Source organism: Stenella coeruleoalba, assembly GCF_951394435.1.
Source record: "Stenella coeruleoalba genome assembly, chromosome: 1".
In the NCBI taxonomy this organism is placed as follows: Eukaryota; Metazoa; Chordata; class Mammalia; order Artiodactyla; family Delphinidae; genus Stenella; species Stenella coeruleoalba.
In genome coordinates this window covers 111,632,397-111,754,292 of record NC_137169.1, presented here as the reverse complement: position 1 = coordinate 111,754,292, position 121,896 = coordinate 111,632,397, and the positions used below count along the sequence as shown (strand labels likewise).

Genomic DNA, 121,896 nt, shown 5'->3' with positions numbered 1-121,896 from the left:
CCACCCCTCCATTTCTCAAACCTTTCCTCCAAGGCCATACCCCGCTCCCCCACCCACCCCGAAACGTGCGTAGCTTTTGCTCAGGAGGAAAGGTGGGAGCCATTCTTTGCCGTGGTTAGGTTGCCGAACTGTTTTAAGAAATGAACTTTCACAGGCTATGCTTGAGAATTACACCTCACCACCAAGTCTCAAAAGGTTTGCGGAGCGGCGACATTCCGTAAACAACCACCCCTTCTTTTCAACTTCCAAACCTAACAAAACAAACCACAGAAGTCTCATTGAATAGGTAAAAGATCGAGGAAGGATACGGAAGGACACGAGGGGCTGAGGGGGGGCGCGGGCCTGGTACTCCCCGACAACTCTCTCCCCGCCCCCACGAACTTCCGCCCTAGCACCTCCTCCGCTCTCACGGGCTGACTGCCGCGAGCTACGCGAGGACGCGCTGGCGTGCGCGGTCCTGGGGGCGGGGCCCAGGGGTAGCTGGGAAGCGACGCAGGACGTGCGTGCGTGCGTACGTGCTCGCTCGCGGTGGCGGCGGCGGATCGGAGAGGCCAGAGCCGGAGACCGAGCTGGGATCGGGCCCCGGGCGGGGGCGGTGCGAGCGGCGCCAAGCGGATCCTGGGGGCGGGGACGGAGCCGGGGCGGGCGGGACTGGAGCGGAGGCCGGGAACTAGGCGGGAGGTCCCAGGGTCTCGGGTTAGGGGGGTGGAGCCGCACTTCGTCGCCGCGGGGGTGCCGGGACTCCGGCCTCAGTGCCGCCGCCATCACGGACTTCCTGTGGGACAAGCGCACGGGCCTCGCCGCCAGAACGGTGAGCGCGCGGGCTGGCGGGCCGCGGGGCCGCGCGGAAAGATGGCGACCGCAGGGCGGGCGGGAAGAAGATTGGATTGGGGGCAAGGGGTCTGGGCGAAATTAGGAGAGGGGGAGGGCTGAGAACTGGAAAGTGGCAGAGGTGAGGAGTAGGAAGATGAGATGGAAGGTCGACCTGCCCTAGATGTATTCTGGAAGACAGGTGGGGAAGTTGGGAGGAATCAAAGTAGGAGAAGGAGTGATGAAGTACGGATAGGAGTGGTTCCAGAGATGAGAAAGAGCAGAATATCAAAGTTGGACCAAAGCCGGAGAGGGGAAAGACACCACCGTGTCACTTGGAGGATATGGAAAGAGTTTTACCCTAGGAGTTATTTCTGGATTTTCTGAGTGAGAAAGAGAAAAAAAAAGATGCACAAGTTGAGAAAGGTTGCAGGCTGGAGATCCTTGGGGGAATGTGGAGAAGGACAGCCAGTGAGGGACTTTGGTGGCAGTATGTATATGGTGAGATGACATTTGTGGGGCTGTGCTAAGCAAGATTGGATTACCTGGGAGAGTCTTGTGCTTGCATCTTCTTGGTTTCCTACAAGCCCTGTTAGGCCAGGAATGAATCAAATGCCACCCTCCTCAATTTGAGAAGTAGCTCAGAATAGGAGCCAGATGTTGGAGTCATGCCTTTTCCACACCTAATCCTACCCCACCTAACAAGACTTCTGTCCCCGGGCCTATTTAATTGCTTTCTGCCCTCCTCTTCTCATCTTCCTGGATTGTGACAGTGATGACCCTCTGATTCTTTCCTTGAAGGAAAAAAAGGATTGTGCACCATGCCATTCCAATTCCAATAACCAGAAGGTGGCCAGCTTTTAGCCAACTGGTGCTGATATTAATTAAAAACCAGTTATTCTGTACTTAGTAAGCACAAAAGGGGAGGGGCTGGATGGGAAGCTGACTGCAGCTTGGAGCCACATGTATTTAAAACCACTCAAGGGGGATTTGGCCAGTGATGTGAGAAATGATTAAGATAGTTCAAGGGGCCAGACCCAGATCCCTGTAACTTGCTTATATTTGGTTTATACAACTATATGTAGAAACTGGATTCCTGCCTTCAGGACATGGATGGCCTATTTGGGGAGATAAGATACACTTTTAATGATTGTAAAACATTTGTGGTAATAGTCTGTAGTACAGCATTATTTTGTTGAGTTATGAGGAACTTAGCATGGCACAGATCTATCCTAGATACCGGCCAATGATGAACTGTTGCAGTCTTCTTCAGTTACAGTCTCAACTGTAATGAGCTGTGGCCCAGACCTGAATGTCTTCATGAAGGCATGTTTGAGGAAAATCAGAATAGAACAATGAGCTGAGGGGGGGGGAAGAGTCCTAAAGTTTTTAGCTAGAGTTAGTAGGTGAATATATATACTCCATTAAGGAGGAATTGTAAGCACAGAGGAAGACTGAGGAAGTTGTGAATGGTTAAAAAAAAAAAGTAGAAATTGAAGAGCAGAAAGCAGCTTAGCATCTCAGGAGCAGCCAGTCCTCGGAGGGGACTTCTGAAAACTCAGAGCTCGCCCCACTATTGCTACTTTTCCTTCCCTTCCAGATGCCTCATCCTCGAAGGTACCACTCTTCAGAGAGAGGCAGCCGGGGGAGTTACCACGAACACTATCGGAGCCGAAAGCATAAGAGACGAAGAAGCCGCTCCTGGTCAAGCAGCAGTGACCGGACACGGCGGCGCCGACGAGAAGACAGCTACCATGTCCGTTCCCGGAGGTGAGCCTTCAGGAAGAGAAACTCACACTTGGCCCACTCACTTATTCGTTTATTCAACAAAGATTTATTGGTTTCAAGCTAAGTAGCTGGTGGAAGGTGATGCTCAAAACGGATAACAAAATAACCTATTTACACTGTGGTGTTAAGAGTCTTATCACAGAGGAAGTATATAGTAAGGGGCTGAGGAAGAATCCAACAGGTTTGGTCGGCAGGATGTGTAGTTCAAGGAAATGTGACATCTAAGCTTGTCTGAAAGACAAGAGAAGTGTCCCAGACAAAGGGAAAGCAAGTGCAAAGGACTAGGGGCTAGAGGTAACTAATGAGCTCATAGACAAGACAAAGTTAGGTCTCCATGGTTTTAATAACTTAGCAGCATGTTCAGTGGGAGGGATGGGTTAGGGATAGTTTGGAGCAAAGCTGGATATCAGTCAGGAATAGCTCAAAAAAGAAATGACTCTTGATTACATCACTGGAAGGGAAGAGGAGGCCCTCAGAGGGAGTTGTTCTGCTGGTGTTTTCAGAGGTTTTGGTGATTTGCAGGTGTGGGCATCCTCCTCTGTGCTTAGTTACTTCACTGCCCTGGGCCTTGGTCCTCACAGAGAGACTTGAGTGTTTGAGAGCAACTTTTCTAGCGATACTCCTTGTCCTCGGTGAGGGAGGACTTTGTTACATGGTATGACAAGGAATGTGGCCTAAACAGATGCACTTAATGGGTGTTTGTTGTCCAACAGCAGCTATGATGATCGTTCATCCGACCGGAGGGCGTATGACCGGCGATACTGTGGCAGCTACAGGCGCAACGACTACAGCCGGGATCGGGGAGAAGCCTACTATGACACAGACTACCGGCATTCCTACGAATATCATCGGGAGAACAGCAGTTACCGCAGCCAGCGCAGCAGCCGTAGGAAGCACAGACGGCGGAGGCGGCGCAGCCGGACATTCAGCCGCTCATCTTCGGTGAGTGTCAGCCCAGGCCCTTCCCCTCCCCACTCTTCTTCAGCCCTCTGGGACCCTGGTAAGTGAGAAGTATCCTTGTTCTCATCTGAGCATTTGGGGCATGAACACTAAGGTGGGCGCTGAGTCTGTCTACTCTCTTGGAAGCTCTCCGACTCTTGGAGGGCCCTGGAATCTGCTTTGGAGATTGATGGGCACAGAGCATTTGTGAACCCCAGTGCCCTCCCTGGCATGCTGGGCTTATTGTGTTGGGAGCAGCTCCTCCACCCCACAAGGCCTCCACTTTCTAATGGGGACCTTGCTTGTGAACTGCCTTTCTCCCCCATGGACTCCATGGCCCCGTCAGCAGGTGGGCTTGGGTGGGGGCAAGGGGAGACCTGTGTCCGCCTGGAAGGGCATCGTGTAGAGCATGGGGTTGTGGGTGACATTGGCAACGACACCACTTCTCTGCTCTGCCCGTGCCTCTCCCCGTTCCCATTATGGGTTTGGGGACTTGGGATTATGCGCCGCTCTCTCTTCTCACCCCGATCCGCCTTACTGCATCTGACGTGTTCCCTTCCACTGTCCCCCATCATCGTCTGTCCCCCCTGGCTGGGCGCCTGTGACCGGTGACCCCTCCACCACCCACCCCGCCTCCCTCCGGCCCCCGCTCCGACACCTGGCTTGCTCCGACCCCCCCCGCCCCCCGACAGCAGCACAGCAGCCGGAGAGCCAAGAGTGTAGAGGACGACGCTGAGGGCCACCTCATCTACCACGTCGGGGACTGGCTACAAGAGCGATGTACAAGCCAAATCGTAACAATCCTATAGCCTGTAATGGTCCCATAGCCATCCTAACGTCCCAAGCCAACCCAAGTCACAGCCTCTTTTGCCTTTTCTCAGTGGTGTTGTTTATCTGGGTGGTTTGAGTTGCTGTTGAGAATTGACCTCTGCTGTCCACTCCCAGCTCTCATGGCCCCTGGGTTAAAGGTGGTGGGAATCATGCAGGGGTTTTCTTCCCCTGTGACCATCTGTATCTGTTCCCCCTTCCTTCATCTCCTCACCCCAGGTTGCTGTACCCTTTTTTCTTCGAACTCAGCTCATTCCCCACCTTCTCTCCCTCCCTCTCCCCGACCCTGCTCTTTTTCATTTCAGATGAAATTGTAAGCACCTTGGGAGAGGGGACCTTCGGCCGAGTTGTACAATGTGTTGACCATCGCAGGTAACTGTCAGCCCCCCTCTGTACTCCACACCTGGTAGCCATAAAGAGATAGCGAGGGTTATCTGGGGCTTTTTTGCTAATGAACCATAGGTAGGATATCTTAATCCCCAGGCAGCCCTGTTCAATCTGAGATGTTCTTGAGATTCCAGCAAAAGCCTCTCCTGCCATCCTATAGGGGCGGAGCTCGAGTTGCCCTGAAGATCATTAAAAATGTGGAAAAGTACAAGGAAGCAGCTCGACTTGAAATCAATGTGCTGGAGAAAATCAATGAGAAGGACCCTGACAACAAGAAGTAAGTGAGTGAAGGAGTATGTGGGGAGTCTGAGAGGCTCCACCCCTACACAGGAAAACCTTCCCGACCTGGACTAGACAGGCAGGGGAGTTGTAGACCTTCTCATCCATCCATCTTTTGTTCATCATCTTAGAGTAGTAGAACATTAGGGCAGGAAGGGAGGGTCTGTGACATTCTCTAATCCTTTCCCGTTGTTTTCAGGGCAGTTAGATTGCTCTGAAGTTTGGCTCCGACCCAAGATGGCCTCAGTAGGGATATGCCCTGGAAATGGCCCTGAGACTGAGAACATTTTCATCAAAAAATTAGTTGTGCTTTTAATACCTAGAACTATGCTAATGAAGCCACAGACATTTATGTGTAATTTTTCTGATCACACACATTCCATAATCCAAATGTAGAATAAGAGTATTAAGCAAAGACATAAGTAGGTATAAACATGGGCCCAATGATGGCTGATGGTGAGTGAATTTCAGGAGCGGGAGTTGGGGTCAGAATGCAGAAGTGGCAGTTTGACAATTTACGGTCCACACTGAAGCCTGGCGCTTGGCAGCTCCTCAGCAAGTAGAACTTTTTTTAACTATTTAAAACGTTGCAGGAAAATGGTTTGAAGTTTCGCAGGTAGTACTTCTCTCCTTGGGTCTGCAAGAAAGGCCATTGCGTAGCTGAACTGAATTTTCTTGGTGGTAATAGCTGGCATGTTTTTATACAAGTATGTGGAATCAACAGCTATGCAGTCCCTCTTTGTTGGAGGGGTGGTGGGCAGATGGGAGCTCATCAGACATCCCCCTTCCCCCATCTCTCTTCCCAGCCTCTGTGTCCAGATGTTTGACTGGTTTGACTACCATGGCCACATGTGTATCTCCTTTGAGCTTCTGGGCCTTAGCACCTTCGATTTCCTCAAAGACAACAACTACCTGCCCTACCCCATCCACCAAGTGCGCCACATGGCCTTCCAGCTGTGCCAGGCCGTCAAGTGTGAGTGGGGCGGGCCGAGGTGGACTCTGGGGCAGCCCCTCCCTCCATTGGACCTCTTCTGTCTCAGTTGTGCACTGCTGAAGCCCCTAAACAGTCAACTCAATTATCTGCAGTTCTTTTATTCACTATCACGTTGACATCTTTCTCTTCTGACTTAACTCCTTCACTGATGTCCTTACCATCACTGATTACTCTTACTCCACATTCAACCTAGCAGGAGCTGGAAGAGAAAGTGTTTGAAGTCAAAGCACCTAATTACCTCTTTTTTCCTTTATTCCCCTTCCTTGGGAAAGTTGAAGTCAGGCAGCAAGCTCAAAGAGACAAAAAGATTCCTCGAGCTAGAGGTTTACATTTGTCTGAGCTGAGAATGCTCTCTGTTCCCAGCAAACCAGGCGGGAGCAGGGAGTAGTGCACCCAAGGGGCCAGGTAGGGACTAGTACATACTTTGTCTTGAGTCTTCATAACAGTACAGTTTCACAGAGTTGAATTCACAGGAGTCAGATAGACACATGTCAAAGTCAGTGCAAAAATGCAACCCATAGGGACTTCCGTGGCGGTCCAGTGGTTAAGACTCCATTCTTCCACTGCAGGGGGTGCGGGTTCGATCCCTGGTTGGGGAACTAAGATCCCGCATGTCACTTGGTGTGGCAAAAAAAAAAAAAAAAACCAACCCGTAGCAAGCCATCTTTATACATTGGTTGAGAAGTACATGTATATCTGATGTTAATAAGTGTAGGGCTTCTGACGTGGATGGACCTAGAAACTGTCATACAGAGTGAAGTAAGTCAGAAGGAGAAAAACAAATATTGTATAATAATGCATATATGTGGAATCTAGAAAATGGTACAGATGAACCAGTTTGCAGGGCAGAAATGGAGACACAGATATAGAGAACAAACGTATGGACACGAAGGGGGGAAAGTGGCAGGGGTGGTGGTGGTGGGATGAATTGGGAGACTAGGATTGACATATATACACTAATGTGTATAAAACAGATTACTAATAAGAACCTGCTGTATAAAAAATAAATAAAATTCAAAAATTAAATAAGTACAGGGCTTCTTAGACTAGGCATTTCATTTGGATGTAGAGCAGAGAGCAGCTTAGTGCTTCTGGACCTGCCTTCTCACCAGCTTTGAGCTAGGTGACCAAGCCTGGGGTCAGCTGGTACCAGTTAGCTCTGGCCACCTGGACCAACCCTGACCTGGCCTTCTCCCCTGCAGTCCTCCATGATAACAAGCTGACACATACGGACCTCAAGCCTGAAAATATTCTGTTTGTGAATTCAGACTACGAACTCACCTACAACCTAGAGAAGGTAAGATGGACAGGGTCCACCCCTTGGCGAGTGGGCACAGGTGGCCATGCCACTTTGCCTTTCTCTTAGCCCTTTCTGTCCTCCCTTTTACTTCTTTCTCCCACATTTTCTGCTCTGGCTCTGACTGAGTAAAACTGTAGTACCAGAATAGATGGAAGGGGAGAGATACAAGACTTAAACTGGAAGAGAATTTGGAGAAAGAACCTCTGTTAACTTCCCAGTAGAGTGAAAATGCTTTCAAGGTTCTTGGTTTGGGCTTCCTTTTCTTTCTGTAAGGAAAGCTCATCTCCACTGACTAACTGGAGATCATGGAGATCTCAGCTAAGGATGCTATTCCTCACTTTGCTACCTGCTATATATTTTGAGAAATAACTGTACACTAGTCACTTGGGTATACTCTTCGGATGCATAGAGATTTGCATGCTATTCCAGTTATTCCAAAATCTTCTTCCTCCCCCACTCCTAAAGTAGTCTGCTGGCTGTGGGGGCGGCTGTAAAGCAGAAGGCATGTGTGGGAGCAGGCAGGAGGTCAAAGTTGTTTTTTTAAGGCTCAGAAGTACTTTAGAGAATAGTGGTAGAAGCTCGGTCTGTTCATTCTCAGTCTCGGTGCAGAGGTTCATGTTCTTCCTGCTTTGCTCCTAGAAGCGAGATGAGCGCAGTGTGAAGAGCACAGCTGTGCGGGTGGTAGACTTTGGCAGTGCCACCTTTGACCATGAACACCATAGTACCATTGTCTCTACCCGCCATTACCGAGCACCGGAGGTCATTCTCGGTAAGGGGGGAAGGACAAGGTTGTCCAAGTATGTGAGGGGGTGTGGTGGTGAGGATAGGGCCCCCTGAGCCTCATAGTACCTTTTCCTTCCCATTCCTACCCAGAGTTGGGCTGGTCTCAGCCTTGTGATGTGTGGAGTATAGGCTGCATCATCTTCGAATACTATGTTGGCTTCACCCTCTTCCAAGTAAGTGGTGGGGTGTTTTATATGACCACTAGGTATTCTACCTAATTTCCTTGTCTGCTGAGGAGCTGCCTGCTCACTCCACATTGCTTATCTTCTTGGCGGCTAGACCTCAGCATTGCCTCTCGGTCCCATGCTCAGTTCTGTCTTTGTTTCCCAGACCCATGACAACAGAGAACATCTAGCCATGATGGAAAGGATCTTGGGTCCTATCCCTTCCCGGATGATCCGAAAGACAAGGTGAACCTCGAGTGGGAGGGACTTAACCCTTTTCCTTTTCTCTCCACAAAATTGGTCTCTATCACATCATTTTCTTTTTTCTTTGACACCTGCCCTCCCCTCAGCTACTCTTGAGGGAATAAGGGAATCATCCCACAACAAGAGGAACCTCCTGATTCCTCAACTTCCCCCTTCCCCTCTAGGAAGCAGAAATATTTTTATCGGGGTCGCCTGGATTGGGATGAGAACACATCAGCTGGGCGCTACGTTCGAGAAAACTGCAAACCACTTCGGGTGAGCCGGGCTGGGAATAAATTGTGCCCACCACCCAGAGGTCACTTCCTTCTTAAGGTGTTTTGCCCCTGGAATGCATTTCACAAGCAGAGGGTTAGGAAAGAAGGGGAGGAAAACTGAAAGAAGACATCTTTTGTTGATAGAAGAGAGATAAGAGGGAGTGGTTTTATGGAGGGAATGAGGTTAGACAGCCATGTTTTTCTTGAGCCAACCAGAGATGAAAGCAATGTCCTGGATTCTTTAGGTCAGGCAAAAAAGAATAAACTACCTTTGAAGAGGTTACGTTTTATTGACGAGCTAAAGAAGATTCATGAAGTTGACAAGGATATACAAGTAGAACTTTCAAAGAGTATGAAGGAATAATTGTGCTAGTGGGAAGGTAGGGTGAGCTGTGACATCAGAAATGGTCACGGTGTGGTCATTCATAATGGTAGCAAGCAGAGCTGTGGTCCTTCAGGATTGAAATCTAGGGCCTTGAAGAACGCAGGGTTTGTAAGGCATCGTGCCTCACCTTTTTCCTGCCCTCCACCACCAGCGGTATCTGACCTCAGAGGCAGAGGAACACCACCAGCTCTTCGATCTGATTGAAAGCATGCTAGAGTATGAACCTGCTAAGCGGCTGACCTTGGGCGAAGCCCTTCAACACCCTTTCTTCGCCCGCCTTCGGGCTGAGCCACCTAACGCCAAGTTGTGGGACTCCAGTCGGGATATCAGTCGGTGACGATCAGGCCCTGGGCCCCTCTGCCACTCTAACAGCAGTGGGTGTCCAGTCCAGGACACTGGTGCTTTTTTATACAAGAGAACAGAGCCGGAGCCCACTTCTTCCTACTGGCTCCCTATGTACCTGTGAATATGTGAAATAGTGTAAATATGAAAGAACTTGGACCTATCGCTTCAACCCCTGCCTTGTACATAATGCTATTCCATCTCACACTCTTCCCACCCTCACTTGCCCCTTCACAGATGAGTTGGATGGGGGCAGAATGAGGTAACCAGATGGCATCTATCCCATGTTTTATAAGGAATTTTGTACAGTCTTTGTGAAATAAAATGACGTGCTTCATCTGACCCCCATCCCTGGAATTTGAGGTTTGGGGGTGCTGGGGTGGAGGGATGAGAAGATTGGCAACGAAGGGAGCCCCATCTTATCCTCTAAAGTTAACTGTAGTCAGGTTACCAGTTTACCTGTCCAGTTTGTCTCGGGAGGAGAATGATGGGTGGGTAACATTTCTTGACGGTGAGAAGGGTTATCTGGAATGATATGGTTTGGGAAGGAGGTTCGATTACTGTAGCTCTTAGGCTGGGCCCCAGGATAGAGCCAGAAATCCAGATAAAAAAATTTGCTCAACTGGGTTCCTGGGAGACTACCACCACCGGTCGGAAGACCCCGGTCGTATGTCTCGGAAGACTAGGAGGGACCGGGATTCTGACGCGAGGCCTGCTGGGAGGTGTAGTTCGTTAATAGAGGGAAGTCACGTGGGGAAGGGGCGGTACTTGGCGACCGAGACTGAGTTAGAGGTGTCACGTGGGGCACTTCCTTCTTTGCCTTTGACCGAGACGCAGGCGCAGCCCTCCTGGTGCTGCGGGGATCCTTGTGACCCTTCCGGTGTGTAAAGCCAATCCGTGCACAGAGGAGCGGAGGGAGCTCTGAGAGCCACTGCCGCCGCCACTGCCGCGGCAGGGGCGTGGAGGGCAGGGGGCGGCCCAAGCCGAAGTTGCAAACATGGCTCAAAGCAGAGACGGTGGAAACCCCTTCGCCGAGCCCGGCGAGCTTGACAACCCCTTTCAGGTGACTTGCGCCGGCCTCTTTGGGGCAGCTGGGGTGATTTCTCGAGTCTAGAGGGTCGGGCTAACTTGTATTCCCGTTCGTGACATTTGATCCGAGGAAGGGCCGCCACGTGGGAGTGACGACGACTCCAAACCAGTGAGCATCCTGGGGGGGCGGGCCCTGCCCCTTAAGGAGCTGGTACTAGCAGTGTGGCGTGAAGGATTGGGGGCAAATATGGGGACAACAGCGTGGCCCCCAAGCTGCAGTCCTTGGAGCCACAGCAATTGAGAAGAGGCCCCTGTGAGTTACCCCAGAGGTACCAGGTGCCGGCTGAGCCCCAGATCTTTGCCCACAGGACCCAGCTGTGATCCAGCACCGACCCAGCACGCACCATGCCACGCTTGACGTCTACAACCCTTTTGAAACTCGGGAGGTGAGATTCCGGGAGCGCGGCTGGGTGAGGAAGGGTAGGGTATGCTAACAGGCCCACTTTGTTGGGGTATAGGGGACGTTTTTGCACGCAAAGGAAGAAACACCGTGATCTTAGCTCCCTGAGAGAGGCCAGTCTGCCATGGGATGCCTAATCCTTCTAAAGACACTAAGGCCAAGGATCCATCGGTTTGAGCTCTAAATGTCAGTCTTGGGAGGACCTAGAGTCTGGCAGGGCCTGATGAAGGCCCTGTCTGGGGAGCCTTTTTTGAAGAAGAAAAGGGATGGGGCCGGTTGGAGTTGCGGAGAAAACACACTATGTTTAGGTATACAGTTAGAAAACAAGGGTTGAAGAAGACTAGACCTGTTTGTCTCACTGCAATAGAAAAAGGTAAGAGTTTTTAAAAGTGTAAGGAGGTTGATACGGTAGATTAGTGCTTTGAGTCCTGGGTAAGGAACTCGATGTGAGGGGTTATGAGGGCTGCTGCAGGTTGTAAAAGAGTTTTCTGATACAAACACAAGAACTAGCTTTCTAACAACAGGGGGAGGGGCTGCCACCTTAGGTAATGAGTTCTAGGTCTAAAGGTATTCAGGTAGACTCTAGATTCCTGTGTTATGAAGGACTAGATGATCCCTAAGGTTTTTTCCAAACTCAACAGCCACCACCAAGCTATGAGCCTCCTGCCCCTGTTCCGATAGCTCCACCCTCAGCTCCCCCTTTGCAGTCTTCAAGAAAGCTCAGCCCCACAGAACCCAAGAACTATGGCTCCTACAGCACCCAGGTAAAGGGAGTGTATGGGTAGGGGTTGAGGAAAGGGGCCAGCCCTGGGGTTCAGGACTCACATTGCCCTCTGCTCATACTGGTCAGGCTTCAGCTGCAGCAGCCACAGCTGAGCTGCTAAAGAAGCAGGAGGAGCTCAACCGGAAGGCAGAGGAGTTGGACCGGAGGGAGCGAGAACTCCAGCATGCTGCCCTCGGGGGCACAGCTAGTAAGTGGATCCTTGATAGGGTTGGGGAGGGCATCTGACAGGTTCGAAGTCTCAAAAAAGGACCTCAGAGCATGAGCACTGGAGCCAGACTGCTGAGTTTGAATTTGGGTGCTATGTCTTGTTAAGGGTGAGCTCTTAGGCAAGTTATTTAATCTTGAGTGCCTCAGTTTCCTCACTTGTAAAATGAGAATAATGTTTGTACCTGTTTGACAGGATTTTTATAAGGGTTAAACAAAGTCATCTATACAAAATGCTGGGCACAGTGCTTAGAAGTTGTAAGTCATAATAAACACTCAGTACTAATATAACTTTTGCTACTTGCCCTTGTTTCTTTGAACCCTCAAATTGGAAACAGAAGAGAGGACCCGGAGGTGAAAGGAAGGGGGAGTGATTTGTTGGTTTCTGTCTCACTTGTGAGATCCTCCTGCTCTTTTTGTGCCTTACAGCTCGACAGAACAATTGGCCCCCTCTACCTTCTTTTTGCCCAGTTCAGCCCTGCTTTTTCCAGGATATCTCCATGGAGATCCCCCAAGAATTTCAGAAGACAGTATCCACCATGTACTACCTCTGGATGTGTGAGTAGTGAGAAGCCTTTTTGAAGGAAAAGTACAGGTAGTAACTTGTACATCTTTCTTTTCCTGGAGCCCACTCACCCAGAACTAGACACTTCACCTATCCTCAGCATTTGAGTTTAAGGCTCATTTCTCCAGGAATCTTCCTGGATTACTCCTTTTATAGTATTTAGAAGTTATTCTCCAGCCTTCTAGCAAATGTATGTTCTTGCCCTCTCCCCCTTCCCCCTGTCCTTATGCATAAATGTATTCTGAATCCTTTAAATGTCTTTGCCGAGGGGATCACACATGATTGAGATTTGCTAGTTCTGTCTCCCCTACTGAGGATCCAGTGAAGGCAGAAGCCGCCTTCCTCTCCTTAGTCTGCCACATTTGGTGAGGGCTGTGGGCTGGGCTTCTAGGGAAAGGAGCTTTCACTGACCCATCATCCTGTTCCTCTAACCCTTAGGCAGCACTCTGGCTCTTCTCCTGAATTTTCTTGCCTGCCTGGCCAGCTTCTGTGTGGAGACCAGCAATGGCTCAGGCTTTGGGCTCTCTATCCTCTGGATCCTCCTTTTCACCCCCTGCTCCTTCGTCTGTTGGTACCGCCCCATGTATAAGGCTTTCCGGTAAGAAGGGGGAGTGGGGATGGTGGAAAGGGAGGGGACTTGGATGGGTCCCATTCTGCTTCTCCAACCCTAATTCTTTGCCTACACTTCCCTTTCTTTCTCTTTGCAGGAGTGACAGTTCATTCAATTTCTTCGTTTTCTTCTTCATTTTCTTCGTCCAGGATGTTCTGTTTGTCCTCCAGGCCATTGGCATCCCAGGTTGGGGGTTCAGGTCTGTGAGGCTGCCATCTACGTTCACCCCTTCCTCCCACTCCTGTAGACCAAGTCAGCCTTGGGTACTGGCATAGGAGTTGTTCAGAAAAAGGAAATGGTTTTTATCCTTGGGAGGTGCTAATTTAACCAGAGAGACAAGATGTCCTCCATGATAGAGAGCCCAGACACAACTCTCAACAGACATAGATTAAGGGAAAGATGGCTGTGGTCAATCTGAAGAGGCTTCCTGGAGGAGACATGTGTAACCATGGTTGGAGAAGAGTAAGAATCCTCAACAGAAAGGTCTGTTTGGAGTGAGGATGTCTGGAAGATCTTGGAGAGCTGGGAGCTGATCGTTCAGAAGCTGGGATTAAACTGTGAAGAGAGTAGGTGTAGTTTGGGATTGCAGTGCATGGCAAGCTGCCAGACTGACAGGAAAACGGCCCCTGGTGGGAAGACATAACCAGCAGAGAAGCTGGGGGGACAGAGACCCAGCTGTGAGCAGCCCCTCTTCACTTCCACATACTTTCCCCTCCTTACAGTGGCTGGATCTCTGCTCTGGTGGTGCTGAAGGCCAACACAGCTGTAGCTGTGCTCATGCTGCTGGTTGCCCTGTTCTTCACTGGCATTGCCGTGCTGGGAATTGTGATGCTAAAGCGGGTGAGGGGCTGTAGATGGGGCCAGGAGAGTGAGATCATGTGTCCCTAGGGGCATGGGTGGAACATTCAGGAGCAACTGAGGAGGGCCAGGCTGATGGATGGGTTCTCAGCTAATGGACCTGGGAGGCGGGTGTTGTGGGCTATGTGTGGGTGTGGGTTGGTAGGGAGCCACGAGGGAAAAGCTAGAGCTGCAGGCTGGTGAGTGGTGGTGATGGCGTTAGATTGGAGTGGGGTAACAGTGGCCAGAACATGCTGTAAAGTCTGTGCCTCTACTTGCAGATCCACTCCTTGTACCGCCGCACAGGTGCCAGCTTTCAGAAAGCCCAGCAAGAATTTGCAGCTGGTGTCTTCTCCAACCCTGCGGTGCGAACCGCAGCCGCCAATGCAGCCGCTGGGGCTGCCGAAAATGCCTTCCGGGCACCGTGACCCCTAACTGGGATGCCCTGGCCCTGCCACTTAGGGGAGGTGACCTAGCCCCCATCCCTGAGGTCTCTGGGACTTGATGAGACGTCACTACTTGATGTCTTCACTATAGTGCCCCCAGTCCCACAGCCATGACTGCTGAACCTGACTTAAGGGTGTGGGGAGCCCAGTGTGACCCAGTCACTGCTTCCCTCCCACTCCCCTTCCCCCAATCAGGCCACACTGCTGCCACCTCTACACACCCCAACCCAGATTCCTTCTGCTGTGCCAAGGCTGTTGCTTCGGTTATTTAAATAAAAAGAAAGTGGAACTGGAACACAAATCACGCTGTTTCCGGAATTTTAATGGGAACTAGGCCTTATGGAAGAGAAAGTGGAGGAGACTAGAATGGAAGCAGAATGTGGACTCCAGAGGGAAGGTCTGACCTGGCCTTACTGTAGATGGAGAGCTCTCGGGGATGGGACAGCAGCGCCCGATGGCAGGCACAGGAAGAGGGAGGGAAGTCCACGGTTGGGGTGGAATCGCGGAGCTGCCAGGAAGCCTAGCTCCCTACCCTTCTTCATTAATGACAGGGAAGAAGCTGCAACTTCTCCCGGGAACACAGCAGGCCGAGGGGCCTGAGAGGCTGGGTGGAGCTCAAGTGGGAGCCGAAAGCGTTGTTAGCTCTGGCGGCCAGCTCGCCCTGCAACCCTGCCTCCTGCTCCCTCCCTCCCTCTCCCCTTCTCCCTCTCCCTCCCTCCCTCCTTCCCTCTCCCCCTCCCACAGGGTCTCTGGTGGGGACTACAACTCCCGGGGTGCGCCGCGCTGGCCCTCGCACCATGCCCCTCCTCCCGCACCATCCCATCCCCATCCCCATCCCCCGCCTCCAGTCCCGGACCTGCTGCAGCTGAGCTGGGGGAGCAGGGGTGTGGTGGGGAGGGGAGCGGGGCTGGCGACCCAGGAGGCGGCGGGGCCGCCGCAGCCTCTCCCCACCAGGCAGCCTCGGATCCCACTGGACACTGAGGGCACACCGACCGCGCCTCTAGAGTCACGCCGCCTCTCCCCTCTTCTCTAGACTTCTTTCCCATCCTTCTCGCCTTCACCCTTCCCACCCTTCCCTGGGTTCCGGACCGCCGCCCTCTCTTCACTCCCGGACCGGCCCTTCTCGGCGCCTCTCTTCTCTAGGGAGATGCGATGAGCCGGTGCCCCCGCGTCCTCATCGCCGTCCCGGGCACGGTGCCCGTCCAGTGCCCGTGGTGGGGAGGGAGCACTCCGGGGCCCCTCCGTGACGCCCCTCCCTTGACCCCCTCCTCAGCTGGAGTCCCTGGGCCATGCCCCAGGGGACCCAGCCAGGGGGTGGGGTCTAGAGCGAGGGGGGTGGAGAGGAGGAAGGACGGGGCCTCGGGCGCCTCTGAGATGCTCCCAAGCGTCAGGGGGTGCCGAGCGAGGCTCAGGCAACCGGGCGGCAGGCATGATGCCCTCGCCTAGTGATTCCAGCCGCTCGCTGACTAGCCGGCCCAGCACCCGGGGCCTTACCCACCTCCGCCTCCACCGACCCTGGCTGCAGGCTCTGCTCACGCTGGGGCTGGCTCAGGTGCTCCTGGGCATCCTGGTGGTCACCTTCAGCATGGTGGCCTCATCTGTCACCACCACCGAGAGCGTCAAGAGATCCTGCCCGTCTTGGGCTGGATTCTCGGTGAGTTGGGTGCACAGCTGTTGGGTGGGGGAGGCTCCTCGGGCCCCACCCCTCCACACCAGCTGCCAGTCCAAATCCTGGCCTCTCCTCCCTCTCCTGGTCCTCCTCCTCCTTACAGAGCTGGGTGCACCCTGTGGTGAGGGGCTCACTCAGGTGCCTCCCCTGTCAGGCTGAGCCTGTGCCCACTCTATCCCCAGCTGGCGTTTTCCGGGGTGGTTGGCATTGTGTCTTGGAAGCGGCCGTTCACTCTAGTGGTAGGTGCCAGGGTCTGATGCCCACGGGGAGGCAGGTGCCTAGCACCTGAGGGGATGCCTATTTATGCCCTCGAAAAGGGAACTGACTCTCCCATTCACGCTGTCCAGGCACAAATGTCTGTGAGGGAGGGTGGCTCCATCTGCGGTAGAGGGTACTCTTGGGGTCCCAGCCCTGAGTCTGTGCCCTGTTTCCCCCAGATTTCCTTCTTCTCCTTGCTTTCGGTGCTCTGTGTCATGCTCAGCATGGCTGGCTCTGTTCTCTCCTGTAAAAACGCTCAGCTGGCCCGAGACTTCCAAGAATGCATCTTGGTGAGATTTGAGGAAAGAGAGCCTGAGAGTGCTGGTTGGGGGAGGTGCGCAGGACAACCTGGGCTTGTCCTGATTCAGGCTGCCTCACCCTCTCCACTCCCACTCAGGACGGAAAGGTCTGTGTGTGCTGCCCTCCTGTTCCTCTACTGCGGCCCTGTCCAGAGTCAGGGCAGGAACTGAAAGTTGCCCCTAACTCCACCTGTGATGAAGCCCGAGGGGCCCTCAAGGTGAGCAGGCACCCGCCCCCCCACCTCCGCCATTCCTTCCTCTCCCGCCATCTTCCTGGTTCTCACCCTTCTGCCTCCTCCTGGAGTCCTCACAGGCCCCGAGTATGTGGGATTTACTCCACCCCAGGCTCCTCTCACATCCCTCTCTCTCTTGCCTTCCCCAGAACTTGCTCTTTAGCGTCTGTGGGCTCACGGTTTGTGCCGCCGTAATCTGTACTCTCTCTGCTATTGTTTGCTGCATCCAAATCTTCTCCCTGGACCTTGTGCACACGGTGAGTGGGGAGCCGGGGTCAAGACTGAGAAGGTAGGATGCGAGCAGGGTGTGTGCTGGGATTGGGCTTGAGGGGTGATGGTTACAGTGCTGGCTTTTGAGCAGCAGGGGCTGTGGGTCACCTGTTAGGCATGTCTGTTGCAGGGATATTTAGGGGGTCCAAAGGAGGGTGAGGAGGGAAATGACAGGGAGTAAGAGAAGTATGTGATGCCAGTCTGGGGGCATTGAAGAGTGGGACTAAAAGTTGGGCGGAGTCAGGAAGGTCTTAGATGGGGGTGGGGATAATGGGTTGATGTTCTGGTGGGGACAGAGAACAGATAGTGATTCTGAGTGCAGAAAGGTCCATGTAGAGGAGAACTTTCTAGATGGGCAGGGCAAGAGCTGAAGGTCCTCGGCTGGGACAGGGTTAGAGGAGGAACTGGTTTGGCAAAGGGGCCAGAACTGAGCTTCTTGGAGGGGGTGGGGCCAGAAAATGTAGATGAGAGAGGAGTTTGGGAGCCAAGGAGCTGTATTCCCAGAAACCAAGTTTGCTGACTTGCTTGCTCCCCAGCAGTTGGCCCCTGAGCACTCAGTCTCAGGCCCTCTGGGGCCTCTGGGCTGTACATCCTCGCCCCCAGCCCCTCTCCTACACACCATGCTGGACTTGGAGGAATTTGTACCGCCTGTGCCCCCGCCGCCCTACTATCCCCCAGAGTACACCTGCAGCTCAGAAACAGATGCACAGAGGTGAGGCCAGGTGGAATCTGTGGGGAAACTAAGGAAGGCGACTGGGGCTGAGGCCGGGGATTGGTGGGGAGGGATCTTTTTGGAATAGGAGTTCTTTCCCAGGCTTTGACCCTCTCCCTCATCCTGCCAGCATCACTTACAATGGCTCCATGGACAGCCCAGTGCCCCTGTATCCTACTGATTGCCCCCCTTCTTATGAGGCCGTCATGGGGCTACGAGGAGACAGCCAGGTGAGAGCAGGGTTTGGTGTGGGCTGGGGAGTCAGAAATAGAGCCTGAAAAGCTGGGTGAGCAGCTGTCACTGGATAAAGATAATACTAGTTCTCATGATCTTTATAGCACTAGCACATTCGCTGTCATCTTTGATCTGCCTGAGAGCTTGGAGAGGTGGGTGGGGTAAGAACTATGATTTCCATTTTACAGATGTGGAAACTGAGGCCCACATAAGTGACTTGAACAAAGTGACAAAGCTGGACTGGAATCTAGGTCTCCAGAGCTCTGTCCAGCCTGTGGGATGGCCTAATCAGTGTGTAGGGCTCGACCCTTGACCCTTGTGTCTTCTGCAGGCCACTCTGTTTGATCCTCAGCTTCATGATGGCTCCTGCATCTGTGAGCGAGTGGCCTCCATTGTAGATGGTGAGCAGAAAGTGGGGAGGGTGGACAAGGTCTGGGATGCCTGGGATAGCAGAGCTGGGTGTGGGGGGCAGAGGGGGAGAGATGAGACCAAGTTGGTGGTTGAGGGACAAATGAGGGCTGGGGCTTCTTGCAAACCTGGGCTTAGTTGTCTCCTCTGAGATAAAACTGGAGGCAGGATGGCCCGCAAGAGGCTGGGCCTGAGAAAAGAGGAACCGCCTGGGCCCGGCCAGGCTGGTGCTACCCGGCAGCCCCTACCACCCACAGTGTCCATGGACAGCGGGTCTCTGGTGCTGTCAGCCATCGGTGACCTCCCCGGGGGCTCCAGCCCGTCGGAGGACTCGTGCCTGCTGGAGCTGCAGGGCTCCGTGCGCTCCGTTGACTACGTGCTCTTCCGCTCTATTCAGCGCAGCCGCGCCGGCTACTGCCTCAGCCTGGACTGCGGCCTGCGGGGCCCCTTTGAGGACAGCCCCCTGCCCCGGCGGCCCCCGAGAGCTGCCCGCTCCTATTCCTGCTCTGCCCCCGAGGCCCCACCCCCGCTGGGTGCCCCCACAGCTGCCCGAAGCTGCCACCGGCTGGAGGGCTGGCCGCCTTGGGTGGGACCCTGCTTCCCCGAGCTGAGGCGGCGGGTCCCCCGGGGAGGCAGCCGGCCAGCTGCAGCCCCTCCCCCCCGAGCCCCGGCTCGCCGCTTCAGCGATAGCTCAGGTTCCCTCACCCCACCGGGGCACCGGCGTCCTCAGCCGGCTCCCCGACCACCGCTGCTGCTGCCACGGTCCCACAGTGACCCGGGCATCACCACCTCCAGCGACACTGGTGAGCCGCCACAAGGTTCAGGAAAGGGCAGGCACTGGGAGTTAGAGGGCCAGTGATACCCACCAGGATTTGGGACATTGTTGAGGTCCCTGGGGAGGAAAAATGGGTGAATTCACTCCTGCAGTAGACACTTCTTATGTCACCTCCTAGAAATACATCAATAGCTTAGTGGCTAAAAGAAGAGGATTTGGTATTTGGAACGCAGTCTCACAGTTCCCAGCTTGGGCTAGTTACCTACCCTCTCCAAGCTTCAGTTTTTCACCTGTAACACAGGTATAATAACAGTACCTCACCATAGGTACTGTGGAGTTACCGAGGCGAGATGCAGGTCAAGTGCTTAGCCCTGGCACAGAAAGTGTTTGTCATTACCATTATGTGCCAGGTACTGGAGAGGCTGCAGCAGGGCACGATAGTGCCTTAGTCCCTGATTTGGTGGATCGTACCATCTAGTTGCTGGTGGACCTGAGCAGAGATGATGCCCCCTTGGTTGGGAATGGGGTGTGGAAGCTGGGCTTGAGTTCTCAGGAGGGCCGTGAGATTGGAGGGCGCATCTACTGAGCACTCCCACTCAGTCCCTGTCTCTCTCTTCCTTCTCAGCTGAATTCAGGGACCTTTATACCAAAGTGCTTGAGGAAGAAGCTGCTTCCATTTCCTCTGCAGATACAGGTGAGGCATATGGTTGGTGCCCAGGGGGCAGTGGGTAGGGGAGTAATGCCTGGCCTTTTCTGCACCTCCCATTCCACCCACTCTCCCTCTCCTCTCTCTGTCTCTCCAGGGCTCTGCTCTGAAGCCTGCCTCTTCCGTCTAGCCCGTTGCCCTTCCCCCAAGTTGCTACGTGCCCGCTCAGCTGAGAAACGGCACCCTGTGCCCACCTTCCAGAAGGTCCCCCTGCCCTCAGGCCCTGCACCTGCCCACTCCCTGGGGGACCTGAAGGGCAGCTGGCCAGGCCGCGGCTTGGTCACTCGTTTCCTCCAGATGTCTAGGAAGGCCCCAGACCCCAATGGGAATGGAGCCCATGGACATAAGCAGGTAGAGTGAGGGGATCCAGGGAAGACACCCAGGAAAGCCTGGTGTTTCAGGTGGGACCACACTGATGCTCTTTCCTGTGGCCCCATCTAGGTGCCCCGGAGCCCATGGGGCCGGCCAGGCCGAGAAAGCCTCCACCTTCGCAGCTGCGGCGACCTCAGCTCCGGGTCCTCCCTGAGACGCCTCCTGTCTGGCCGCAGGCTGGAGCGCGGCACCCGCCCCCACAGCCTCAGCCTCAATGGAGGCAGCCAGGAGACTGGGCTCTGACCTGGGCATCTTCCCACACTGAACAGATCCAGATGAATGCTGGGGCCACAGGCACCAGCTGGTTGGGACCAGCAGCCTCCAGCACCCCCTTGCACTGGCTGACACAAAAAGAAACCTGCTGAACACCCCCAGAAGTATCCCTTTCCCTCCTACCTCTAGGGGCTCCTGCTGCTTGCCTCTGCCCCTCCAGCCTGGGGAGACCTTCTGTCCTGCGCTGCATGGGTGTTCAGGCTGTGCGGAGCGATGCCCCTGCTTAGAGCGTTGGAGGAGGAAAATAAAGTCCTGTTCCTCCAGCATGAGAGTAATTCTCTCTGATTCACCATGGGCCCTGTGGCCAGGGCGAAGGCATGTCCCGATTGTTCAAGCACAAGGGGCTGTATGCCTGTGCAATGGGGTGATGAGGCATGAAGGGTCAGAAAAATCTGGGTGGCCTCTCAGCTCTGCCACCTTTAGCTGCATGACCTTGGGCAAGTTATTTAACCTCAATTGCCTGATCCATAAAACATTGTGAGGACGAAAGTTTGTAAAGCTCTTAACACACTAAGTAAGGCTTCAATAAATTTCAATTTTCCCTTCTCTTCTGGTTCATTCTTTGTCACCATTGAAATTTATCCTAGCATCTCTCATAGTTATGAAAACTCTCAAGACGCTGATATCTATTTCCAGCTACCACACAATATCTCTGCCCCTTTTCATAGCCAAACGTTTTTTCTCTTCCTTCCTTCCACTCTTGAACATGCATTCTCTCCTCGCCCATTCCCATCAGGCTCCTTCCCCTACCTCTCCCCAGGCACTGCTCTTTTTCTTTTTAATTATTTATTTTTGGCTGTGTTGGGTCTTCGCTGCTGCACATGGGCTTTCTCTAGTTGCAGCGAGCGGGGGCTACTCTTTGTTGCGGTGCCCAGGCTTCTCATTGCAGTGACTTCTCTTATTGCAGAGAACGGGCTCTAGGCACGTGGGCTTCAATAGTTGTGGCTCGCGGGCTCTAGAGCGCAGGCTCAGTAATTGTGGCGCACGGGCTAAGTTGCTTCGCAGCATGTGGGATCTTCCTGGACCAGGGATCGAACCTGTGTCCCCTGCGTTGGCAGGCAGATTCTTATCCACTGCACCACCAGGAAAGCCCCCAGGCACTGCTCTTGACAAATTTTTCATTAGCAAAAAAGTTAGACCCACTGGCCAATTCTCTGCCTGCATTTCACTTGAACTCTAAGAAGCATTTAACCCAGATAATCAGCATCCTTCCTCTTGAATTTTTCCCTTTCTTGTCTTTGAAAACATCATACTCTCCTAATTTTTCTCCTACTTTACTGTCTTGGCATCTTGTCAGAGTTCACACCTCTGCCCAACCGCTTAACACTGGAGGGCTCCAGGGCGCTTCCCTTGGCCCTCTTCTTTTGTCTACCTCCAGTCTGTTAGTGGCCCTGTCAAGATCCATGGCTTTAAAGGCCATCTATGTGTTCATGGATAACTCTCTCCTTTACCTCTCCGTGAGCTCCAACCTCCAATTTGACATCTTTGCTTGGATATTTAATGGGCCTCTCAGACTCAAGATGGCCACAATGGAACTCTTGATTCCCACCCCAGCACCTGTTCCTCTTCCAACACCCCCCATCTCAATAAGTGGCACCATCACTCACCTAGCTGCACCTTCCATAAGCTTGGGAATCACCCTCATTTCTTCTTTCCCCTCATCTAACACATCTGATCCTACCCTGAATTCATCCATCTCTCACCAGCTACCTAGCCCTAGTCATCACCCTCTCTCCCAACCTCTTGATCTATTTCCATTCTTCCTACAATCCATTCTCCACTCAGCAAAGTGATAAGAAATCGTGTCATATTAAAGTTCTGCCTAAACGTACTGGCTTTCCACTGTATTTAGAATAATCTCCAAACTCCTTATGAAACTATGGTCAGGTACAACCTGGTCCACTCTGCTTCAGCCAGACTGCGTTGCACAAGGGCCTTTGCACGAGCTAGCTCTTCACCAACACGAAACTCGATGCCCTATATCTGTTGCTTTCACCTAATTCGGGTCTTAGTTCCATTCTCACGTTTTTGTTGAGCACTCCCCATTCTATCATACCGCCTTGTTTTGAACACCCGTCACTAACCAAAATTACCTTGTTTTTGTTTTCTGTGTCGTCCCACAGAATGCAAGCTCCTGAGAGCAGGGGCTTGCTCATTGCACTGGATCTAACACTTAGTAGGTCCTCAACTCATTAAGTTATTAAAAGGCAGAGTGGGGCCTTGTAAACAGCTTGGAGACTCTATGACTTTGGGGATAGCCGTGGGGCCCTACAGGAGAGGAAGCGGGTAGGGAGAGGCACTGCCCATAGATGGCGTCTGGCTGCAAGGCTTCTTGAATAATTCACCATCATAACAACCCAGCTTCAGGGAGGGAGAGTTAGGGCGCAGCCAGAACGACAAAATGAGGTAGCAGGGATTGGAGATTGGGATTCCCAACGGGGCAGTTTCTGGGCACTGAATGTTCCCTATCCTGAGGCTCCCAACAGAGGAAGTTCAAGAATCCATCTTCAATCTCCCCCAACCCTTAGAGTGTGCTGGTGAGTGTAAAACGAGGCGCATGCGCGCTTCTCCCTTCCCGCGCCCTCTTTCCGAATAGACCCCCAGATACGCTTGCGCCCTATTAGGGCTACGGCTGGTCAGCGAAAACAGTCCGTCCCCAGCACAACCAATAGGACGTGAGGAAAGGGCCTGCGTCCCGCCTCCTGACGATTCGGGGGTCTCCCTTCTTGAGCTAGGCCCCGGCCCCGCCCCGCCGGCCCCGCGGGGCTCGCGGCTGCGCGTGGTGCAGTGCAGCCTAGCTCTGCTGAGCCCCCTTCTACCGCCCCGCCCACCCCGCTTTGCAGGCTGCTCTGGGATTTCCCTTCGCCTCCGTTTGGGGCTGCTGTTTCGCTTCGCCGACGGTAGGCGTAATGGATTTTGCACTTTTGGGATCTTAACTCTCCTTTCCCTGCGTCTGCACTTCACCTTTTTATCATCATTGTTATTATTAATTGTCGGGATGGTTGTATTTTACTAATGAAGAAGAGGGGGAAATCTTCAAATCCTCTTCTACCCACTTGCTTTTTTGAGGGGTGGAGTGGAAAGAAAGTCTATGTAATTTATCCATTCTTCAATCATCCGACAGATGTTCAATGAGCACGGGACGAGCACCGGGTGCTGTGCTACGTACTGGGGATACAGACTGATCCCCGCCCTACTGGGCTTTCTCACGGACAGATCAGCAGACAAAGGAGTTAGCAGGCTACTGGGTGCTATAACTGACATTAAACCATTTGTACAATTAATTGCAAATGTAATAAGAGCTACAAAGGAGATGTAAGGGCTCCTCACACACAGGAGGAGTGTGTGTGAAAGGAGAGAATTTCTTGGAGAAAATGACATATGAGCTGAGTTCTGAAAGAAAGATGAATAGGCACTACCTAGGCTAAATGGAGGTGAAGAGTGATGCATACGAAAGAGCCTTTGGGAGGATTCTGAGGCAGAAAGGATGTAGAACAAGGGGGCCAGTCTGTGGCAGGCTGTAATTGGAGGCTGGTCTCCGTCGTGCCCCTTACAGTCTGATTCCTACACAGCAGCCAATGTGATCTTTTAAAAATATAAATCTGATGTTGTCACTTCCCTGCCCCAAAATGTCCAGTGAATTTCCATTTTGGAGCAAAATTCAGACTCCTCACTGTGGCCACCAAGGCCCTGCAGAAGAACTTGACCCCCAACCTTTTACTCCAAACTCACTGCTTATCACTGTCCCACTCACTCCTTCTGTCCAGCTTCCTTACTCCCCTTTTTTTTTTAAGATTCTTTTGTTTTGATGTGGACCATTTTTAAAGTCTTTACTGGATTTGTTACAATGTTGCTTCCGTTTTATGTTTTGGTTTTTTGGCCTCAAGACATGTGGGAATCTTAGCTCCCGCACCAGGGATTGAACCGGCACCCCCTTCATTGGAAGGCTAAGTCTTTTTTTTTATTTTTAATTTTTTTTTATTTTTGGCTGCGTTGGGTCTTTGTTGCGGTGCGCAGGCTTCTCTTGTTGCGGAGCACAGGCTCTAGGCACGTGGGCTTAGTAGTTGTGGCATGTGGGCTCAGTAGTTGTGGCTTGTGGGCTCTAGAGCACAGGCTTAGTAGCTGTGGTGCATGGACTTAGTTGCTCCACGGCATGTGGGATCTTCCCAGACCACGGCTCAGACCCGTGTCCCCTGCATTGGCAGGCGGATTCTTAGCCACTGAGCCACCAGGGAAATCCCTGGAAGGCTAAGTCTTAACCAATGGACCGCCAGGGAAATTCCCCTTCCCCTTTATTTTGTTTCATAGTTCTCACGGCCACCTGAAATTACCTGTTTTTTGTCTTCCACCACCACTAGAACATAAGCTCCATAGGGCCAGGGACTTTATAATCTTATTCATTACTGTATCTCCAGGGTCTAGAACAGTGCCTGGCACATAGTAGATGCCCAATTATGATTTGTCAAATATGTGTCTTGGGGAGCACATAGCAGGGGTGCCCAGCTCATTCAGGGGTGTCAGGAAAATGGTACTGATGGTAGGGACATTAAGGCTGAGAAGTTAATGATGAAAAAGAATAGTTATTCATTTTTTTTCAAGAGAGGAGAAGAAAATAGCATAGAGCAGAGAGGCAAGATGGAATGTGGCCTATTAGACGAAATGTGATTGGAGCATATGGTCCAAGTGGAGAGGTGAGAAATGAGACTGGAACAAAGATGCCAGGTCCCGGTAGCCCTCTTAAAAGGCAGTGTGGAGCCATTGAAGGATTTTAGGAGGGAGAGTGGTAGCTTCAGAATTTGTATTTTAGTTAGACCATCCAGTTCTTGGTGAATGGATTGGAGGAGAAAAGTAGAGTGTAGGAGGCCAAGCAAGAGATGTTTCAGTAGCTTAGAAGAGAATAGACAGGGAGAAGGGTACAGGGAAAGGACAGAGTCAAGGATGAGCCCCAGGTTCTGTGAGGAAGAGGTTCTATTCATGGGGAAAAAAAACACAGGAGGAAGAGTGGGTTTGGCTGGAGGAGATGATGCTCTCATGATGGTCCTGCTGAAGTGTCTGTGAGACACCCAGAGGAAAGGTCTGGAGGGCAGAGTCACATCACAGAGTCCATCCCAGGAGAAGGATTGGGATTGGAAGTGGAGATTGTGGAACCAGAAAACAGCTAGAAGGTTAGTCAAAGCCATGGATTATCTCTGTGGAGAGAGCATGACGTATGAGAAGAGAAGGCCTAGGAGAAAACCCTAAGGAACAGACAGAAAGAGGACGCGAAGCCTGCAAAAGAGAAGGAACAGCCAAAGAAGTGGGAGGACATCCAAAGCAGCACAGTGTGGAGTCATGAAAACAAAAGAGAGTGCTTCTAGGAGGTAAAAAGTCCAGTCGAATAAGGGCTGAGCAGGGACTTTCCTGGTGGTGCAGTGGTTAGGAATCCACCTGCCAATGCAGGGGATGCGGGTTTGAGCCCTGGTCCGGGAAGATCACACATGCCACAGAGTGCCACAACTACTGAGCCTGTGCGCCACAACTACTGAGCCTGCGAGCCACAACTACTGAAGCCCCTGTGCCTAGAGCCTATGCTCCGCAATAAGAGAAGCCACCACAATGAAAAGCCCATGCACCGCAACGAAGAGTAGCCCCCACTCGACGCAACTAGAGGAAGACTGCACGCAGCAACAAAGACCCAACGCAGACCGAAATAAATAAATAAATAAATTTATATTAAAAAAAAAAAAGGCTGAGCACTATTCATTGGACTTAGCAACAGAGGGATCATTAGTGACCTTGGCAAGAGCAGTTTTGGAGCCAGGAGGGCCCAGTATCAGCCCGTGGAGTGTAGGAAGTGGAGAGAGGTGTAGCAACTCATTCCAGAGGTTTGGCTCTGAGTAATAATACATGCATTGTTGCATGAAATCATCATAACAACCCATGAGGCAAGAGTTTTGGAGATGAGAAAACTGAAGCTCTGAGAAGTCAAGAAACTTCCCAATATCTCAGTTCTAGTGAGAAATGAAGCAAGGATTTCAATCCTGTATAATCACTCGGGTGTTCATGCTGAAACACCCTTCCTTATTGCCTCTTCTTGAGGGGAACAGGAGAGAAATGGTGGCGGCTGGAGGGAGCAAGGGTGGAGGTAGAGGCCTCGCACAGAAGACTCCTTCTACTGTACCTGGAGGGAAGAAACGAAGCCTGGATAACAATAACAGTAATAATTCCAGCCATCTATATGGAATTTTACAGTTCACAAGGAACATCTCAGATTTTTTGTGTGTGTGTGGCTGCGTTGGGTCTTTGTTGCTGCGCGCAGGCTTTCTCTAGTTGTGGTGAGTGGGGGCTACTCTTCCTTGTGGTACAGGGCCTTGTCATTGCAGTGGCTTCTCTTGTTACAGAGCACAGGCTCTAGGCGTGTGGGCTTAGTAGTTGTGGCTCGCGGGCTCTAGCGCGCAGGCTCAGTAGTTGTGGCTCATGGACTTAGTTACTCCACAGCGTGTGGGATCTTCCCGGACCAGGGCTCGAACCCCTGTCCCCTGCATTGGTAGGTGGATTCTTAACCACTGCACCACCGGGGAAGTCCCTTCTCAGATACTGTTATCTTCAATGAGCCTCATTACAACCCTGCATGGGAAGCTCAGAACAATAAGGAATGTGCGAGCAGGCTCACAGTTGTTCAGTATTTGAATCATACTTCCTGTTGCCTCCACCAAATCACCTTAGTTAGGTCTCACTCTCACTGTAATAGTCTTGTTCAGAGTTAACTTCATTCTTCCTGAAGTTCACCACTCCTTTGCTTCAAACCACACCAAGGACAGTCTCTGAAACACTGACAAGCAGGACCTTAAACAGCGAGAAGGTGCAGTTGGTACCTTAACCCATTCATTCATTCAGTAAACTTGAGCCCCGATTCTGTGCTTGTCTCTAAGTGAAGAGTTTTAAAGTTTCAGAGAAATATTAACCATGAGATTTGCCCTGTGACCATTTATAAACTTACAGAAGACTAAAAATATGCAACTGAAATATCTGGGAGGCTGTATGACATGATGGCTAAGAGCTGCTTGGGCTTCAGGGTAGGACAGACCTGAATTTAGGCTTGACTCTGCCACTCACTTGACCTAAGTCAGTTTTCTCGTCTGTAACATGGGGTTGTCAGGCTAATGCATGTAATAAGCACTCATGAAAGATTGGCTGTTGGTATCTTGAGAAAAATTATATGGGAGCATGTGAGGTACAAATACTTTCCATTTGCACTGGGCTTTACAAGTATGCTATGGTTATTGTTTAAGAGTTGGTTAATCAGGGACTTCCCTGGTGGTCCAGTGGCTAAGGCTCCGTGCTCCCAACGCAGAGGGCCCAGGTTCAATTCCTGGTCAGGGAACTAGATCCCATATCCTGCAACTAAGTTTCCGCATGCCGCAACGAAGATCCCACGTGCTGCAACTAAGACCCAGCACAGCCAAATAAATAAGTATTTTTTTAAAAGAGTTGGTTAATCAAACTAACTTTATTGCCGTAATCAATAAATCAATTGCCCGAGAAACAAGTCATTTGATGTCAGTAATCAGGAGGTGTATCTTCAGATCAGAATGTCAGTAATCAGGTGGTGTATCTTCAGATCAGAAACCAGAGCTGAAAGGACAGGTTCCAGGTTGACTGGTAAGGTTTATCCATTCATTCATCTCTTGAGTATTTTTTGAGCACCTACTCTGCTATGCATGGCATAAGAGTGTCTCTCTTTGACTTGACCATGGAGGTGACAGTGGGACTGGGAAGGAGGCACACTCCTTGGGGAGTTGATCTGAGACCCAAAGAGCAAGGAGCCCGTGACATGGTACTTGCCAGGCTCCAGGGCTGGAGTTTGCTATCTGAGCCAAGCCTACAGCTTGTCACAGGGCTGGCTGAAGTGGGATCAGAACTCTTGTGCTGGGTCAGCCAAACTATTTTTGTATTTCTGCTTTTCGCTTATATTTATTTCCCAGTTGTTCTCCCTTGGTGTTTAGCTAAGTCTTTTAAAAGTGCTGTGCAAGGGCTTCCCTGGTGGCGCAGTGGTTGAGAGTCTGCCTGCCGATGCAGGGGACACGGGTTCATCTGGGAGGATCCCACATGCCGCGGAGCGGCTGGGCCCGTGAGCCATGGTCGCTGAGCCTGCGCGTCCGGAGCCTGAGCTCCGCAACAGGAGAGGCCACAGCAGTGAGAGGCCCGCGTACCGCAAAAAAAAAAAAAAGTGCTGTGCAGGGACTTCCCTGGCGAGCAGTGGTTAAGGCTCCGCACTTCCACTGCAGGGACACAGGTTCGATCCCTGGTCGGGGAACTAAGATCCCACATGCCTTGCGGCACGGCCAAAAAAAATACAAAATAAAATAAAAGTGCTGTGCAAAGGGGACCGAGGAACGCATTTGTGCCCACCTAGTACGTCCCTAGTGGCTACTGCAACCTGGGCGTTTTAGGTGACTCCCCTAAGGGCAGTGGTTCTCAGTCACCCCCTAGCGGGCATTTTGGAAACGTCTCTTTAGTGGAGACCAGGATTAGGAGGCACTTTGAGGATTTAGTGGAAGGACAGGAAAGGTAGACCATCTATAACATGGAGGACAGTCCTGCACAAAGAAGAATTGTCTCTCATTCTACTTGACTTTGGGATGTTCTGCTCAACAATATATGCAAAGGGCTTCCCTGGGGGCTCAGTGGTTAAAAATCCGCCTGCCAATGCAGGGGACACAGGTTCGTGCCCTGGTCCGGGAAGATCCCACATGCCACAGAGCAACTAAGCCCGTGTGCCACAACTACTGAGCCTGCGCTCTAGAGCCTGCGAACCACAGCTACTGAGCCCACGTGCCACAACTACTGAAGCCCGCACGCCTAGAGCCCGTGCTCTGCAACAAGAGAAAACCCCACTCACCGCAACTAGAGAGAGCCCATGCACAGCAACAAAGACCCAATGCAGGCAAATAAATAAATAAATTTATTAAAACAACAACAACAATGTATGCAAATATAAAATCAAATATAAATCAGCAGGACTTCATTAATAATGCAGAAAAGTTTTACAAGGTGTTTTTTTGTTTTTTGGAACAGCCCAATAATTTAGGAGGAGATCATTATGGAGAAGGAAGCTTAAATAAAATACATTGTCTTGACATTATTGCATCTGTCTACTCAGTGTATTAGAGCACTTCCAGCTATGCAATATACTTCGTTTAAAAGAGTTTCAATGCAGTAGCGTACCTGCAAAAGCAATGAACCAACTGCAAACATGTAATAAAAGTAAAGTTTTTTACTAGCTTCATTGAGGTGTAATTTACATACTATAAAAGTTTCTCCTTTTAAGTGTACAGTTCAATGATTTTGAGTAAATTTACAGAGTTTTGCAACAGTTAATCTCCATTCCCACTCCAGCCCCAGACAAGCACTAATCTATTTTCTGTCTCTACAGATTTGCTTACTCTGGAATTTCATATAAATGGAATCACACAATGTGTGGTCTTTTTGTCTGGCTTCTTTCACTTAACATGATGTTTCTGAGGTACATTCATATCGTAGCATGTATCAGCATTTTGTTCCTTTTTATTGCTGAATAGTATTCCATTTAATGAAATACCACTATTTGTGTATTTATTCACCAGCTGATGGACATTTAGTTTGTTTCCATAAATAACGCTGCTGTAAATATTCATGTGCGAGTCTTCGGGTGGACAAATGTTTTCATTTCTTTTAAGGAGATACCTAGAAATGGAGTTGCTGGGTCACATGGTAACTCTATGTTTAACATTTTGAGAAACTGCCAAACCGTTTTCCAAAGTGGCTGCACCACTTTACATTCCCACGGTAACCTATGAGCGTTCTAATTTCTGCACATCCTTGCTAACACTTGTTATTGTCTGTCTTTTTGATCATAGCCATCCTAGTGCCTATGAGGTGGTATCTCATAGTGTTGGGTTTTTTTGCGGTATGCGGGCCTCTCACTGCTGTGGCCTCTCCCGTTGCGGAACACAGGCTCCGGACGCGCAGGCTCAGCGGCCGTGGCTCACGGGCCCAGCCGCTCCGCGGCATGGGGGTTCCTCCCGGACCGGGTCACGAACCCGCGTCCCCTGCATCGGGAGGCAGACTCCCAACCACTGCGCCACCAGGGAAGCCCATCATAGTGGTTTTGATTTGCGTTTCCTTAATGACTGATGTTGTCAAGCATCTTTTCATGCGCTTGTTGCCCATTTTTATATTATCTTTGGAGAAATATCTATTCAAGTCCTTTGCCCATTTTTTAATTGGGTTATCTTCTAATTACTGAGTTATAAGAGTCCTTTATATATTTTGGATACTAGGCCTCTATCAGAGATATGATTTGAAAGTATTTTATCCCATTTTGTGGGATGTCTTTTCACTTTCTTGATGACATCCTTTGAAACACAAACACTTTTCATTTTGATGAAGTCCAATTTATCTTTTTTTTCTTCTGTCATTTGTGTTTTGGAATCATAAATAAGAAACCATTGTCTAAAGAGATTCTGGACTTAAGCTATAAGACGATGAGACTTCTGGGAACCTTGGGAGGAAGTAATAGTATTTACATGTGGGAGGGACATGACTTATGGGAAGCCAGGGGACGGACTATGGCAGATTGCCTCCTAGATGGCCCCCAAATGATCCCCACCTCCTGGTGTTTACACCTTTATTTAGCCCCTCTGCCCCCCACACATCTGTATAGAAGACCTGTGTAACCAATAGGGTATTGTGAAAATGATAATGTGTGACTCCTGAGGCTAGGACCTTGTGGCTTCCGCCTTACAATCTCTTAGATCACTCACTGGAGAGGAATCCAGCTGCCATGTTGTGAGGACACTCAAGCAGCCCTATGAATTATTCCACATGGTAGGGAACTGAGGCCTTCTGCCAACAGCCAGCCCCAGTTCACCACCTATGTTAGTGGCTTAACTTGGAAGCAGAGCCTCAGCCCAGTCAAGCCTACTACAGATGATAGCAGCCCTGACCAACATCTTGGCTACAGTCTTTTGAGAAGCCTCAAGTCTGAACCATCCAGATGAGCCACTCCTGAATTCCTTACCCACAGAAACTATGTGAGAAAACAAGTGTTTGTTGTTGCCTAAAACAAAAGAAAAAGAAACCACTGGCTAATCCAAGGTCACAAAGATTTACTCCTAGCCTTCCTTCTTCCAGAAAATTAAGCATTTTAGCTCTTACATTTAAGTCTGTGATCCATTTTGCTTTGATTTTTGATTATGGAGTGAGGTAAGGGTCTAAGTTTATCTTTTTTTAAAAAAATAAATTTATTTATTTATATATATATTTTTTTAATTTTTGGCTGCTTTGGGTCTTCATTGCTGCGCACAGGCTTTCTCTAGTTGCGGTGAGTGGGGTTTTCTCTTGTTGCGGAACACAGGCTCTAGGCGCACGGGCTTCAGTAGTTGTGGCATGTGGGCTCAGTAGTTGTGGCTTATGGGCTCTAGAGTGCAGGCTCAGTAGTTGTGGCACACGGGCTTAGTTGCTCCGCGGCATGTGGGATCTTCCCGGACCAGGGCTCGAACCTTTATCCCCTGCATTGGCAGGCGGATTCTTAACCACTGCACCACCAGGGAAGTCCCTAAGTTTGTCTTTTTGCATGATATCCAGTCATCTCAGCGCCGTTTGTTGAAAAGACTGTCCTTTTCCTTACTGAATTGCTAAGGCCTAGAATCAAATAGTGAATTTGTGAAGACATGTGGAATGCACTGAATCTTATTCATAAAGATTGACTTTTAAGCATTTTGTTTTATCATATATTTTATGTTTTTGCAGCACAATAATAATTACGTATTGTAAAAATGACATATGATGAAACTTACATATTGAAATTATTAATTCATGGGCTGTTTTTGCTTCTGTTAAATCCTAATTTATTCCATTTAGGTTAGTACATATCTGACTATTTTATAATGTCTTGTAGGTAATCATGCCTAAGCATTTACTTATTGAAAACATATTTTGCTATAAAAAATAGTCCCATTATCTTTCCTTTATATGCCAATTAAGGCAACTATATTGATTCTCTTAAATTATGTGTGTAGGTAAGTCATATTATCTATAGGTTCATTTCAGGATAGTAGAGAGTATGTGAGGAAATACTTTTTATGAAAAGGGGTGCTCAGGCTGTTGGGCTGAGATCTCCCAGGACAGGGAGAGTGAAGCTTGGGAAGAGAGGCAGACCTGCCTCTCCCCAGCTGAAAATCAATCCATCTTGCCCAACCTGGGAGCCCTGGATTCTGTTTCATTATTGACAAGTTATCCCCTGACCAATGCCTTTGAAGAACACAGATCCAGAAATGTTGCCACGTAGCCAGCACTTCAGAAGCCAACTTGGGCTTCATTTTTTTTTTTTTTTTTTGCGGAACGCGGGCCTCTCACCGTTTTGGCCTCTCCCATTGCGGAGCACAGGCTCCGGACGCGCAGGCTCAGCGGTCATGGCTCACGGGCCCAGCTGCTCCGCGGCATGTGGGATCCTCCCGGACCGGGTCACGAACCCGCGTCCCCTGCATCGGCAGGCGGACTCTCAACCACTGCGCCACCAGGGAAGCCCGGGCTTCATTTTGAGCAGGTAAAACACGTGTAGAAAACATGGGACGATTTTAAAACAATACAAAACAGACGCTGCAGACCAGCACAGCAGCTTTTGAAAATAACCGGCAGCTAATGTAGCATTTGGCACACTGGAGGCACTCATCAAATGTGTCATTTGTGTCATAGGACCCTGGATACAAATCTTATCGGACGCAAGTCCGTGTGCCCAACGCATAGTGAGGCCAAACAATACCACAACGTCGGAGTTTGGAGAGAAAAAGATTTATTGCAGGGCCGTGCAAGGAGACCGGTGGCTTATGCCTTAAAAACCCGAACTCCCGGAAAGAAAGCTTTCAGCAAAGCTCATTTATAGGAAAGGTGAGGGAGGGCTGTGGTTAGTTGTTGCAGACTTCTTTGGTGTCAGATCCTTTGTTCTTGAGGTCAGGTCACGGTCAGGTCACAGCATTCCTGTAAACCTCCACCGAAACAAATGTTATTCTCTATTCTGACGAGAAAGGGCAAGGTCCCAAAGGCTCAACCTTTACTCTCTGAGGTCCAGGCCCTGGCTAAAGGAGGGGGTCCTTGTGAGGGCCAGTTACCCTGCCGGGAGCGTTGGTGCAGCACCCAGTATGGGTCTTACTGCCAGTGCCCAGGCCCTGCTGAAGAGGCAGATCTCAGCTGGCGGCACCCTCAGGGCCAGGTCCCCAGACCCTGCCCAGCCATCATCACTGAGGGAGCCAGGCGCCCAGGGACCCAGCCGGCCCTCAGGCTTTTCATTTACACTGGAGAGAATGATTTGTATAGAATTGATAGGAATACATGTTGTAGCAAATACCAGTCAGGTGAATTCCCAGCTCACAACGATTGCCCTTCTTTGAGAATAGCCCCAACCACAGAGGTGGACCTCAAATAATGATGTGCAGTGTCCTTGCAGCTTAACCCTGACCTCTGGCCACCTCCTAGCGGGAGACAACTGATCTAAGCTGTACCAGTCTTAGAAATGTGAAGGGAGAAACTGAAGCTGGTTGAAGCTGTTAGCTTTTTTTAAAAATTTATTTTAATTAATTAATTAATTTAAATTTTTGGCCGCATTGGGTGTTCGTTGCTGCACGCAGGCTTTCTGTAACTGCGGAGAGCGGGGCTCTTCGTTGCGGTGCACAGGCTTCTCATTGCAGTGGCTTCTCTTGTTGTGGAGCACGGGCTCTAGGCGTGCGGGCTTCAGTAGTTGCAGCACGCAGGCTCAGTAGTTGTGGCTCGCGGGCTCTAGAGCATAGGCTCAGTAGTTGTGGTGCACAGGCTTAGTTGCTCCGTGGCATGTGGGATCTTCCCAGAGCAGGGATCGAACCCATGTCCCCTGCATTGGCAGGTGGATTCTTAACCATGATGCTACCAGGGAAGTCCCTGAAGCTGTTACCTTAATGGCAGTGTCCATATACTGCAGTTGCTGAGGCCTCCATGGCCTGGGACCCATGGAGACCGCCGCTGCCATTAGGCTGCACAGGGGGGGATGGGGCAGAGGTTTGCTGCTGCTTTGAGGCCTGGACCTGGCCAGTGGGTGGCTGTGGTGAGGGCTTGTAGCTCTGCGGGACACAGCCCTCAGCTTGTCCCCGGGGCACCCCAGCTCACCCGCTGGCCCCGCGGCTGGAGGGCCTGGAGGGTCCCGGCGAGAAGGCCGAGATCTGCCTCGGCCTAACCCACTCTCTGCTGAGAGGACCACTGCCAGGCTGACTGTTGGTGGAGCGGGACCTTTAACCGTGGCGCTCAGGGTCTCGGGCTAACAGCCGCGAGCTGAGGGGCCATGTGCCCACCCCGCCTCATTACAAATCCAGGTTCCACAGCTGAGTAGTCAAGCGACTTAGGGCAACTTCATGACCTTTCAGAGTCTTAGGTTCCTCATCTCTAAAATGGGGAAAATAATAGTATCTGCCACATGAGAATAAAATGAGACTATGAGCATAAAGTAGCACAGAATAAGTACTCAATAAATATTATTAGCCCTTATTATAACCAACTTTATTTAGAAAATAAAATATAAAAGCCTCAAGGGCAAACCACATTGTGAGAGAAGAAACAGGACACTCACAAACTCTGTGCCTGCAGAGGGAAACAGGGAGGGGGGTGGGGCTCTAAGGCCAACAGAGCACATAGCACAGGGAGATCAGGTCTGTGCTTTGTGAGCACCTAGAGGGGTGGGATAGGGAGGGTGGGAGGGAGACGCAAGGGGGAGGGGATATGGGGATATGTGTATATGTATAGCTGATACTCTTTGTTATACAGCAGAAACTAACACACCATTGTAAAGCAATTGTACTCCAATAAAGATGTTAAAAAATAAACAAAGCCAACAGAGGAGGTAGGGGCAAATGTAGTATGTACTTAATATCCATAAATATTTGTGGAGTGAGTGAACTAGAGGGAAGTAAGATCACCTGCCCTCTTCCCAAGAACAAGCCCTGTGCAGCATTTCCTGGAAAAACAGGAAGTCTAGATGGGGCCGATTTGACATAGTGATGATGGTTCAATTCAATGCAACAAGCTGGCACCTACCCACCCTGTGCCAGGTCTTCTACTTAGAACGAGTAAGCCATTCCTTTGGGGAGCTCCAAGCTCCTTCCATAAACACAGCCCTAACTTGTTGCAGTATTTGGTGCCAAGCAGTGTGCTAGACACACATTATCATACTTCCACCTCACAACAATTTTGTGAGATAGGCGTTATCTCTCCCCTTTTATAGACGGGAAACAGAGGCTTAGAGTGATTAAGTAATTTATTGAAGGTCAAACAGCCAGTAAGTGGTAGAGCCAGGATTCAAACCAAGCTCGTCTCACTGAGACTGTATTCAGTATAGTCTATATTCAGTATAGTCTCAGTGAGACTATAGCTCCTATAAGGCTACAGGAACCTAGAAGAAGAAATGGTCAATTTTGCCTGGAGTGTGTCTGGAAAGACTTCACTGAGATAATTTAAAAAAACAAAAAGGCACAGCAAACAAGTGGTTCCCAAGTGTCTACTCTGTACCAGGCACTGTGCTTATCTCCCTGATTTCAGTAGTGGCCTGGTGAGGTGGTGGTATTCCCTGCATTTTACAGGTGACGAAGTAGGCTCAGAGAGCTGTAGTCAGTCAGGTCATAATTCTGTGTCATTCCCACTGAATCAATATGATGTGGCCCATGAGGCAACACCATGGACAACCCCCTTGTCACATCCACTGAGGATGCAGCTTCGTACCACACTTTCCAGTTTCTGAACTACTTTACACAACCCCCCTGTCCTGTGATTTCCTTCTCATCTGCATCTGATGATGAAACAAGTGAGGACTGGAGAAGCACTGTCCCTCTGCCCAGGGCCCATCGTCCCTGCACTTCTCTGGTTAATATTCCCTAAACCTCACCTCTTCTCCTCCATGAAACCTTCCAGGATAACCCCAGCATGAAGGGCCTCTCTGTGCACACCTGTTACCAATGTTGTCTTTATCTGTTACCATCCATGTAAGAGTCTGACTCTTATGAGCCTTCTGAACCTCGATAGGGCAAAGACTTCTTAATCATCTCTCAGTATTTTGGCCTCAGTATTTTGCACAGTGAACCTCTTTTATTAGTATCACCTTTATTAGCATGACTAAAATTTTTTCTCAAGAAAGCAATGTGCCTGCTGTGGTTCCCATCCTTTGGGATTCGGGAGCCTCTACCCAATCCTTCATTCAGATCTTTCATCTAGATTCTTCCTAAAGTTGTCATCCATACATGCCTTCCAGAATTTCATACGGTGTATAATCACCAACAGCCCAGAAGAAGACAGTCAGTTGCCCTTTACAAGTATGGTTGCGATTGCCTCACTTCTCGTGTCATGTGACTCTCCCATAGTTATCACGTGACACATCCACTCCATTTTGCCGGAATTAACTCGCAGGGCTCACCTGGTACGTATGGCTACCTCAGGCTCCTGCACCCCTGTTTTTATTTAGCTGATACTCTATCCCTCCGAGGTTTGGGAACCCCGCAGTCTTCTCATCTGGTGATGGTGTTTTCAAGTCCTTCCAGAGAGGTGAGTGGGCCAGGGCTCCCAAATGGTCTTGTCGCTCTTTCTGGAATCCTGGCGCTCCAGGCTCTGGAATTCAGTGAACGACACACTCTCCTTGAAACCAGGCCATCACGGCCCTTTGATGGAGGGACAGATGGAGGGAAGGTGAGGTTGAGGGAGAAATGGTTAGGACGAGGGGTGGAGGAGGGTCCTGGTCGGGGTGGGCAGAGAGCTATTATTAGCAGAGGGCTTGGAGGGTGTCTGGACCCAGGTGTCTGTGGGCTTTGTTCCATTCTATTAAAGGTGGGAGACTAGGCTGGGTGCCCACAGGCAGCCGAGCCCTGCCTGGGAGAGTAGATGAGAGGTGGAGAGGGGCTTGCCCTCTAGCCTCTCCTCATTCTGTTCTCAGGAGTGTCCCAAGCCCCAGGACAGAGTAGGCATCATGGCTCCCAGTCTCATGGGATTGCTTCTACTTCAGGCCGTGTCGTGGGCATCAGGTGAGTCAAGGAGGAGGGAGGGAGCCCCGAGGCCCCCTTCTGCCTTATGTTCCTTTGGTAGTCTCTGACATACGGTGGTGGACTTCATTAGATGCTCACTAAACCCTTTTGAGTGACTGAGATCAACTGTGGGGTACATCAAGAGAATCTTTGAAATCAGTATTCAGTCTTTCCTTCCAACTAGTGTGTCCCTTCTCCCCATCTTCCTCCTTCAGCCCTTGCCTCTCTTGTGCTCTCTCCCTCCCAGGTGCCCGCCCCTGCAGCCCTAAAAGCTTTGGCTACAGCTCAGTGGTCTGTGTCTGCAATGCTACGTACTGTGACTCTCTTGACCCCCTGACCCTGCCTGACCCTGGCACCTTCAGCCGCTTTGAGAGCACACGCAGTGGGCGCCGAATGGAGCTGAGTCTGGGGACCATCCAGGCCAACCGCACAGGCACAGGTAACCACTACACCCCTCACCCAGGCTGGGGTCCTCCTGGAGCTAAATCATGCCGGCAGTCACCATGGAGTTTCTCCCCTGTGCACTGACACCCTTTATTCCCTGCGGATGTCCTCAGGGCTGCTGTTGACCCTGCAGCCAGATCAGAAGTTCCAGAAAGTGAAGGGTTTTGGAGGGGCCGTGACAGATGCTGCTGCTCTCAACATCCTTGCCCTGTCACCTCCTGCACGGGATTTACTACTCAAATCGTACTTCTCTAAAGAAGGTAAGGAGGAAGGGGACAAGACGACATAGTGCAATTGACACTTTGACCTTTCCTTTGACCCTGACATCCACCCATCCCTGACATATGGGTCTCTCTTAATGCCCAGTGAAAAAAAAGATTGTCCTACCCATCTTCTGCTGAGTGCCTGGGGCCTCTCAGGCTCAGAAGGTCTGCGCTTCACCCAGAGCCCAAGTTCCCCTTAGCCCTCAACTCAGACTCTCAGTAACTCTCAGTAACTCTCAGCCCTCAGTAATTTAGGACTGGCAAGTGGTAGACAGTGCCCCACATTCTCCTACTGACTCAGACACACATATCTTGGTCTTCTTTTTCTGCAGGAATTGAATACAACATCTTGCGGGTCCCCATGGCCAGCTGTGACTTCTCCATCCGCACCTACACCTATGCGGACACCCCTGATGACTTCCAGTTGCTCAACTTCAGCCTGCCAGAGGAAGATGTCAAGCTCAAGGTGGCCACTCTGGCTGCCTCAGGCCCCGGTGGCATTGATGCCTGGTGGTTGAGAGGCCTCGGGCTAGAGCAGTCTGCAGAGAGACATAGAACGTGCCCTCTGCTCTCTGTGTTCTGTCCTGGGGTGGGAGGGAGGAGGCTGATAGCTAGGCCTGATACACTGGGTGGGCCAGTCTGTTTATGTTCCAACTCTGGATGTCTCTCTCCTCACCACCTTTGTTTCTAGATACCCCTGATTCACCGAGCCCTGGAGTTGGCCCAGCGCCCTGTCTCACTCTTTGCCAGTCCCTGGACATCACCCACTTGGCTCAAGACCAATGGGGCAGTGAATGGGAAGGGGACACTCAAGGGTCATCCAGGGGATCTCTACCACCAGACCTGGGCCAGATACTTTGTCAAGTAAGGGAACAGCAGGGCCATGGGGTCCAGACCAGCCTCCCATCTTGGACACCCTGGTCTACGTCCCAGCCCTTGATCTGGTTCCGCCTCCAGATCTCCTCAGCTCACCTTTCTACCTTCTGGGTCTTTCAGACTCAGGCCCCTCAGTTTTCCCCCACCCAGTCAGGCCTCCTATTCCCCAGGGTCTTGGTTCCCTGTCTTGGCCATGATCACTCACACCCTTTCCCTCGCCAGGTTCCTGGATGCCTATGCTGAGCACAAGTTACAGTTCTGGGCAGTGACAGCTGAGAACGAGCCTTCTGCAGGGCTATTTAGCGGGTACCCCTTCCAGTGCCTGGGCTTCACCCCTGAACACCAGCGAGACTTCATCGCCCGTGACCTGGGCCCCACCCTGGCCAACAGTACACACCGCAACGTCCGACTGCTCATGCTAGATGACCAACGCCTGCTGCTGCCCCACTGGGCCCAGGTGGTAAGGACCAGGAGCTCCATGGGTGCCCTAGTGACCCCCAAGCCCAGCATCCGAATGGCTGGCTCCCGAACAGAGTGCCTTCCCTGCCCCAACTCTTGATTCCTAGAGCACCCTGGCTGGGACCAGGTGCCCAGGTGGCACCCCTGGGGTGCTGGTGGTGGTGGCGATCCCCCTCTGCATCTCCAGGGCCCCATGAATCTCCACGGTTGTCACTTTAACCCCCTCTAAGTTGTGTTCATCCCACTGCCCACTTCTCAGCTCCTATGCCTCTTCCAGAACCCTTTGTGCAGGACCCAGGCTCAGTGGCTCTCTTTCCCCAGTAGTCCTTCCCTTTCCCTGTACAGGTGCTGGCAGACCCAGAAGCAGCTAAGTATGTTCATGGCATCGCTGTACATTGGTACCTGGACTTTCTGGCTCCAGCAAAAGCCACCCTGGGGGAGACACATCGCCTGTTCCCGGACACCATGCTCTTTGCCTCAGAGGCCTGTGTGGGCTCCAAGTTCTGGGAGCAGAGCGTGCGGCTGGGCTCCTGGGATCGAGGGATGCAGTACAGCCACAGCATCATCACGGTGAACCACCTGTCTCCCTTTCCGCAAAGCAGACCACCTCAGACCCCTTGCTAGTCTCACCAAAGGCTCCTCTCCAGCTTTTCCCCAGCTGGCTTACTCTTTGGAGCAAATTTTGGGATATCATGATCCCCTCTGTTGCCTTCCCTTCACAGATCTGCACACCGTCACCCTCGTTCCAAATGCTTGAGCGGTTACATCTGCCTCAGATTCCTCAGCTTCTCTGGCGATGCCTCTGTCCTCACAAACCCTTGCTCCTTAGATATTACTCCCCTCACAAAGGCTGAGGCACCATAGCCCGTCTCCCTCATGTGACACTTAACTGTATTCACTGGGGGCCTTTGTCTCTGCCCTGTTCCTACCCTAGAACCTCCTCTACCATGTGGTCGGCTGGACTGACTGGAACCTCGCCCTAAACCCTGAGGGGGGACCCAATTGGGTGCGCAACTTTGTCGACAGCCCCATCATTGTGGACATCGCCAAGGACACATTTTACAAACAGCCCATGTTTTACCACCTTGGCCACTTCAGGTGAGTGGAGGGCAGGCACCCCCACTCCACACCAGTCCTGGCATCTCCTGCACTGGGATTGTATCCCCGCCCCCTCTCCCCCCTCCCCCCGCCCCAGTGAGGAGGCAGGAAGGTGCTGAGGGTGGGAACTTTGGGAGCAGCATGCATGTCCCCCTTGCACCATCTAGGCAGGCAGTGACTAGCTGGCATTCGAGACACAGACAATCCCTGAATGCCCGCTGCTGGGACTGGGAGGCGGGAGGGCAGGGCACGCCCAGCCGCACAGCTTGAGGCCTGGAGAGTTAGGGCAGAGCTTTGGAAGGGTTCTAGGGGGAGGGGGTAGGTGGTAGGGAAGATGACTTCTTAAGTGAGAGACTGATGGGAGCTGCCCTCAGGGCCAGGGGAGCTGGGCTGGGGTCCCTGACGATGCCTGTTCCCACTTCAGCAAGTTCATTCCTGAGGGATCTCAGAGAGTGGGGCTGGTTGCCAGTGAGAAGAATGACTTGGACACAGTGGCACTGATACATCCCGATGGCTCTGCAGTTGTGGTCGTGCTAAACCGGTGAGAGCAGTGGGGCCTGCGAACTGGGCTGAGGACAAGACGGTGGGCTTGGCAGGATCACACTCTCAGCTTCTCCTCCCCATCTGCCCCAGCTCCTCTAAGGATGTGCCTCTTACCATCAAGGATCCTGCCGTGGGCTTCGTGGAAGCTATCTCACCTGGCTACTCCATTCACACCTACCTGTGGCGTCGCCAGTGATGGGACAGATACCCAAGCAGGTGCCTAGGCTCAGCATGGACATTGAAGGGATAGTCAGCTCACATGCTGTCTGTGGCTACAGAGGGTACAGCAGGACTGGGGGGGAGCTTACGTGACGTAAGCCCAGAGGCAGTGGTTTGGGTGACTCACTCTCCCCTCTAGTTGGTGCCAGGGGCTGGAGGCCCCTAGGGAAAGGACCGGGAGGCCCCAGTGGTCCTCCACCCCCATGCTTGTGTGAGCGTGTGCTGTGTGCTGGTTGCCTGTGGAAACTGGGCCCAGGCCCAGGGTGAGCTCACTGTCTGTACAAACACAGGGGTGGGGGGGTGGATGGCAAGAGAGATTAAGGAAAGGAAGAGACTAGGAAAGCTGAACCCAAAACTGGGAAGTGCTTGTCTTTCTTGGAGATGCAGAACCAGGTCCATGCAGATGTCAGCACCAGGGCACAGGCAGTGAAAGAAGCCAAGCACCAGTGGGTAGACTCAAGCACCCAGATGGCCCCAGTGGTCCAGAGAGGAAAAATGGCAGCCTCTTAAAGGAGAGAATGTCTGATCCCAGTCAGTGTGAGCAGTTTTATTCTGGGGGTGGGACCCCATTTCCAGCCATACCAACAATGGGGAAACACAGGAGCCTCTGGAATGCATGACAGTAGAAAAATCAGTCCTGGGAGCATGAGGATAAATCATTCCTCTTCAACCTCCTCAGCCATGCCCAGGGCCCGTGTGCGTGGGGCCCGGGCAGGTGGTGCCCGCTGGATGGAGACAATGCCACTGAGCAAGGCATAACCCGCCATGGCTGCCAGCCCCGCCAACACGGATAGGATCTGGTTCCGGCGCCGATATGGCTCCTCCTCAGTCTCTGGGTTTGCTGGTGTCTGGCGTGGAGGTGGCACCTCAGCTGAGGGGCAAGGAAGGAAGGTGGGTCGGGGGGCTGGTTTCTGGATCCCTGCCCACTCTCCGCAGAGCTAGCGCCCACCCCCTACCCATCTGCCCCTTACCTCCCTCCCAGGGGAAGTACAGGCTGAGGATATGGGTGCAGTAGGCACAGAGGTTGTGCAGCCCCCGCAGGTGGGCCTGCAGTTTCCCACTGGGCAGCTTCGCCTGCTGCAGCAGGGCCAAGTAGCTGAAGACAAAGGCATCCAGGGAGGCGGGGCTGCAGCAGAGAGAAAGGGTGGGATGGAGAAGGGGAGAGATGGAGTCGGAGGAAGAGTCGGCCCTGGAAAGGTAGGCTCTGGGCAGCAGGGGAGGAGAGGACACACAGTTCTGGTCCTGGTGTGGGGAAGGCGCCCCAGGTGGCGCCAGCCTGCCTTGAATGGGACTCTATCCCAGGGCTGCATAAAGGGCACATTGAGTGCCCCACAGCCCAGCAGGCCCCTCCTGGGCCTGGCGGCCCTCCCACCCTCCTGTACCACTGAGGCGGCTCCGGGCCCACACACAGCCCCACTGTCACCAGATCCAATGTCTGTCCCGAGGACCTCTTTTCCAGAGCCTGAGCCCACCCTAGCCTCTGTGGCTGTCTGAACCTGTACCTTCTTCCAAGCCACCTATGATTCCCCGGGAGTCAGACTCACGCATCTCCAAAGAAGAATTTCTGAGAGCCCAGGCGCTGAGAGAGAAGGGTCAGGCATTCCCGAGCTTCCTGGTATAGCTATAGGGGGACACCAGGTCAGCTTGCGGCTGCGGGAACAGTGCCACCTCCCCTGCCAGGCACTCCCACTCCTGGCCATTGCCCTGGGGACTCCTCTCATACAACAGCCCCCTGTCCCAGAGGTACCTCCTTCTCCAGCTCTTCCTCCTCCTCTGGCCTGTGCTCCCCACACAGCAGCTGCAGCCGCTCCACGTACTGCCGCTGCATGCGGCCAGGCAGGAAGAAGTTGAGGGGAAAGGGCATAGCCTCTGCGTACCACTTCCGGGTTACTTCCACATAGTTCTTGGCGTCTACCCAGAAAGTATGTATCTGGATTGGGTGTATAGGAAGGAAGAAGCAGGTCTGAGCCAGTGCACCTGCCTGACCCAGGGTGGGCTTCTGGTCCCCACGCTGCTCCAAGCCTGTGGGGGGGGTGTGGGGGGGTGTCTGTGTGTATGCCTGACCCCCTCCCCCACTGACCACCCATGCTGGGAGGTCTGGGCACACTCACCAGCACCGGGAGCAGCTTCTCCTCCAGCAGAGACATAAAGGCCAAGGTGTCTGCTCCTTGCCGGGCTGACAGATCATAATCAGCATTGTACTTCTGTGGAGGAAACATCCACTGTGAGGTGGATGCTGGAGGACTCCAGGGACACTTCCTCAAGGAGGGAGGCATCCTGTCTGGCACCACCCACACTGACCTCTGAGTGTAGCAGAGGTAGAGTGTGGGGCTTTGCTCGCTGAGGCCCCCTTGCCTGGGCCCAGTCAGTAGCCTGTTGCTGTTGGCGGGAAGCCTGGACCTTGGAGCCTGCTGGCCGTCAAGGTCCCGCGCCCATTGGGAGTTGGAAGGAAGGCCCAGCCACAAACCAGGAGCAGCTCCCAGAGTTTCCACAGAAAGCTGGCAGGATGCCTGCTGACGGCAACTTTCTAACAGTAACTTCTCCGATCCAGACACCACAAAACTAGCAGAGCGGAGCTCAGATGCAGGTTGGGCCTCAGTCAGTGCCTCGGGTACTAGGGGACGCCATCCTCATGCTCCCAAGACCCAGTGAACCCACGTCTAGGGCCCCAGTGCCCAGCTCTTGGGTGTTTCTTCTATGTCATTCCATGGCCCAGGCGCCACCACCACACACATTCCAACCATACCCCCAGGTCTCAGCCTGCCACACCTTGTAGGCTCCAGTATCTGCTCCTCAGCACCCTCCTCCACATCCTGAGTAAACGCTGTCCCCAAATAACCTCTTGAGTGTGATCCTTAAATCTCTCTGAGCCTCATTCTCCCTCATGGAATAGGGATAATAATCTTTCTCTCAGTGTGGCTGTGTTAGGAGAAAACTCTTTGGAAACTGGGAAAGCTGTGTTCATACATAAGGCAACAATGGCCCAGTCCCGCCAGGAACTCTGGCTTTTACCTGGATCCCCTCTCAAGCCTCCATTAATTCCCTGGTTCCTCCACCTTTGGGAAAGTAGAAATGAATGAGGGCCCCATTTCTGACAATATGTTCACTTTTGGAACCAGACCATGAAACTAGAAGAGCCCTTGGAAAGCATCCTGGCTAAGCCCCATAGTTTTACAAATAAGAAGCTTACGGCTCTGAGAGGTTAAGCAATTTGCTCAAGGTCACACAGCCAATGACAGTGAAAAGCACAGCCTAGGCCTCCCCAATCCTCTCGTAATGCTCTCTCAACTTCCCCACCCTGGCTCTTAGCCTCATCCATCCTGAGCCCCATATTATAAAGCCCAACCTGGTCCCTGAAAAAAGGGCAATGGCCCTTAGCAATCCCTGTCTGGTGCCACCTTTTTTTTTCTGGTCTCATCTTTGAGGACCTCATCTGAGCCAACTGTTCTCTCCTACTCTCCTTTCCCTTCCATGTGTCATCAGCCTGTTCATCTCTCCCTCCTCACCCAGCAGGCAGAAGTCATTGTGCCTCCAGATGCCTTGACAGTGGCCTAGCTGAATCTCTACCCTACTACTTACTACATCACAGCAACACGTCTGTGTCTCCTCAACCAGACTATATGTTCCTTGAAGCTCGGTCCCCTGTGTCTGGTTTGGCATATATTTGGTACTCAATAAATGTGTGTTGCACTGAATTGACTGAACGTCTCTCACTGGCAGCCCCCCTACCCAAGCCACCTACCTCTTTTCGAAGGTGGGTGATGATCTTGTGTGGTACTGAGATGACCTCTCCATGACTGGTCTGAAGGGCAGGCAGAGTTCCTGACGTTGAGAAAGAAGTATGTCCACCAGAGAGCTGCCTATCCATACATAACTGCATCACATCCCTGTCTGTCTCCTGCTCTTCCCCTTGTACACTCCCTTCCTCACCCCCCAGGGACACTGGGTACCTGAAGGGCTCCGCCAGGGGTTGGTGATCTTGTGCACCTTGAGTGGGGCACCAGTAAATCTGGCATAGGTCTGCAGGGAAGGAAGCAGAAGGCAGAGAGGCCAGGGACATGGCCCCCACAGGGGAATCAAGAAAAGAAATAACATTTATTGAATACCTTTTGTGCTATGCCCTATGCTTAGGAATTGCCTCACAAAAAAAGAGGTAGACATTACTGTTCCCATTTTACAATGGGCAACACAAGGCTCACAGAGATTATGGACATGTCCATGATTACAAGTCAGCCAGGAAAATCCTTCCCTCTCTCTCCTCTCCTGCCATCTACCTGGTGAACACCTAGCCTCATTTGGAAGCACTAACCATTCCTTCCTGGGCAGTCTCTATGGCCTGTTCCTACTTGTAATTTAGCACCTGAACATTTTATTACACTTATTTGCTGACACGTCTATCTTTCTGTGAACAACTTCAGGGGAGGGACCAAATGCTATTCATCTTTGCATGCCAATGTTTAGTATTTGGAAGAGGCCTAATACATGCTTATTAAATGAGTGAGTGAATGTGTGAAGTGAACTAGTCTGCCTGGCTCCAAAGCATTTTCTACAGAGCCTGGCTGTGGGCCCTTTGGTTAAATAAAGAATAAACTCAGTAAATGCTGTTGATTGAGGAGGAGGAAAGGGAGGCTGAGGAGAAAGCAGCAATGCCGAGCCGGAGAACCCTGAGATCGTCCAGCCTTAGTAAACCTCTGGATGAAGAAACAGCGCCCAGAAAGAAGGGATCGTCCCAAGGTCACAGAGCCAGTAAATGGATGTTCAAGAACTAAAACTCATCTTCTGAACCCCTGATCAGGCCTCTTTCCATCGCTAAACAAAACCTAGGCTGCTACGACACAGGACACTGAGTCTATACCGGCCAGTCACGCTCTTTGATGGCCTCAGTTTCCCCCATTGCACGCGTGCTGAGGCGCCCTGGCAAAATTCGAATGACCGGCTAGTCCGGGCCCCCTCCCCAGTCCTCCAGGGCGCAGCAGAGGGCGCCGGCGCCGCTCCTCACCAGCACGGCCAGGCTGTCCAGGTCCACTGAGGGCAGGCCCCAGCCCCCTGACCAGCAGAACAGCTCCATGGGCGCCGCCATCTTGCCCGCCCTCTGTCCCGGAAGCACCTCCCCCTGCGCTTCCGCCCTCCACTGTGCGGATCCGCCCCCCGCCCCTCAGGCGGATCGCGGTGGAGAGCCGGGGGAGGCCCTCAGGAGGGCGCGGCTTATCCCGGCCAGAGAGGCTGCCTGACGGCGTGGGGCGGGGCCGAGGGCTTCGGGGGAGGGCGGACGCCGCCTGATCCAGAGGTGGCTCGCGAAGGGGGGAAGGGCTCTCAGCGCGGCGTGCCTTGGAGGGTCAGGGTACCTCGGCCGAGGGGAGCCCTGAACCCCCGAAGGCGCGGCGGGCCTAGGAGAGGGGGGTTTTGTGCTCCTGGACGGGCTCTGGGGGCCCTCGCAAATCTGCACGAGGTCTGGGCTGCTCTGGGGGCCCCGCAGGGCTCGGCCCCGAGCGGGGGCTGCGGGGGTGGGGGGGGGGTCCCCCGAGCTGCATGTTTTCCACAGCGCGTTATGTTTGGAACCGGCCTCGCGCCTCCTGTTGCCATGGAAACAAAACAGGGGCGGTGGCGGCGGCCGGAGCGAGGCCGGGCTGGGCCTGAGTGGGGGAAGGGGAGGTGGGGCTCGCGGGCTGTTGCCTTGGTAACGGGAACAGAGGCGCCCCTCTGCTTCATCCGGGTCACGGCCTGTCCGCCGGTACCCCCAGTGTTCCCAGTCTGGCCCCCGGCCCCTGGCCTGTCCTTTGGTCTACTCCTGTCCTTGGTGTCCCTTTCCTCTTTCCTGATTTCTTCAACCTCACTGACCACTGTTTTAGACTCTCCCTCCAGTTCCCAGCGGACGCTTCCAGACTCGAAGTTTTCCTAGGAATGAGGGAAAAACGGAGGCGCAAGCACAAGTCATGCCCCCGCTCCCCCAATAAAGAGCACTTGCTCTATCCGAGCAGCAAACTTCATGCCATGCGGCCATCCCCTGGGCACTACAGCGAGCTAGTTTCGGCCACTCCCTTGGAATTCTCTCATGCCAGCTGTGGAATAATGCCCACTGTCTGGCACTGCCCCGCCAAGGGTTCCTGCCTTCCCCAACTGTGGCTTCCAGAAAACAGTAGCATTCGGTAGCAGCCCCCAACAGCGAGATGCCGGGAGAGAGGGAGGCACCTGGGGGAGAGCACCATTAGGAAGAGGCAGGAGGCAAGGAGGCCTCCAGGACTCTTCCCCAGTGCCCCTGGTTCCCGGAGCTGGGTATGCCTCCAGGGTGATTGGCAGCTCTTTGTTTCAGCCCCCCCCCCTCACCGCCTGCCGGCCCCCCCTTCAACTCCCCCTTCCAGTCCCTCCGCCCCCCCGCTCCTGCTCTCCGCCTAGCCTTTTCCCCTCCCAGCCGCCTGCCTGCCAGGGGTAGTGAGCCGGCTGAGCGGCATGGAGACGCAGGAACTTCGGGGGGCCCTGGCTCTTCTCCTCCTTTGCACTTTCACATCTGCCAGTCAGGACCTGCAGGGTAAGCCTGTACCAATCTTCTTAGCCCCCTCTCTGCCTCCTCCCCTTTTGCCCCCAGCCTAATAGCAGGGAGCATGTGGGCAAAAGGAGAGGGGAGAGTCCTGACACTGAATCAGAGAGAAGAGTTGATGAAATTATGGCCCTTTGGGGAGGAGTTGACACCAGAAGGTGGTGGATGAGTGGGAGCTGGCCAGGGCAGAGGACTCAGGAGCTGGATGCTAGCTAGGGCTGCCTGGCTGGGTTGGTGTCTGAGCAACCCCAGGCACCCCAGGGTTTGGGAGAGCAGCTCAAAGGTGGCTTCTTTCACCCCTGGGCTCCTGGCTACCTAAGAACGGGATGGGGGGGTGGGGACCGAGAGGTCTGGGCCCTCCTGGAGGTCTGGTGGTAGGATGGGCCTGTGGCTGTGGGAGAGGTAGCTGGAGCAGATGACACAGGCACAGATTCTTTGCTGGCTGGAAGGGAAACCACAGATTGGCCAGGACGCAGGAGGCAGAGGAGCTGGGTCGTACGTTCCTGTAGGAGAGAGCCAGACAGTAGGAGGGTCGGAGCCTTCAGTGAGCAGCTGTTCTCATCCAGAGCGAGCATGCTGAACCCCCAGGATGGGAGGAGGGGCACTAGGGTGTGGAATGAGCCAAACCCAGCCGTGTAAAGAGAAACTGCCTTCCTATTTCTGTGCTGTGGGCACCAGGTGCTACTCCTGCCTGGGATCAACACAGTGACTCCTTTGCGCCACCTGGTGGGAGCATCTCAAGTTTGCGGGGTGCTGTTTCTGTATTTCCAAGTGAGCCTCAGGCCTGCTGGTTCCCAGAGTGGCAGTAAGGAAGGCACAATGCCTTGTCCTCTGATGGCGACAAGGGCTGAATTTCCAGGAGGTGACTAACACTGTCGGGTGGTGATGAAGGATGCCCCACCCCCGAAGGCTCAGAGGAGAGAGCAGGCCTTAGCATTTGACAGGGCTCTGACCTTGATCATCCCTGCGTGACCAGTGATTGACCTGCTGACTGTGGGCGAGTCCCGGCAGATGGTAGCTGTGGTGGAGAAGATACGGACAGCCCTGCTCACTGCTGGGGACATCTATCTCTTGTCCACCTTCCGCCTGCCCCCCAAGCAGGGTGGTGTCCTCTTCGGCCTCTACTCTCGCCAAGACAACACACGATGGCTGGAGGCCTCTGTTGTGGGCAAGATCAACAAAGGTGACTGGTGGGCATCTCCTTTCCTGCCGTGGTGACCCCTTTGAGCACTCTTCCTCAGCCCCACTCTCAGATCCCTCTTAATTCTCCTTGGGCTCCAGTGGGGACCGTGGACCCATCAGGCTGTGTCCAGGCACCAGGGGCACCTGGTGCTTAGGAGGTGCCTCAGGAGGCCAGGCACCCAAACAATAGGGTGAGGCATCTGTAGGAATGGGAGTTGTATGTGGGAATGCCTGGGGGGAGGGGAGACAGTTCAGATCCCTGTGTCCCAGGGATCAGATCACTGGGACGGTTCAGTGGGTACAGAACCAGCTGCCACCCTAACGGGAGAGAGTGATCTGATGACACTGAAGACTAAGAAAGTCCTAGTCTTTGAATCAATTTGGAAAACATTTTTCGTGTACCTATTATGTACAAGGTGTTGAGAGATACATAGCTGGATAAGGAATGATAGTCCTAGAGATGTGGTATTCAGAAGAATTGATCCATCCCGTCTCTCAGCTGGGAGATGGGATGGGGGACGGTGCGCATACTGACCTCCCCTTCTGGGCAGTGCTGGTGCGGTACCAGCGGGAAGATGGCAAAGTCCATGCAGTGAACCTACAGCAAGCAGGCTTGGCTGACGGGCGCACACACACGGCTCTCCTGCGACTCCGAGGTCCGTCCAGACCCAGCCCTGCCCTGCATCTCTATGTGGACTGCAAACTGGGTGACCAGCATGCTGGCCTTCCGGCCCTGGCCCCCATTCCTCCAGCGGAAGTCAGTGGGCTGGAGATTAGGACGGGACAGAAGGCTTATTTGAGGATGCAGGTGAGCAGGAAAGGAGGACCCCCTGAGTGTCTGTGAAACAGTTTGCACCGGTGGGAGGAAGAATTGGTAGGTCCTCCCACCCTACTCTGTTTCTGTCCCCCCAGGGCTTCGTGGAATCTATGAAAATGATTCTGGGCGGGTCCATGGCCCGGGTCGGAGCCCTGAGTGAGTGTCCGTTCCAGGGGGATGAGTCTATCCACAGTGCAGGTAACACAGACTTCTGTTAGCTGACATCCTGGACCCCAGGTCCCTCCCATCCTCTTGACCTCCCTCCCCCTTAACAGCAGTTCTTTCGGCTCACCTATTCCTGGGGATTCTGACTCTGTGACCCCAAATCTCCTTCACCTCCGACTCTATGATCTCCAAATAATACCATCCCAGCAGGAGGTGTGGGTCAAAAAAATCTCCTTTAAGGTCATCCCACCTACCAGGGTGGCCAGAAAAATAAAATGATCCAAAAAAAGAATATAACTCTGAAGAACTCTGCGTGGGGGTGAGGAAGTTAGCTGCTTGGTCTTTCTTGGTTGACCGAGCTAAGGGTCTTGAGTCTTTTTTAGCTCCCACTGGCATCTGTCACCTACCAGCCATTTCCCTAAGCACTGCCCATCTGCCTGGTCTCTCTAACAGGGATGCTCAGAGGCTCTTACCTAAATAAAATGTCCACTTCTCCCAGATATTTCAAAGAGCTCTTGTGGTGGAAGCTTGGGAGGGAGGAAATGGAATGTACTGGGGCCCTGGCCCTGCTTCGGGTCACCTCTCACTTGGATCCCTTCTGCCACTACCATGCCCAGGAACAGGAGGATTTGGGTTTCGACTATCTGTGAGGCGGCTCCCTTAGAGGGACCCTCATCCAGTGGAGGGGGCAGGTGCTGCTTGCGCATCACCACTGCCCTCCTACCATTCGACACCACATCTTTATTCCAAGACTCCAGCCCTTTGTTCCTGTTCCCTCCCTCCTCCTTACCAGCCAGGCCCCTCCTCACATGTCCACCCTTTGTGTTTTCTTGTCCTCTCTAGTGGCCAACGCACTGCACTCCATCCTAGGTGAGTAGGCCTCGCTGAGGTGAAGGGGCATGAGGATGTGGGGGAGGAGCAGCTGCCTGAAACTAAGTCCTTTTCCGCCAGGAATGGGGTGGGGTTTAAAGATGGGTGGGCAGCAGTGGCAGCACCTGGCTTATTACCCAGAGAGGGCCCGGGACTGGTGCCCCAGTTCTGAGCCTCTCTGCACCCTGGACCCTGACAGGGGAGCAGACCAAGGCGCTGGTCACCCAACTCACCCTCTTCAACCAGATCCTGGTAGAGCTGCGGGATGACATCCGAGACCAGGTTTAGTGGGCCGGTGAAGGGTGGCGCTGATTCTGGGGTGGGGTGGCAGATGCCAAGAGCTGACTCCGCCCCATCCTTCTGTCTACCAGGTGAAAGAAATGTCCCTGATCCGAAACACCATCATGGAGTGTCAGGTGTGCGGTGAGTAGGAGAGTAGGGGAGGGCTCCAGGTGGCATCAGTGTGCTCCCCACCCCAGGGCTTTGGCCTCCACTTCTGGTGAATTAAATGGTGACTTCTAGGTGACTCTGACTGTGCCCACCCCCCACCCAGGCTTCCATGAACAGCGTTCCCACTGCAGCCCCAACCCCTGCTTCCGAGGCGTGGACTGCATGGAAGTGTATGAGTACCCCGGCTACCGCTGTGGGCCCTGCCCCCCTGGCCTACAGGGCAACGGCACCCACTGCACAGACATCAATGAGGTGGGTGAGGACCCTTTCTGGAAGGGCACAGAAAGCTGGGGTGAGGGAGTTAGGAGAGGCCCAAGAAGGTGGGGTGAATGTTGGTCAGAAGCAGAGGAACCCTGGGTTTAGGAGAGGCTGGAGACCAGAAAATACATATGAGAAGGGAGGGAGACAAGTCTGGGATGAAGACTGCAGGGCCACGCAGGGAAGGAGCTGGGAGAGTGGCAGGGGCATTTTGAGAGGGCTGGCTAGGAGGGAACCCACAGGAGGCTGGGGGTGGGATCAGAGCATAGATGAGGTTGGGGAGGGGAGGCCTGCAAACAGGGAGACCAGGAACAGTGGTCCTGGGATCACAGGCAGGGGCCTGACCTCTTCTCGTCTGGTCCCCAGTGTGCTCACGCGGACCCTTGTTTCCCGGGCTCCAGCTGCGTCAACACCATGCCTGGCTTCCACTGTGAAGCCTGTCCCCGAGGCTACAAAGGCACACGGGTGTCTGGTGTGGGCATCGACTACGCCCGGGCTAGCAAACAGGTCAGGTTGGGTAGAGTCCGTGGACAAAAGATCTTGGCTTTGCAGGGGCGGGGGGCTTCTGGGTTGGATGTGGAGCCCTTGTGATAAATGGGATGAGGCTCCTGGCTCATCTGCCAGCTTCGCATTGGTTTTCGGTCTGGGCTTCATGTCCATGTTCAAAGATAAAGCCACACCAGTGCTCTCTCCTGTATCTGAGGAGACCCACCGTAGGTCTGGTTCTACCCAAAGTCTGCCCCTTCAGGTCTGCAACGATATTGATGAATGCAATGATGGTAACAATGGTGGCTGCGACCCAAACTCCATCTGCACCAATACTGTGGTGAGCTGAACACCTGAGTGTCTGGGTGGTGGGAATGTGCAACCCCCTCTTCAGATTTCCTGCTTCCCCTCCTCCTTCCCTAGGACATTACATGTGGTAGGTGTTCAACACGGACCCGGTTTGGAATTCTGACTCTGCCTCTTACTAGCCATGGCCTTTAGCAAGTTATTTACCTTTTCTGAGCCTCAGCATCCTCGCTTGAGAAATGGGGCTATTACCCTCCTTAAAAAGTTGTGAGGAGAACCTAAAGGAGATAAGTAATGGACCTGTCCTATTAGCTGTGAGGGTCCCTCCTACACCCCTCAGGGGATGGGGATGTTGCTGGTTGTGGTGGGCTGACCCTCCTTCCTGAGACACAGCCTCCCTACTCTTAGGGTTCTTTCAAGTGTGGTCCCTGTCGCTTGGGCTTCTTGGGCAACCAGAGCCAGGGCTGCTTCCCAGCCCGGACCTGCCACAGCCCGACCCACAGCCCCTGCCATGTCCACGCGCACTGTCTCTTTGAACGCAATGGTGCAGTGTCCTGCTCGGTGAGCTAGGCCTGGGGCTTGGAAGAAAAGGGGTGTGTGTGTGACCATGTTTAGGGACTGGTATGGGGGCTTGCATGGGAAAGGGAGGTGGGCCCAGGCCCAGAAACTGGTTGGTGAAAATAGAGCCTGAAGAGGGTGGGGTGTGGGGAGCCAGCCCAGACCACTAACTCCCACCCTTTGTGTTGCCCCAGTGTAACGTGGGCTGGGCTGGGAACGGGAATGTGTGTGGACCCGACACAGACATTGATGGCTACCCGGACCAGGCGCTGCCCTGCATGGACAACAACAAACACTGCAAGCAGGTGCTGGGGGCAGGCGGGCAAGTGAGCAGGATAGGGCACCCCAGGCTGGGATAGGACAGAACTCATCCATCCATTTCCTCCCCTTGACCTTTAGGACAACTGCCTTCTGACACCCAACTCTGGGCAGGAAGATGCTGATAACGACGGTGTGGGGGACCAGTGTGATGATGATGCTGACGGGGACGGGATCAAGAATGTTGAGGTGGCTCCCAGATGTCCTGACCTTTCCAGCTTCTCTGTGACGCTGTTGCCTTGTCCCATAACCCTGTCCTCCATTGGCCACTGGCAGCTCCTGAGGAGGGGCCCTAATACTCCGCGTTAGGGAGCCATAAACTTGGTGCCCACGATGAGGCGGACTACAGGGAAGTTGGGTGGGTGGGACGGAGCCAAGCAGGTGGGTCATCACAGGAGTGGTGATTGTAGACAAGGGTACAGGGATGAGGAAGATGCGAGGTGGCCAGTGGTTCAAGGGAGGCCTGACTCTTTCCCTCCCACCTCAGGACAACTGCCGGCTGTTTCCCAACAAGGACCAGCAAAACTCAGATACAGATTCATTTGGTGATGCCTGTGACAACTGCCCCAACGTTCCCAACAATGACCAGAAAGACACAGATGGCAATGGGGAAGGGGATGCCTGTGACAACGACGTGGATGGGGATGGTGCAGGCCTGGGGCTGGGGGGGGTGGCGCGTGCTGGGAAACCTCTAAGAATTTGGATATGGTGGGAATGAAGCGGGGAGGCTGAGAATTCGGGAAGGGCAATGCTTGGGGGAAGTCAGCCTGGGTGAGAGATTACCTGTGGCAGATGTCAGTGGGAACGTGAGGGAGGGTGTGGGGTTAGGCAGGGAGTGAGCAAGAGGATAAGACAAGCTACAGGCAGATTTCCTGACCAGCTGTCCTCTGGATGGGAGATAGAGCTCAGGGCTTTCACCAACCTAGAAGACAGAGTGATTCGTTCTGGTGATAACCTTGTGTTACCTGCATATCTTCTAGGCATCCCCAATGGATTGGACAATTGCCCTAAAGTCCCCAACCCCCTACAGACAGACAGGGATGAGGACGGGGTGGGAGATGCTTGCGACAGCTGCCCTGAAATGAGCAATCCCACCCAGGTACAGGGGAATGGAGAGGGCAGGGAAGGGGTGGGGTGACTGGTGGATGAAGCCCAGCCCTTTGGATGGGAAGTGGTCAGGTCACCCTCTTTAGAGTTATCAAGAGGAGATGGTGAGAACGGGTCCCTCTCTCTCAGACAGATGCAGACAGCGACCTGGTGGGGGATGTCTGTGACACCAATGAAGACAGGTAGGGTTTTGGCCAAGAGATGGCAAGTTAGGGGATACTTTACTTTCCTCTAGTATGTTCTCAATTCCCTCTAGGATCTAACTTTAACTCTCCACTACTATCGAGTAGCAGGTCATTCCCATAGTCTACCTTCCATTCTTACTGCTGGACCTTCACCTCATCTGGCTGACTGCAAGGGGTCTGGCTGAATGCAGGGTAAACCCCAGAGAGACTCCTAAGCAGAAGAGTGGGGAAGGATGTGGTACCTTTAAAAGCCTTTATTAGGTGCCTTTTTCTGGACAGTGATGGCGATGGACATCAGGACACTAAGGACAATTGCCCACAGCTGCCCAACAGCTCCCAGCTGGACTCAGACAATGATGGACTTGGAGATGAGTGTGATGGGGACGATGACAATGATGGTGTCCCAGATTACATGCCTCCTGGTCCTGATAACTGTCGCCTGGTACCTAATCCCAATCAGAAGGACTCAGATGGTAAGGCTGGAGTCCTCAGAGGATTGGGCTGGCATGGGCTTTGCTCAGGGAGAAGTGGCAGGCCTTGCTGGGGAGTGAGGGAAGGCAGGGTGGTGGAGAGAGGTCAACATCTCAAGGCCCGAGAGGTGGAAGTGTTGGCTACTGGCAGTGGCCAGGGCCTTCCTGAGGACCTGGCTTCATCCTGCCCAGGCAATGGCGTTGGTGATGTGTGTGAGGATGATTTTGACAATGATGCAGTGGTTGACCCCCTGGACGTGTGCCCTGAAAGTGCAGAGGTAACCCTCACGGATTTTCGGGCCTATCAGACCGTCGTCCTGGATCCTGAGGGTGATGCTCAGATTGACCCAAACTGGGTCGTGCTCAACCAGGTACTAGGGCAGTGGGCTGGGCGGGTGCTGTCAGGCCAGACTAGCAAGCAGGGCCTAAGGAGGGCAGCACACCTGGACCAGGGCTTTTGTCTTTACTGCATACCACCAGGGCATGGAAATCGTTCAGACCATGAACAGTGACCCCGGCCTGGCAGTTGGTATGTAAGGCACACCCAATTCAACAATTTCAATGACTTCCCAATGGAGGGGTCCTACAGGCAGAGGATGGAGCCACACATTTAGCAGGCGTCCCTTCCCATCCCCACCCCACAATGGGCATCAGTAGCTTCGCTGCCCCTGACTCTGATCCCATCCACCCACCTGCCCCCAGGATATACAGCTTTCAACGGTGTGGACTTTGAAGGCACCTTCCATGTGAACACAGTGACTGATGATGACTACGCAGGCTTTCTCTTCAGCTATCAGGACAGCGGCCGCTTCTACGTGGTCATGTGGAAGCAAACGGAGCAGACCTACTGGCAGGCCACACCTTTCCGGGCTGTTGCCCAGCCCGGGCTACAGCTCAAGGTCCCGCAGCTGCCCAGATTCCCCAATCCAGGGCCCTTTCCCAAAGGCTCCCCCACCAACCCTGGGGCCTCCCCCACTGCCTGAGTAGGGGGAACCCTCTTACCCAGACATCTGGCCTGGAGGTTGGCTCCCTGGGGCTCCAGAATATTCTCCTGACTCCCTTTTCCACCTGCACTTACCAACCTGCTGTCTTCCCTCGGTCGGGTCCTGGGGTTGACCCACTGTGTTTGCCGATGCCCCCTAGGCAGTGACATCAGTGTCTGGCCCAGGCGAGCACCTCAGGAATGCCCTGTGGCATACAGGTCACACCCCTGATCAGGTACGGCTGCTGTGGACTGACCCACGAAATGTAGGCTGGCGTGACAAGACTTCCTACCGCTGGCAGCTGCTGCACCGGCCTCAAGTTGGCTACATTCGGTGAGGGGAGGGGCTGAGCCCTCCCAAGGGACCCCAGGCCCAGCCTTCCCTTCACCTCTAGCTGGGACTCCCCAGTGACCTCCCCTCTACTCAGTGCCTTGATGCCATTGGGCCCGGACCGGGACCGCTTCTCTCTACCTCCCCTCTCACCACAGACTTGCTGTCCTGGCCCTGCTTTCTTCCTAACATCAGGCAGCTTGGGCTCTGGTGCTGGTGCTGCCGAGGACCTATAAGCAATGTTGGGCAAGTCCTTCTTTTTCTGTGCCCCATTTTCCCCTCTGTAAAATGAGGGTGCGTCTGGGAGCCTCCAAACCCCAGGCCAGTCTGTGGAGAGGCACATCACATCCAGCCCCATCACTGGGACAGCCCAGAACCTGCCTCATCAAAGTGTCTGACCTGGAAGGGATCATCATTTACAGAAGAGCTTACGGAAACCCAGACTCCACACCTCTTAGTAGCGAGGCTGAGGCTTCTCAGTTCAGCACTCTGTCCACAACTTTGCATTTCCTATTTGGTGGGGATGGCAGGGAAGGGAGGGGCAATGGCCAAGAGCCCAGAGTGCAGGGACTTGGGTTGGTTCCCCTTTAAGGTGCCTGGGGCTGCGGGGCACCAGGACAGGGGATGGGGGGGTGGACTAGAGCCTGGGAAGCTGGTGACTTCACCCCCCAGCCCATTGTACTCATCGTCATGGCAACCCAATCCTCGCTTGGAATGCGGCTGGTGCTTTGAGATGCAAAGGGGGCTGGACAAAGAGCCAGGGGCCCCAGGCCTGAGAAAAGCACCCCCCTTCCCTCCCCTTTCCTTCCTCCCTTTTCCCCACCTCCCTTCTCTCAGGCCTGGTGAGCCCAAGGGGGGTTGGGGATGAACAGGGCCAGGTCATGGTGGCACAGTGTCCACTGGCACCCTAGCACCAATGGACACCCCTATCCTGGACAGGGTGAAGCTTTATGAGGGTTCCCAGCTAGTGGCCGATTCTGGGGTGATCATTGACACATCCATGCGAGGGGGGCGTCTTGGTGTATTCTGCTTCTCCCAAGAAAACATCATTTGGTCCAATCTCCAGTATCGATGCAATGGTGAGGCTCCAGACGGAGATCAGCCTGACCTCTCCTGCCCTCATGGGAGTCACTTCTTCTGACCTTAATCATATCTCCTTTCTCAGACACAGTGCCCGAGGACTTTGAGCCATTCCGGAGGCAGCTGCTCCAGGAAAGAGTGTGAAGAGGTGGCCACCGGCTTCAGAATCCTGATTTTAGACCCTCAGGCCTTGGGGTCCATCCTGGAGACCCTGGGGTCTAATTTACAGCCCCTCAGCCAAACACAGAACCTCCTCTGGCACTCATCAGTTCAGCCCCAGAGGTGTGGTGACCCCACTGTTCAGGACATGAGAAGTTTTTGAGGGGTATTTCTCAGGCATTAACGCCAGGAAAGACAACAGCACGTTGCCATAAAGTTCCAATTGTTTTCTAAGCCAGTGCAATTACTTATTTTAGGGATTTTGCCGGGATAGTGTGGGGAGCAGGAAAAAACCTGAGGCGGGGAGAGGACTAGTAGAATGGAAGTTAGAGATCTAGAGAAGTTTGTCTGAGTTTGGGGCACGGTGAGGAAGGTGCTGGACAGGGGTTAGGTGAAGGACGGAGGTTAGGTGAAGGATGGGGTGGTGGTCGGAGGATGGCTAAAGTCCTCCCAGCCCCACTTACTCACGGTGGCAGCGGCGACACTCCAGTCTAAGAGCAGCCGGGTTCGAGAGCCAGGAGGGCTGGGGCTGCCCCGCTCGGGGTGAGGGGGAGGCCGGGGGGCCGAGGGGGCCGGAGGCCGGGACGAGTGCAATATTGGCGGGGGAAAGAACAACACTGCACCGCGTCCCGTCCCTCCCGCCCGCCCGGGGCCCGGAATCCCGCTCTCCACCGCCTGAAGCCGGACCAGCCCGAGAACCCGGGACGCGCTGGGGAGTTAGGTTCACCTTGGAGGCCAGAGAGACTTGGCGCCCGGAAGAGGGTGAAGGGGGTGGTAAGGGTGGGGGGAGAAGGGGAGAAGGGGAGACCGCGATATCCCGGAAGGCCGCTTTCAGACGCCGGGGCGTTGCGCGCGCTTGCTCTTTAAATACTCAGGCTGCGCGGCGCGGAGCCGTCGCCATGGTGACGCGTGTCCCAGCAACCGAACTGAATGGCTATTGCTTGGCAACGCCAGGGGTTGAAGTTTTGGGGCCGCCCACCTAGATACTCGCCCTTTCTCTAGCCGGCGGGTAGGGGTGCTTCCCCGCCTCCGGCCCGCGCTCGGGCGCGATGACGTAAACGCCCTCCGGCCCCGAGCCCGCCCCCGGGTCTGGCTGCCGCACAGTGCCGCGCCAAGCCGGCGGAGTCGCGCGCGTCTGGGATCTGTGGTTCCTCTCCTCTTTCCCGGCTTCCCTGCAATCCCGCCGCACCGAAGTGTTCTTAAAATTAATTTCTCAATCTGTTTTCTTTGGGGCTAAGAATTTTTTCCTAATGAGGACGTAATTGCTTCTGTCGGTCTAGACCGCAACCCAGGACCTCCGGATGGGACTCGATAAGCTCCATGTGCGCCGTTGTGGCCCCAAGTACTCCTTGGTCCCACATGTTTCTGCCCTTCAGAATATCACTTGGTCTTCCCAAATCATGCGCGCTCACAAACGGTTTTGCACCACCCCCATCACCTTGTGCCCACCGGCCCCAAATACCACTATGCTCCGCAAAGGATAGTTCCGTGCCCCTAAATACCATTCTGTCGCCCCACCTATTCTCTGCCTCATAAATACGTAACTAATCTGTCCCATTCTCCCTCCCACATTCCGCTGCCCTCGCCAAATACCTCGGTGCCCCTTCCGTGTTAACTCTGGATCCCACCCACTTAGCGCCATTTCCTCCAGACACCGCCCCCACGCGCCTGAGTCCCCTGCTAAAGCTCCCAGCCCCTCCGTCGATGGTACAGCGTGTTCCTCCCCTTCTTGTGCAAGCCACTGCTTCTTCCGGCCCGGGCCTGCCCTCCCCAGCCTCTCTCTGCCCCCACTTAGTCAGCGCCACCCAACCTCCTCTCCCCGGACGAGGCAGCCCCTCAGCCCGCTCGGGCAGGCCCGGTGAGGCTCCCGGTGACCGCTAGAGGGCAGGAGAGCCCAGCCAGCAAGCCGCCGCTACAAGGTGGAGGACTGGGAAAGCAAAGACCCTAGGGTTCGGCCGAACCCAGATTTCATATTTCTTTAAGTGGAAATTTCTTCCCCCGCCCCCTTCTCGGGAGAAAGTCAAAGAAGGAACTCAGGCTGCTGGAAAGGCCGGCAGGGGCCGGGACTGTGGGTTTCAGGGTAGAACCGTGTGTGGAACGGGACAGGAAGCGGTTAGAAGAGTGGGGCTATTCCGGGAAGTAGTGGGGGGGAGGGGGTCCAAAACTAGCACCTAGTTTACAGATTATGGAGCCTTCCCCTTCCTTCTCAGCCCCCAGAGTGGGACTCCAAGGGACCCAGGGAGAATGGGGCAATGGTGCGGGGGACCTGAGGATGAGCTTCCCGGCCTTGCCGTGCAGGACTTTGACCTAGCCCACTTTCTCTGTTACTTTTCTCACCTTGTCTGTTGTCCTGAGGCTAAAATAGGACCATGGGGACCCAGGTCAGGTTCCAGACTCCCTCCACCGCCTTCTGGAGCCAGGGAGTGGTTGGTGAAAGGGGGAGGCCAGTTGGAAAACAAACAGGTTGTCAGAGGGTTGAGTGATTGGAGCCCACTTACCCTATTTGAGGGGCCAGGAATGGTTGGGGAGGAAGAGGAAGAGGAAAAGGTAGGAGGTAGGGAAAGGGGGAGGAGGCGGAGCTTTGTCACCTGTCACCTGCTCTGGCTGAGCCTAGGGCGGGCATGGGGGGGGGGGACCGGTATAAAGCAGCAGGCGCCTGTGCCTGCTCCACCACACGCGCACTGCCTGCCTGAGTCTGTTCTGCCCCCTCCCCACCACTTGGCCACCACCATGACACCGGACATCCAGGCCCCTTTCTTCTTCCTGCTGCTGCTATTCCTTACAGGTGAGGGGCGCAAGGTGGGGAGGGGGTCTTCCCAGCCTTTCTGTGGGTTTTGCTTCCTGGGAGATGGCATCCAAGAGGCAGAAGTTGCAGACAGGGGTGGCCCAGTCTGTGCCAGAATAAAGAATAAAGGAGTGAGGCCAAGGACAGGCTGAGAAGAGACAGCCCCCCAGGAGAGTGGGTGCCAGGGGCAGGCGAACGTGCTGAAAAGAAGGCTGGAGGGGGTGGGGGTGGAGTCAGGAGAGGTAAATCTTAGGAGTGGAGAAACCCGACAAGCCAGGAGCAGACAGGTATGGGAAGAAGGAGGGAGGCTGCCAGCAGGGAGGGAGGAGGAGGGCCGACCTAGGGGCCACTCCCCAAATCCTCCTGGCATTACGTCTTCAGATGCCAGAGAACGTATTTTCTCCTTGTGCTGATTTGTCCCCCAACCCAACTCTGTAACCTCAACTTCTGACAGCTGCCACCAACCCTACACTAACAATCTTTCTTACAGTCTCTGCTACAACCAAAAGCACAAGTCCACAGACTTTGAGTGACCAAAGCCGTACCTCAACCTCTGCTGCCCCCACCAGCCCTGCCTCAGGCTCAACTGCCCCTCTGACCCACGGTGGTACCTCACCCCGGGCCACCAGTGGCGCCTCACCTCCGACCACCAGCCCTGCCTCAGGCTCGACTGCCCCCACCAGCCCTGCCTCAACCTCTGCTGCCCCCACCAGCCCTGCCTCAACCTCTGCTGCCCCCACCAGCCCTGCCTCAACCTCTGCTGCCCCCACCAGCCCTGCCTCAGGCTCAACTGCCCCTCCGATCCCCAGTGGTACCTCACCCCGGGCCACCAGTGGCGACTCACCTCCGACCACCAGCCCTGCCTCAGGCTCGGCTGCCCCCACCAGCCCTGCCTCAACCTCTGCTGCCCCTCCGATCCCCAGTGGTACCTCACCCCGGGCCACCAGTGGCGCCTCACCTCCGACCACCAGCCCTGCCTCAGGCTCAACTGCTCCTCCGATCCCCAGTGGTACCTCACCCCGGGCCACCAGTGGCGCCTCACCTCCGACCACCAGCCCTGCCTCAGGCTCAACTGCCCCTCCGATCCCCAGTGGTACCTCACCCCGGGCCACCAGTGGCGACTCACCTCCGACCACCAGCCCTGCCTCAGGCTCGGCTGCCCCCACCAGCCCTGCCTCAACCTCTGCTGCCCCCACCAGCCCTGCCTCAGGCTCGACTGCCCCCACCAGCCCTGCCTCAGGCTCGACTGCCCCCACCAGCCCTGCCTCAACCTCTGCTGCCCCTCCGATCCCCAGTGGTACCTCACCCCGGGCCACCAGTGGCGATTCACCTCCGACCACCAGCCCTGCCTCAGGCTCGGCTGCCCCCACCAGCCCTGCCTCAGGCTCGGCTGCCCCCACCAGCCCTGCCTCAACCTCTGCTGCCCCTCCGATCCCCAGTGGTACCTCACCCCGGGCCACCAGTGGCGACTCACCTCCGACCACCAGCCCTGCCTCAGGCTCGGCTGCCCCCACCAGCCCTGCCTCAGGCTCGACTGCCCCCACCAGCCCTGCCTCAGGCTTGACTGCCCCCACCAGCCCTGCCTCAACCTCTGCTGCCCCCACCAGCCCTGCCTCAGGCTCAACTGCCCCTCCGATCTCCAGTGGTACCTCACCCCGGGCCACCAGTGGCGCCTCACCTCTGACCACCAGCCCTGCCTCAGGCTCTGCTGCCCCCACCAGCCCTGCCTCAGGCTCGACTGCCCCTCCGACCCACAGTGGTACCTCACCCCGGGCCACCAGTGGCGACTCACCTCCGACCACCAGCCCTGCCTCAACCTCTGCTGCCCCCACCAGCCCTGCCTCAGGCTCGACTGCCCCCACCAGCCCTGCCTCAGGCTCGACTGCCCCCACCAGCCCTGCCTCAACCTCTGCTGCCCCTCCGATCCCCAGTGGTACCTCACCCCGGGCCACCAGTGGCGACTCACCTCCGACCACCAGCCCTGCCTCAGGCTCGGCTGCCCCCACCAGCCCTGCCTCAACCTCTGCTGCCCCCACCAGCCCTGCCTCAGGCTCAACTGCCCCTCCGATCCCCAGTGGTACCTCACCCCGGGCCACCAGTGGCAACTCACCTCCGACCACCAGCCCTGCCTCAAGTTCAGTTGTCATTACAGCACATGAGGGCACCTCTTCCAAGATTACCATGACCCAAGCCAGCAAGGGCACTCCATCCTCAGTTCCCAGCTCTTATACTCCCACCGTTTCTGCCAGCCACATTACCAGGACAACCGCCAGCAGCACTAACCAGAGCACAGTACCTCCCTATGCTCCCACCTCCTCCAGTAATAAGACTTCTCAGCAGTTGCCTATTAGGGTCTCCCTGTTCTTCCTGTCTTTTCGCATTACGAACCTCCAGTTTAACTCTTCCCTGGAAAATCCCAGCACCAGCTACTACCAGAAGCTGCAGAGAATCATTTCTGTATTGGTGAGTAGCTGCCTTTCCTCCACTGTGCTCCCCCGAAGCAGCCTTCAGAACTCTTTGAAGACCTTGCATCAAAACTTAGTCCTTTCCCTCTCACCCCAGTTTGTGCAGACTTATAAACAAGAGGATTTTCTGGGCCTCTCAGATATCGAGTTCAGGTACAGTTCTGGGTGTGGACTCTATGTGGGATGGGTGGATGTTGTCTTGACTGTGGGGAGGGGCTGGTGCGCTTGTGGTTGTGGGGGGTGGGGGGTGTGCTGACCCAGAAGCTGGGACCCACAGTTGAGTTGCCTGTTTCTCTCTGACCAGGCCAGGATCTGTGGTGGTAAAATTAACCTTGGTCTTCCGAGAGGGGACCACTGCCCACGACGTGGAGAGACAGTTTGGTCAGCTTGCAGCAGCAGCAGTCAAATGTAACCTGACCATCAGTGGAGTTAGTGGTGAGATCACCTCCCCAGCTGCCAGCCAGCACCACACTGCCCGGGACCCTGTCTCTCTCCAGCATCTAGATTCCTGCTTTTCCTCTTGGCACTCATAAGGGGAGGGTCACCTCCTTTGAGAGACTGCTCTGACCTTTGCTTTTCCTTTTAGTGTGTGATGCATCATTTCCTTCCTCTGCCCAGTCTGGGTCTGGGGTGCCTGGCTGGGGCATTGCCCTTCTGGTACTGGTCTGTGTTCTGGTTGCCCTGGCCATCATTTATCTCATTGCCCTGGTAAGTGCTCAGTCCCCAGCCCTGACCACAGTTCCTCTGCTAGAAGGAACCCCCATGCCCCCCATTACCTCCTATCTCCCCAGGTTGTGTGTCAGTGCAGACAAAAGAACGATGGGCAGCTGGACCTCTTTCCAATCCAAGATGCCTACCATCCTATGAGCGAGTACCCCACCTACCACACCCATGGGCGCTATGTGCCCCCTGGCAGTACCAAACGGAGCCCCTTTGAGGAGGTGAGGATGGCGGAGGGAGGCAGAGGCTTTGGCTGGCAGGGATTCTGAAAGAGTGCTGGGAAGCCCAAAGAACTTAGAAGAGGTGAGAGTGACAGTAGGCAGTGAGGGCCTGACAAGGCTGGGGTTGTGGAGGTCAGGTGAGTTCTGGGGGAAAGGCCTTGGGAAGAGACCATGGAAGAAGGGGGACCTCAGTAGGGGGTGCCCCCACTACCAGCACTCCCAGAAGAGCATTCACTGCTCCGCTGAACTGGTGCCGGGGCTGTTCACTGGGATGCCCAGAGGCGAAATGAGTGGGGCACTGCGCCCAGGGGAGCCCTTCATGGAAGGAGCACCTGTGCCCCAGCTTGTCTCCTAAGAATGGAGGGTAGATTGAGACAGGCTAGTGGGGAGGAGGGGTCTCTGAATTGGGGAAGAAGTCTCACCAAGCCAGGTGAGCCTGGGTGCCGGGTGAGGGGGAGGTTCTTGGGAATCTCCGGAGAAGCACAGACCCCTCCTCCCTCTTTCTTCCTTTCTCTCCAGGACCTAGTAAATAATTACTTGGCCACCTGGGGCTGGAAAGCCACTCCAAGTGGGGGAGGGGAGAGGAGTTTCCTTTTCTTGACCCCATTTTCCCTCCCCCTGGGGACTTCCTTCTTCCAGTTTTACAGACACACACACACCTCCTTGGGCTGGAGGAGCAGAGAATGGAGGGAAAAGGGGGCAGGAGGGGAAAGCAGGGGGAGCTGATGAGAGCCAAGGGGAGGGAGGGAAGGGGAGCTCGAGGAGGAGTGGCCCTGTTTACAGTCACCTGGCTGCCGGTGGTGACCTGCAGGTGCTCTCTCCAAATTAACCCTTTGAGAGCTAGTCAGGCGCCTGGACCATTCACCCCAGCCACGGGGTGCCATCCAGGGGCCTTGGGGAGGAAGCTTCTCCCAGGAAAGCTTCTGCCCCTCACCCTGGATCCCTTCTCCCCCTACCTAGGTTTCTGCAGGCAACGGTGGCAGCACTCTCTCTTACGCGAACCTGGCAGCCACTTCCGCCAACTTGTAGGGGCACGTTGCCTGCTGAGCATCCAGCCAGCGCCAACTGCCTCCCTGGGTTTCTTCACTGCTGCAGCCCCCGCCTTGCCCCCAACTCTGTTCTGGGCTGGTGAGCTGGGCGTTCAGGCAGGCTGCCCACAGTCTCCCTCACCTATCTTAGCCCTGGCGAAGCCCATCCGAGCCCCTGGGGACAAGCCTGAGGCAGTGGCTCCCAGGAGGACTGGCCCAGACAGCTCAGAGATGGGAGTGGGAACCTGAACATGGCTGAATAAAACTCGGGCCTCCTCTGCGCTGACCGCCAACTTTTTTTTTTTTTTTTTTTGCGGTACGCGGGCCTCTCACTGTTGTGGCCTCTCCCGTTGTGGAGCACAGGCTCTGGACGCGCAGGCTCAGCGGCCATGGCTCACGGGTCCAGCCGCTCCGCGGCATGTGGGATCTTCCCGGACCGGGGCACGAACCCGTGTCCCCTGCATCGGCAGGCGGACTCTTAACCACTGCACCACCAGGGAAGCCCAACCGCCACGCCAACTTTTGATCTGTCTTCCGTGACCTGTTGATAGAGGGGCTGTCAAAATGTCTGTGAGGGGGTCTGGAAGAGACCTTGGGAAAGGAGAGGGAGGAAAGAAGGCCAGAGTGAGCGGGGTTCACTTGAGAAGTAGGTGACATCGGGGCGCAGGAGTGCTTGGTGGAAGAACTCGAGTCACCTGTCACCTCTCCTGCATGGTTGGCGGCGCAAGAGGAAGGAGGAAACGAAACCCAGCGGCTCCATCGGCCAGCGTGACCCGGCTCCGCCCGCACGCCCGCCAGTGGCTCTCCCTTTTCCTCGGGCCTGGTTTTCACTCCCGCGCCCTCCTCTCCCCTGGGCGCGGTGCCCCCAGGCGGCTCTATTCTTAGCTGTTCGGGTGTGAAGTAAGTCCTCGGGCGGCGATAACAGCTGCAGAGTCAACAGGGCCACGATAAAGCTCCATGTAATATCCGGGGACTGGCACCGGACCCGGGCCCCTCCCTGGCCGCCCCGCCCGTCTCTGGCTCTGGGGTTGGCTACCCAGCACCCCGGGAATGGGGAAGTCGTTCTGGTTCCCCGATCCCTTTGGGCCCAGGCACGGGGCCCGCCCCCTCAATCGCATTCCCACAGAGCCTGGCGCCGCCGCCCGGACGCCCCGTCGCGGTGCTGACGCAAACAGCCACCGGAGCGAGGCGCCCCCTGGCGGCCACGATTGGCTCGGGCCTGGGCTGGGTACAGGTGTGGCAGAAGGCGGGGAAGCGACGGGCTTGGGGACCTCCTTCCCTCATGCGCCAGGTCCACCGTGCACCCCTGCTCTGAGTTATAGCAGGGAACCCTCGATTCCCCCCCCCACGGCCCGCCCCGCCTGCCACGTCCAACACAGAAACTAAGAGGAATGGGCTCAGGGAAGGCAAAGACATCACAGGAAGGCCTGGCATCACAGTTTATTGTTTATAAACCATGAAAATAACAGCTGTTGCTTGACATAGGCCTAGCAGTGCTCACCGCAGGGGGAGGCAACAGCGGGCACCAGAGGCCTTGCCAGGCCCAACCCAATGGGGACACTCAACCTCAGCTGGCTCCCCAAGGGAGACTTGGCACGTTGGCGTGGGTGCAGGACAGGTAAAGCATGCAAGAGGGAGTTAAGAGGCATGCGGCTGGGGGTACAGGGACCCAAATAAATAAAGCAGGATGATAGGGTCCCTTTCCCCTCACCAGGGAGTGCCTGGGCAGTGTCCAGCCAAAAAGCCTGCACGCCCCAAAGCTGTAGTTCAGCATGGATGAGTCAGGGAGCTTGGCAGGGCAGAGGGCAGAGCTGGGGAGCATGCCCAGTGTTCCAGGTGCCTTCCCTCCCAATCAGCCTGGGGAGGAGCACAGGGCAGGGATGGGGAAGGGGCTGTCTCCATGACTCGGGTAAGATGCCAAGGGCAGGTCACGGGGCAGAGACATGGGAGTGGGAGCCTGGATTAACAGGCAGTGGAGAGAATGGGGGACATCCAGAGAGGCGAGCAGAGAAGAGTCCCTTGGTCAAGAGAAGGCCCTGGGAAGACACAGACATAGGGGAAGGGACAGGACCACATGGCAGGAAGAGTTTGAGGGAGAAGCTTCGGGAGGAATAACCCAGCTTCAGGAGGCTTGGAAGGCCAGGGCCCAGGAGAGGCCCGGAAGGGTCAGTCCAGCTTGGCAAAGCCCCCAATGGTGACCTTCCTCTCGGGCTTAGTGCCCACGGGCTCCTGTAGCTGTACTGCACCACCCCCAATAAAACAAAAGGCAGGGCACACAGGTCCCGAGCAGTCCAGGGGGCACTCCAGGAGCCCTCGGAAGGACACAGCATCCAGGAAGGAAACCCGACCCCGCTCGTAGTCCAGGCAGATGCCCAGGCGGGGCGGCAGGGGCACTGTGCAGCTGGCCGCCGGGCCATCCCTCCCTGTCAGCCCTGCATTTGAGCTGGCCCCAGCCCCCAGCAGGATCTTGCCCATGCCAATGGTTAGGAAAGCGAAGGGTGGCGACGCCTCCACTGTGGCATCCTCGGCACCGCTGTCATGCCCACTGTCCGGGTCGTACCTGCAGGGGTGGGCGTTGGGTAGGAGGACGTTGGGGGGTGGAGTAAGTGTGTGGGGGAAGGGGTACCAGAGGGCTGAGATGTTGGAAGGATGGAATGTTGGGGAGCAAGTGGTTCAAAGGATTCATCTGGGGTGCTTCCTTGGTGGCACAGTGGTTAAGGATCTGCCTGCCAATGCAGGGGACACGGGTTTGAGCCCTGGTCCGGGAGGATCCCACATGCCGCGGAGCAACTAAGCCCGTGCGCCACAACTACTGAAGCCCGCGCCGCCTAGATCCCGTGCTCCGCAACAACAGAAGCCACCGCAGTGAGAAGGCCCGCGCACCGCAACGAAGAGTAGCCCCCAGCTCGACGCAACTAGAGAAAGCCCACGCAGCAGTGAAGACCCAACGCAGCCAAAAATGAAAAAAATGAAAAAATAAATAGAAAAAAAAGGATTGATTCTGGGCATTGAGAAGAAAACATGTTGAAGAGACAGGGGTTAGAATATAGGGCTGGGGGTTTGGTTTGGTAGGAAAGGGGTGTTGAAAGGAAAGCACATTGGCCAGAGAGGTGGGGGGAGGAGAAGAAAGACAGGGTATTGCTAAAGCACATTGAAGAAATGCAGAGCTTCCAACACAGGAAGGTGGTGAGGAAATGGTGCTGGGATATCATGCCGAGAGAGCATTTTGAGGGTTAGAGAATCTTGGAAGGATGAAGGGTTAGTGACTAAGGTACTGGGGAGAGGGAGAGAGCAGAGAAAGGAAGCTGGGAAGGTGGATGTTGGGAGAGAGATGAGGGCGGATCGGTGCCTTAGATGAAGGATGTTAGAGGAATGCAGGGTTTTGGGGACCATAGGGTTAAGAGGGAATTGGTGTCGAAAAGAAGGCATTTTAAAGAAATGGGGTACTGGGGGATAGAGTGCTGGGGAGGAAGGGGTCAGGGAGAAAAGTATGTGTGGGTGGGTGTTAAACAGGATGTTGTGGATGAGACGATATGGAGATGGAAAGTTGAAGGGAAGAATTTTAGGATGTTGAGAAAAGATGTGGGTGAAGGAGGTACTGGAGGGAAAAGGCTTTGTGGAGAAAGGATGTTGGAAACGGGGTGTTAGGGAGAAAGGACACGGAGACTTGGAGAGATGGTGTTTTAGCCTGAGTGACAGATGGAGGGAAGTGGAGATGGCTCCCTTTATTGTCCCTTTCCCCAGCCACTCCGAATATCAGTCCACAAAGCTCTTTCACTGAGCCCACATTTCTCCAGACCACAGCCACCCCCACAGCCTGGCTCTTATTACTTCCTCCTAATCTCCACCCAGCTCCATCCCAGCAAGTGTGTCCTCCCTTTGCACACCCCCGGCCCGTCCCCAGCTCCCCCACCCAGGTCCCCAAACCCCCATCCCTTCCAGAGAGGCCTGACCTGGGGCTGATCACATCGGGGGCACCCTGGAAGCTTTCCTGAAGCTTGCTCTCCAGCCCGACGCCCACCTTCACCAAGTAGGAGGCTGGGTCTACGGCGCAGGCCCAGTAGCTGCGGCCCTGGGTCACAGCCACATCGCCCAGGACCACATCCACGCTCAGGTGGCAGCCCGTCAGTAGCCGCTCAGCAGCCAGCAGCAGGGGCAGCCCTGGAACACTCCGCACCGCTCGCTGGTCCTTGCTGATGGCCAGCCGCTCTCGGCTTGTGCCCCAGCGGCCGTCGAGGAAGAAGTGCAGGACTGGAGTTGGGGAGGGTTGAGACAGAAGGAAGGACTTCAGGGACAAACACTGGCACTGGGGGGACCTTGAGGTGTTAGCACAAGACACTGGGAGATTTCAGAACATGGAACGAGTTACCAAGGGATGGGCAGGGGGCTCTGGGGAACAGGGCCTGGAGAACTGGAATGGGGAGCATAGGAAAAAAGAAGGGGCATCCCATCCCAAGTGGGCATGGGACCACAGGAAGAGTTTTAGTGATGATTAGTGGGCACAGAAATCAGTCTCCCAGACCCAGCTGACTCGCTATGCTGCCTCCCACCCCTTTCCCATGGCTGCGCCATGGAGGGTCCCCACTGCTGTCCATTCCACCTGGTGACATCCCACCACCATCCACCTGCACTTTCCAGCCCGCACTCTGGTGCTCTTACCTGGCTCTTACACTTAACCCCTAACTCTTCTGCCCCCTACTTGGGTGGCGATGCTTCTCTATCATGCCTACACCCCGGAGTCCCCACTATTTTCTGGAGAGTCACATTACCAACATTTATTGAGCCCTTACCATGAGCCAAAAACTCAGCTAAGCCCTTACACGTTATCATCTCACTTAATTCTCACAACAACCTTACGAGATAAGTATTGTTACTATCCCTACAGAAGAGGAACTTGAAGTTCAGGGAGGGTGAATAACTCGCGTAAAGAGAGGCAGAGCTGGGATTTGAACTCAGGCAGTCTCGCTTCAGAGCTAGTGAGAGTGATGCACTGGGTTATGCCATCTCCCCGGGGCCCACCCAGCACCAGCTGTCAGTGCCTGGGTCCCAAGTGTACCCTGTGCCCACTCACCGGGCGCTGGGGGCGTGTGCAGGTGCACATCTTCACTGTACTCGCCGTAGCCGGCCTTGTTGCAGCCACGGACACGCAGCACGTACACAGAGCCTGTGTCAGGGTTCTCAAGCAGGGCGCTGGTGCCCCTCACCTCTTCCCGCCGCTGCCAGCGGGTGGGGCCCGGCTGGGCCGGCACATCTGTGCGCCGGAACTCAATGGTGTAGTGCCAGGCAGGTGGTGAGTGGGGGGGCAGCCGCCAGCACAGGAAGATCTGGTCGTAGGCAAAGGTGCGCTGGGTGTCAATGACCGGAGCCTCGGGCACTGTTGGAAGAGACAGCGGGGGTCAGTCAGGGCCTGGCCGCGGGCCTGGCATGGAGGGCGAGCAGGAAAAGGGAAAGCAGCGGGAGCCGGGGGGGTGAGTGTGAGTGAGAGGGATCTGCAGGAGACACCTGTCTGGGCCCTGGGCAGGGATGGGCAGGGCAGAGCCCACGGGAGAAGGAGAGACAGGAGGCCTGAGGCCAGTCCCGGTCTGCCACTCCTTTGCTCTGGCCTTATGCCAGTCACGTCCCCTTTCTGGGCCTCAGTTTCCTCCTCTGTCAAATGAGGGTATGAGATCACATGGTGTCCCTTCTTTCTACGACCCTTTTAATTCTATGAATAAAGAGGAGCCCCGGGGAAAGGCAGGCAACGGCCACTGAAGCCCAGGCAAGAGGGCACTGAACAGGAAGGAGGGAACCGAGTGGGAGGGAGATAGAGGCAAGAGTCAGCAAGACAGAAAATAGGGGACAACAGAGGGCAAGCAAAAGCTTGATGGCAGGGGACAAGGTCGGGGGGAAGAGAAGGAAAGTCTAGAGGGCAAAGGTCAGAAGGACAAAAGGTCAGAAAGGCAAGGATTAAGAAAGGAAGGCGTAAGAGAGACAGAGGGCACTGGTCAGGGGAGAGGAAGGCAGGGATGGGGTCTGGTCAGGGCAGGAAAGAGAAGGAAGCCATGAGTGGGTAGCCGGGCTGTGTGGGAGTGGCAGGGCAGGGCAGGGGGCCTGGTGGGGGGCAGGACCCCTGGGGCAGGGCCGCTGACTTGCCTGGGGTGCTCCGGAGCAGAGTCCGCGGTGGCCACAGCCTACAAACAAAGAGAGGGAGAAGCGGCGCTGAGCGCGGTGGGACGGTGTGCTTAGGTGGGGTGGGCTAGGTGGGCAGGGCGGCTGGCCAGGCCAGGCAGGAGGCTGGGGAGTTCCCCGGCGGGCGTTGCCCCCCGGGCCCGCTGCTGGGGAGGAAGGGAGGAAGGCTCTAACTGGGCACGGGGCCTGGCCATCTCCTCACCTCGCAGGAAGTTAAGCTCTGTCAGCAGCTTCATCTCACGCCCCACGTCCAGCTGGCAATGGCGGAAGGAGGAGCTGGCAGCTGGCCGGAACATCTGGAGGGCCTCCGTAGCTCGGGCAATCCTGGGACGGGGGCAGGCCAGGGTCAGGCACTGCCATCTGGGCAGCCACCTCTCCCCTTGATTCTGCCTCGCCTGCCCCTAGAGCCTTGGTATCTGCTGGGGCCTTCTTCCCTGTCCATTCGGGCAAACTGCTATCAGTGTGGCCTGCTGAAAATCCTCAGGACCCAGCTCTCCATCAGGCAGTGCTCTCGACATTGCCTTATGCATGGACTACACCCACGACTGCCCCTACCCCGCAGGAGGCCGTGCCCCTGAGTACCTGTTGTGCAGCTGTTTGGCTGCTTGCACAAAGCAAGGCTGGTCTGTTTCCTTAAGCACCTCCTGAGCGTAGCCCACCAGACCTGAGCCATCCAGCAGGCTCCGGTGCTCCTGGATCTGGGCGCTGAGACGGGCCAGCCGCTCCTGCTGGCACTCCTCAATGGCCTGAAGCAGCGATGCCCGCCTCTCCTCCAGCACAGCCCCCAGCCCCCGCACCAGCTGGGACACCTCCTCCTTGGCCTGCTGACCACTCACCTGCCCAGAGAGCAACACTTACTATCTTCTTCTTGAAGGCAGCACCTGCACTAGACTCCTGGGGCACCATGCCATGGCTAGGATCACAAAGGATCTGGGGAAATCCTACCTACCCATTCTAATAGGGCCAGGTTCATGGCTCCAAAGGCTCCTGTACACCCAGATGGGCTCAACGCCTGACCATTTGTGCTAACCTTGCGGGATGCCCACACCATAATCAATCCTGATCCCTTAAGGACTCCCTCAGATAAGAGGCCATGACTATGCGAACGTCCATCTGTACTGTACTAACATCTTCCAGCATCTGTGCCATCCTTATCGCCCATCCCCATATCAGCTGATTCAAGCAATCTGGCAAAAGGTATCAGAGCCATCGCCTCACCCTCCTGGTCCAGGGCTGTGCAGCATCCTCAGCAGGCAGCTGAGCCTGAGGGCATCTGAGCTCCATCCCTGGGGCTTGCTCTCCCTCTCCTGGGTGATAGACACCCTGTCTCCACTGTAGCCTTGGGTACCACCTGGCCTGGGGCACTGTTGTTCCTGATGACCTGGTTTAACCAGAACCTCGACATATCCACGGACCCTACATGGGCTTCCTGAGCTTGCAACCAGGTGATCGGGCTGTGCGCATCCACACCCCCTTCCTGCTCCCACCCCCAGGCAGGGCCCAGGGCCCACCTCCACGCCCTCCCTCACCTCAGTGTGCCTCACGGTCTCCTCCAGCTCACAGATCTGGGTCTGTACTGTGTCCTGGTTTCCCAGGATGTATGTCAGGCTCTTTGTCAGCTTGTCCTGAGGGGGAAGAAAGAGGTGGGCATCACACCCGGCTCCAAAGAAGCCAGCAGTTCAGAGGAGGTGTGAGAGGGTGTGAGTGTGGGTCAGCACTGGGGCAGAGTGAGGCGGGGTCCTCACCTTGAGGGCCTGGTAGGCACTGAGCACAGGTGTGATCTTGTGGCCGCTGTGGGTGCGTCGCACACGGCAAAGTTGGCATACCAGTCGTTGGCAGGTCTTGCAGTAGTGGGTCACCTCTTCTTTGTGATCTGGGCACATCAGGCCCTAGGGGCAGAAAGAGCAATGAGACAGTCAGCCAGTGGTGTGTGTAAGGGTGCTGACCTACCACAGAGCAGTTTGGTGCCCTCCCTCTGCTGGCCCAATGTGGGTGGAGAGGAGTTCAGCTGGTGGTGCTCCATGGTGCCACCTGGTGGTACACCCTGGCATCAAGGAGAGCCTTTCCTGCAAGCTCCAGGCATTAGCCTTGCTTCTCCCTTCATTTACCTCACGGAAATGTGTGGTAATAACAAGAATGATGGTAATCTTAGCCTTGTGCTTAATAATTAGCCTTGGCCATCTTGTTTACTGCTGTAGCCCCAACGCCTAGAATAGCACCAGGCACACAGGTGCCTGATAAATATTTGTTCAATGAATGAATGCATAACAGACCGGTTTAGTGTATAAGTAACCTTCACAAACATTATCTCAGTGATCCTTTCAACAACCCTGCAAGCACAGATATTGCAGGGCAGATATTATAATCCTCATTCAGCAGATGAGATGGAGGCTCAAAGACGTTCAAAGATTTGTCCAGTGCCCTTCTGTTACAGAAAAAGGAGCTCGGCAATGGCAACTCCCTGGCTGTCTCCTTTTGGAAGCCCACAGTGCTGGGCACGCCCTCCCACCAAGCACCACCATGCCCCTCCCTTCCCAGGCCCCGCAAGGGCTGGCTCACCTTGGGGCGGAAGGAGAGGGTGGGCAGGGTGGGCTCATGTTGGGCCTTCTGGGTGCCCCAGGGGTGGAAGAGCTTGAAGCATTCGTTGCAGAAGGTGGCGCGGCACTCAGTGCAGCCCTTGGTGGCCTCTAGTGGCGGGGGCTTGCACAGCTGGCACAGGATGGCGCCACCCACACTCACACTCTGGCGGTACCGCTCCACCACACGCTCCAGGGTCAGGTTCCGGAACAGCCCTGCCAAGCCCCGCTCCCCCAGCTCCACATCGCCCTGGCAGGCTGGGCACGGAAACATGATCACCTGAGGGTGCAGAGCACCTCGCTTCCGCCCGGGGTATGTCCCAAAGCCTGTGGATGGGCCGGGAAGTAGGGAGGTGAAAATTATAGCTGGCTCAGAGTGGGGGAAGTCTTTTCAATTAAAAAATTAATTTCTATTGTGCCAGAGCGCAGCTCTCGTTAGAGCCTGGTTGGGCAGTATCTCCACCCCCTGAAAAACAGACAAATGCCCTTGGCCAGTGATGGACCCCTTCCATCTTCCTGATGGACATGCCAGCATCCCCACCCCCCACCCCACAGGTGCCAGCCCCACCTGACTTAAGCAGTCGGTCCAAGCGGTCTGGCTTGGGGAGAGTTCTGCGGGAGAGGCGGGGACTTCGGGTAGAAGGGGTGGAGGCAGGAGAGGTGGGCTCAGAGCTGGGGTCCCCACCATGGCCTACGTAGCCCTGCTGGCCCAGCACCTCCCGGGCACAGGCCTGGCATACATTGTGGGTACAGGGCAGCACCAGTGGCTGCTTGTACATCTCTTGACACACTGGGCACAGCAGTTCCTTCTCCATGTTCTTCATGCTCGTCTGTGGAGGGACCAGGAGGTTGGATCAGAGCTTGGACACCTGGGCATATCTCAACAGCCCCTCAACTGCCCCTTAAAGACCTAAAGGGTCTCAGGAATGGACAAGACAAGTACAAGGGACCAGACAAGCTATGGATTTTCCCCAGCACAAGCTTTGGCCTGGTTCACAGGCCTTCTCAGCTCCCTGTCTCTTGCTTCTGTTTCACTCCTGCAGAGCTACAGACCTGAGGAGGAGGGATGGTTGGAGCTCGGGTCACCCCAGCCTCAAGCCCCACCTCCTTCACTGTCCCAGTCCCAGCCGGACCTGCAGCCCCTCTCACCTGGCGTTTGCCCCTATCCGCCCATATCCGGGCCACCGGCCCCAGGCACATCTCTCAAGGATACAGCCCATTCAGCAGCTCGGTGCGGACCCCCGCCCGCTTCTCTGGCACTCCCCTGCCCCCCCTCCCCCGCGTGACTCCTCCCTAAAGCCAGGCTCTCTCCATCCTCCTGCTCACCCAGTCTGTCCTCCTGCCGCGGCTCCAGCCTGCAGCCGCCCTCGGCTCCATTCCCCATCACTAACCCATCCGGCTCCTCCTAACCCATTCCCTTTTGCCCCCCACCATCCGGCCCTCCAGCTCCCTTCCCCGGCGTAACCCGGCCTGCCGCAACCCCCTCCCCAAGCAAGGGGGAAAGGAGCGCCCCGCCTACTTGCCCCCTCCCCACCGGAAGTACCCCTCCCTTTTTTGGTGGCGGGGGTCCTCAAGCTATGCCCCACCCCCACACCTCACCTTGGTCCCTCTCTTCGCAGCCATCCCGGTCAGGGGCGCAGCTGACACAAAGGAGGGAGGGACACGGAGGGAGGGGGAAGGAAGTGGTTGGGGGGAGCAAAGCTGGCACCGCCCCTGGGAGAGCCGGGCCCGGGTTGCCATGACAACCGAAGGCTCAGAGGCAGCCCTGAGTGGGGGTGCAGTGGGGTGGGGTCTTGCGGAGGGGCTCAAATTGGGAACTGCACCGTGGGGCGGCCCTTTCCTCGCCCCCCCACCTGTCCTCAGTTTTCTTGGAATATATCCAAGCTCACTCACGCCCCCTCCTCATAGCATAGCCCCGTTGCCCTGCAGCCCCAGCCCCGGTGCACGGCTGGAGGCTACCCCAAGCCACCCGCTGCGTCCGGGTAGCTACATGTTCCTCACACCCCAGCGGATGGACGCCTTCACGGCATTCACCTCCCGGCTGCCCCCGGGATTACCCTCTCATACCTGCATCCCGACCCTCCCAGTCCTTTCTGCCATCACCCGCCCCCTGTCTACATCCCAGCATCTTGCGGGACCCCCACCTGTTCGAGGTCCCGGCTTGCCCGGGACCCCTATTCTCCCCCTCCCCTTCCCCTCGACCCCACCTTAACTCACACTGATGCGGACCAGTGCATCCATGATGGAAGTGAAGGCCTGCATATCCTCACCCTCAGCCATGGCCCTACCATGCCCGCCCGCCCCCGTGTGCCCGATCCCGGCTGCGGCTGCGAACCCCGAGCTTAATGCAGGAGCCCGGTGGGGATGTGGGGAGGGGTGGGGTGAGATGTCACTGCGCATGCTCGAGGGACCAGCCTCGAGCGGCGCTGGTCGAGGTAGGAGGTGGGAAATAGTTTTTCCCACGTGGTTCTCAGAAGGCTGTCGGGTCGGGGTGGGGTGGGGGGTGGGGTGGGGTTGGCTGGGTAACATGGAATCGTATTTGAGGGGGAGCCATTTCTTATGTTCGAATTCTTCATTGGCTTCTAATCTTACATAAAGCAGAAGGATAGTTTCAGAGAAAGATGGGCTCCAGCATGCAAGGACTAGATTTTGGTTTGGGCAAGAGTCCAGGGGAGATATCAAGGCAATGATCATGGGGCAGGTGGTCTTGAGGAACAGGCACTAAAGCTGACATAACTGACAAAGAAGACAGAAGTGGGCTAGAGGCTATAGTCCATGGGCACAGTGACTTGAAGAGTTAAGTGCAGCTTGCACTGAGAGGCAGCAGATGCTCTGGGTGCGGGGAAGGGCGGGGGACGAGGGTGGTGGCCAAGGACGCTCTTGGACGCAATATTTCCTCCCTTCAGGAAGAGGGCGCTGCATTCAGGCGCCGAGAGGGAGAAAGAGGAAGACGTGGGGGAGAAGCAAGTCCACGTCGGGGGCTGACGCATGCGCACAGCCAACCGTGCCCGGTTCGGCTCTCCTCTTGTACAGAGGCGCGGATTGGACCCGAGGGCAGGGCATGATGGGTAACAGGACCAGCGGGGTCCCCCACCGGGCGGACTAGTAGGGGGTCGGATTTGGGCGGGTCAGCTTTCGCGGTCCTCTCCCCGCAGAACTGACGTGTCCTGGGTTCCAGACGACGGGCATTTCCCACGGGGCTGGAGAGTTCGGGGCGTCCGGGACTGAGGAATTCTTGGGGGTTGCCACGGGGTGTGGGGAGTTGGGGAGGGTGGCTGCAGTCCCGGGAGTGCTTGCAGGTGGTTGGGCCCTCGAGTTCCCGGACCTGCCGAATCTGCCTGCGGCTCCTGGAGGGAGGGCTGGGCCTGACTCTGCGTGTCTCCTCCACTCCAGTGGTGGGTACAGGCACCTCGCTGGCGCTCTCCTCCCTCCTGTCCCTGCTGCTCTTCGCCGGGATGCAGATGTACAGCCGCCAGCTGGCCTCCACCGAGTGGCTCACCATCCAGGGCGGCCTGCTTGGTTCCGGCCTTTTCGTCTTCTCTCTCACTGTATCCGTTTTGCGGGGGAGCGGGCAGAGGTGTTTGAGGGTAGGAAGGGTGGTGGGCCACTCAGGCTTGTACCCTTCCCATTAGCCAAACATCTCTGCCCCCATTGCACGTCCTACTCCTTAACTCCCTCAACCCAGGCCTTCAATAATCTGGAGAATCTTGTCTTTGGCAAAGGATTCCAAGCAAAGATCTTCCCCGAGAGTAAGTGAAAATTGGGGGTTGAGTATTTGAACTCTCTCCAGTAACCTCCCCCAACACGGTACTGAATTTCCAGGTGCTTAATCAGTAAAGGTTTTTTAGGAGGAAAAAAAATGTGTATTAAGACTGTCTGGAGACAGATGATGGTTTTTGGAAGCGGCACTTTATCTAGCTCGCGGAACTGGAGCTAGAAGAGAGGGCCTCTGAAAGCAAGAAACTCAGGTTACTTCCTGGCCAGTTCCCAGGGAAGGTTTGAGGGGAACAGGCAGGTTTGGGCCTGTAATGAATACATCCAAGAAGGGATGTTCTTTGTTTCCACCAGAAAAAGAAGAAGAAGGGCCAAATCAGTTGAGGGGTTCCGAGGTGAAATTGACCCAATATTAGTGAATTCTGTTTGAGATGATTGTGAAGAGCCTAAGTGTTAGAGACACCAGCTTTCTGTGTCAGCAGGAATCCTGACCAAATTAGAGTCACTGTCAGATTGTTTTCCTTTTGAAACGGTTCTAATCAAGAATTGATGATTCAGTTATTTATGGAGAATTAAGTTCAGAAAGCCAATTAGGCGTCCAGGCCAGATCACCTAAGGGATGCCACATGCCCCAAATGGACAGCAGACGCCACCTCTTGTGACGCCTTCACCTGGTAGAACAAAGACCTGTCACTGTGGCCCTCGTTTCTTTGTCCCCCTTATGTTTTGCTCTTTCCACCTAGGCTTCCGGAGGTCCTTTCGTACAGCAGCTTCAGAACTTCTCTTTGTTAGATTTTATTTCTAAGTGTATTGTCTTCATTTGCTTCTGAAAGAAACCTTTGTAGTGGGGCAAGCTATTAGGCCCTCTTCAGCTGCCCTGCCCTCCCCAGCTGGGCAGGTGGGATTGCCCTTGCTATCTGCCCTCCCACCTTCTCTCTAGTCCTACTCTAGATGTCTTGAGACCCTTTTCTGTCCCCATGGGTGTGTGTACCCAGACACTCTGCTCTCCAACTTATGTCCAGGAACTGAGGCCCTCGACTTCCATAACTAGCCAGCCAGGTTAATGAATTGATCCCCATTGTCTGGCTTCTGTTGCGAAGGCCTTGACTCTCTTCCTCAAATGGGAGCAAGCCTTGCCCTTCAGATTCTGCTGTCACCTTTCCTTTTCCTTTTTATTGGAGGGAATCCAGGATAGAGAAGTTAAGTGATATTTGGGGCAGAGCTGGTAATGAGCATGCATCTCCTACCTCCGTGTCCTGGGCATCAACAAGGCCATCTGAGGTCCTCCTGCTGTTGTCATGCCCTTCCCCTCGAAGCAGTTCCCCCAGGATTCAGAGGGCCCCAGATTTCTTCTAGACTCCACATATGAATGCCTGGTGTTTCCATTCTGACCACCCTCCTTGTCCCCTCTTGCTTCCCCAGTTCTCCTCTGCCTCCTGTTGGCTCTCTTTGCATCTGGCCTCATCCACCGAGTCTGTGTCACCACCTGGTAAGTGCCTGACAGCTGAGTAAGTGGTGTAGCATCCTGTCCTTTGGCACCCGATCCTCCTGTGATGGTTCCAGACTTCCCCATACGTCCCTCCCACTCTGTTCTTCCTCTGTCCCCTTCCCCATTTTCCTAAACCTGATCCTGGATTCTTTCCCTCATGCTGGTATCTGTCTGCTCTAGGAGGCACCAGGCTGGCAGCATGCCCACTGATACCATGACCTTTCTCTTTCACCCTGTAGCTTCATCTTCTCCATGGTTGGTCTGTACTACATCAACAAGATCTCTTCCACTCTGTACCAGGCAACAGCTCCAGTCCTCACACCAGCCAAGGTGACGGGCAAGGGCAAAAAGAGAAACTGACCCTAAATGTTTAATAAAGTTGATTCTTTGTAGCTCTGTAAGCTGTGATATGCTGTGGGCCTCTCCTGCCCATCGCTGCATGGGTGTGCAGAATGTTGGGGCAGATGGGTACTTGCTGTTTTCAGACCTTGAGGATGGTGGGGTTTCCTTCCTCCAAGGTTCATTTTTACCAAATATTTATTGAGTGCCATCAGTGCCAGGCACTGGAGTGGCATATACTTGTGTGAGAGTCTCACGGAAGAAAAGTGCGTGAATGGGCGGCAGTCTTGCCCTTTGGGAAAAGGGGTAAAGACTGCAGTGCAGGAATGCCTGCCCCTCGGAACTGGAATAGATCTTGGAACAGAGGAGTAAGGGAGGGAAAGGCCCCTCACCCCTGCACCTCCCCATGGAGTTCCATTTAACCTGTGAGGGCTTCGTTACTCTAGCTCCCCACCCTGAGCAAATGAGCCCCCTGCCCCTTCTGCTCCAGGTCTGCAGGTGGGAATTCCCTACTGATGTTGCCCTCCTGGACCCATCTGTTCTTCAGCATGGATGTCTGCCCGTGTTTAGAAAGACTCCCAGGTTGATCACTGTCCCTATCCTCTTTGGTCTGTGCCTTCATTTTTTCTCCTCTGTCTCATAGCCAAGGAATTAAGAAACCTCCTAAGTTTTAGCAAAGTGTTGAATACATAAAACGATAGGAACAAGGCCACCAACCTTGGAGCCAGCCTTAATGGAAGTGAGGGATGTGACTTCTCAGGTCCTGCTCTGTCCATGCTCTGCCATGAGGAGTGCCTCTCTGTCCAGAGTGTCTGTCCTTTGGGGCACCTAGGCACCGTCCCTCTTGCTGGGTGGTGTGGGCTTTAGGGTGCTTACCGTGCCTTGGTCAGCTTTGTATTCTCCACAGTGCCTGATAATGGGCAGTGAGGACTGGTGGGTTGGTTGAATGAAAGAACCTGTCCTCCTAGAACAGAAAATCCTGTACATGGGATGTGGCTGAGTTTGGGAATGAGACCCAGTGAAGAGGAAGAAGTGAGTCAAAGGAGTTCTGGTCAAGAATTAGAGGCCCCCGCCCTGAAACCCCCATTTGTAGCCGGACTCCCTCCCGGACCCTTTCTTCTGTATGCCTAGGCTGAGGGAGAGCTATGCAGTTTACCCACATTGCCTGCAGAGGGCGCCACGAGCTCACATCTTCCTCCAGGAGACTCGCACTACTCCCCTGCCTGTTGGCCCTGAGGGCTGGGAGGGTTGCTGCTGGGTCTCAGGGTTCTTGCTGAGTCTCTCCGGTGGAAACCAGCTCTTGGAGGACCCGAAAGACTGGCCCATTCGGAAGGGCTGAAGCCTGAATCAAGTCTTCTTGCTCTTCCAGTCTGGGAATGGAAGCAAAGAGAGTTCAGTGGAGACCAGAGCCTTCCTGAGGGGGAATGGTAGCTCTAGGCTCCAACTTACCTGGTGATGGTTGGGGGGTTACCGTATGTGGGACCCTTGGGGAGAGGAAAGGTTGTCCAAAATGGGTCCTGGACCTCCGGGGAGGCTGGGTTAGTTCTAGGTCTCGCTTTGTCAAACCTAGACTTCCTCCTGACCTGGAGTGGGAGCAGTGGGCAGAGGGCCAGGCCCCAGCCCAGGTGAGCATAGACACAGCTGGGGGATCTGGCCACCTCAGGGCACCATGCCTTCCATGATAAGAGCTTGTGTGGGGCCAGGTTAGGGGAGGACAGGGGAGAGCCTGAGCAGGTGCCAGGACAATGTCAAGGGATCTGGGCACCTGCTGCCACCCACTACGTAGGCATCAGGGACAGTATGTGGCCAGGAATAATGACCCCCTGCTCAGGGAATGGGTGCCTTTACCAGGCAGGTTGGTGCTGAACCTCAGCTCTCTACCCAGCCTATCCCTGGGGTGCCTAGCTGCCGGCTGCCTCCACCTGACCTAGCAATTAACCCTGGAAAGGGTATCCCAGACACCAAACACCATCATTAATTAAGGGGGGGGCTTCCCTGGTGGCGTAGTCTTTGGGAGTCCGCCTGCCTATGCAGGGGACACGGGTTCGTGCCCCGGTCCGGGAGGATCCCACATGCCGCGGAGCGGCTGGGCCCGTGAGCCATGGCCGCTGAGCCTGCGCATCCGGAGCCTGTGCTCCGCGGCGGGAGAGGCCATGGCAGTGAGAGGTCAGCGTACTGCAAAAAAAAAAAAAAAAAAGTAAGGGGGCGTGAGGCCATCATGGCTTCTGGAGACCCGAAGGTGAGAAGGGCAAAGGTGTAACCTCTTGGCCCCGGGACGCCTGGGTCTCTGCACCACCCCGGGGGCTGGAGGCCTAGGGGAGAGATGGGCGGTCCGCCCCTGGAGGCCAGAGGGAAGCCAGGTGTTTCCTCCTGCTCCCTCACACGTGGCCCTGACACCCGCCAGCGCCCGCTGCCTGCTCCGGAAACAGGAGTAAATAATACAGCGGGAGGGAGCCTTGGATACTAGTGGGGGGTGCTGGCGGGAGAGGGCTCCTGACCCAGAGGTGCGCTTCTTGGGGCAGAAGGTGATGCCACCTAAAAAGACGGTGGTGGGAAGGTGAGATGAGGGGGCTCCCCTGCCCGGGCAGAGGCTGGACTCCTCTCGGGCTGGCACTGACTTGAGGGGATGCCTGGCATTTAGGGCATGCCAGAAGGTGGGGGGGGCAGGGCAGACAGGGAGGGGGAGTCTACGCCAGGCCTTGGCTCCAGCCCTTTCCGGACCTTATTGTCCTTGGTGAGAACAGGACGCTGTCCCGTTCCCACTGCCCGGCCCCCCAGCTCTGCTCCCCAGGGGCTCGGGAAGGATGTTGGGAAACAAGAGAAGCCAGAGATTGGTAGAGACAGAGATGCTGAGAGACACAGAGACAGATACAAAGGGGAAAGTTTCAGTCAAAAGCAAGTATTGAAGTTCATTGTGAGCTTGAGCCAGCGCTGAGCGCTATGGGAACCGTGAACGAATGGGAAGCTGGAGGCCCTGCCCTCAGGGACCTCTGGACTGGCCTGCGCACACTCCTCCTTGACTTAGGGTTACTCACAGAGCCACCTCCTAAGCAGACAATAGGCAGAACCCCTGTGCGTGCACAGTTGGTGGCAGTTAATTGCTTCACCTCAACTACATTCCTTTTCCTCCCTCCCAGCAGGCTGGAAGTTCCTCCGGGGTCAAGGCCAAGATCATGCTCCCAAATCCCACCTCCCGACCCCCTCAGGGCTGAGAGCAAGCTGGCCACCAGAGACTGCACTATAAATGCTATCTGGTTGAGCTCCCGCCCTGGCAGAGAGAGAAGCCCCCTAGCTGGCCCTAGAATTAGGCACTGCATTACCTGGGGTGGAGGGCAAAGTGTGAACTGCCTGCCCTGGGGCAGGAAGCAGGCTTTAGAGCTGCCCTCACCCCCACCCCTGCTTCCCCTGGGCCTTGAAGAGCCAGCTATTCCCACCCCAGCCTCCGCATCCCTGGGGGCTCAGGGTGGGCCTCCTTCCTTCCAACTCTCCTACCTGGGCCCACAGTTCTCAGCAACCACTCCCCTGGGAGACAGATCCTCTGAAAAGTGGAGAGAAGTCCAGGTTCCTTCTGTCTACTGAGGTTCCAGATGCACTTCAAAATGAAGAAAAACTGAGACATGTTTGAAATGTGTACACTTGACAAATTAACAATTTTTAAGACAAAATGATGATACAATATAATCATGCTAGTCGCAAGGTCATCACAGGATTTTTAGAAATGTTTCCCTTCACAGGGAACTGCAGCCCCTACTTTATCATGTAAAGTTCTATGATAATGCACATATCAGAGTCATTGTAGGATTCTTTCTACTTTTGTATATATTTGAAAATTCCACAGTAAAAGTTAAATCATTTGTACTGTAAATCCCTTCTTTCTGTTCTGTGGGAGAGTGACAGTGTGACTGAATGAAAGCACACTTGGAGATAACTTCAGAAGCCTACATTTGAGGCCCTGTGTGACAATGAGGCCTGAGCCATATGGCACTTATGGTCTTTGAGGAGACCTTCTCTGAGAATTCCACTCACCTCAAATAAGTTGGACATGTTTCCCCTACTTTTAGGCTGAGACACTAACAGAAGGGACTGAAAAGTGGGATTCCCTTCTGCACAGGTCAGGACCCCACAGAAAAACCTCCCACACACCCCCATTCTGGGCCAAGAGTTGCTGTGAGGGCTGCTTCAAGGGAATTTCTGGGACTGAGGTGCATGTATACTGGTGTGTGAAGGCCTAGACTAACCCTCCAGGGAGATCCCTCCCCTTCCTGTTCTCGGTATCCAGCCCCCATTTCCAGCCTCTGTGACCCGGGCCTTTTTCTGACTCAGACAGCTTCAGGTTCTAGACATATGTGGGGCAGTAGGAAAGAGCCCAGGTCTTGAAATCAGACAGACCTGAGTTCTAGTTTTGGCTCTGACACTTACCAGGTGAGGGTCCTTGGGCAAGCTGAGTGATCTCTCTGCACCTTAAATTCATCATCTGTAAAATGAGGATAATAATACTTGCCTCAAATTGTGGCAAAGAGGATTGGAATTAAATATCAACGTGGAAGAGCCTAGCATAGCGCTTAACCTATTAGGCATTTGACAAATGTCATCTTCTCCCACGTGATAACAACCATGACCTTGCCAGCCAACTTAGTGCTTTACAGATATTCTCAGTTTCAACACTTACATCAACCTTATGAGATTGATATTCTTACTCTGTGTGGTTAATTTTTTTTTTTTTTGGCGGTACGCGGGCCTCTCACTGTTGTGGCCTCTCCCGTTGCGGAGCACAGGCCCCGGACGCGCAGGCTCAGTGGCCATAGCCCACGGGCCCAGCTGCTGCGCGGCATGTGGGATCCTCCCAGACCGGGGCACAAACCCGTGTACCCTGCATCGGCAGGCGGACCCCCAGCCACTGTGCCACCAGGGAAGCCCTGTGTGGTTAATTTTATGTGTCATCTTGGCTGGGCCACATTGCCCGGATATTGGGTCAAACATTACTCTGGATGTTTCTTTTTTTTCATTTTTTGGCCGCACCATGTGGCGCGCAAGATCTTGGTTCCCCGACCAGGGATCGAACCCGTGCTCTCTCCAGTGGAAGTGTGGAGTCCTAACCACCGGACCACCAAGAAATTCCCACTCTGGATGTTTCTGTGAGAGGGTTTTTGAATGAGATTTACATTTAAAATAGGAGTAAAGCAGATTGCCCTCCATAATGTGGGTGGGCCTCATCCAATCCACTGAAAAACTACATAGAACAAAAGACTGACCTCCCCAGAGAAGGAGGGAATTCAGTGGCAGATAACCTGTGGACTTGAACAGCAACGTTGGCTCTGGCCTGCTGGGTTCTCTCACTGGTCTATGCTCATGTGGGCTGGGACCTGGCCCTCTGCCCACTGTTCCCAGCCCCAGTCAGGAGGAAGTCAAGACAGAGTGAGACCTTGCAGATATTGGGTTTGCCAGCCTCTACAACTTCATGAGACAAGACCTTAAATTTCATGGATATATCTCCTATTGGTTCTGGTCCTCTGGAGAACCCTGACTAATACATCTGTTTCAGTGAAATAAAATGGGGTAAAATGCAAGAGAGGTTAAAACAACCCGCTCAAGATTATAAGGGAGGACTGCCCTGGTGGCGCAGTGGTTAAGAATCCGCCTGCCAATGCAGGGGACACAGGGTCATGCCCTGGTCGGGAAAGATCCCACATGCCGCGGAGCAACTAAGCCCGTGCGCCACAACTACTGAGCCTGTGCTCTAGAGCCCGCGAGCCACAACTACTGAGCCTGCTTGACACAACTACCAAAGCCCGTAAGCCTGGAGCCTGTGCTCTGCAACAAGAGAAGCCCCCACAATGGGAAACCTGCACACCACAACGAAGAGTAGCCCCTGCTCGCCGCAACTAGAGAAAGCCCACATGTAGCAACGAAGACCCAACGCAGCCAAAAATAAATAAAGCAAGAAAGAAAAAGAAAAAGATTATAAGGGAAGGCAAGGCTGGAGTTGAAATCCAGATCCATTGGTATTTGCCTTGATGCTTAACCAACATGGTTACAACACAGCATCTGATCCCTGCCACCCCTGACCTCATCTCCTCACACTCTTCCCCATGCTCCTCCATCCCACTCCTGGCTTCCATGTGTCCCCTGTGCCACCTCATGGCCTTTGCACATGCTGTTCCCACTGCCTGGAACAGCCATCCAGCGGTTATCTACACTTCTGTGTCCTTCACCTCATTCAAGTTTCCATGCAAATGTCTCAGAGACACCCTTCTGACCATGCTATATCACATGGTACACTGTCACCCTTTAGCCCCTCACCTAGCTATATTTTTCTTCACAGTACTTCTCACCACTTGATACATTAAATATTTGTTTGTTTCCTGTCTGTCTCCTACCATTTCATTGAAGCAGTGTGTTTTCATTGCAAGCTTCATTGAAAGCAGAGATTTTGTCTCTTTTGGTCATTAGAATACTGCTTGACGTAGGTGCTAAATACATGTTTGTTAAAAGAACCAAGAACCCCACTAGCCATACACCATTGTCACACTTTGAGCTCTTTGCTAAAACTCAACTTCCAGCCTGCATCAACTCCAAACTGCTGAATCCTCAGAATCAGCCGAATGTTTCTGTCAGCCACCAGCCCTGTTTCTGGATCCCTCCTGCCTCAGGCTATTGTCTTTTCCCATCTTGGTCTCCTCTAGTTCACCTGATTCACCCAGACCCTTCTCCAATCAGCAGCACAATCTCTGATGCACTATTTCCCCTGAAAGCCCGGCTCTGATTTTGTCTGTATGTGTTTTTGTGGATTACATGTCTGTCTGTCCTGTCACCCCAACGGAGCTGTGGGTGCCCTGAGGATGCTGATAGAATTAACACAATCTAATCACCTGGAACCTTCCTCAAGGACTCAATAATCACCATGGCACCTGCTGCCTGACAGGACACACACAGGCACACATGGGGACCTCCCACTTCTCTAAGGGGGGAAGATGCTGACCTGAGGGACCAAACCCAACACAAATACTTTGTTTTTAAACATCTTTATTGGAGCATAATTGCTTTACAATGGTGTGTTAGTTTCTGCCTTATAACAAAGTGAGTCACCTATACGTATACATATATCCCCATATCCCCTCCCTCTTGAGCCTCCCTCCCACCCCTCTAGGTGGTCACAAAGCACGGAGCTGATCTCCCTGTGCTATGCGGCGGCTTCCCACTAGCTAGCTATTTTACATTTGGTAGTGTATATATGTCCATGCCACTCTCTCACTTCGTCCCAGCTTACCCTTCCCCCTCCCTGTGTCCTCAAGTCCATTCTCTACGTCTGCATCTTTATTCCTGTCCTGCCCCTAGGTTCTTTAGAACCATTTTTTTTTTTGTAGATTCCATATATATGTGTTAGCATACAGTATTTTTTTATTGTTGCAAATTTATTTTCCCAAATTTCTTACCATTTATTTTATAATTTTGTCCTTTATTTTATTTTTATTTTATTAGGTAATCTTTTTTCTTGAATTTTATTTTATTTATTTTTTATACAGCAGGTTCTTATTAGTTATCTATTTTATACATATTAGTGTATATATGTCAATCCCAATCTTCCAATTCATCCCACCACCACCCCACCACCACCACTTTCCCCTCTTGATGTCCATATGTTTGTTCTCTACATCTGTGTCTCTATTTATGCCCTGCAAACTGGCTCATCTGTACCATTTTTCTAGGTTCCACATATATTGTTAGCATACAGTATTAACACAAATACTTTTAAGGGGTCTTTCTTAGGTAGCCTGACCCTGGCTGGCCTTTCCAGCTTCACCTCCTGCCACTCCTCCATGAAGCAGTCTTCGTGCCAGAGACAGACACAGAGGGTTACTCACAATGAACTCTCAAGCCTCCCTGCCTTTGTTCAGGTTTTCCCTTGGCTTTGCAAGCTCTGCCCTCAATCACTATCTGAATTCTCTTACTCATCTTTCCAGTATCACCTTGGGCTTTAGGGCCTATTTGATAGAGGCTCATGCCTTTCCTGAAACAGTCAATCCCTTACTGTGTGTTGTATGTAATTTTGCATATTCTCCCATCTTTAGTGCACTTTAGAATAAGGGCTCCACGGGAACTTCCTGGTTGTCTAGTGGTTAGGACTCTGTGCTTTCACTGCTGAGGGCCTGGGCTCAACCCCTGGTCGGGGAACTAAGATCCTGCAAGCTGCGAGGTGCGGCCAATAAATAAATTAAATAAATAAATAAATAGAGGGCTCCAGATTTGGAATTTGTCTCTCACTGAAACCAAAGCTTGCCAAAGGTGGGACTTCCCTGGTGGTGCACAGTGGTTAAGAATCCACCTGCCAATGCAGGGGACACAGGTTCAAGCCCTGGTCCAGGAAGATCCCACATGCCGTGGAGCAACTAAGCCCATGAGCCACTGCGTGCCTAGAGCCGGTGCTCCACAAGAGAAGGCACCTCAATGAGAAGCCCATGCACCGCAGAGAAGAATAGCCCCCACTCGATGCAACTAGAAAAAGCCTGCGCACAGCAACAAAGACCCAACACAGCCAAAAAAAAAAAGCTTGCCAAAGGAGAAAACTCCAACAAATGTGAGAAAACTGAAGCTCAGAGAGGTTAAGTTACTTGCCCAACGTCACATAGCTAAGTAAAGGAAAGAGGCAGGACCCAACCTCAGGACATCTGGGGCTCTAAAAGCCCAAACTTTTAACCCCCAAGCTGTACTGCCTTTCATACCCTGCTATGATCACGTGTACTTGTGGCCTGCTGTAGCTGCAGAAGGGTAACGGTCTGTAAAAAGATTGAAGAGAAAGGAATTGGACCATAAGAATCTGCTGGCTTTCATCCAATGCTATCCAAAGCCAAAGACCCTGTGTCCAGTAGATGGGAGTCTCTGGAGTAGTTATATTTCCTGGGACCAGGACAGCTGGGTCAGTTTCCCTGGAGACCATCAAATGCTAACCTGTCCTTCCTTCTGCCCCTCTTCTTACATTTATAGAAGCCCTCTGGGTTTCCCACGCTATGCTTGGTCCTGGAGTTACAATGATCCTGGGTGGCCCAAGCAAGGAAACAAAACACCTACAGCTCAGCATGGCAAGTGCCATCTATAAAAGAGAGGCTGTGGGAGTTCAGAGGAGGAAGATGGTGTCCAACCCTGCAAGACAGGGTCAAGGCCCAGGAAGGCTGCTTGGAGGACGTGATGCTTGAGCTGAACATTAGAGAAACATGTACCCACATTTTCTTGTGGCATATTTAGGGTTTCACTTTTCACATGAAGTTTTGTTTAATGCACTGCGAATTTATTTTAGTATAAGATGTGAGGTTGAAATATAACTTAATTTACTTTTCCAAATGGTAAGCTTGTTGCAAATGTTTTTCAAATAATCCATCTTTCCTCACTGGAGATGCCATTTCTATTATACGCGGAAATGGTGTATGTTCGATCTATTTCTTCACTTTTTATTCTGTTCCATTGATCTAGGTAGGGAGATGCTATACCTTAGTGGCAAAGTTTGCAGGCTCTGCAGTCTAGTCTGACTATCTGGGGCATACCTGTTTCTTCATTTGTGAAATGGAGATAATAATAGTACCTACTTCATATGGTGGCTGTAAAGATTGAATGAGATTATGCCATAAAGTACTCATTACAGTGCCTGCCACAGAGTAATCAATCAATGAATGTCAGCTGCTATGACGATCCCTATCTGCCCATTCCTATACCAGTAACCCAGAAAGGTGAAATTACTAAGCATATAGCTTTGAGTCAGATGGGACGGTCTGCTACTTACTACCCTGCATGACTTCGGGCAAGTTACTTACCTTTTACCTTCTCTCCGCTTTGGTTTCCTCATTCATACATGGGGATATAAAGGTACCTACTGCAGCCTGTTGTGAAAATCAAACATGCAGTGTCACAAAAGGCATGACACATAATAGCCCCTCAATGAATGTTTAATCTTCTGCTGATTATTATGACACTATAATTTATTTTCTCTTTATGTGTTGCAGGGCAAGCCCCTTCTCATTATCTTTCCCCCCAAAATTTTCTGGGGAGTGGCAATCTTTCAGGGCCACATCTATTGTGGGTGAATAAGATAGAATTTCTGGATCTGCAAGGCTGATGCCTGGCCCCTGAACTGTGTTGAAAGTCGCTGTGGCTAGTGAGGTCTTGAGTGGGTTACTAGTAGGATTTTGGGGAAGGGAGTGGAGGTGGGCCTTTGAAGCTCATATAGCAGGTTTCTAAAAATATTTTAATTTTGCCTTAATTTTTACTTTAACAAAGGAATTTGCATAGTTTAAAAGGCCAATTATATATTTTAAAAAAAGGCCAACTAGTTCTATAAGGCATTCAATGAAAAATAACAGTCCCCTGCTCCATTCTCCTACCCCCTCCCTACACATACACTCCTCCATAAACCACTCTCAAGTTTCTTGGCTGCTTTTTTGGGTACTTACCTCTATATATTTTTTGTTTGTTTGTTTGTTTGTTTTTTGGGCAGTGCTGCATGGCTTCTGGGATCTTAGTTCTCCGACCAGGGATTGAACCTGGGCCACAGCAGTGAAAGTGCTGAGTCCTGACCACTGGACCACTAGGAATTCCCAATATTTCTAAATAACATGTTCATATTATTATTATTTTTTTTTCTACTTTAGATATAATCAATTGACTGCCTGCCATGGAAAATGAGGATATAGTTCTCTCTAATCCTGACTCTCCCCATATACTCCCCTCCCTCACCCTCTCAATTCAAATATATTCCAAATTTTAGTTAAGTCAACACTTAGTGTTTACATTATTATGGCTGTGAAAATATTCTACACAGCTGAGTTATGTAGTGTTTGTGCTAAGACTCTGTGGATCTGTAAAAACTGGTTTTATTAATTAACATCAGGGATATGGGGCTGAGAAACTTTGTTCTCTAAAATCATACAGTCACAAATTTTCTGTTTGAAATCAAGCAGTGAGAAAGGAACATCCCACTGTTGCTGGAGGTTTAATGCATGTTGATTACTTTGATACAGAGAAGCAGCCTCGATTTCCAACCTAGGTGCAAAGCTTCAGATACTGGGGTTTTGGACATAACATTGTACAATTATCTTAATTATGTAGTTATCTATTATATAATTATCTAAAATTAGTTAACTTTGTAGTTTCCAAGTGGATTCTCAGTTCACTTCTCAGTCCAGGCTGTTGTTAACTCCTTCACTTACATCTGTGCTTACCTTGAACCTGTCAAAATACTGCTTCATTTAAATATCACCTGAACTCAACCACTTCCCATATCCTGTAATGACCTGGCTTTTTCCTTTGTTTGATGAGCGGCTCCACAGTTCCTCTGGTGTGTGCTCTCTCTTGCAGCAGCAAGTGAATAAACCTAACTATCCAACTACAGTTATGTTCTTAGTGGTCTTTATCAGACAGGCTTTTATAATTCTCCTTCCTTTCTAACTCTTTGTTTTCCCTGAAGTTAATAATTGCCTGACCTTTTCTTTCACTCGGTTTTCTATATACCTATCATGAATTCATCCCCCAAATTCTGAAAGACGTATACACCTTCTCTTAATACCTTAAACACATCAGGTGATTCCTCTGTCCCCACAGTTTTTTTCCCTTAAAGACACCCTCTTGAAGCACTTCTTCTTCTGGCTCCAAGTCTTACTGGTTGCTCCTCTGAGTTTCTCTTTTAAAATATGACAACCTCTGTTCTAACACCTATCTCAGGGCACCTGTTAGTTCTCAATGCATCTGCTTTCCTGACTCCTGCTTTTCTCCTTCCACCCCAGAAGGGTCCGTGTCTTGACATCTCTATTTCTCCAAAGTCTGTCGTGACGCTCAAGAAACGTTCCACTGAGTGAATGAATAAAAGAATAAATAAGTGAATAAATGAATGAATGAATGAGTGGAATTTTTGTGCAGGAGAAGTGAGTTTAAGAGGAACGATATTACATTCCCATCTAGTCGCAAGGCTTAAGGGTGTCCTCAGGCTGTCTACAAGCCCCACGCCAGCTTGGAGCGGGGTCTCGAGGGAGGGAAGCAGCACCGAAAGCCCTCTGGGCCCAGGTCGCGGCTGCAGGAGCGGAGCCGGCTAAGCACAGCCTAGGTCAAGTCCGCGGCCACGAACCTGCCAGACGCCGCTCGAGGACTACAACTCCCAGAAGGCCGCGCGGCGGCGGAGCACGAGCCGTGGAGGATTCCGGACGCTGACGTCGGAGCCGTGCGGCTCAGAGAAGACGCTGGGCTAAGAGGTAAGTGTAGGAGGAGGGCTGAGGGTGGAGGGTGGAGGGCGGAGGGCGGGAGCGACAGAGGAGCGGCCCTGAGGTTAGGTGGTACGGAGGTGGGGGTGAGGTAGAAGGACAGGGAATGGGTCTCAAATGAAGAGCGGGTAGCGGGGTGTCAGGGACCTCGAGCTTTGCTTCCTCTTCCCGCAGTGACCATGACGAAATTAGCGCAGTGGCTGTGGGGGCTGGCGCTCCTGGGCTCCACCTGGGCTGCTTTGACCACGGGAGCCCTGGGCCTGGAGCTGCCATTGTCTTGCCGGGAGGTCCTGTGGTCACTGCCCGCCTACTTGCTGGTGTCCGCCGGTTGCTATGCACTGGGTACTGTGGGCTATCGCGTGGCCACTTTTCACGACTGCGAGGACGCCGCCCGCGAGCTGCAGAGCCAGATCCAGGAGGCCCGAGACGACTTGGCCCGCAGGGGGATGCGCTTCTGACACCCTAACCTCATTCCCGCACGGACAGCCTGCTCTCCCCTCCCCCATTAAAGCGCAAGTTTATTTTCTAACTTTGGTTTGAGTATGGAGTGTGGATGATGGGAATTGGGGATTCTGTGTACCAGCTGTTGATAAGTGAGAGGTAGAAGAGCCACCTTCCTGAGGCTCTCTCAGCCTTTATCTTTGCATTCTGCTGGTACTTCCTCCTATTTGCTCCGAAGGAGGCAAAGACGCCCTTCTCAAGATCTCTCAGTATGGAAAAGTCATTTCACTTTCCTGGTCTTTTTAGCCCTGTTAGGAAGGACTTCTTGAAGCCTATTCTTCTTCATAATATCCAAGCTCTGTTCTTTCTAAGGCCTTCCTACGTCTTTACAACTTCTTGGTTCTTTCAGATACCTTTTCTGAGCCGACCCTACCAGCCCAAGAGTAACTGTGGATCAGACAGTTCCCGGCTACCCTTCACCAAACCAGGCAGGTTGACTATCCCTGAACAGAGAATGAGCCTTGATGGGCAAGGGGTAGGGAACAGTTTATTTTAAGGCACATTCTAAAGATTTCCCCCGACCTCCCAAATTAAAAAATAAAATCTTGAAAAAAAAAAAAAAAGTGATTCATCTCCCAGGTTCCATCCAGTCTTCTAAGTAAAGCCCTTTCTTTAGTCCCTGGATTCTCAAAGCAGTTCTTTTCCTTTACCACAACGCACTTCACCAGTGGAGGTGACCAGCAGGAAGAGCTGAAACAAGGTTTCTTTGGTAGTATGTTGGCATTAAGGTGCCCAGTGGTCAGGTGAACTCCCTCAGGTTTGTAGAAGTTGATAGTTCCTGTCTTGCTCCTGGGGGTATTTCCAGAAAAGCCAGAAGCGAATGAAGCTGGTGAGGATTCCTGGAAGGTTGGGCACCTGAAATCACAAGGGCTGCTATGAGGAAAGGAGCTGATTTTCCACCTCGTACACCTGTCACCCCGCCCCTGTTCTGCTTACCACAATGTAGGGATCTTTTAGTCGAAACCCATAGAATGTCCAGGAGGCAGAGGTGAGGAGGGTGGCAATGGTGAGTGAAAAGGAGAGACGTTGGGTCGATTTAGTACGAATGACCTTGGCCTGTGGGAAAGGATGAAGGACACTCCTAGCAAGGCACATAGTAAATCTCCCACCTTGCCTAAGAATTTCCTCAGAAAAAAAGTAAAACGTCCTCCCTGATCTTCTGTTACCCAACCTTTCCCTCCTGCCCCCCACTCACCCAACTCTATTGCCCCGTCTCCTTCCAGGATTTGGGTCTTTCCTTCCTCTGGAGTATAAGCTACAGTCTCTGGCTATGGGAGACTTATCTTCCTTTCCTCCCTGGACACCCCCACTCACCAAGTCAGCTAGTGGTGAGAGGTACATACTGATGGTGAAGACACTGCAGAAGAGGCCCAGCTGCTGAAGCCGGGTCTCAGTGTCGGGCACCAGGAGCCAAAAGTAGCCAAAACCCAGGACAAGGACCCCCAGCAGGGTTGCAGTCTGAAGGAGCACAGCATGCTGCAGAGAAGAGAGTAGCCTTACTTCTGGATGTACCAGGAGCCCTCTCTGACTCTGCTGCTGGAATTAATTCATCCTGCCCTCTCCCAAGCTCCAGTTGAGGAGCCAACCTTTTCCCAAGCCTCCAGTATTGCACTTGTTACATCCTCTTTCCCACCAGTGGCTTGAGCACATGTCTGATCCACGCACAACCCTGGAGGTTTCTAGGAGAGGGAAAGGTATCCTTTTTTGGTGAGCTTGCTACACAGAGTAGGAGCTTAATGCTTGTGTGAATGGGGAAGCAGAGCGGATCATCTCACTCTCAGCCACTGGCACTGACTTTGAAGGAACTATGGAGACAAAATCCCTTTCCACTCAGGTTGTTGGGCAGCAAGGCACCATCAGGCTAGGCAGAGCTACTAGCTTTGCCAGAATGGGGGACAATATGTGAGTCTCAGCAGGCTGGCTTCATGGCGGAAGGAGGACTGCAAGGCTGGAAGGGTCTTCCAGGAAAAGTTGGCAGTGCCAGCGTGTTATAGTCTTCTAGGAAACAGTGTTTGCCCTGCCAGCAAGGCAGGGCAGGGCATGCAGCAGAGGAAGGGGCTCTACCTTCCGATGGCAGTAGTGCAGATACACCAAGATATACAGGGTCTGAAGCACAGCACCCACGGCGTTGACGACGATTAGCGTCCAGTTTCCCTTCAGGGCCCCATAACTCAGCCAGCTCAGGTTGCTGCAGGGTGGAGGGGAGGGACATTGGCTCGCGGGGTTGAGTGTGAGCGGGGGACCCGAGGGGCCTCGTCCACATTCCTCCTCACCCCTCCCCAACCTCCCTCAGACAGCCTTTCCCGCCGCAGGCATCGCCCCTCTCACTTGACGTCCGTGGTGAGAAAGGGCAGGAACTGGACACTGTCCACACTCCGGGTCATCCGCATGTGCTTGAGGTCCGAGCTGTAACGGGGACCCGAAGGCAGGAGGGAGAGGTGGAAAGGGAGGACCAGGCTGCTGGGGCGTCGAAATCCCCGATGCCTGTCATCCTTTCTGGACAACTGCAGACCCCCGGCCCTACCCTCAGCACCCTGGCCTTCTCCCTCAGGTAAAGTGACCAGCCTTGCCCTTGTACCCCGGCCCTCTCGACCCGATTCCACTTTGACCCTAGGTTCCAGATGCAGCCTGGGGCTGCGGCCACGTCTCTGTCCCCTCTCTCTCCTTTCCTGACTTCCTGGTCCTGCCCCAGCCCAGCCCGTCCGCGCTCTCACAGGCCGGTGGAGAACATGCCGAGGGTGAAGAGCACGCAAGCTCCGGAAAGAAGCGAGTCGGCCAATCCGCCCGCCTCCATCCCTCCCCGAGTCGGATCCCGAGCTCGGCGCCTGCGGCCAGCTAGCAGGAACCGGAGCCCGCGACGCCGGAGCCCCGCCCCTTTGCGCCCCCGGCTCCGCCCCTGCGCGCTCGGCCATCCCCCCGGAAACTGAACCGGAACCCGGCCCACCCCTAGAACTTCAAGCCGGAGCTCAGGCCCCGCCCCTGCGAGGGCCTGTTTCGACCCCACTGGCCCGCTGTCGGCTCGCAGGGTTTCCTGTCTTCCCGTTGCTCTCGGTTTTCTGGCCGGTCTCCTTCCTAAGGCTCCGCGGATTTGTCCCCGGCATCAGCCGCTGCACACTCTCTGCTTACTCCTTGGATCACCCAGACCCCCAGCCTCAACTCACTTTCCCACAGGCCGTTAGCCTACGTGGTAGAACTCAAAAGCTTGCTACCCGGACTTCAACACGCTTTCACGGAGGGCCGCAGCTCAGAACTTCAGTTGCCCAGGGATTGGGAGATTTTTCGCTGTTTGCTGAAGCCTCTTTCCGGTCTCTTCCCTAAGTAACAGGGACTGCCAGGAATCACCATGTCTTTGTGTGATGCCCTCCCCCTTCAGCCACACTGCCGGCTTTCTGTGACTTGGCCAATCCACTGGACAAACGTGTATCACCGACCCCCCTAGTCCAACCAACTTGCTGCCGGGAACTTTCCCTCCCAGCCTCCCACACATCTCTGCTGGTGGGGCTGTGGGGCGAGCCGCATGCCTCAGCTGGCAGGCGTTCCGAGCGGCTGCCCTGACTCACCCAAGAGCCTGAGTACCTGAACAGTACGCCAAAGCCCAGCGCTGAGAGGGTGCGAGTGGGGCGGAGGTTGGACAGGAGGAACTTCCAGAGTGGGGTGCAGCCTAGGACCCCACTGCTGTGGGGAGAGACTGCTGTGGGGAGCACTCCTATCCTGGACAACCCTCAGAGGAGGAAACACCCCACCCTTGTGGGCTGGTGAGGGGCATGTATTCTTTTCAGAGAGAGGGGAAAAAACTCAAACCCAATTGCTACTGACATAGCACTGAGCCTAGCAGCAGCAGGGACTCAATGGTCATAAATTAGGATGGAAGGACAGAAAAGCACGTCCAAAAAAACAAACACATTGCTTTATTTTGAGACAAAGAACATTGTATAAAAAAACTCCAGTTGTAGAAATCAGCAGACACACATCTAGTTCATATACAGATTCTGTACTCGTGGGCCCTGCCCTTCAGGCTACAGTCAGTCTAGGCACAGACTCTGTGCACATGGGCACTGCCCTTACAGCTACACTCTAAGAACAGGTTGGCACAGCCCCCCTGCTGGCACAGCTCTGTGGAGTGATGCCCCAGGGTGGGAGAGGATGTAGTGCCTGGCTACAGTCCTCTCCGTGGCACCTCCACAGAGAACAGTCTTGGGGGAGATGCTGGGTCAGCCCAAGCATGTTGCCTCTCCTGTCCCTGGCTCCCAAGCAGGAAACTGTCTCTTGCTTTTCCTTCAGAGCCATCCTGGCTCTCTCTGGGAGGGACATCTTTGCCAAGCTCAGTGTCCATCCATGTAAGCCCAAGCCCCCTTCCGCTCGGCTCCCACAGTGCCCTTCTTAAGAGGCCATGTCCGCACAGCCCGTTTCTTTGGCTTAAGGGCAGGAATGAAGGGGAAAGGACTGTCCACTTCTTTGTCCATCCCTCTGAGGTGGAGGCGAGGATGGCACTGTCAGGCTTGCTGACCTCCTTTGGGTTGAAAGCTTTAATACTGACCCGTTTTGACGCTGCTGGGTGGCAGCTTGTGCACGTGGTAGGAGTGGTTCCCAGGACTAGGGCTTTGGGAGGGGCCCCAGGCAGGTGAGGGAGGCCCGCCCTGCCCCCTCAGCCCAGTTCCAGCTCTTACAGCGCATGCAGCATACACCTTCATAGGGTTTGCAGCAGCAGGAATGGCAGGAGCAGCACAGCCCAGGCGAGTGGGAAGAGGCGGGGGGCGGCACTGTGACCAATGCTATGTAGAACCTGCACCTCTGGGTCGTCTGCAAGGTAAGAGGGCAGAGGCCCCCAAGGTGAGCGGCCCCCCTATTGGCACTGGCCCTCAGCCCAGCGAGGTTTCCCCTGCCCCTGACTGGCAAAAGAGCCACCTCCTGTACCCAACCTCTTCAAGCAGACCCCCTTTTGTGCCCCAGGCCCAATTTGCTCCAGCCACCTACCTGCTGGAAGCCTCTTCTCCTGTGCATTGGCATGGGCCTGAGGACTGTGAGCTGAACGATAAGGATGGTCTTAGGTCAGGTGCTTGGTACACCAAGGAGGCAGAGGGGTGGGAATGCTGGGTGGGCTGGGCAGTGGGACTTCCCAACCATCCCAGATCACTAGACCAGGCCCAGAATAGAGATGGAGCAAGGAGGCCCACAAGGCTGTGACACTCACTGATTTTGCCATTGACGTTCACCTTCAACCTCAAGCACTGGTCTTCCTGGTAGTGGATGGGTTTGGCTACAAAATAAATCCAGAGAGTGATAAGGAAGGAAACTTTTTTGGAAGAAAATATAAGCGTAAATACCTCTGACCCTGCTTTCTCAGTCCCTACTCATTTTAATCCCTCTCTTCCCTCTAATCTTTGATTCTCACCTTCCTTAGTTTTTGCCCACTTTCTGCCCCAAGTTCAGTGCAAGCTCCCATTCTTGGGAATAACCCCTGACTTTGGAGGTGGTGGTAAAAAGAACATAGACACTGTCCCCTCCCTACAGCCCATCCTCCACTCCCCCCAACCTGAAGTTGGGGGCAACCTGCACAGTATGTTCCCCTTACCCGGCCACTTTGTCCTCGCCCTGCCTAAGCCCCACTGACAGGGTGAGGCCTGGATTCATTCTGTACAAAGCTGATCTCACAACTTGTAAAATCCACCAGTGGCTCTCCACTGCCCTCAGGATAAAGTCCAAACTCCTTAGCACTTCTTAGGCCCCCATGCTCTACCCTGTCTACTTCTCCAAGCTCCTATCTCCCCACTTCCAAGTGTCCCTCCTGTTCCAGTCAGTTTGAACCATATGAAGTTCCCTGAAGATGTCATGCTCTCTTTGCACACGTCCCCCTGTTTGGCCAGCTCCTCTGTCTGTCCTGAACTCTTGGGTCATCTTCCCCAGGAAGCCTTCTCTGAGGTGCGCCCCCCACCCCAGACTAGCAGGTACTCAAGTCATTTCCGCAGGGCCCCTGAGCTCATATCTACCATATCACCCTGTTCTAATGGTCTGTTAATCTATGTATGTCCCTTTCCAGGTTCCTGGAGGACAGCGACTCTGTAATGTTTTATTTATCTCTGCGCCTATAGTGCCAAGCAGAGTGCCCAGGACACAGTAGAAGCTCACTCCACATTTGTAATGGGAGTGAACGAAAACAGACTTCAGGATTGGAAGGGGCCGTGTGCTGCTTGCCTTCCCACTAAGCATGTACTGAAGCATGTACATCATGCCAGGTGTGTCCCCCAGTGTATGCACCTGTGTGCATGCCTCCCGGGCACTCACAGATGTAGTAGTAGCTGTGTCCCTCTTTGAACTCCTTGCCCAGGGTAAAGGGTGTGAAGCGCTGGAACTTCTCAGACAGCTTCTCTGGGCCATGCCTGGCACTGGGCTGGTTGCACTGCCAGCGGACCTGGTCCTTGGATTGGGGTTGGCACAGTTGGTACTGCTCGCGCTCCACCAGGTACAGTGTGTACCGCTCCATGGCAGCGTCTGCCACAGACTCATCCTCATAATGAGGACAGATGATGTCCAGGTAGTCATTTAACTGCACGTGTACTGTGTAGTCCTCATTCCGAAACCTGGGCATGCGCAGAGGTAGAGAAAGCTGGTGGTCACTCAGAAGCCAGGCCAGAGCCTTGAGCTTCCAAATGTTTACATGACCCCTCACATTTCATACTGGACCACCGCCCCCACCAAAGATTTTTTAAAACTCTCAACTTCCAGTATTTAACTTACTGATCTTGATCTCTTTGTTTTTTGGGTTTTTTTTTTTTTTTTTTGCGGTACGCGGGCCTCTCACTGTTGTGGCCTCTCCCACTGCGGAGCACAGGCTCCGGACGCGCAGGCTCAGCGGCCATGGCTCACGGGCCCAGCCGCTCCACGGCATGTGGGATCTTCCCGGACCAGGGCACGAACCCGTGTCCCCTGCATCGGCAGGCGGACTCTCAACCACTGCGCCACCAGGGAAGCCCTGTTCTTGATCTCTTAAATATCTTTCCACCATCTCCAAACATTCCATCGTCTGCCACTAATCCTCTAAATAGCACCCACTTAGTATCTTTCAGGTATCAAGGCACTTCCCATAACCTCCCTGATATTTACCTAAGGATAGGCTTCTAAATATTTCCTCTGCTCACTCTTCTACCTATAAATATTTCCCCAACTCTATTCTACCGCTTGCTCCTTTAACTGCTATTAGGCCTCAATCTGAGAACCTACTGGCCCATTCTATAATCAAGATCCACATAACCCTTTCTCTTTCCCGTGCTAGTACTCGGCGTCCAACAATCTGTCTTCACTTCTCTTACTCCTCTCATTTTTCCCCTTGAGCCACTGAGTATATCTCACATTGTTCAACTTCACTTTTCCCCCAACACCCAGGACATCCATGCCCACAGACAATGTCCAGTCCTTTTGAGTGAAATTGCTTTAATCAATTCATCCAGTGCCCTCAAATCTCCCCTTCTAGCTACTCAAATCTATGTTCAGCTCTCCTTGTCCACTTCTCTCAAAGCACCCCAAAACCTCTCTGTCCCTTTATCTCCAAAAGCCGTACTTTCACCTCTTGTGAAATGAGCTCCAGAAATGCTGGAGTTCTCAGATCTGAGAAGGCCTCTCCCCTCCCTCTTCCCAAGATGGAGACAGCTCCCCTCCCCCAGCCCATTCCCCCCAGGCTCCAAAGGCTCCAGCCGGACTGCCCACCAACCCCTCCCCCGCAGCTCCAGACACCTGGCTCCAGTCTAGGTGGGGTCCTAGTAGGGGAAAAAGTGCCTCCCCACCTCCCTCTCCAAGCCGGTCAGCTTCTCTGAATTCCACCAACCACTGCCAGCTAGAGACTCAGCAGAGTTGGCTGCCAACTTGCTTCAAACCAAAGCCAGGGGCATGGGTGGTGGGGAGAGGGGCAGGGGTTAGGGCAAGAGGCCTCTGAGGTGGGCACCCACTGCCCAGTCAGCATGACCCTTAAGAGGCCTGGCTCTGCAGGAGCATGCCAGTGCTCCAGCTAGGCTTACCAAGGCCCCTCCCCCACCCTGGGGAAAAGAGAGAGAGAGAGAGAGAGAGAGAGAGAGAGAGAGAGAGGGAGGGAGGGAGGGAGGAGGCGCAGAGAGAGGCTTTTAAAATTCCTCTCTGGAGAGATAAACATAGAAGCCATTTCAGAACAGGTATTTCAGCTCTGGGTCTGGCGTCTTTCCTCCATTCCCATGACGGGCACTGACTCATTCTTCATCTACCTCTGCCACCCACCCCAGCATTCATGAGAACCTGTGAAAATTTCCCTTGTCAAATGTGGACAGCCCCCAGGACCCCAGGATGGCCCAGTGCCCACTTGCTCTGGGCACTGTCCTCCAGGCAAAGGGAGCTGACAGGTCTGAATGGGTGGGGTACCTGCCCCTCTAGCACCAAGGAGGCCAGGGTGCAGCTCACAGTGGCACTGCCCTTCTTCCCATGCTGCCCCCTGACTGGGGCCTGGAGATCCCAGGGCTGATGCCCACTGCCCTGAGTCACCCATGCCAGCCTCATACCCACCCAGCTCATTACCACCTCGTCTTTGCCCTCAAGCTGGGCCTGGCTTAGCTGCTTGTGGCCTCCACTCTGGGCTGGCTTTCTCTTTAGTCCTGGGTATGGTAGAGTGTGTGTGTGTGTGTGTGTGTGTGTGTGTGTGTCCAGATGGACAGGGCAGAAGCTGTGCTTGGTGGGTGTGCTCATCATCCCCCTCCTGGGGGTACAATCTGCTCCACTTAGCACTCCTTTGACTCTTGCTCTCCATCTGGGAAAGGGGGGCAGCGGCGTCAGGGAAGGCGGGGAAGGGGGGGCAAGGAAGAGGCTCCTTCCTGAAAGAGAGGAAACCTGGGAGCTTGGGAACGGAAAAGGCCAGGGTCCCCCCCTCCCTACTCCTGGCTTCCTGTCCCCTCCTCCTCCTTCAGCCAACACCTGGCACGGGCATAAACAGGGACTTTGCTCTCTCCCTCTAGGACAAGATTGGGTCAAAGAAGCAAAGAACAGAGAGCAAGGAGTGAGGTGGGGGAGGGCTGACTGCACTGCCCCGTCAGGCGGCCAATGGGCAAGAGGGCATTGCCCTCTGGGGTTGGCAGCTGGCTGTCTCCTCCCTGCCCAACACGCCACAGACGACAGACCCCCTACCAGGCAATGCTGCCACAGGGTCAAGAGGAAACTGGCACAATCTATTTCTCAAGGGGAGTGGGGGGGTAGGTCTGCTAGGGCTGCCGGTGGCTGGGCTGAGTGAAATGTTTTTCACCCCCGACCCCAAGGTGTCCAGCCCTCCTCTCCTGACTCCACCTTACCCCCCTCTCCCGTTTTCCTGCAAATATTGTTCCCATAACTTCAGAAAACTCAAGAACAAAGAACAAAGGGTCCGATGGAGCTTCTCCCTCCCCATACCATTTGCCTCACAGCCCTAAACCTGCCCCGGAGAAATTAACTCCTTCCTGCCCAGAGCCCTTTGTAACCCTTTTAACCCCTTCCTGTCCTCTGGAACCTTTCCCACGACCTCTCTCTCCCCTTCTCTTCAGTTTTACTACCTGAACCTCAGATACCCTCAAGCCTACCCACACACAGCATATGCCTCATTCATGCCACCTCTAAAGACTCTTGAGGGGGGAGGGCTTTCCAGGGTGACCTTAAATACAGAATGAACACTTAATGCTGGCAGCCCAGGTCCCTCCGGAAGGGTCCTTCCAGGATTACAATAAGCATTCTGCTTACTCCGGACGTCAAGACCTGTCAGTGTGGGCAGATGCCCAAGTAACACACAAGGAGAGGCACAGAGGCTTTCTCAGTGGAAGGGCCTAGAACAAGAGCCCTGGCGGTCAGACAGAGTGGCCCCTGCTAAAGGCAGGAACTGTTCAACGCGGGTCCCTCACTTCGGAGTAACAGGGGTGCCAGAAGGAAGGAAAAGAGGGGCAGTGGCAGCGCCTGTGCAAGCCGATGCGGGCAGCGTCCTGCCCTGGGGTGGCGTACTCCCAGCTATGGGGGAGAAGAAAGTCTGTGGGATCCCTCCCGCCTCCGGTCACCTCCCCGAGACTCAGGTTAGGGGCTAGCCGGGACAGTTAACCTGGAGGGGGGAGCAGTGCCAACCGGGCGCCCAGGCTGTCGGCCGGAGACTCGGGGCTTACTTGGGGTTTGAACTGTTCCAGAAGACGGTGTGGCGGTCAGCAGCGGCCAGACTGCAGCACAGACCCAAGAGAGGGGCCCAGAGGAACTCCATAGCGCGGGGCCGGGCCAGGCCGGGCGGGAACGAGGGTCTCCTCCGGGTCTGGGTTCCCGCAGGCTTTCTCCGCGGCGCGCTCAGCACAGTGCTCACAGCTCTGGGCCCTCCGCGCCGCGACTCCGCCTTTTGGGCCGGCGCCGCCCGACACCCCGCCCCGCCCCCGCCCCGCCCGGCGCGCGGCTGCCCTGGGCCTGGGGGCTGGGGAGGTGGAGGAGGGGAGGGCAGGGGGGAGGGGAGGAGAGGGGAGCAAAGCGCGCACCGACAAATCTGCTCAGCGCTGTGTGTTTGCTCACTCGTGGATCCGCGTGCAGCTTTGTGGGCCTGTGCTGGCTGGTGGGTCTGTGTCCCCCGCCCAGTCTCGTGCGGGAGAAGGGAACGAACTCCACGTGCGGGTCTGCTAACCAGCGGGTGCGGGACCCGGCTGGCGGGCGCCGTGCGCCGATCTTGAAGGGTGCGAGGTTGTTGATAGGTCCCGCACCTTTCCCTAGTCTTGCACACCCAGGCTCGGTCGCCCGCGTTTCCACACTCTTCTCCTACCCACCCCCTTCCTGGACTCTGCGCTCGGCTGCCCCTCCCCACACACGCTGCTGTTTGTTTTTGTTGGGTTTGTCAATGTTGTCTTTGTTTGGGAGGTTGTGTCATCGCCTAGATGCCGGGAATAAAGTGCAACCCTGTGTGTGATCAAGTGTGTAACGTGTGCGGCTGGGGCTTAGGGTGCCTCTGTCCGTCAGTGCCTGTGAGAGGGAGGAAGACTCGGGATTCTGGGCCCGCGAGGGGGTTCGCTCTTGTTTCTAAGGCTCCAAAGGGCACTAATGACCTGTGTGTGAGTGTGTGCTAACACGTGTGTACCGTGCGAACAGGCTTTGAATATGGACTGTGAGAATCTGGGCCTGAAGGGTGACAAACTAACCACACACGTGCATCTGGCATATGTAAATACGTGTGATGGCGCGCGAGTGTGAAAGCATTTGTGAGTAGTATCACAGCCGCGTGTGGGGAAGCGTGTGAAACTTTGACGTACGTATGCTAATGTTTGTGAACAGCGTGTGAAGAGGAGGGGAAACATGCACAGGAGAGCAACGTCTGGGGGCTGGGGGCTGAAGGCGGGGAGGGGGTTTTTGTGCAGCGTCCCAGACTAGGCGACTGGGTCTGGCCCAGTTTGGGCTGGGTCTCCCAGTCAGTCAGGCCCCAGTATCCAGCTCGCCACCCCGCACCCCGAGCAGTGTAAACAAACCCGCTGGAATTCGCCTCTCGGGGCTCCTCTCCCCGCCAGGATCTGCACCGTCTGGGGCAGGGGTTGGCGGGTGAGTGTCTGCCTCCCAGATCTTGGGGCGGAGAGGGCGGGCAGGTGTTTGATCAGGTTCGTGTGTGTGTGTGTGTGTGTGTGTGTGTGTGTGTGTGTGTGTGTGTGTGTGTGTGTGTGTGTGTATCTGGAGCTGGAAGTCCTAATGCTGTATGACTGCGTGCGTTTGGTGATTCGTGTGTGTGTGTGTGTGTGTGTGTGTGTGTGTGTCTGGAGCTGGAAGTCCTAATGCTGTATGACTGCGTGCGTTTGGTGATTCATGTGTGTAATTGTGTGGCTGTTTGCATGCCCGTCCGGAGTTGATTTTGCGAGTCTGTACACACCCCTGGCCAGCCGTTCCAAGCGGCTGAGCAACGCGGGAAGCCGCAGACCCGGGGCCCCTTTGAGGCTCGAACCCAGCTTCCCCGGTTCCCAGGCTGTTTCATCCTCCTCTTTTACGGCCAGGCCTGGCCACAGCCCCTGTAATTACGCGGGGCCGGGACGCAGCTGCTAGTCCGGCGCTGGCCCCGCCGGGGAGGAGCCTGGGACTGCGGAGGGCCTGGGCCGTCCCTACCCCGTGGGGGACGCAAGTTGCTAGAGGCCCTACTCAGCCGGATTCCGCCGCGCGTAGGATAAATATTTACCCCGCGCGAACTAGGGGCTTGGCTCGGTAACCTGGCGGCCGGGTCCCGGCCAGGCGTTGCGCACGGCCCCTACCACCACCCCCTCGCGCGCACCTGCCCCCAGGCGACGTGCCCGGCCCCGCGTTTACGCGAGGTGCAGCCCGCCCCTCCCGCCGGGGCCGAAGTCTACCCGCCGAACCAGCCCCAGGGCGGCGCCTCACGCCCGTTTTGCTCACGTGGGAGGGCACCTGGGTGTCGGCCACCCACGTGTCCCAGGCGAGATTACCCCATCCCTCTGCTCGTGTCCCATAGAATCGAAGTCCCACGAGGGCAGGGAGTTTTGCTGGTTCACTGCTGTATTGCCAGCGCCTGGCACAGCACCCAGCACGCGTAGTAGGTGGTCAAGAAATCTTTGTTGAGTGAGTGAAATCACTGTTCAGTGTTACTTCTGCGGTACGTACTGCTCTGAAAAGAAACCGGAAGGGTTAGAGAAGGAAGGGGTGATGGTAGTTCTTCAGAGAGGGTGGCCCAGGATTGCCCCCTGGAGGAGACAGTTTGGGGCACGTTCCCCCGTTTCTCTGACCGCCGGGATTTCTGGGCGGGAAAGTGTGGGGTCCCCTGGGCTGCGCCGCTCGGGCCGGGCAGGTTCGGGCTCGCTCGGCCCAGCCCGGCGGGGCCATGTCCGTTCCCGCCCTGCCTGCGTGTAGGGCTGGAGCAAGCCGGGTGGAGAAGAGGTGGGGGGAAATTCTGGGCACGAACGGGACGCGGAGCCCTCTTTCCCCAGCTTGGCACTGTCCCCAGCATTCTCTCTGAAGGCTTGGAGCTCAATCACTCTTCTCCTATCCTAGTATTTGTGCCTATGGGGGTCTTTCGTCCGAACTAATGGGACACCTCTAGACCCCAGCTGTTGTGATGAGCACCTAAGGTAAGGGTGCGTCTAGAATAAAATTCCTGCCCTTGATTAGCCCTCAGACCAGTAGGGGAAATAGAGAAGCCACCATTTATACAATAGACTTGCTACGAGGAAAAGCCGAGATTGCAGACCCACAACCTCCCTCGCGCTGCCTGGACACTCCGACAGCCGCTGCGACTCCTGGTGGACCAGGAGGAGAGCTGCAGGTACTGAGAGACCCAGACCAAGACCGCAGAAGGGACTTTGGCTCGGAGACTCGACCTGCAAACCAGCTCAGCCCCGTGCCTTCCCCCATCCCAGCCCCCAGCCTGCCCAGGCGGGTCTTGTCTTGGTTCTTGCTTTGGGCTACCTCTCACCACAAAGTTGTGCGCCTGTGTTGGCTTTCAGCATCGCCACCCTCAGGCAAACATCTGTGCTCAGTGGCGGGAGCCGTCTGAGGTGTCTGTCTGTCTGCCTGCCTGTCTGGGAAATTCCCCTCGTGAGTCCTTTCTGGAAATTCCTCGGGGACAGGATTAACCCTCTGAGGGCCGTGGGGGAGGCCCAGCCTCTGGAGGTAGGTGCTGTCCACCTGTGGGGCAGTGTTGGCCTGGAGGTACCATTCCCAGTCTGGACCGTGCAGAGCTACTTGGTTGCTACTGCCTTGCTGAGCGCCCTGTGGTTTGGGGTGGGGAAGGCCAGAACCACAAGGCCCTGGGACACAGCCAACCTGGCACAGCCTCTGAGGGCATCACTGGGCAGTGAGATGAGGCAGGGCGCAGAGGAGGTGATACAGAGCTTGAAGCAGTCTCTGCTCCTCTCCCTATGTCATTATGAAAAATGAAGTGTATGTTTCCCATTTTATTAGTAATGTGTGTATATTTTTCACAAGTTGAACAAGAGAACAGGAGAATAAAGGGGAACCATCAGCTACTGTGAACATCTTCAACCCTTCCCTGGCAGCTTTTTGTTTGTAAGGTTTTGTTTGCTTGCTTTTAGATATTGTGTTAAATATGACTCATTTCTATCTTGTAATTCTTTTTTCCCCTTTAACTTTACGACAGAAGATATTTTCATGTATAAACTCTTTGTAAACAATATTAAAAAATATTTTTAAAATTTATTTGTTGTGATTGTTTATGAGATATTTCTCTATATATATATTTTTAATTTATTTATTTTTGGCTGTGTTGGGTCTTCATTGCTGCGCACGGGCTTTCTCTAGTTGCGACGAGCGGGGGTTACTCTTCTCTGCGGTGCGAGGGCTTCTCACTGCGGTGGCTTCTCTTGTTGCGGAGCATGGGCTCCGCAACAAGAGAAGCCACCGCAGTGAGAAGCCCTCTGCAACAAGAGAAGCCACCGTAATGAGAAGCCCGCGCACCGCAAGGAAGAGTAGCCCCCGCTCGCTGCAACCAGAGAAAGCCCGCGCACAGCAACGAAGACCCAACGCAGCCAAAAATAAAAATAAATAAATTTATTAAAAAAAAAAAAGAAGGATGGGACCGTGGTTTCTGCACAGAAAACACCAGAAGGTGTTTGTTAATGATGCCACCAAAAATTAATCACTTATATCAAATACTGTACTGGGAGGTGCTGGGGGCTCTGAAATACACCCTTGTCCTAAAGGAATCTCATGTGCTTGCAAATATGTACTGAGAATATAAAATAAGAATTATAATAGTGGTATAAGTGGAACAACAGGCTGTGGGCTCACAGAGGAAGGAGGGTTTATTTGGGGTCAGGAATGCTTCACAAAGGAGGGGATATATATGTTTTTTCCTCTGCCTGCTTTTGAGTCTGCCAACATAGCTGACTCAGGAGGAGATATTTGAAATGGGTTTTGGAGGATAAGTAGGCATTCATATTCGGGGATGAGGGGGAAAAAACACAAGTAGAGGGGTTAGGGTGTGTGCAGCGAATACTCTGGTGTAGCTAAAATTACAGAATGGGTCTGGGGGAGTGGCAAGAGATGAAAGCAGAAGGAGGTTTGGGGGCCATGTTGCCAAGGGCCTTGACTGCCATGCTCAGGATTTTGAACATTATTCTGTAGCCCATAGATGCTTAAGTAGGAAACATAATCAGATTTGTATTTTAGAAAAATCACTGTGGGCAACAATGTGGGTAGAAGAGGGAGCTCAGAGGTAGGGGGGCTGGTTAGGCCTGAGCTGCAGGAGTTCTGGTGGGAGTGAGACGGGCCTGAAGCTGAGGAGCAGCAGAGCGGGGAGAACAGAGGACAGATTTGACAGAGTTGGGTGGGAGCTGAGCCATGGGCAGGAGACTGGGAAGGCTTGGTGGGCAGAGGTGCCATTTACATAGAGGAAATGGAGGCGAGGAACAGACCCAGGAAGGGTAAACAAAGAGGACAGTTTTGGACATTGTATCAATTAGGAGTGATTTTGGCTGAAAATAACAGAATACCCAACTACTAGTGGTTTAAGCAAGAGATTTTATGTTTCCCCCAACACAAAGCCCTCTGATGCGGGACAGCAGCTCGACAGTGTCGTCAAAGACCCAGTGCTGTCCGCCTCTCTGCTCTGCTGTCCTCATGACTCTGGTTACAAGATGGCTGATTGTACAAGAGCTACATTCAAGCTGCAGGAGCCACAGGAAGAAGGGGTGGGAGCAAGAGGGTTTCTCCTCCTAAGGGTCTCTTTCTATCTGGTAAGAAAATCTTTCCTAGCAGCTTCCTAGACAACTTACTCTCGGGAGAGAACTGGTTCAGTGTCCATGGCTACAGCAGCATTTGTGCAGAAGGGACAGTTCTGGAGAGCTGGGGCTGGGCCTGGGACCCTCCTCCCTCAAATGGGATCTGCTCTGTTCCCCAAAGAAACAGGAGTCTTGTTAGACTGGGAGCAGGATAAGCACTGAACGGTGCCTGTGCAGACATGTTGCATTTGAAGAATCAGTGGGATTTCCAGGTGGAGGTGTCTGAGGGAGGCAGTTGGGGATGGGAGCCAGGAATCGTTTCCCTGTGATTTTGACTGGGGAGAAATCCTTCCTTCCCAGCTACCGAGCCTCGGTCCTCTGGTCCTCCAGGGTAGAACAGCTGTGTGAGGGTGGGCGGGAAGACATTTACTCTCAATGCAGCTGATAAACCTCTTTTCCACTTCCCTGTCCCCCTCCCCCTAATCTCTCACTATAACATAGTGTAAAAGCAGGAATTTAGACACTTTTATTTCAGAGACATTACTTTTACATAACTTTTTTTTCCTAATTACAGAAGGAATACATGATCAATGCAGAAAACTTGGAGAAGCACAAATGAAGAAAGAAAAAAAATCACCCAAAGAAGTTAAATCTCAGAAGCAAGCACAATTCACAGTTCTTTTCCCCATGGCTCTGGAATTTTTTATGGTCAATATCTTTGAGAGGTTACAGTTTAATGCCCATGTTATGGCCAGCTCGGAATCCCTTACATTTGTGTAACATTTTACACTCTTCCAGTGTTTTCAGCTGTGTATTTGATCACGTACTATTTCATCTTTATAGACTCCTACACATTTTGAGGTGGGCAAAAGCAGGAATTATGCCCTCACTGATTAGACATGATGGTATTCAGGACTCAGACGATTAGCCTCAGCCTCGGTGGGGCTTGGGTCCACAGCACCTTATTCTTTCCACACCTCACTGCCCAACTCTCCTGGGTATAAAGGAAAGACCTGGGCCCAAAGTGCTGAATTTGCTGTGGGCAAATGGGGGAGTGTGTATGGAGAAGGGAAAGGAAGGGGGTGGAGAGGGGGCAGTTCCTTCCCTCACCAGAGCCCTTGAGGGAGAGGGAGGAGAGGGTCTGGGGAGGTGGGACGGGAGGGACCTGAGGGGGTTTGTGGGTCAGGCTTGTGAGATGCAGTCTTCCAGCGCTGAAGCCTGCCCTGACCCGTCCCTGCAGGCAGTAGATGTCCGGATAATGGCTTACTTTCCACTTCACCAAATATTTTTTGAGGTCAGTTTGTTCATTAGGCACTGCAGGGAAGGCCAGATAAGGCAACCTGTGAGCAGGAGAGAGAGTGGTGCTGTGAGAGCTGGGTCTGAGTCCCAGATATGGAAACTTGGGAAAGGCATTTTTCGTCTCAGAGCCTCCACTGTTTTCATCTGTAAGATGGGGGCAAGGCTACTTTCTTCCTGGAATTATTATATGGATCAAAGGAAATAGCTGCTGTGAGGGGCCTGGTGCTAAGCCTGTCAGTAAGGACTGGTGTATATTTCTCTTTACCTGGGCCTGACCTCCTGGACTGACTGGGGGTAAATGTGCTGACACTGGGAATGAGGAAGGGGAGTCTTCGGGATACAGGGAAGGTGATGGAGGAGGAGCCTTAGGAACGCAAATATTTGTTCCTCCAGGTAGTACTTGATAAATGCCCCAGGGACAAGGCAGCCAAGAGCTCGGAGGTGCAGTGGGGGCAGAGATGAATGGGGGAAATCCTTTTGAGGGTTCCCCAGGTAGGGATGGTGGGTAAGGGCATTCCATGCCCAGAGGGAAGGTGCAGGCCTTTCTCCCCTGACTGCAGGGGCGAGGGGAAGGAGATGGGGAGAGGATCTACTCCCTCCACGTTCCTTATTGCCCCCCAGGCTCCATCTAGTACCCTCCATCACAGTCTCCATCCACTAACTGTGGGCCAGGCACTGCTGGGTCCTGGAGATCCCGAGCTGGGTCTTAAAGAGGAGTAGGAATTGCTGAAGTAAGGGGCGGGGGGTGGGGAAGGGCACACAGCATGAAAGGGCGACACAGCTTGGAGCTGGGCACAGGGAGGGGGCTGGAACCACGCAGAGAGGAGGGGCAGGAGTGTACAAAGAGCTGGAATGCAGGCGGAATGTGGTAAATACCTCGGGGAGATGGGCTCCCAGTGCTTTGTGACTCGGAAGAAAAAGTGCCTCACATGGACAGAAGTCCCTGTGTGGGGAGGTGTCGGGATAGACATCCTGGAGGAGGCTCTTTGGAGATGTGGCTTACAGGGAAACTGCTTTTACATGGGCTGAGGACATTCCAGATTGAGCTGGAGCTGGCCAACCCAGAATGGCCTCAGAGACAAGCCGAGGGGGTTGTATTTCATTGGGGAACCCTAGGCTGAGGGAAGGCAGAGAGAGAGGGGAGGTTTGGAGACTTGAGAGTGGATAATGGGCAGGTTGCCCTGGGAATAATATCATCAGCTCGCGTTTATAGAACACGTTCTCCATTCCAGGCTCATCTGAAGCACTTTGTGTACATTAAGCACTCACTGCTCACAATCACCATAAGAGATAGGTAGTATTATCATCCACAATTTACAGATGAGCAAAGTGAAAGCACAGAGAAGTTCTTAACTTCCCCGAGGTCACACAGCTGGTAAAGCGGTGAAGCTGAAATCTGAAACAAGGCAATCTGGCTCGAGGGTCCTGATTTAACCACTGCACCGTCCTATCCAGCTGTTCCTAGAAAGGGGCAACTAGTGCAGGCCGCTGGGGGTGCAGAGTGATGCAAGACCATTCTGGAAATGATCTCTACAGGATGCAGCAGCTATTTGGATGTGGGGGAAAGATGGAGCTGTGAGTTCAGCATCTGGAACCCAGGTGGGAGGCAGGGCCATGAAAGCCTCCAGATAAAAGCCTTGCTCTCCCAGGCCTTTCTGCTAGAGCTCAGTCAGTCAGGTGCTTCCACCCAGGGCTCTTACTACAAAGGAAGGACTCAGAGATGTGAGGACTTAGAATTCATTTCTCCCTAGACTCTTCCTGTGATCCTGGCTGTAGTCTTGGCTGCCCCATGTGCCTTGGTTCCCAGCCTTTCCATCTGTTGCGTGAACTACTGGAATTCCTTCCAATAAATTATTTTTCTGCTCTAAGTGACCTGGAGTCAGTTTCTGTCACTGGCAAGCCAGGACCTGGATGAGTACAGAGGGAGTCAGTGATGATACCAAGGTCTAAAGCCTGGGAGACCAGAAGGGTCAGTTGCAGATGTATGTTTTGGAGGAAGGACAGGGAATTCTGTTTCAGCAGGTTAAGTTTAAAAGTGCTTGAAAAAGCCTGGAGAGGGCTTCCCTGGTGGCGCAGTGGTTGAGAATCCGCCCGCCGATGCAGGGGACATGGATTCGAGCCCTGGTCTGGGAGGATCCCACATGCCGTGGAGCAGCTAAGCCCGTGTGCCACAACTACTGAGCCTGTGTGCCACAACTACTGAAGCCCACGTGCCTAGAGCCCCTGCTCTGCAACAGGAGAAGCCACTGCAATGAAAAGCCTGTGCACCGCAAAGAAGAGTAGCCCCCACTCTCCACAAATAGAGAAAGCCCGTGCGCAGCAACGAAGACCCAACACAGCCAAAAATAAATAAATTAAAAAAAAAAAAAAACTTGAAAAAGCCTGGAGAGGGCTTCCCTGGTGGCACAGTGGTTGAGAATCCGCCTGCCAATGCAGGGGGCATGGGTTTGAGCCCTGCTCCGGGAAGATCCCACATGCTGCGGAGCAACTAAGCCCATGCACCACAGCTACTGAGTCTGTGTGCCACAACTACTGAGTCCGTGTGCCACAGCTACTGAAGCCCGCACACCTAGAGCCCGTGCTGCGCAACAGGAGAAGCCACCACAATGAGAAGCCTGTGCACCACAATAAAGAGTAGCCCCTGCTCGCTGCAACTAGAGAAAGCCTGTGCACAGCAACAAAGACCCAATGCAGCCAAAAATAAATAAATAAAATAAATAAATTTATTAAAAAAAAAAAGAAAAAGCCTGGAGAATGGGTTGAGAAGAAGTTTCTTCTTGGCCACTGGGCCCGAGGACAGTGCTTTGAGTTAGAAGTGTGGAGATGGAGCAGAGAATTAGGGTTTGAGGTGCTGGAACTGACATGAGAGAGTGGAGAGCTGGTTTGCAAACAGTGCCTGCAGGGAGCCAGGCAGGAACCATGAAAGAGTGAGGGGGCCCAGGTATATTTCTCAGGGAGGCAAAATGCAGGCTTCAGGCAAGCATCCCATTGCTTTAGTCATCCCAGCAGAGGGAGAGCATCTTTACTGTTTCAGCAAGAGCCCAAGGAGAACTCGCAGCGTCCTTCCTTGGGCCACACGCCCATTCCCAAACCAATCCTTGTGGCCTGGGGCTGCTGTGCTGGCACTAGCCAGGCTCAGGACAGTGGCTCACTACTGGACCTGGGAGGTGGACTGAGGATGAGGGGGGTCCCCCAGGAAAACTGGGCTTCTGTCCCCAGAAGGGGAAATGGAAGCTGGGCGAGCAAACAAGCAGATGTCAACTAAGGGAGCTTGGTAGCTTGAGAAGTTTGCAGAATGGAGGGAAGGATTCTTTTGGATGGAGAAATCTGGGCCCAGTTATAGGTAAAGAGGAGAAAACTACTGGAAAGAGTCTGGAGATACAGAGGGGAAACTGAGGAAGCAGGCCCCGGGAAGGACGTGTCGAGATGGGCTTCAGGCTGGAGGGTAGGAGTCCATCTTGGTGAAAGGAGGAACAGCTGTTTCTGAGACGAGGCAGGTAGGGAGATGACGGTGGGAGGAGGGCTGAGAGGTACTGGAAGGAAGTCACTAGAGAACCCGTTCCCAGGCCTCACCCAGGCTAAGAGCTTGGGCTTTGGAGACAGACTGCAGAGATTCAAATCCCAACTCTATCGCCTATTAGGATGTGACACTGGGCAAATCCTATCCGGAGCCTCAGTTTTCTCATTCATGCAACAAAGATGATAATAACAGGGCCCACCCAAAGGATCACAGAGAGGATTAAATGAGATAATGTATGTAAAGTACTTAGAAAAGCTGGCTAGTGTCTGGCATATGGAAAGACCTCAGGATTAGCTATTATGATGGTAATTCTTATGATTTTTATTGCAGAGGGCTCACAGTAACAGTAATGAATTCCAGTACAACTGGCTCTGGCTCCCACCTGCTGACATAGGACCTCCAGCCACCTGCCAAGTCCCCCTCGAATATTGCTGATGGTCCCCACAGGGTGTTTCAAGTGGGTTCATCATTGTGTCTGTGCGCGCTGAGCGCTGCAGCTGTTCTGTGGGGTGCAGTGTTTTTCTGCTGCTGGGGCAGCAGGCATCTCCCTCTCCTCTCCTGTGTGACCTCAGTCGGAGGAGGGGAGGAAGGTCCCTGAGAAAGGCCACTGGTGTCTCCATGTGGTTTGGTGGGTCAGCTCTTCAGTTTTCATTTGCAGCTGCTTCTCTCTATGAGGCCTGACAGGCTTCCCCCCCGGGGCTGGGCTGAGGATGGGTGTGCGTATTCGCCACCTTGCTGTACTGTACTGGGACCTCTAGTCCTCTCTGAGGATGACAGCTTTGCCACAGAGCCTTTGGGGAGCTTCCACAGCCCCTCCGGCAAGGGCACTCCTGTGAGGTGTTCTCTCCTGGCTGCCTGGTGATTGCCAACCCCAGTGCACACACAAGGCTCCGTTGAGCGACCTGCCTCAGCCCCTCCTGCCACAGCAGCCCAGCTGAGTCCCCAGCAGAAAGCTTGGGCAAAGAGACGGGCCTTGCCCAGGCAAGGACAGACAAGGATAATGGTGAGGGGCCGAGGACACAGCGGCAGATTCAGAGCCGGGCCCCTGGCAAGGCAGGCTGGGAGTGGGCCGTCTCTCCATCTCTGGGCTGTGCTCAGTCACCAAAGGCCCAAATCAGCCCTGAGGCCCCAAGGCCCTTATCAAAGCCAGTTATCCGCCTTCTGCCCCCACCCTTCTACCAGGCTAAGGACAGACCCAAGACCTCCCCCACTGCTTAGTCCCCATCTCTTCCCAGACTCCTGTTTCAGCAGAACTCTCTCCTCTTTCTTCTTCCAAAAAAGAAAAAGAAAAGAAAACAATCCCCATATGTCATTTGAAGCACCTGGATCCTCTGTAGGAGTGGAGAAGGGCAGGGTACCAGCCAGCGGCAATGCCCCGCCAGAAGAGTTTCATTGATTTTAGGACCAGTAGCTCTAATCTCCAGGGACAGAAAGCAGCTCAGTGGTTGCCTGGGATAGGGGGTGGGGGTGGGGATAGGAGTACTGGCTGGAAGGGGGCGTGAAGGAACTCTCTTGGGAGATGGCAATGTTCTTTATCTTGACAGGGCTGGTGATTACAGGGGTGAATACCTTTGTCGAGAAAATCATCATCAACCTATACACTTAAAATGTGTGAATATTATTGTGTGCAAATTATACTTCTCTAAAGGCGATACAAAAAAAAGATAGCTAACAAACACCAGCAAAGGTTAACTGGAGACCCCAGTTTGTGAACCAGTGACAGGGACAGTGGATGAAGCAGCTGGGGTGGCTTCCTGAGGGTCCCCTGTGGGTAAAGGCGCTGGGCCAGGGGCTGGGGCACTGAGAGGGGCCCGTCTCGGCCAGCATCCTCTGGGTGCCCCAGTCCCTGCTATGAGGTCCTTTCCTCTGCCCACAGCCAGGCTCGCTCTAGGAACTGTCCAATTCATGGCAGGAAACGACGTCCTTGAGAAGTTTCCTCACAGGTCCGCCCGGAGCCTGATAAATGGTTTTGTCCTGGGCTGCTTGTGTGGCTGCTGCTCTGAGGAGCAAGGACTGTTCCTTCTCTCCCACTGGCTACCGGGAATGCCTATAAAATAAACATGACTGAAAAAGCCGGTGACCACAGTAGACACAGAGGAAATGAAAAAAAAAACCCAAAATCAAAATAAACAAAACCCCCAAACCCACCCTGAACCTCACACAGAAAAGCCAAGATCCCTGAGCTGGGTGGGAGGTAGAGCAGGCCTGTTTGGGGTGATATTTATACAAGGGGCTTGGTTCCTCCCTCGGGCAAGTACAGCAAGTTGTAAAATTTGAAGGCACATTTTAAAATTGTTTAAAGTCCTCCAAATGTGTTTCCTGTCTGGCACTGCGTACAGGGACTTGGTAATATGTGTGCATGTGTGGCCTGGAGTATGTGTTAATGAGGGAGTCTACAAGTAGTGATGGCCAAGGAGCCGACGAGAATCAGGGGCAAGAAAGGAGTCTGTTGTTGGTCAGGGTGTGTGTTCCTCGTGTTGGAATGCGTGTAAAGGGCCGTGGGACCTGGGAAGGTGGTTTAGTCTGGGAAATTAGCATCTTTTTAAAAACCACCATACTTATACATCATTAGTTAAAGGCCTATAGGGGTAATCATGCAGGTATGTGATTTTTACTTCTAAAGAAAGTAGGTGGGATAATATTTGACAACATATAATCATTAGAATGTCGCAATACACATTTTGATCAATTAGATGATGATGATTAGTACTCCCGCACGTCACGGCCTTCTACCTTTGCTTGAGCTGTTCCCTCTGCCTGGATGCCTTCACCAGCTGTCAAAACCCTAGTCATCCTTCCCAGCTGGCTCAGTACCACCTCCCCACAGTGCGAATTAATCACTCCCTCTTCTGGGCCCCCATGACATTTTGTCTTTTACAATGTTTACTTTGTTCCTTCCTTTCTGAAATTTAGCTGAATAAGTGTCCGTTCCCGTCACACATCCTTTGAGGACCAGAACCAACTTGGCTCTCAACGTCTTCCCTGCAGCTCTGTGCCCAGAGTGGGCTCTCAGTCAATGTTTGCTGAATTAAACTGTGTTTCTGTTTTTGTTTTTTTAAAGAGGGTTACTTTGCAGAAAATAAAGGCTCTGCATTGGCACAGACCTAATTTGGTAAAAGCCATCACACTTTAAAATATTTTTATTTCCTACTCTTTGAAGTTTGCCTCATTTAGAGTGTTGAGTGCGCTGATTTGGAATTGGTGGAATTCAAAATCTAATTTGAAGAAAATGTGGTATTATGTTATTGTAGTTCTGATACATAATGTTTATCTTGTTAGGAAACCCTTTGTTTGGGGACAGCTTTTGTGGGAGAGCAAGATGGCCTGTGGTAAGTTTGTCTTTATTATGAAATTTCCTGGCATCTGAGTGATGAAGGATGGTGACACTCTGGCAAGTGGGCACCATTCCCTGTAGTGGTTTCTGAGATAGATAACGGGGAGCTCAAAACTGGGTATGGAAAAAACACTTGATTAGTGTGAATCATGGAAAGGCACCCCAAATGTAGCCTGATTAAATAGAAATGTTAAAGGGAGTGGCAATCTATAAGTCTAGCTGTTGTATTCAGCTCTCAAAAAAAAAAAATTACAAAAAGCAAAAGATGAAGGCTCCTTGGTGTTCAGTAGTGAGGCTGTCTTGGAACAGAACTGGAACAGATGCCGGGGCTGGGCTCTCTCATGAAGGTGGGTATTCACGCTTTTTTTCCTTTGCTTCCTGGCTGCCCCCGGGGAAGATGTGGTGCCTGGGAAGAGACAGGGGCTTAGGAGCCAGGCAGCTGGGGGTGGGGGGTGGGGTGGGGATTTAAGTGGTCTTGAGTCTCAGTTCCCTCATCTGCAGAATGTAAGGAATAATAAATACCTTACAAGGGTTTGGGATACTCTTGTAAATTGCCCAACACAGCGCCTGACAGATGTAAGCGCATATGTGTGGTAGTTCCTCCACTTAGCTTGTGGGGGTCCCCCAACCTCTTCTCCCAGCCTGTCTGTGCTACCCTTTCTTCCAGATTAGGCTTACCAGATCTAGCAGATAAAAATGGGGCATGCCCAATTTAATCGGAATTTCTGTCCACATAAGCAATGAAGAATATTTTAGTATAAGTATGTCCTATGGAATATTTGGAACATATGTATGCTAAAAAAGTATTCGTTGCTTATCTGGAATTCCAATTCAACTGGGCGTCTGTAGTTTATCTGACAACTGTGTGTCAAGGTGCATTTTCCTTTGTGAAGCCTCCTGGGTCAATTTAGTAAGCTCCACCCTCTGAACTCTTGTAACCCTTCATGACTTTGACACTTCCTTGACATCCAGGAAACAGCACCACTTTTACTTATCACTAATAATAATGATCACTTGTTGCGCATCTATGGTGCACCAGGCATGTAGGGTTATACAACCTGCCATGTTAGCCCTCACACTAACCCTACATGGCTGGAATTAGTGTCCTCAGAGGCCCGAGGAGCATCAATACAGCCCAGCGGGTACACAGTGGTATCATCCTTCAGGCCCAAGTGTGCAGGACTGAACCCAAACCCCACACTTCTGCTTCCTAGGTCTCTGTCAGTGCCCGGCCCACAGTGGCAGCTGCCCACGTTTATTGTTACGGAGAGTGCTGCTCCAAAGGAGAAGCACCACTATCAGAATTGATGTGGGGACGGAGGGGTTACGACCTGTTTCCTGAGTCCTAAAAACATTATGGCAGGGCTTCCCTGGTGGCGCAGTGGTTAAGAATCCACCTGCCAATGCAGGGGACACGGGTTCGAGCCCTGGTCTGGGAAGATCCCACGTGCCGCGGAGCAACTGGGCCCGTGCACCACAACTACTGAGCCTGCGCATCTGGAGCCTGTGCTCCGCAACGGGAGAGGCCACGACAGTGAGAGGCCCGCGCACCGCGATGAAGAGTGGCCCACCGCTCGCCGCAACTAGAGAAAGCCCTCGCACAGAAACGAAGACCCAACACAGCCAAAAATAAATAAATAAAAATTAAAAAAAAAAAACATTATGGCAAAGACATGGGTTTTCACACAAGAACAAGAAAGTTTCTAAACTTCTAGAAATTTCTAAAGTGCTGTTTGCTTTAGTGTGTAACTCTAGCATTGTTCCTTGCAGCACTGTGAAACTCATTCCTGAGCAAAGTCCTCTCTGACACCGCCTGTGATAGAGCATGTGTGGGATGCACAGTGTATACGTGGCATGTGGCAGAGAGCTGGAGCTGGCCAGGACCGAGGACATCCGTACTCCTCTGGGAGTTTTTTTGGTTTAAGCTTGAGAAGCAACTGTAGGAAGCTATGGTCCTTTTTGGAAAAGGTGTTAAGCATAACTAAGCAGTCATTTCCAACACCCAATCTCCATGGGTTTTCTTCTCCCAGGTGCAGAGGATCTGGGAGTGTGGGTGAGCGGTAGATAGGTTTATGATCACCAAATGGAAATGCAGCTCCTTCTGTGGTTTGGACCTCAATTACCATATTAATGTTACTTCCTTGCTTGTGCTTCGAAGTTAGACAAATGCATCACGGTCAAGCACATTTCGTTCCCAGGATAGAAGGAAGTGACTGATGAGCATGAATGGTTATAGCTGTGAATATACCTGAGCTAGGGGGCGGATCTTCACCCCATAGGCGGGCTGCCTCTTTTTTCTCATTACCCCTTTTTCTATTTTTATTCCCATTCTAGTTTATATGAATTCTGAGGAGTTGGTTTTATAAGGGGGTGGGGAGAGCGAAGGAACTAGCCTCTCCTGATGATAACCGAGGAGTAGGTATCATCTGCATCCCAGAGTGGGGATGGAGGGGTTTAAAAGCCTTTCCAGGCTTGCAAGCCTGAAAATCGTGGAGCTGGGACCTGAACTCAGGTCTGTCTGACTTTGGATCCTCAGCTTTTTCCGTGCTGATGCACAAATTCTGCCCTTTAAGAGACTTGGGGAAACAGGAGGGGTTCATCACACATGTCTACTTCTTAAAACCACACTAGAATGACTGTGAATCGTTATATAATAATAATATAGCTCCTCCAAAGATGAGAGGTTTAACACATTTCGGAAGGTGGGCAGCAGGTCGGGGAGTGGGAACTGATTTTTTGAGAAAGGAAGAAGCTCTAAGGTGGGTGCCTGCAGAATGGACTCTTGCCAAAGGATTTTGGAAGAGTAGGGCATCTCTCAAGGAAGGATCTGGCCCAGGGCTGGAAACGGAGATGGGGTTAGGAAAGGGGGGTCTGGGGCAGTTAGGCCCCCAGGTCTTTCCCGGATCCGCAGAAGTGAAGCAATTACACCCCTGTAAACCCTACCCCATAGGAAACCTCCCCACTGCCCTGAGTGAATGAACTCCCTAAGAAATCTCATCAGGCTCCCGGCTCACACGTGCACTGTGGCTTGTGAGAACTTAGTTCCCAGACCAGGGACTGAACCCCCAGGCCCCCGGCAGTGCAAGCGCAGAGTCCTAACCACTGGACCACCAGGGAATCCCGACTCACACATTTATATCTAACCCATCCCTCACCCTAAACTTTACACTCACAGATCTACTGCTTATGTGACATCTCCACCAGGAAGTCTAATTGGCATCCCACACTCTGGGGATGGCCAAAATGCACTCTTGATTTCCACCCCCAAACCCATTCCTCCCCCTAGTGACTCCCACCTCAGCAAATGGTACCACCTAATTGCCAAGAAAAACCAAACCAAAACAGAGCAAAATGGGAGTCATCCTTGACCGTCCTATCTCTCAACCGTCATCCAGGCCTCATCACATCTTGTCAGGTCTGCCTTCCGGTACATCCTGAAGCTGACCCCGGCTTACCACCTCCACCTCGACCACTTGGGCCGAGCCACCATCACCTCCCCTCACCTGGATCTAGACAGCAGCCTTCGCTCCGGTCTCCCAGCTTCCACTCTCACCCCTATAATCCTGTTCTTTACAAGATAGCCAAGAGATCCTTGTAAGCGTAAATTTTATCCTGGGCTCCCCTGGCCAAACCCTCCAGTGGCTCCCAGTCACACAATGGAATTCAGGTGTTCACTGTGATCTACCAAGCCCTTCATTATCTGGCCCCAGGCTCCCTCCCCCACCTTATCTCAAACCATTTTTCTCCTTACTTACCACTGTCCAGCCACACCGGCCTTCTTGATGCTCTTTGACCTCCCCAGCTTGCTTTAGTCTCAGAGAATTTGCACTTTGAATGTCAGGCTGGAAAACTTTCCCCCAAGATATACACTTAGTCAGTCACATGTCGCCTGCATGGAGAGGTCTTTTCTGATGACTCCAGCTCGCAAGAACTTGCACGAGGAAGGTCACACCCATGCACTCGTGTTCCGCGTCATCTTCTTTTTTCTTGACATATTACAAAAGATGTTTATTTCTTACTCATATAAAGTCCAAAACAGACATCTGATTGGCAGGTGGCTCTCCTCCAAGTGAAGATTTGGAACTTCCTTTATCTTGTGATTCTCTTATCTTCAAACTATGGCATCCCAGGTCACCATGCTTATTATCACTGGTAAAGAGAAGACTCCACTGGATGAATACAAGGTGAACATGCATGATTGTTATTCCCACTCCATCTGAGGCCTTGCCAGCTTCATCAGTGGTCCTGAGGTCTCAGCTTCAGTCTCTGGAGCAAGCTGGAAGTCCCAACCATCCCATCCTCGTTGCCAAACTGTCCCCTCTTCACCTTCTTATTTTGCTTTACTTTTCCTCATAGCACTTGTCATTACCTGACATTTATATTCATACATATATATACATTTATATTTAAAATAGATATTATGTATTTATTAAATATGTATATATTATTTTCTGTTTGTTTTATGTTTCTTCCCAGTAGATTTTAAGCTTCATGGGGCAAGGACTCTGTTCCTTACTGTGGAGAATAATGCCGGGAAGATAGCAGGATTTGAAAAAATAATCTAGCCTCAGGAACACCAGGCAAAAATAGGTAAAAGGAGTATATGGATAAAAATAGTCCGTGTGCTGAATGATGAAATTCCTGCCCCCTTCCCTACCTGCTTCCTGAAAGCTAGGGCTGCACTCCCAGAAACAAGATGAGAGGACTCTTTTCTAGAAAAAGTGCCAGAGAATGGTCCCAAAGGAAAGGTTAACCTTTAGAAAAGATGAGAAAGCCTCTAGATATCCTTTTTTTCCTTCCCTTCTTCCAACCTTCACGCCTTCCGATTTTCCCTCTGTTTCTTCCTCCCTTCCACAAATATTTGTTGAGCATCTACTATATGCCAGACAATATTCTAGGTGCTTGGGCTCTATCTGTAAAGAAAACTGAGGTAGATCTTTGCCTTGAAGAGCTAGTATTCTATCGGAGTACAGTCACAAACCCAGCTTGTACATATAGCTACCCAACAGCTTTTTCTGTGCCTCATGCTGAAGTATGAATGGATAGCCGAGGGTCAGCAGGCATTTTTTTTTTTTTTTTTTTCGCGGTACGCGGGCCTCTCACTGTTGTGGCCTCTCCCGTTGCGGAGCACAGGCTCCGGACGCACAGGCTCAGCGGCCATGGCTCACGGGCCCAGCTGCTCCGCGGCATGTGGGATCCTCCCAGACCGGGGCACGAACCTGCGTCCCCTGCATCGGCAGGCGGACTCTCAACTGCTGCGCCACCAGGGAAGCCCTCCGCAGGCATTTGAGGAAGGCTCCAATGGGAAAAAGACAGAGATAAAGCACACAGAGAAAAAGAAATCACAAAGAAAATAGGAATAATGCAGGGAGTAGAAGAAATCTTTTAAAAAAATGGTAACTGATATTTTTAGAGAGGTAAGAGGATTCATGAAATAAAAAGATTATGTTAAAAAGCAATTAGACATTTAATTAATCAGAAATTAGACATACGTTAGTAAAAACAATTAACCAAAGGAATGAATAGTTTAGCTGAGGAAATCTCTAAGAAAGCAGAAGAAAACAAAGTGTTGGGGAATAGGGGAGGAAATATAAAAATTAGAAAAACAACCCAGGAGACTGAACATCCAACTAATACGAGAAAGGAGATGGGAGGAAATTATCAAAGAAATAATACTAGAGGGCTTCCCTGGTGGCGCAGTTGTTGAGAATCCGCCTGCCAATGCAGGGGACATGGGTTTGAGCCCTGGTCTGGGAAGATCCCACATACCGCAGAGCAACTAACCCCATGTGCCACAACTACTGAGCCTGAGTGCCACAACTACTGAGTCTGCACTCTGGAACCCGCGAGCGACAACTACTGAAGATTGTGCACCTAGAGTCTGTGCTCCGCAACTAGAGAAGCCACCCGGGCATGGCAAGGAAGAGTAGTCCCCTCTCACTGCAACTAGAGAAAGCCTCGTG

At 53.5% G+C, this 121,896-nt stretch overlaps 11 protein-coding genes across 33 annotated transcripts; 7 read left to right on the top strand and 4 right to left on the bottom strand.

Moving 5' to 3' along the window:
* The first annotated feature begins 667 nt into the window (after window positions 1-667).
* Window positions 668-14,879, top strand: LOC307177437 (dual specificity protein kinase CLK2). 5 transcript variants are annotated; one of them, XM_079904569.1, is made up of 20 exons: window positions 668-811; window positions 2,411-2,580; window positions 3,312-3,540; window positions 4,230-4,317; window positions 4,671-4,737; window positions 4,913-5,029; window positions 5,838-6,004; window positions 7,228-7,322; window positions 7,965-8,094; window positions 8,199-8,281; window positions 8,439-8,518; window positions 8,701-8,791; window positions 10,915-10,992; window positions 11,648-11,770; window positions 11,857-11,977; window positions 12,424-12,552; window positions 12,998-13,157; window positions 13,267-13,368; window positions 13,892-14,009; window positions 14,288-14,879. In XM_079904569.1, the coding sequence occupies exons 2-20, from the start codon at window positions 2,411-2,413 to the stop codon at window positions 14,432-14,434; spliced, it is 2,295 nt and encodes a 764-aa protein (XP_079760695.1). In that variant the 5' UTR covers window positions 668-811; the 3' UTR covers window positions 14,435-14,879. The 5 variants fall into 5 exon arrangements, with proteins under 5 accessions (XP_079760695.1, XP_079760692.1, XP_079760691.1 ...); XM_079904566.1 differs by lacking the exons at window positions 10,915-10,992; window positions 11,648-11,770; window positions 11,857-11,977; ... (3 more) ...; window positions 13,892-14,009; window positions 14,288-14,879 and adding an exon at window positions 9,327-10,293 and having other exon boundaries at window positions 4,233-4,317; XM_079904565.1 differs by lacking the exons at window positions 10,915-10,992; window positions 11,648-11,770; window positions 11,857-11,977; ... (3 more) ...; window positions 13,892-14,009; window positions 14,288-14,879 and adding an exon at window positions 9,327-10,293.
* A 448-nt stretch (window positions 14,880-15,327) lies between these two features.
* On the top strand, window positions 15,328-21,138 carry ENTREP3 (endosomal transmembrane epsin interactor 3). 5 transcript variants are annotated; one of them, XM_079926789.1, is made up of 12 exons: window positions 15,328-16,106; window positions 16,304-16,360; window positions 16,559-16,669; window positions 16,777-16,896; window positions 17,061-17,168; window positions 17,721-17,893; window positions 18,024-18,123; window positions 18,459-18,528; window positions 18,793-19,338; window positions 19,936-20,004; window positions 20,114-20,367; window positions 20,458-21,138. In XM_079926789.1, exons 1-12 carry the CDS (start codon window positions 15,882-15,884, stop codon window positions 20,629-20,631), a joined length of 2,007 nt encoding a protein of 668 aa, XP_079782915.1. In that variant the 5' UTR covers window positions 15,328-15,881; the 3' UTR covers window positions 20,632-21,138. The 5 variants fall into 5 exon arrangements, with proteins under 5 accessions (XP_079782915.1, XP_079782917.1, XP_079782914.1 ...); XM_079926791.1 differs by having other exon boundaries at window positions 17,718-17,893; XM_079926788.1 differs by having other exon boundaries at window positions 17,718-17,893; window positions 17,982-18,123.
* Window positions 21,139-23,497: 2,359 nt separating this feature from the next.
* GBA1 (glucosylceramidase beta 1) lies at window positions 23,498-45,297 on the top strand. Of its 6 annotated transcripts, none has more exons than XM_079929310.1 (13): window positions 23,498-23,561; window positions 37,157-37,236; window positions 37,622-37,709; window positions 37,957-38,148; window positions 38,267-38,413; window positions 38,749-38,882; window positions 39,108-39,280; window positions 39,515-39,752; window positions 40,097-40,321; window positions 40,686-40,849; window positions 41,274-41,390; window positions 41,483-41,608; window positions 45,122-45,297. In XM_079929310.1, exons 2-12 carry the CDS (start codon window positions 37,210-37,212, stop codon window positions 41,586-41,588), a joined length of 1,611 nt encoding a protein of 536 aa, XP_079785436.1. In that variant the 5' UTR covers window positions 23,498-23,561; window positions 37,157-37,209; the 3' UTR covers window positions 41,589-41,608; window positions 45,122-45,297. The 6 variants fall into 6 exon arrangements, with proteins under 6 accessions (XP_079785436.1, XP_079785437.1, XP_079785435.1 ...); XM_079929311.1 differs by lacking the exon at window positions 23,498-23,561 and adding an exon at window positions 33,118-33,229; XM_079929309.1 differs by lacking the exon at window positions 23,498-23,561 and having other exon boundaries at window positions 37,078-37,236; window positions 45,125-45,297.
* Window positions 42,268-47,142, bottom strand: MTX1 (metaxin 1; the record flags this gene model as incomplete). Its single annotated transcript, XM_079929361.1, is given in 10 exon segments — window positions 42,268-42,482; window positions 42,583-42,737; window positions 43,156-43,232; window positions 43,359-43,541; window positions 43,723-43,815; window positions 45,354-45,433; window positions 45,562-45,631; window positions 46,611-46,766; window positions 46,770-47,084; window positions 47,086-47,142. Coding segments are annotated over 10 exon segments (1,401 nt in total).
* A 147-nt stretch (window positions 47,143-47,289) lies between these two features.
* On the top strand, window positions 47,290-58,067 carry THBS3 (thrombospondin 3). Its single transcript, XM_079929302.1, has 23 exons — window positions 47,290-48,137; window positions 49,123-49,329; window positions 49,880-50,136; window positions 50,241-50,343; window positions 51,154-51,180; window positions 51,380-51,462; window positions 51,552-51,603; window positions 51,734-51,882; window positions 52,255-52,395; window positions 52,637-52,714; window positions 53,089-53,241; window positions 53,433-53,543; window positions 53,638-53,745; window positions 54,044-54,203; window positions 54,537-54,655; window positions 54,793-54,845; window positions 55,128-55,321; window positions 55,511-55,689; window positions 55,799-55,847; window positions 56,021-56,217; window positions 56,462-56,634; window positions 57,571-57,710; window positions 57,797-58,067. The coding sequence occupies exons 1-23, from the start codon at window positions 48,059-48,061 to the stop codon at window positions 57,853-57,855; spliced, it is 2,871 nt and encodes a 956-aa protein (XP_079785428.1). The 5' UTR covers window positions 47,290-48,058; the 3' UTR covers window positions 57,856-58,067.
* Window positions 58,068-60,559: 2,492 nt separating this feature from the next.
* Window positions 60,560-65,367, top strand: MUC1 (mucin 1, cell surface associated). The gene is made up of 7 exons (XM_079901085.1): window positions 60,560-60,655; window positions 61,146-63,118; window positions 63,218-63,273; window positions 63,425-63,555; window positions 63,707-63,828; window positions 63,912-64,061; window positions 65,022-65,367. Exons 1-7 carry the CDS (start codon window positions 60,601-60,603, stop codon window positions 65,088-65,090), a joined length of 2,556 nt encoding a protein of 851 aa, XP_079757211.1. The 5' UTR covers window positions 60,560-60,600; the 3' UTR covers window positions 65,091-65,367.
* Window positions 65,368-67,011: 1,644 nt separating this feature from the next.
* TRIM46 (tripartite motif containing 46) lies at window positions 67,012-76,128 on the bottom strand (the record flags this gene model as incomplete). 5 transcript variants are annotated; one of them, XM_079934986.1, is made up of 11 exons in its annotated part: window positions 67,012-67,649; window positions 69,043-69,340; window positions 70,161-70,463; window positions 71,460-71,581; window positions 71,840-72,093; window positions 72,787-72,882; window positions 73,003-73,146; window positions 73,817-74,160; window positions 74,402-74,683; window positions 74,812-74,878; window positions 76,051-76,113. In XM_079934986.1, 11 exons carry the CDS (start codon window positions 76,111-76,113, stop codon window positions 67,256-67,258), a joined length of 2,367 nt encoding a protein of 788 aa, XP_079791112.1. The 5 variants fall into 5 exon arrangements, with proteins under 5 accessions (XP_079791112.1, XP_079791113.1, XP_079791111.1 ...); XM_079934987.1 differs by lacking the exon at window positions 74,812-74,878 and having other exon boundaries at window positions 74,402-74,663; window positions 76,051-76,128; XM_079934985.1 differs by lacking the exons at window positions 74,812-74,878; window positions 76,051-76,113 and adding an exon at window positions 75,433-75,471 and having other exon boundaries at window positions 74,402-74,663.
* Window positions 76,129-76,821: 693 nt separating this feature from the next.
* Window positions 76,822-79,428, top strand: KRTCAP2 (keratinocyte associated protein 2; the record flags this gene model as incomplete). Its single annotated transcript, XM_079941517.1, is given in 6 exon segments — window positions 76,822-76,863; window positions 76,865-76,901; window positions 77,227-77,381; window positions 77,519-77,582; window positions 78,970-79,036; window positions 79,276-79,428. Coding segments are annotated over 6 exon segments (486 nt in total). The 3' UTR covers window positions 79,397-79,428.
* Window positions 79,429-91,529: 12,101 nt separating this feature from the next.
* On the top strand, window positions 91,530-92,143 carry DPM3 (dolichyl-phosphate mannosyltransferase subunit 3, regulatory). Its single transcript, XM_079901078.1, has 2 exons — window positions 91,530-91,605; window positions 91,789-92,143. The coding sequence occupies exon 2, from the start codon at window positions 91,794-91,796 to the stop codon at window positions 92,070-92,072; it is 279 nt and encodes a 92-aa protein (XP_079757204.1). The 5' UTR covers window positions 91,530-91,605; window positions 91,789-91,793; the 3' UTR covers window positions 92,073-92,143.
* Window positions 92,144-92,312: 169 nt separating this feature from the next.
* Window positions 92,313-95,402, bottom strand: SLC50A1 (solute carrier family 50 member 1). 6 transcript variants are annotated; one of them, XM_079934921.1, is made up of 6 exons: window positions 95,277-95,402; window positions 94,444-94,521; window positions 94,180-94,303; window positions 93,430-93,591; window positions 93,052-93,171; window positions 92,313-92,970 (listed from the first exon to the last, which is right to left on the bottom strand). In XM_079934921.1, the coding sequence occupies exons 2-6, from the start codon at window positions 94,503-94,505 to the stop codon at window positions 92,869-92,871; spliced, it is 570 nt and encodes a 189-aa protein (XP_079791047.1). In that variant the 5' UTR covers window positions 94,506-94,521; window positions 95,277-95,402; the 3' UTR covers window positions 92,313-92,868. The 6 variants fall into 6 exon arrangements, with proteins under 6 accessions (XP_079791047.1, XP_079791046.1, XP_079791043.1 ...); XM_079934920.1 differs by lacking the exon at window positions 95,277-95,402 and adding an exon at window positions 94,830-94,989; XM_079934917.1 differs by lacking the exon at window positions 95,277-95,402 and having other exon boundaries at window positions 94,444-95,203.
* A 260-nt stretch (window positions 95,403-95,662) lies between these two features.
* On the bottom strand, window positions 95,663-102,525 carry EFNA1 (ephrin A1). The gene is made up of 5 exons (XM_079934976.1): window positions 102,246-102,525; window positions 98,398-98,693; window positions 97,307-97,372; window positions 97,090-97,140; window positions 95,663-96,915 (listed from the first exon to the last, which is right to left on the bottom strand). The coding sequence occupies exons 1-5, from the start codon at window positions 102,335-102,337 to the stop codon at window positions 96,803-96,805; spliced, it is 618 nt and encodes a 205-aa protein (XP_079791102.1). The 5' UTR covers window positions 102,338-102,525; the 3' UTR covers window positions 95,663-96,802.
* Between the last annotated feature and the right edge of the window lie 19,371 nt (window positions 102,526-121,896).

What these genes read in the sequence shown, in the direction of transcription:
- ENTREP3 (XM_079926788.1), top strand. Translation starts at nt 15,882, where the DNA reads ATGATGCCCTCGCCTAGTGATTCCAGCCGCTCGCTGACTAGCCGGCCC. An exon ending in CGTCTTGGGCTGGATTCTCG is followed by an intron (nt 16,107 to 16,303) that starts GTGAGTTGGGTG and finishes CTCTATCCCCAG; the next exon opens with CTGGCGTTTTCCGGGGTGGT. An exon ending in TCAGAAACAGATGCACAGAG is followed by an intron (nt 17,894 to 17,981) that starts GTGAGGCCAGGT and finishes TTTTTGGAATAG; the next exon opens with GAGTTCTTTCCCAGGCTTTG.
- GBA1 (XM_079929310.1), top strand. Translation starts at nt 37,210, where the DNA reads ATGGTGTTTTCAAGTCCTTCCAGAGAG. An exon ending in TGCCCCACTGGGCCCAGGTG is followed by an intron (nt 39,753 to 40,096) that starts GTAAGGACCAGG and finishes TTCCCTGTACAG; the next exon opens with GTGCTGGCAGACCCAGAAGC. An exon ending in GTTGTGGTCGTGCTAAACCG is followed by an intron (nt 41,391 to 41,482) that starts GTGAGAGCAGTG and finishes CATCTGCCCCAG; the next exon opens with CTCCTCTAAGGATGTGCCTC.
- SLC50A1 (XM_079934917.1), bottom strand. Translation starts at nt 95,027, where the DNA reads ATGGCCGAGCGCGCAGGGGCGGAGCCGGGGGCGCAAAGGGGCGGGGCT. An exon ending in TTTCTCACCACGGACGTCAA is followed by an intron (nt 94,304 to 94,443) that starts GTGAGAGGGGCG and finishes TCCACCCTGCAG; the next exon opens with CAACCTGAGCTGGCTGAGTT. An exon ending in TGCACTACTGCCATCGGAAG is followed by an intron (nt 93,592 to 94,179) that starts GTAGAGCCCCTT and finishes TCTTCTCTGCAG; the next exon opens with CATGCTGTGCTCCTTCAGAC.
- MUC1 (XM_079901085.1), top strand. Translation starts at nt 60,601, where the DNA reads ATGACACCGGACATCCAGGCCCCTTTCTTCTTCCTGCTGCTGCTATTC. An exon ending in GCTGCTGCTATTCCTTACAG is followed by an intron (nt 60,656 to 61,145) that starts GTGAGGGGCGCA and finishes TCTTTCTTACAG; the next exon opens with TCTCTGCTACAACCAAAAGC. An exon ending in AACGGAGCCCCTTTGAGGAG is followed by an intron (nt 64,062 to 65,021) that starts GTGAGGATGGCG and finishes CCCCCTACCTAG; the next exon opens with GTTTCTGCAGGCAACGGTGG.
- EFNA1 (XM_079934976.1), bottom strand. Translation starts at nt 102,337, where the DNA reads ATGGAGTTCCTCTGGGCCCCTCTCTTGGGTCTGTGCTGCAGTCTGGCC. An exon ending in ACACAGCTACTACTACATCT is followed by an intron (nt 97,373 to 98,397) that starts GTGAGTGCCCGG and finishes TTTATTTTGTAG; the next exon opens with CCAAACCCATCCACTACCAG. An exon ending in GAACGTCAATGGCAAAATCA is followed by an intron (nt 97,141 to 97,306) that starts GTGAGTGTCACA and finishes CTTATCGTTCAG; the next exon opens with CTCACAGTCCTCAGGCCCAT.
- THBS3 (XM_079929302.1), top strand. Translation starts at nt 48,059, where the DNA reads ATGGAGACGCAGGAACTTCGGGGGGCCCTGGCTCTTCTCCTCCTTTGC. An exon ending in TGTGGGCAAGATCAACAAAG is followed by an intron (nt 49,330 to 49,879) that starts GTGACTGGTGGG and finishes CCTTCTGGGCAG; the next exon opens with TGCTGGTGCGGTACCAGCGG. An exon ending in ACTGGGTCGTGCTCAACCAG is followed by an intron (nt 55,690 to 55,798) that starts GTACTAGGGCAG and finishes GCATACCACCAG; the next exon opens with GGCATGGAAATCGTTCAGAC.
- DPM3 (XM_079901078.1), top strand. Translation starts at nt 91,794, where the DNA reads ATGACGAAATTAGCGCAGTGGCTGTGGGGGCTGGCGCTCCTGGGCTCC.
- LOC307177437 (XM_079904569.1), top strand. Translation starts at nt 2,411, where the DNA reads ATGCCTCATCCTCGAAGGTACCACTCTTCAGAGAGAGGCAGCCGGGGG. An exon ending in TCACCTACAACCTAGAGAAG is followed by an intron (nt 7,323 to 7,964) that starts GTAAGATGGACA and finishes CTTTGCTCCTAG; the next exon opens with AAGCGAGATGAGCGCAGTGT. An exon ending in AGCACCGGAGGTCATTCTCG is followed by an intron (nt 8,095 to 8,198) that starts GTAAGGGGGGAA and finishes ATTCCTACCCAG; the next exon opens with AGTTGGGCTGGTCTCAGCCT.